Raw genomic sequence first — 118,082 nt, 5'->3', positions numbered from 1 at the left:
GGTTGTTCATAATTCTGAAATGTGCATAACTCTGAACAAAACGTTATGGGCAGTGATGAGCTGCCAAAATCTTAACAACCGATTCCCTATAAAAAGTTCTGATTTAAGGGATGTGCCCCAGTATGTATTTTTTGTACCAACAGGGTTACCATATGTCCGTATTTTCCTGGGAAGAATTTTTAAATTTTAAAAATTTAAAAATTCCTCCTGGAAGGCGATTTAAGAACCAAAAAGCCTGACCTGTCTGGGAAAATACGGGTGTGTGTTAACCCTGTCTAAAGTTCTTTGTTAAAAAGATGGGCCTGAACTAGAAATGAGCTCCGTGTCACATGTGTGGGGCCCCGCCACGCCCTGGGAGTCTGCTAGGGTGACCAGATGTCCCGATTTTATAGGGACAGTCCTGATTTTGGAGTCTTTTTCTTATATAGGCTCCTATTACCCCCCACCCTCTGTCCTGATTTTTCACATTTGCTGTCTGGTCACCCTAGGGTGTGCACATGTGTGGGTCCCAGCTGCTCCCTGCCCCCCTCATTGAAGCAGGTGTGCAGGGTTACTGCCCTGGGAACTGCAGGGCACCCATGGACGTGGGGGCAGCTGCAGAAAGGGGCGTGGGGCAGGGCTAGCTGGAGGCAGGGGTGCAGGGCTGGCTGTGGGCAGGGTAGGGGGTGCGGAGCTGGCTGGAGACAGGAGGATGCGGGGTTGGCTGAAGGCAAGGGGGTGTGGGGCTGGCTGGAGACAGGGCAGGGGCTGACTGGAGGTAGGGGCTGGCTGCAGGCAGGGCAGGGGGTGCGGCAGGGGCTGGTGCGGGCAGGGCAGGAGGTTCGTGCAGCAGGGGTTGGCTGGATACAGGGCAGGGGGTGCGGCAGGGGCTGGTGCGGGCAGGGCAGGGGGTGCGTGCAGCAGGGGTTGGCTGCATACAGGGCAGGGGGTGCGGCAGGGGCCGGCTGCAGGCAGGCAGTGCAGGGGTGGCTGGAGACAGGGGCTGGTGCGGGCAGGGTGGTGGGTGCTCACAGGGAGAGCGGCTCAGAGCAGCCCGAGCAGCAGGACGCAGCCCAGGCGCAGCAGAGCAGCTGGGGACCCACCCGGCAGCAGCAGGAGCCCCAGGGCCAGGCGGCAGCCCACGTGGCTCCCACAGCACAGCGCCCCCGGCGGCCGGAGGAGGAATTACATCACTTCCAGGCCGGAGCCCATCAAAGCCTCAGCGCCCCCTGCAGGGAAGCGGGTTAACAACCGGTTCTAAAACTGCTTCAAAATTTAACAACCGGTTCGCGTGAACCGGTGCGAACCGGCTCCAGCTCACCACTGGTTATGGGTGTTCTTTCAAAAGTTTACAATGGAACATTGATTTAATGCAGTTTTGAAACTTTACTATGGAGAAGAAAAATGCTGCTTTCCCTTTTTTTAGTTGTTTACGTATAACACAGTACTGTACTATATTTGCTTTTTTTTTTTTTTTGCCTCTACTGCTGCATGATTGCATACTCCTGGTTCCAAATGAGGTGTGTGGCTGACTGATTGTCATCCCATCCTCCTGCACTCCTGAGCTGCTGCTTGCTGGAGAGACACTGCCAAAGCAAAGGAAATAGCCCAAGAACTTAAATATGTATGGAAATGTTTCTCAGCCAAATATTTCAACCTGCTCTCTTGCAGACTCCAGGTGAAACGGCCGTATCAGTGCAGAATCATCATCATTGTTGTCAGGGTCATCTCCCACATTTCTCTGTAGATTTGTGTCATCTGCAAAATGTTGTCCCTGTATTCAATGTTCACCCGCTTGTCTGGATTGTTAATAAACATAAAATAATGACACCAGCTCCTATAGGGAACCTTGTGGTGCTTAAATTATTTCACTTTTCCTAGTGCTTACGAAGGACAGTCACTGCTCAGAAGGAGCTCATAGTCTCAGGTCAAATGAATAGAAAGAAATCAGGGAAAGGGCAATAACAACAGGAAATTGTATTGAGTGTAAATCCAGACGAGACCAATAGATAATCTAGTCTGATCACCTTTATAGTACAAGCCATTTCATTTCACCCTGCTGCCTCGGTACATAGCCCAATAATTTGTTGGGCTAAGGCATAGCTTGCAGAAAGGCAACCAGTCTTCATTTAAAGACATCAAGAGATGGAGAATCCACCTCTTGTTAGTGATTTCCTTGTTAGTGTTTTCTTATGGTTCAGCACCCTTGCTGTTAAAAAAAACATTGTGCCTAACTGTCCATTTTGAATTTGTTTGGCTTTAACTTCCAGACATTGGTTCTTGATCTACCTTTCTCCACTAAATTAAGGAGCCCTTTAGTATCCAGTATTTTCTCCCTATGAAAAAAGAAAAGGAGTACTTGTGGCACCTTAGAGACTAACACATTTATTTGAGCATAAGCTTTTGTGAGCTACAGATCACTTCATTCGATGCATTCAGTGGAAAATACAGTGGGGAGATCTATATACATAGAGAACATGAAACAATGGGTGTTACCATACACACTGTAACCAGAGTGATCACTTAAGATGAGCTATTACCAGCAGGAGAGCGGGGGCGGGGGGGTAAACCTTTTGTAGTGATAATCAAGGTGGACCATTTCCAGCAGTTGACAAGAACCTCTGAGGAACAGTGGGGGGTGGGGGGGAGAAATAGTTTTACTTTGTGTAATGACCCATCCACTCCGAGTCTCTATTCAAGCCTAACTTAATTGTATCCTGTTTGCAAATTAATTCCAATTCAGCAGTCTCTCATTGGAGTCTGTTTTTGAAGTTTTTTTGTTGAAGAATTGCAACTTTCAGGTCTGTAATCAAGTGACCAGAGAGATTGAAGTGTTCTCCGACTGGTTTTTGAATGTTATAATTCTTGACATCTGATTTGTGTCCATTTATTCTTTTACGTAGAGACGGTCCAGTTTGACCAATGTACATGGCAGAGGGGCATTGCTGGCACATGATGGCATTTATCACATTGGTAGATGTGCAGGTGAACGAGCCTCTGATAGTGTGGCTGATGTGATTAGGCCCTATGGTGGTGTCCCCTGAATATATATGTGGACACAGTTGGCAACGGGTTTTGTTGCAATGATAGGTACCTGGGTTAGTGGTTCTGTTGTGTGGTGTGTGGTTGCTGGTGAGTATTTGTTTCAGGCTGGGGGGCTGTCTGTAAGTGAGAACTGGCCTGTCTCCCAAGATCTGTGAGAGTGATGGGTCATCCTACAGGATAGGTTGTAGATCCTTGATGATGCGTTGGAGAGGCTTTAGTTGCGGGATGAAGGTGATGGCTAGTGGCGTTCTGTTATTTTCTTTGTTGCCCTCTGTTCCTCAGATCATAGAATCATAGAATATCAGGGTTGGAAGGGACCTCAGAAGGTCATCTAGTCCAACCCCCTGCTCGAAGCTCGAAGCAGGACCAAGTCCCAGTTAAATCAGATGTTCTTGTCAACTGCTGGAAATGGCCCTCCTTGATTATCACTACAAAAGGTTTACCGCCCCCACCCCCCGCTCTCCTGCTGGTAATAGCTCATCTTAAGTGATCACCCTGGTTACAGTGTGTATGGTAACACCCATTGTTTCATGTTCTCTATGTATATAAATCTCCCCACTGTATTTTCCACTGAATGCATCCGATGAAGTGAGCTGTAGCTCACGAAAGCTTATGCTCAAATAAATTTGTTAGTCTCTAAGGTGCCACAAGTCCTCCTTTTCTTTTTGCAAATACAGACTAACACGGCTGCTACTCTGAAACCTCTCCCTATGAAAGTACTTAGTCACCTCTCAGCCTCCCTTTTGATAAACTAAATGGATTGAGCTCTTCAAGTCACTCAGGATTTGTCTATACTTCCAGCTAAATCAGCACAGCTGTGATAAATGCAGCAATATCGATTTAGCGGGTCTGGTGAAGACAAGCTAAGTCGATAGCAGAACACTCTTCCATCAATGTCTGTACTCCACCTCCCCAAGAGGCATAAGGTAAGTCATTGGCAGAGTGTCTCCTGTCAACATAGCGTGGTGTAGACATCACTGTAAGTTGACCTAAGTTATGTTGACTTCAGTTATGTAACTTATACGTAAGAACATAAGAATCCATTCTTGAAAATCCAAGACATAGACAATTACTCTCAGCCTGTTACACTTCCAAGATCAATGAACAAATGTGGGAGAACTTTTGCATTTTAATATGGCTACATGTAAACATAAATCTCAGAACAAAGAATGTAGGCCATGTCTATACGATGGGGGGCAGAATCCTGGGAAGCAGTGACTCTGAAACAGATTTGGTGGGGGGTGGATAATCAGGTGAACATGAGGTCCCATCAAGATGCTGTGGGCAAAACGGTTAATGTGATCCAGGAATACATAAACAAGGGAATCTCGAGTAGGAGTAGAGAGGTTACTTGACGTTTGCATATGGCACTGGTGCAACTGCTGCTGGAATTCTGTGAGCAATTCTGGCATCCAAAATTCAAGAAGGATGTTGATAAATTGGGGAGGGGTCAGAGACGAGCCATGAGAATGATAAAAGGATTAGAAAACTTGCCATGTAGTGATAGACTCAAAGAGCGTAATCAAGTTAGCTTAACAAAGAGAAGGTTAAGGGGTGACTTGATTACAGTCTACAAGTACCTATATGGGGAACAAATATTTAATGCTGGGCTTTTCAATTTAGCAGAGAAAGGTAAAACACAATACAATGGCTGGAAACTGAAGCTAGACAAATTCAGAGTGGAGAAAATGTCTAAATTTTTAACAGTGAGAGTAATTAACCATTGGAACAATTTACCAAGGACCGTGGTGGATTCTTCATCACTGGTAATTTTTAAATCAAGATTGGATGTTTTTCTAAAAGATCTGCTCTAGGAATTATTGTGGGGAAATTCTATGGCCTGTGTTCTACAGGAGGTCAGACTAGATGATCAAAATGGTCCCTTCTGGCCTTGGAATATGTATATCTATGTACTCCATTCCTTTTAAGTTTACCACTGCCCGTGTTGTGAGATTATTGTTTGATGTTATTCTATCAGGGCCAAGGCCCGACCTTGTCCATATTCAGAGTTGCATTGGTTTCTATTTAAATTGGTTTGAAACTTATTTAGCAGACCCAGTGTAAAACCATGTGCGGATGTTTTTTATTTGGATTTAAGAGAGGCTAATCTCAATTAGACTTCTGCTCCTAACACCTTTAGGTGCTTTGGAAAATCTCACGTGACATTTGTTTTACAAACACACCTTCAGTTAAAACAGTGCATGCTTGTGTGCAGTCAGCGCCTCATTGAAGCCGGTTTTGACTGGAGCTGGTCAAAAATTTTCCAGTGCAATGTTTTTCCATCGGAAACTGCTGTTTCCGTGACACTGAAACTTTCTGTGATAATGTGCCAAATTTTTGTTTTGAAAAAATTAGAAAAAAACATTAATCGATTCATAGATTCTGCAGCCAGTAGGGACAATTGTGATAATGTAACCTGACCGCCTGTATAGTACAGGGCATAGAAATTGAACCTGACAAGGTTCAAACGTTCCATTGTCAGAATTGAAAATTTCAATATTTTGTTTCGAAATGAAATATTTAATGAGTAACTAATCCCTGGGTGAATGGTTAGAAAATGTAACACCTGATGTGTCACTTTCAGTGGCTTTCTTTAGCAGACTTCCCCAGAATGCAATGATCCCTATGGATTGAGCAATTGATCATTCGATAATAACCTGTCTGTCTTAAGGTGCCACAAGTACTCCTTTTCTGTCTGTCTATGTGTTTTAGTTTTGTATATAGCACCTATCGGTGTGTTTTTGAAATGCTTCTCACATCAATTTTATAATGGTAATCATAGGCACTGACTTACGCAGATCCTGGGGGGTGCTCAATCTCCGCTCCGCCCCACCCCCCACTCCACTCCTTCCTCCAAGTTCCCAGCTCACCACACTTCTTCCCATCCCAGGCCACACCCCCACTCCACCCCTTTCTCCAAGCCCCCACCCTGCCCCACCTCTTCCTTCCCTTCTCCTCCTCCTCCCTCCCAAGACCCTCTGCACACTGCTAAACAGCTGATCTGTGGGCAAGAGGTGCTGCGGGGAGGAAGAGGTGCTGATCTGGGGGGATGCCACAATTTTTTCTGTGGGTGCTCCAGCCCCAAAGCACCCTTGGAGTCACTGCCTATGGTGCTAATCTTGAAGTCCTTCCTTGAACAGAAGTTCTAACATGCCTGATTCTCCCCTCACCCATCCTGGTGTAAATCAGGAGTAACTCCATTAGAGTCTATGAGTCTGATTCCCCTCTCACTTACTCTAATTCTCCAATAATGCTATTGGAGTCAAGGGAGCTGATTCCCAACTCATGGCCCCTAGTGTGAAGCAGGAGTAACTCCATTGGAGTTAATGCACTTACACTAGTTGTGAGGGAAGAGTCTGACTCATCTGGGCTACAGAGAATGTTTAGCACAAAATCAAAGAACAGGAGGCAGAGGACACTGTGGGGTATAAATAATACATCTCAGTGGTGTAAAGACACTGGGGAAATTTTGTTGTCAACTCTACTGGTGTAAATCTGGAGTAAGTTCTTTAATGTCAATCTATGTAAGACACCTCTATTGCCTGCTATCCACTGTAGGTGCTGAAAGGCTTTTAACAATCCCACTAGGTGCCTTAATACCTTTGAAAAACCAACCCCAGGTGACTTGTTTATTATCACATAGGGAGTTTATAGCAGAGGAAAGATCTGAACCTTGGTTTTTTGCAGATTTTCTGTTCAGGAACATTTCTGAGATTTCTACTGTTCATCCCAGTTCTGGATGGGAACATTTTTTCCATAACTTGAAAAATTTAGTGCAATGGGAAAACCATTTCCTGCATACCTCTGTAGTGGACTGCTAGTGTGATCCAGGGAACCGAGTATTAGGTTAGTGGACAGTGTGTATGTCTACTCTGCAACGAAAACCACATAGCACCAAGTCTTAGAGCCTGGGACAATTGATGAGAACTCGCAGAGCTTGGGCTGTAGAACAAAACAATTCAGTGTAGACATTCCCAGCTGGTCTAGAGCCCAGTCTCCAAGACCCTTACCCCTCAACAGGATTCAGAGATCGGGCTCCAGCCCACGACCGAATGTCTACACTCCCACAGCCTGAGCCCCATGAATCTGAGTCAACTGAACAAGGCTTTCAGACTCAGCACCACCGACTTTGCAGTGTAGATGTAACCTGAGACTCTAGTCCCATCTCTGTCAATGACTAAGGCAGCAGTTTTCAGACTTTGTTGCAACCCGCTTCTGACAACAAAAATGACTACATTACCCCGGGAGGGGACACGTGGCCAGAGCTGGAGCCAGAGCCGGATCCCTGCTGCCCTGGGCAGATAACGGGGGTTGAAGCCCAAACTCTGCCACCCTGAGCTGTCTCTACACCAGAGTTATACTGCTTTAGCAATACTGATATAAACCAGCACACACACCCACCCCAGTGTGGATGCAGTTATGCTGTACAATGGTGCTCTATATCAGTATCACTTATTCCCCCATGGGAAGGGCAATAAGCTATGTCTCCGTGCCTCTATAGATCACAACTGAGAATGCCAAATTCAGGACAAAGTGATGAGAAATAGGGCAGATTACCCCAAACTTGTGGTTTTACTCTCATTAGATTATACCAAGCCAGCAACAAAAGTGAACTTCTGTCTCACCACACTCGTTAACAAGAAGTCAAAAATGCAGTCTCCTTACATAGTCCAACCCTTGGCTCACCACCCAGTCACTGGACTTTATGATGCGTGGTTGCTGAAAACCAATTTTATCAGATATAGGGTGCTTCCAATCCCAAGAGACAGCTACTTAGCCAGGTCAATATATAACTCCGATTTTACCTAATAATCAGGCGGATGCCAATCCTTTTAGTAACCAAAAGAATAAACATTTAATAATATAAAAAAAGAAAGAAAAGAAGGTTGTTATTGAATGGTGAAATGATCATATACATACAAGTGATTTTCAGTATTCATAATTCAGGATTACAGCAATAATGGAATAAACTGCTAGTTTACAAAAGTCTCTCTGGAATCACCCAAACAGATTGGGGGTCATGAGACCTTCTTTAGATCTTCCTTGGTAGAAATCTGGCCCAGGGAAATGAAGCAGGAAATAAAGAGAAAATGGAGATGTCTCCGGTGTTTGTTTATACCCTCTGCCATGTGAGTGGAAAATTACTGTTCCAAACACAGACATCGGCCCCTGTTTTGGAAAGTTACTGGAGCAAGATGGTGTCCAGGGTCACATGAGCATATCACATGTCCTTACATAGTTGGCTGAATCACAGAGGGTGGTCATTGGTGGTCAGTGTCTGAGGCATCCTCACGGAGAGCTATCTGGGTGGAATGAGTTTCTTCTATGGCCCATTGTTAGAGTGAGGTGTCCTCAACGGGAAATCAACACATAGCTGTCTGGCCTTGCTATGAATCTATTTTTGAGGTGTCACCGAAGAACAGACACATTTGAGATACAAATACATAGTCAATATTCATTACTTTAGCTATAAAGATGACACATAGATTTAACCAGGATAATAATATTTTATGAATTGTAACTTTTCCATTCAGACCTTACATCAGTTTGTATGTATGTGATGAAATCAACTTTTACTAATAAAATTCAAATCATTCTGAGCCTAAATATAAATGATTGTCGTTGCCGGACACCTAAGATTGGTAGAATGGAAAGAGTTTAGAGGAAAATTGTCTTGTCCTCGACTGAGTCACTTTGTCTAATACATGCATTTGATATCACTTTGGGTGAAATTCCCCAAGCTGGGGATTTTCAGTTAAAACACCCAACTCCTAATGCATCACAATGGAGTAAAGTGCCTAACTCCCTTAGGCCCTTTGGAAACTCCATCCCTTGTGTAGAGAGACAGCACAATTCCAATTATTATTATCACTATATGACAATAGGCATATGAACATAGGCCAATTTCTGATCATCATCAATAAGACTATAAAAGTAAACTATTGTTGTAATATGTGCCCAATTTATTAATAATAATGACAATAGGTTTGTGTTTGTATTGTGATTGTTCCCCTTGCTTTCACCTAATGTATTAAGCAGGCATGCTAACAGAGATTTGTCTCTCTGCTGTCTTTTGCTAGTTGGGAACCAAGCTGTGAAAGAATAAAATCAGAAGCCTTTTTTTTTTCTGGGTTTTTCATTAGGTGAAGGATTTTCTTGGCCCTAAGCCCAGTCAGTGCCCTGGGTCTACAGGGACTTTTTAGAGCTTGGTTAAAAATTGCCTCCCTGCTAATTAAGGTAGGAAGTCATGGCAAGGAAACGGTGTAGCTGTGCATGTCCTGTAGGGTCTCATTAGACTAGATGAATGGGGTTCTTACCAGCTGGGCATCCCAGAGGCAAAGCTGGGAGCATCTTTGATGTGTCTGTAACTGCAATGACTGACACTCCCATCGCTTGTCATTTCACATTTAAACAGCCTCTCACTGTGGGTCCCACATCCCTGGCCAGAGCCCGTAATTGAATTATGTGTGAAACCACCCTCTCCTTGTGCATCCCCTGTGATTTCAGTTGAGCTGGGTCATTCACAGCATTTTCCATGTACACAAGTACCAGGAAAGCCCCTTGGGAAGCTCTGCAACTGAACTAGCAGCTGAGAATTGCTGGGCAGGAATGGTCACAGGGAAAATCACTGGGACTGTGGCAGATTGAGCCAAAGAGCAATATTTTATTATGATAATTTATGGTTTGTATCATGGTAGCACCTGCAGCCGCAGCCCACCTCAGGACTTTGTAAGGGCTCGGGAAACTGGAAGCTAACAAGTGCAATTTACAGAAGCACCTATGTGATTTAGGAGCATAAGGGACAGTTTTTAAAGGCATACAAGTGGGAGTTAGGGGCTTGGGCACTATTGAATATCCCTCTGGACACCCAGCTGCTTTTTTAGGCACCTAAATACCGCTATGGGCCTCATAAATTCATAAACTTTAAGTCCAGAAGGAACCATCATGATCATCTAGTCTGATCTCCTACCCATTGCAGGCCACAGAACCTCACCCACCCACTCCTCTCATAGACCCCTAACCTCCGTCTGAGATACTGAAGACCTCAAATAATGATTTAAAGACTTCAAGTTTCAGAGAATTCACCATTTACACTAGTTTAAACCAGCAAGTGACCATTCTGCAGAGGAAGGTGGAAGCCCCCAGGGGCTCTGCCAGTCTGACCTGGGGGAAATTCCTTCCTAGTCCCAGATAAGGTGGTCAGTTAGGTTTTTTTGGCCCCTACTGCTGTCCTTGGAAGGCTGTTCCAAACTTCATTCCTCTGGTGAATAGAAACCTTTATCTAATTTCAAGTTTAAACGTGTTGATGGCCAGTTTATATCCATTTGTTCTTGTGTCCACATTGGGGCTTAACTTAAATAACTCCTCTCCCTCCCTGATATTTTTCCTCTGATGTATTTATAGAGAGCAATCATATCTCCCCTCAGTCTTCTTTTAGTTAGGGTAAACAAGCCACGCTCTTTGAACCTCCTCTCCCAAGGTAGGTTTTCCATTCCTCTGATCACCCTAGTAACCCTTCTCTGCACCTGTTCCAGTTTGAATTCATCTTTCTCAAACATGGGAGACCAGAATTGCTCAGTATTACAGATGAGCTCTCATCAGTGCCTTGTATAATATATTAACACTTTTCTGTCTCTACTGGAAATTTCTTTCCTGATGCATCCTAGGACTGCATTAGCCCTTTTTCACAGCTGCATCACATCGGTGGCTCATAGTCATCCTGTGATCAACCAATATACCCATGTCCTTCTCCTCCTCTGCCACTTCCAACTGATACGTCCCCAGTTTATAGCAAAAGTTATTGTTGTTAGTTCCTAAATTCATGAACTTGCACTTTGCACTATTACATTTCATTCCATTTCTATTAATTCCAGTTTACAGGGATGCCCAGATCATCTTATATGATATTCTGGTCCTCCTCCAAATTGGCAATCCCTACCAATTTTGTGTCATCAGCAAATGTTATTAGCACACTCCCACTTTTTGTGCCAAGGTCAGTAATAAAAATGTCAAATAAAATTGGTCCCAAGACCGATCCCTGAGGAACTCCACTAGTAACCTCCTTCAACCCTGATAGTTCACCTTTTGGTATGACCCATTGTAGTCTCCCCTTTAACCAGTTCTTTATCCACCTTTCAATTTTCATATTAATCCCCATCTTCTCCAATTTAACTAATAATTTCCCCGGTGGAACTGTATCAAATGCCTTACTGAAAGCCAGGTAGATTAGATCTACTACGTTTCCTTTGTCTAAAAAATCCGTTATCTTCTCAAAGAAGGAGATCAGGTTGGTCCAGCATGATCAACCTTTTGTAAAACTGTGTTGCATTTTACCCCAATTACTGTTCACCTCTATGTTCTTAACTGCTTTGTCTTCCAAAATTTGTTCCAAGACCTTGCATACAATTGAGGTCAAACTAAAAGGTCTGCAGTTTGCTGGATCACTTTTTTCCCTTTCTTAAAAATAGGACCTATATTAGCAATTCTCCAGTCATAGGGTACGACCCCTGAAGTTTACAGATTCATTGATCTTTTGGGTTTCTTTGAGAATCCCAGCCAGAGAGATTGAAAACACCACAACTGTACAGGGCTCAATCCTGCAAGGTGCTGGGAATTGCCCTTAAATGCTCCCAATTCCCACTGAGAACTCTGATGTCCCTGAGATTTGAGGACATTTCCTATAGAAATTAGGTGCCCATCTCCCATTGAATCTTTAGAGTATTAATTTTTCAAGGCAATTTTCTATGGAAAAAAGACACTTTTCATGAAATATTTCCTTGAAAATCTAATTTTCTGTTCAAAAGAAGTTTCAGCAGAATTTTTTTGACCAGCCCATATATAATGTAATGAATCATTAGAGAAGGCCAAACTTTCTCAAGAGAAAGAAATAGTGAAACAATAAAATAGAAAATAAGGTTAAAAGCAGAGTAAGTGAAAGTTCACTTCTTCTCAGTGCATCCTTAACTGAGGATGTTATACAGGCCAGTGGCTTAAAAAGATGGTAAAAAATATATTTGGTGGTGAGAATGAATGGGAATAGCACCTGAAGTGAACCAAGCTGGCGTATTTAGCGCTATCAACCAATGTGATTATCAAATGATGGTCAGGATTTTTTTCTTTCTTTCTGGTATATAGCAGAGATAGACCTGATACAAAATAATAAAACACATTATTTCAATTTTGACTTTTTAAAATTTTATTGTATATAATTTTACTTTTATTTTTGTATTTGAATTTGTGATATTTTATTTTTATGTTATTTTAATTGCATTGTATAGTATTTTACATTATATTCCACTACAAGTTATGATATAACATAAAATACATTTCTAAAAAAAAGAAGATATTTCAAATAAAAAAATCAAAATGTTCCATCCTAATAAAGTGAAAATGGAATATTTCAACCATAGTGAATTGCATTTTTATTTGTTTGTTTATTTGGTTTTCTTTATGTTTTTGAACAAAGTTGTGTCAAAAACAGAGAATCATAGGCCTGGAAGGGACCTCGAGAGGTCATCTAGTCCAGTCCCCTGCACTCAAGGCAGGACTATCTAGTCCATCCCCGACAGGTGTTTGTCTAACCTGCTCTTAAAAATCTCCAGTGATGGAGACTCCACAACTTCCCTAGGCAATTTATTCCAGTGCTTAACTACCCTGTCAGTTAGGAAGTTTTTCCTAGTGTCCAACCTAAACCTCCCTTGCTGCAGTTTAAGCCCATTGCTTCTTGTCCTATCCTCAGAAGTTCAGAAGAACAATTTTTCTCCCTCCTCCTTGTAACAACCTCTTATGTACTTGAAAACTGTCATCATCTCCCCTCTAAGTCTTCTTGGAGAGCTGGAACTCCAGCAACTAAAGGAAGTTACTAGATCACAGGCCCTGGTTCTCATGGGAGACTTCAATCACCCTGAAATCTGCTGGGAGAGCAATACAGCGGTGCACAGACAATCCAGGAAGTTTTTGGAAAGAGTAGGGGACAACTTCCTGGTGCAAGTGCTGGAGGAACCAACTAGGGGCAGAGCTCTTCTTGACCTGCTGCTCACAAAGCGGGAAGAATTAGTAGGAGAAGCAAAATTGGATGGGTACCTGGGCGGCAGTGACCATGAGATTGTCGAGTTCAGGATCCTGACACAAGGAAGAAAGGAGAGCAGCAGAATACGGACCCTGGACTTCAGAAAAGCAGACTTTGACTCCCTCAGGGAACTGATGGGCAGGATCCCCTGGGAGAATAACATGAGGGGGAAAGGAGTCCAGGAGAGCTGGCTGTATTTTAAAGAATCCTTATTGAGGTTACAGGGACAAACCCTCCTGAAGTGCAGAAAGAATAGTAAATATGGCAGGCGACCAGTTTGGCTTAACAGTGAAGTCCTTGCTGATCTTAAACACAAAAAAGACGCTTACAAGTGGAAGATTGGACAAATGAGCAGGGAAGAGTATAAAAATATTGCTTGGGGATGTAGGAGTAAAATCAGGAAGGCCAAATTGCACCTGGAGATCAGGAAGGCCAAATCGCATCTGGAGTTGCAGCTAGCAAGAGATGTTAAGAGTAACAGGAAGGGTTTCTTCAGGTATGTTAGCAACAAGAAGAAAGTCAAGGAAAGTGTGGGCTCCTTACGGAATGAGGGAGGCAACCTAGAGACAGAGGATGTGGAAAAAGCTCATGTACTCAATGCTTTTTTTGCCTCTGTCTTCACGAACAAGGTCAGCTCCCAGACTACTGCAATGGGCAGCACAGCATGGGGAGGAGGTGACCAGCCCTCTGTGGAGAAAGAAGTGGTTCGGGACTATTTAGAAAAGCTGGACGTGCACAAGTCCATGGGGCCAGATGCGCTGCATCCGAGAGTGCTAAAGGAGTTGGTGGATGTGATTGCAGAGCCATTGGCCATTATCTTTGAAAACTCATGTTGATCGGGGGAGGTCCCGGACGACTGGAAAAAGACTAATGTAGTGCCCATCTCTAAAAAAGGGCAGAAGGAGGATCCTGGGAACTACAGGCCAGTCAGCCTCACCTCAGTCCCCGGAAAAATCATGGAGCAGGTCCTCAAGGAATCCATTCTGAAGCACTTAGAGGAGAGGAAAGTGATCCGAAACAGTCAGCATGGATTCACCAAGGGCAAGTCATGCCTGACTAATCTAATTGCCTTCTATGATGAGATAACTGGCTCTATGGATGAGGGGAAAGCAGTGGATGTGTTGTTCCTTGACTTTAGCAAAGCTTTTCACACAGTCTCCCACAGTATTCTTGCCAGCAAGTTAAAGAAGTATGGGCTGGATGAATGGACTATAAGGTGGATAGAAAGTTGGCTAGATCGTTGGGCTCAACGGGTAGTGATGAATGTCTCCATGTCTAGTTGGCAGCCGGTATCAAGTGGAGTGACCCAAGGGTCGGTCCTGGGGCCGGTTTTGTTCATTATCTTCATAAATGATCTGGAGGATGGTGTGGATTGCACCCTCAGCAAGTTTGCAGATGACACTAAACTGGGAGGAGAGGTAGATATGCTGGAGGGTAGGGATAGGATACAGAAGGACCTAGACAAATTGGAGGATTGGGCCAGAAGAAATCTGATGCGGTTCAACAAGGACAAGTGCAGAGTCCTGCACTTAGGATGGAAGAATCCCATGCACAGCTACAGACTAGGGACCAAATGGCTCGGCAGGAGTTCTGCAGAAAAGGACCTGGGGTGACAGTGGACGAAAAGCTGGATATGAGTCAACAGTGTGCCCTTGTTGCCAAGAAGGCCAATGGCATTTTGGGTTGTATAAGTAGGGGCATAGCCAGCAGATCGAGGGATGTAATCATTCCCCTCTATTCGATATTGGTGAGGCCTCATCTAGAGTACTGTGTCCAGTTTTGGGCCACACACTACAAGAAGGATGTGAAAAAGTTGGAAAGCATCCAGCGGAGGGGAACAAAAATGATTAGGGGTCTGGAACACAGGACTTATGAGGAGAGGCTGAGGGCACTGGGCTTGTTTAGTCTGCGGAAGAGAAGAATGAGGGGGGATTTGATAGCTGCTTTCAACTACTTGAAAGGGGGTTCCAAAGAGGATGGATCAAGACTGTTCTCAGTGGTAGCAGATGACCGAACAAGGAGTAATGGTCTCAAGTTGCAGTGAGGGAGGTTTAGGTTGGATATTAGGAAAAACTTTTTCACGAGGAGGGTGGTGAAGCACTGGAATGCGTTACCTAGCGAGGTGGTGGAATCTCCTTCCTTTGAAGTTTTTAAGGTCAGGTTTGACAAAGCCCCGGCTGGGATGATTTAATTGGGGATTGTTCCTGCTTTGAGCAGGGGGTTGGACTAGATGACCTCCTGAGGTCCCTTCCAACCCTGATATTCTGTGATTCTATGATTGGAGTACCGTGGTAGACCGGAGAGTGCTCTGCTGTCAATTTAGTGGGTCTTCATTAGACCCCCTAAATCGCACAGGGCATGATATTTTTCACAGTCCTCATCGATGTAGCTAGGTCAACCTAATGTTTAGGTGTAGCCCAGGCTTGAGTGTGTAATCTTGGGAAAGTCCTTTCCCCTCCCAGTGCCTCTGCTCCTCCTCCGACCCTGTGTCTGCCTTGTCTATTTGGACTGTAAGTTCTTTGGGGCAGGGGCTGTCTCTCACTGTTTGTATGTACGGTACTTAGTACAATGGAGCCCCAATCCCAGGTAGGGCTTCTAGGCATGACTATAATATACAATTTGTAATATAAAATAATCCAGTCCCCCTCCCCCACTGAAGCCCGTAACGTCTTGTTCAGAGTTACAGAACACTTAAGAGTTACGAACAACCTCCATTCCCGAGGTGTCTGTAACTCTGAAATTCTACTGTATATAATAATGATTGTGTTGGCCATGCAGAATTTTCCCCGTATGACTTTCTTGAGAAGAAACAGAACCTCAATAAATGACAAGACAAGCTATATGTTCATTGTCTTCCCGTGCTATTTTTAAAATGACCATTTTATCTCAGCATTGAAAAGCCTCTAAAATACACATGGAACATGGTGGCTTCTTTTGAAAGGCATGCACTGATTCACTGCTTTAGATGAGGGGGTTGATCACGGTAGTCAGGACTATGTGAAAGGGAGGGAAGACTTTATTCAGCTCTCTCCAAGTGTCAGCTGTCAGTGACAGATACACAATGATCAAGGTCCCTTAGAAGATGGTCACCACAATCAGGTGAGAGGAGCAGGTGGAGAAATCCTTTTTCCTCCCGGTGGTGGTCTTGATTCTTAGGATGCTGATGATGGTATAAACGTAGAGGCCACAGGTAGCAGAAATGGGGTAATGTCCCTACAGACACCAACACAAAGGTAACCAGCCTGACCTGGTGTGTATCACTACAGGAGAGTTTTAACATGGCCGATAGATCATTGCAGCATTGCAACATTTTCATCAAAGATCTGGAAGAAAATACAAAATCATTGCTGATAAAATTTATAGAAGACACAAAGATTAGCAGAGTGGTAAATCAAGATGAGGAAAAAGGCAGTCACACAGAGTGATCTGAAGCTTTTAGTAAGTTGGGCCTAGTCAAACAGAATATATTTTAAAAGAGAAAAAGGCAAAGTTTTCCAATATGGAATCCCAGACATATGTACAGAATGGGAGACTCTATCCAGGAAAAAAGGAGTGAGAAGGATTTAGAGGTCATAGTGGACAAAGAACTGAACAAAATTTCCCAGTGCAATGATATGAAAAAACAGGGCTAATGTGATCCTTGCATGTATAAACACGGGAGTAATGAGGAGGTGAGGATTTTATTTGCATATACGGCATTGGCTGAGACTGGTACTGGAATACTGCAACCAGTTTTGCATCCTTAGAAAGCATGATGAAAAAATGGGAGGGTGCAAGAAAGAAAGAAAGAAAGAAAGAAAGAAAGAAAGAAAGAAAGAAAGAAAGAAAGAAAGAAAGAAAGAAAGAAAGAAAGAAAGAAAAACTCACACACACACAAATGATCCAAGGGTTGGAGAATATGCCCAACAGTGAGAGAGCTAGATAATTCAATCAAGATTGAGAGGGGACTCGATCACAGGGAGAAATTACATTACATTCACTGGGAGAAAACACTGAGTATGAAAGTGTTCTTTAATCTAGTGGAGAAAGGCATAACAAGAACCAATGGCTGGAAACTGAAGCTGGAAAAATCCAGATTAGAAATTAGGCACACTTTCTGATGTTGATTAATCAGTGGAACAAACTACCAAGGAAGAGTGAGATTCTTCATCTCTTAATGTCTTCAGATCAAGACTGAATTCTTGTCCGGAAGGTGCTTTAGTCAACATATTAGGCTTGGAGAATGGGGTACTTGGGTGAAATTTAATGGCAGGCCCTTTCGAAGTTTTCTAAGAAGGCCTTGGTATCATCGCCTGCCTTGTAGGTGGGGAACTTTCTGGGAGGGGAAGTGGTACCTGGAGAAGGATTGCTAGGGTTTGTTGGTATATTCTGAAGAGCCCTTGCCTTCTCCATCTCCAGTTCATGCTTCCTCTCTTTTTCCTTCTCCTCCAGTTCTTTTTCCTTTGCTTCCATAGCTCTCCTGTGAGCAGCCGCTTGGTGTTGTTCTGCCTCTTTCGCTGCCTCCCTTTCTTTGTCCTTTGCCTCCATTTCTTTGTCCTTTGCCTCCATTTCCATCCGCATGAGTTCTATCTGTCTTTCATGTTCCTTTTGTTTTTGTCTCAGCCTCAAATCTGGCTAATTCCATCTTTTGTTGAGCCATGGAGTCTGTCATCCTAACCTAGAGTTAGACAGAAAACCAAAACAAAAAAAAAGACTTGGCTTGTAAAATTTTGCTGTGCTGAATATGATACCTATATTCTCTGATAGTGATTGTCAGCCTACAGAGAAATCCTAAAAAAAAAAAAAAAACCCTAACACCTTTGTCTCCAGGCAAATAGGCAGAAAACCCCTCTAGTTACTTTTAGGTAAAAAAAAAACTTCAGGTCTGTGAAGACTTGTGAATTTCCTTGCAGGAGGTTAACTACTCTGCCTTTAGGTAGAAAAAACTGCAATTCAGAAAAGATAATTCCCTTTTGTCTCTGCTCTGGCCCTAAAGTAAAGCAAAAAAAACCCCTTCCAACTATTTCCAGTTGGAGAGCTGCTTTCTAGCAGCCCAAAGGATTTTAAAAATTTCCTTTTAAAATCTGTTTTTCTGGTTCAAAAAATCTTAAATTGATCTCAAAATGATTTCAAGTTAATCCCACCACTCTGCCACCATGTCAAGGTTCCTTCCCCACTCTGAACTCTAGGGTACAGATGTGGGGACCTGCATGAAAACCTCCTAAGCTTTCTTTTACCAGCTTAGGTTAAAACTTCCCCAAGGTACAAACTATTTCATAGAATCATAGAATCATAGAATATCAGGGTTGGAAGGGACCCCAGAAGGTCATCTAGTCCAACCCCCTGCTCAAAGCAGGACCAAGTCCCAGTTAAATCATCCCAGCCAGGGCTTTGTCAAGCCTGACCTTAAAAACCTCTAAGGAAGGAGATTCTACCACCTCCCTAGGTAACGCATTCCAGTGTTTCACCACCCTCTTAGTGAAAAAGTTTTTCCTAATATCCAATCTAAACCTCCCCCATTGCAACTTGAGACCATTACTCCTCGTTCTGTCATCTGCTACCATTGAGAACAGTCTAGAGCCATCCTCTTTGGAACCCCCTTTCAGGTAGTTGAAAGCAGCTATCAAATCCCCCCTCATTCTTCTCTTCTGCAGACTAAACAATCCCAGCTCCCTCAGCCTCTCCTCATAAGTCATGTGCTCTAGACCCCTAATCATTTTTGTTGCCCTTCGCTGGACTCTTTCCAATTTATCCACATCCTTCTTGTAGTGTGGGGCCCAAAACTGGACACAGTACTCCAGATGAGGCCTCACCAGTGTCGAATAGAGGGGAACGATCACGTCCCTCGATCTGCTCGCTATGCCCCTACTTATACAGCCCAAAATGCCATTGGCCTTCTTGGCAACAAGGGCACACTGCTGACTCATATCCAGCTTCTCGTCCACTGTCACCCCTAGGTCCTTTTCCGCAGAACTGCTGCCTAGCCATTCGGTCCCTAGTCTGTAGCGGTGCATTGGGTTCTTCCGTCCTAAGTGCAGGACCCTGCACTTATCCTTATTGAACCTCATCAGATTTCTTTTGGCCCAATCCTCCAATTTGTCTAGGTCCTTCTGTATCCTATCCCTCCCCTCCAGCGTATCTACCACTCCTCCCAGTTTAGTATCATCCGCAAATTTGCTGAGAGTGCAATCCACACCATCCTCCAGATCATTTATGAAGATATTGAACAAAACCGGCCCCAGGACCGACCCCTGGGGCACTCCAGTTGACACCGGCTGCCAACTAGACATGGAGCCATTGATCACTACCCGTTGAGCCCGACAATCTAGCCAGCTTTCTACCCACCTTATAGTGCATTCATCCAGCCCATACTTCCTTAACTTGCTGACAAGAATGCTGTGGGAGACCGTGTCAAAAGCTTTGCTAAAGTCAAGAAACAATACATCCACTGCTTTCCCTTCATCCACAGAACCAGTAATCTCATCATAAAAGGCGATTAGATTAGTCAGGCATGACCTTCCCTTGGTGAATCCATGCTGACTGTTCCTGATCACTTTCCTCTCCTCTAAGTGCTTCAGGATTGATTCTTTGAGGACCTGCTCCATGATTTTTCCAGGGACTGAGGTGAGGCTGACTGGCCTGTAGTTCCCAGGATCCTCCTTCTTCCCTTTTTTAAAGATGGGCACTACATTAGCCTTTTTCCAGTCATCCGGGACTTCCCCCGTTCGCCACGAGTTTTCAAAGATAATGGCCAAGGGCTCTGCAATCACAGCCGCCAATTCCTTCAGCACTCTCGGATGCAATTCGTCCGGCCCCATGGACTTGTGCACGTCCAGCTTTTCTAAATAGTCCCTAACCACCTCTATCTCTACAGAGGGCTGGCCATCTCTTCCCCATTTTGTGATGCCCAGCGCAGCAGTCTGGGAGCTGACCTTGTTAGTGAAAACAGAGGCAAAAAAATCATTGAGTACCCTTTTTACCCTTTGCCCTTGGACTTCCACTGCCACCACCAAACTTTATCTGGGTTCCTGAAAAAATGACCTTTTTTTCCAGCCTCCGTCCCTAACCCCAAAGCCCCGTGCTGATCCATAGAGTATATGACTTTTACAGCCCATACTCCAATTTGTCCACATCCTTTCTGTAGTGGGGGGCCGAAAACTGGATGCAGTACTCCAGATGTGGCCTCACTAGTGCTGAATAGAGGTTATACATCTAGGACAAAGAAAAACTGGTCATACTTGCAGGATGGGGGACTTATACTGGAAAGAAGTGACTCTGCTTATCAAAAAGAAACCCTGACAATCCTTTTTTCTTTTAGCTCCCCCAACCAAAAAAAAAAAATTTTGTCAAAATAAAATATATTTAGGGTTTTCCAGATGAAAATATTAGGGGTTTGGTTGGAAACCAAGACATTTCAGCTGAAAACAAAAGTTGTGTTTGGACTGAAAATGTTTGGTTTTCAGATTTTTCAGTTAAGAGGGTTTTTTGTTTCTTTGTTTGTTTCTTATTTGGTAGTTATGGGGTTTTTTGCAAACAAAAAAGGGACAAGATTTCTGTGTTTTTTGTCAGTCCAAATTTTGCATCTTAATATGGCTTGATAGAAGTATAAATGCTGAGTTTCATGTCATTTTAAACTTAGAGATTTTAGCTGAGATTTTCAAAGCTGCCTTGGTGATATGGATACTCAAATCCCATTAAATCTAATGGGAATTGGGGGCCCATTCTCCTAGGCAGCTTGGAAACCCACTGTACTTTTAGGATTGCTGCTTTAATATAGGTTCATAGAGACCTAGTCCTAAATATTCCAACCACCCTTGTGGCTGGCACATCCAGAACTGAACAGGGAGTGTTAAGGGCTAAATATATGAACCAGTACAGAATGAGCTAAAAAGCCAAACCTTTGTAAGTATGGGCTGTAAAAGTCATATACTCTATGGATCAGCACGGGGCTTTGGGGTTAGGGACGGAGGCTGGTAACATACATTCATGAGTGGGTCATACCAACACATACATATGAGTAACTTTTCTCAGGTACATAGTCTATTGAAAGTGCTTGTAAGCCTGAGTCCATAGGCTATAAAGAATCTCTGCAGAGATCGACATAGAGATGATGTTGATAACTTAACAGCACCTTGACATTTAAATTGAGATCCACAAAATTCACTACATGAGCTCTAAAAGTGTTTGTGATTTTGGTCACTCTGAGTTTGCATGTTCCTGTGACTAAATAAAGTCACAAATATTGAGTTTCCTGCGGGGTTAAATGTACAGATTTTAGCTGGGATTTTTAGAGATGCCCACATGATGTGGTTGGAACTGTATGTTCGTATCTCCTGGGCAACTTTGAAAATATGAGCCTTTAAATGACTTGATAATGCCAAAAGTTTGTAGAAGTAATGCTGTGCACACTTTATAGAGCCTGGGACAAGGAGTCAGAAAACCTGGGCTCCTTTTCTAGCGCTACCACTGACTTCTAGCACTGTCACTTCCCTGCTATGTGACTCAGTTTCCACTCCCACCTTTAATCCATTTAGACTGTACTCTCAGCACGGCAGGATCTGTTTTTTACTATGTGCACGCACAGGACTTAGCACAATGGGGCCCTGGTCTCAGCTGAGATCTCTTGGCATTAAACCAATAACAAGAGAAATATAGAAACCATACTGAGATAACATACTTTGCCTTTGATCAGTGGACATGGACAGTATGAGAGATTCAGAGCCCTTTAAGGGATGGGATGTCCATTCCTCTTCCTTCTAATGGAAATTAGGCATCTAACTCCCTTGGGCAGCTCTGAAAATCTCAACCTGAATGTTACTGTGAAAAGATAATCCCCCGCACCCCCCCAAAACTGGGATGGGGTCGGCTGACATGCATTGCTCCCATAATTTCAAACTGTTTCATTTCAATTTTGACCTTTTTATTTTTTACAATAAGTTAAAATAAATTTCAATGTGAAATGCAAAAATGCAAATGTGGCTGCAACAATAATTGGAAGCTTTTCATTTAGGAAATGTTGAGACGAGGTGTTTGGACAAGCTCAGTCATTTTGGATTCCCAACACAAGGAAATGTGTCAAAACTTTCTCTTCTGAAAGAACAGTGTCAGTGTTGATAAACTGGCATTTTCCAGTGGAAAACAAAAGTTTTTAAAAAAGAGTCTGGACCATCTCTGTATCTAACAATAAATAAAATGGCTGATTTTTTCAAAAGAACAAAAGGGAGGACTGTGTTCAAATCCCACATGGAAACCCCTGCCATTGTTATTGCCGCCATCAGCTAAAATGTCAAGGGAGGTTTCCCCTTCTCCCACAACGAATAAATAAGGAATTAGGAGAGACACTGACATTCAATAGATGGATAGAAGGCAAAATGAATGCAGCTGGGTAGCAGAACTGACACATATAGTCAAGCATAGGCAGGGCTCCTTATTGAAAGGTCTCACCTGAACATAGGCGCTGACTCCACGGGGGCTCCTCCAGAGGAAGCCAGCACCCGTGCATCATAATGATGAAGAGGAGGATGGAAGATAGACAGCAGAACCCATATCCTGGTGTCAATACTATGAGTGAAGCGTTCACATCAGAGTTTTTGGCTGGTAATACCTCCTTCTTAAAGGTAAACCAATTTACAGATTTATGGAATTTAAGGACAGAAAGAACCATTATGGTCATCTAGTCTGACCTCCTGCATAATACAGGCAAGATAATTTCAGCCAGTGATTCTTGCATAGAATGACAACTTCTGGTTGAAATTAGGGCATACCTTTAAGAAACATATTCAGTCATGACTTTTATAACTTTAAGTGACAGAGACTATATCACATCCCTTTGTAAGTAGTTCCACAGTTTTCTATCCTCTTTAGGGAAGATAGAAGATTTGATAGATCATCTTGCCGAATCCTTTGTTTCCACTGCAACATTTGCCCCTCTAATGGAAACCACTATAGACTCTGATTCAGGAAGGTACTTAAACATATGCATAACTTTAAGCTTATGAGCAATCCCATGTAAGTTAATCGGACTGCTCCTGTGCTAAAAGCTAAGTGCAAGTTGAGTATCTTCTTGAATTGGGGTCATAATGCTTTAGACAGAAAGGAGACATCACCTTTTTTTTGACATTTCCTTCACCAGGGAGTAGCAAATGTATGTAGAACACTCTGGGTCGATTTAGAGTCAGTATTAGCCGGAGGGAAAGTAGAAGGGGTTTCAGAGGAATGTCTTCCTCCATTCATTGATTATTAAACATTGGTTTGGAACTGAATTCCATTGAGTGTTTGAAGTCAGGATGAAGAAAGAGTCAGAGGTTAGAAATATGGGTAGAAAAGGAGAAAACAAAATTCAGCCTGGGAAGATGCAGGCAATTCAGAGAGGGAAAGCCAAAATGAATATGTATTGAATTGGAGGGTCTCATAAATATAAAGGGAGTGTAAACACCTTTAAAATCCCTCCTGGCCAGAGGAAAAACCCTTTCACCAGTAAAGGGTTAAGAAGCTAGCTCGCTGGCACCTGACCAAAATGACCTATGAGGAGACAAGATACTTTCAAAGCTGGAGGGGGTGGGGAGGAGAAACAAAGGTTCTCTCTGTCTGTGTGATGCTTTTGCCGGGGACAGAACAGGAATGGAGTCTTAGAACTTAGTAAGTAATCTAGCTAGAGATGCGTTAGATTCTGTTTTGTTTAAATGGCTGATAAAACAGCTGTGCTGAATGGAATGTAGATTCCTGTCTGTGTGTCTTTTTGGAACTTAAGGTTTTGCCTAGAGGGATTCTCTATGTTTTGAATCTGATTATCCTGTAAGGTATTTACCATCCTGATTTTACAGAGGTGATTCTTTTACTTTTTCTTCAATTAAAATTATTCTTTGAAGAACCTGATTGCTTTTTCATTGTTCCTAAGATCCAAGGGTTTGGGTCTGTGGTCACCTATGCAAATTGGTGAGGATTTTTATCAAGCTTTCCCCAGGAAAAGGGGTGTAGGGTTTGGGGAGGATTTTGGGGGGAAAGACGTTTCCAAGCGGGCTCTTTCCTTGTTATATATTTGTTAGATGCTTGGTGGTGACAGCAATAAAGTCCAGGGACAAAAGGTAAAATAGTTTGTACCTTGGGGAAGTTTTATCCTAAGCTGGTAAAAATAAGCTTAAGGGTTTTTTCATGCAGGTCCCCACATCTTTACCCTAGAGTTCAGAGTGGGGAAGGAACCTTGACAGAGGGCAAAACCTCGAAAGCGGTAATAATGAAAGATATCTATCTATGTTCATCTGCCTCACTATACTTCACTTCCAACAATTACTCTCTCTCTCTGCTCATTCATTCTTGAGTGTGTGTCACTTTGTCTCTCTCTTTGTCAGCCTGCCTATCCATTCTTCTGTCCATCGATCTCAATCTATCTCTGTTTGTCTGACTTCCCATTCTTTGATTCAAACAACCTCTCTCTCTCTCACATGATCATTGCTGCGGTGTCTGAGTGCCTTATCAAAGGACAAAAAAGTGGACATGCATTTTCAGTATAATCGAGTTACCAATAAAGCCAGTAATGGTTTTTGTAGAGACACTGAGCCTCCATATGATTGCCATTAGGAGAGATCCGAGTGAAAACTCCACAAGAAAAAATAAAAATAAAATTTGGAACACATGTAAACCAATTTTGTATAAAACTGATCTCCTTGCAATACTAGTTGATACTTACTTAATACTAAGCATACTATAAAGTTTCTTTTCTTCCCCCAGCTTCACTTCCAGACCCATGAAGAAGCTGGAAATCAAACGCCCATCACAAAATTAATCTTGCTGGGATTCGGCGATCTCCCTGAACTACGGATTCTTCTCTTCCCGCTGTTCCTAGTGATCTACTTTGTGACCATGTCTGGGAACATCCTCATCGTTGTTCTAATTGTGGCTAACCAACACCTGCACACCCCCATGTACTTCTTCCTGGGGAACCTGTCCTGCTTGGAGATCGGCTATACCTCCACCATCCTGCCCCGGATGCTGGCCAGTCTCCTGACAGGGGACAGAACCATTTCTGTTAGCGGGTGCATCATGCAATTTAATTGGTTCAGCTCCCTGGTAGCTGTAGAATGTGCTCTCCTAGCAGTGATGTCTTATGATCGGTACTTAGCAATATGTAAACCCCTGCACTATGCAATGCAGATGAATGTCAGCTTGTGCCTCCAGATGGCATCTTTGTCTTGGATTAGTGGCTTTCTGGCTAGCACTGTCACAACATCTTTGTTAGCACAGTTCACTTTCTGCGGCCCAAATGAAATTGATCATTTCTTCTGTGATTTCACCCCTTTGATCAAACTCTGCTGCAGTGACACCAGCCAGATGGAACTTGTGACCTTCATACTCGCCTCCATCTTCACCCTTCCCACATTCCTATTAACTGTGACATCCTACATTTCTATCATCGCCTCTATCCTGAGAATCCCTTCCACCACCAAGAGGCAAAAGGCCTTTTCCACCTGCTCTTCTCACCTCATTTTGGTGACAATTTTCTATGGAACGCTAATGATTGTCTACATGCTACCAGATCGTGCTACAGTGGGAAACCTGAACAAAGTATTCTCTGTCTTCTACACAGTCCTGACTCCCATGGTCAACCCCCTCATCTACAGCCTGAGAAACAAGGAGGTGAACAGGGCCCTGAGGAAAGCTCTTGTGAAATGTGTGCCTTTCCCACAAAAATCAGTAAAGGCAAACTCGATTTGCTAACGTTTGCATGAAATGGAGGTACATAAGAATGGCCATACTGGGTCAGACCCAAGGTCCATCTAACCCAGTATCCTGTCTTATCACAGTGGCCAATGCCAGGTGCCCCAGAGGGAATGAACAGAACAGGTAACCATTAAGTGATACCCGTTGTGTCTCCCATTGTGTCACCCATTCCCAGCTTTTGGCAAACAGAGGCTAGGGACACCATCCCTGCCCAATCAGAGCTCAGCATGCTGTGCCCCATCCCTTAACACCCACCCCTCTGGTAAACTCTTGTTCATGTGTGTGGTCCTTAGTTATATGTGTTTTTTCCTATGAAAATAATCAAAAAATGTAATTTTCTGCAAAAAATATCATGACATTTTAAATATTTTTTCAAAGAAAATCACATTTAAAGGATTCTTAAAATGTTTCATTTATCCACTGTTTGGTAAATGAAAAGAATTAATAGCCATTTCAATAATATGTTCAACAACATGAAAAAAATGGATTGAAAAAATTGTACAAAAACTATTGAAATAAACTTTTTTTTAACTCCTTGAAATGAAAATATTCCCAATTTTTTTATTTTGTCTTAACACAATATTTTCTCGAAATGTGCAAATTCATCAGGGAAGAAAACCTGGTTCTCACTCTGTCTTTGGGTCAGGAAATCACTCTTTTCCTTTAACAATTTACCTTGCAAGTCAGTTCCAATACAGTGAAGAATTATCTATCTTTCTATAGATTTTAAGGGCAAATGGGGCCATTACAATCGTCTAGTCAGCATACTATATGGAATATAATTTCTCTCAGTACTTCCTACATTAGTCTTGCTTTAGATTCATAGATACTAAGGTCAGAAGGGACCATTATGATCATCTAGTCTGACCTCCTGCACAACACAGGCCACAGAATCTCACCCACCCACTCCTGCAAAAAACCTCACCTATGTCTGAGCTATTGAAGTCCTCAAATCGTGGTTTAAAGACTTCAAGGAGCAGAGAATCCTCCAGCAAGTGACCCGTGCCCCATGCTACAGAGGAAGGCAAAAAACCTCCAGGGCCTCTTCCAATCTGCCCTGGAGGAAAATTCCTTCCCGACCCCAAATATGGCGATCAGCTAAACCCTGAGTATATGGGCAAGATTCACCAGCCAGATACTTTAAACACTTCAGGTGATAGAAATCCATCACATCCCTGGATAAGTAGTTCCAATTGTCACTTAATCTCACTGTTGAAGAGATATTACTTATTTACAGTTTGAATTTCTCTAGAATAAGCTTCCATCCGTTGGATATTTTGACACATTGTGTGCAAGATTAGCCATTTAATCAATGTATCTAACTGTCTGACAAAGCTGGTTGATTTTTTTCCCAATAGGGAAAATTAGCACCAGTAAATTTTGACTTTAAATTTTTAAAAAAGGGCAAAAAACTACCAAGAAGTTAAAATATTTCAGCTCTAAAACAAAAGTATATATATATTTTTTGGATTTTCTGATGAAAATTTAATTTTCTGTGAAAAATTTAGTTTTAGCCAAAACTCCAATTTTCCATTTTTTTGAGAAGCTCTATCTATCTATCTATCTATCTATCTATCTATCTATCTATCTATCTATCAAATAAAATTGTACAATGCTGATTCCACAGTAATATATAGATTAAAGGTTTCAGAGTGGTAGCAGTGTTAGTCTGCATCAGCAAAAACAATGAGGAATCTTTGTGGCACCTTAGAGACTAACAAATTTATTTGGGCATAAGCTTTCGTGGGCGAGAGCCCACTTCATCAGATGTATCTGATGAAGTGGGCTCTAGCCCAAGAAAGCTTATGCCCAAATAAATGTGTTAGTCTCTAAGGTGTCACAAAGACTCCTTGTTGTTTTTCCTGTATAGATTAAAATGTCACTGAAACTTTTGTGGAAAATGCAAACATTTCAAAGTTGGGGACAGCTTTTCATGAAAAGCTGAATTTTCAAGATAAGCTGTTTTTCACTGGAAAAACATTCTTCTCCAAAAATTTTGATCATATCTATTTTAGTTCAAGATTTCATGACATAACGCTCCCCAGGCCACTGTAATTTTGAATGGGGTGATAGGAAATTAAAATATATTTTTCTGTGAGAGGTCGATTTTAAATGAAAATATGATTGTTGTTTCAAGTTTCTGAGGTATTTGAAATTATACAGGAAGTCCTGGGGTGGAGAAGGTGCATGGAAGAAGTGGGGACAGAGTGTAAGTGAAGAGATAAAAAGTGTCTGATTGATCTTCTGACACTGAAATTTTGCACATCAGTGAAATAAATAAAAAGAGGAACATAAATAATGCCAGTTCTAAAATGTGTGCACTGGCACATGTAGTTGTATAAAGATATCTATCTCTCTACACATACATGTTTATGTGCATGTATAGATAGAAAACAGGTCCTTAAAAATATAATGAAATTAAATGTTATGTAGCTATGTTATGTGAATATTTGTATTCATGGATATGTACTATTTTAGCACTAATGTTAATAATAATAATAAATATTTAATATTTCCCTTCAAAAATGTCCATCTTTGAAATGAAAATAACCCCTAAAATACAGCCAAGATTTTCAAAAATATTCATTCTCTACAAATATATCATGACATTTTTATCAAGTTTAAGAGAAAATACCATTTAAAGGGTTATCAAAATGTTTCATTTACATGGTATTTTGTAAATGATAAAAGTTCAACAGTCATTTCAATATTGTTTAAAAAACATTGAGAAGAAAATTGTGTTAAAAACTCTAGAAAAACTATTGAAATAAACTCTTTTAAACCTTTGGAAATGCGCAGATTCTTGCAATTTTGAATTTTTTCCTAATTTTTTTTTCTCTTATTGGTCATAAGTAGGGCCCTACCAAATTCACGGTCCATTTTGGTCAATTTCATGTTCACAGGATTTTAAAAATCATACATTTCATAATTTCAGCTATTCAAATCTGAAATTTCTCAGTGTTGTAGTTGGAGGAGTCCTGATCCAAAAAGGAGTTGGGGGGGGGTCACAGAGTTATTGGGGGGGGCAGGTTGGGGTACTGCTACCCTGACTTCTGGGCTGCTGATGACAGTGGAGCTACCGTCGGAGCTGGGCAGCTGGAGAGCGGGGGCTGCTGGCTGGGAGCCCAGCTCTGAAGGCAGGGCCACCACCAGGACAGAAGTAAGGGTGGCATGGAATGGTATTGCCACCCTTAATTCTGTGCTGCTGATGGTGGGGTGCTACCTTCATATCTGGGTGCCCAGCCAAAAGCTGCTGCTCTCTGGCCATTCAGCTCTGAAGGCAGTGCACACAAAAAGCACACAAAAGACCAGATTTCACAGGGGGATACCAGATTTCACAATCCATGATGCCTTTTTCATGGCCGTGAATTTGTTAGGGCCCTAGTCATAAGAACATAAGAATGGCCATGCTAGATCAGACCATTGTTCAGTCTAGCCCAGTATCCTGTCTTCTGACAGTGGCCAATTGCCAGTTGCCCCAGAGGGAATGGACAGAGTAGGTAATCAAAATTATGGTCAAAATTAATTGGGGGAAAAAACGCATCTCAGTATATCTTCACATCAGGAAAGCTCTCTTTTCTTCTACTCTAAATTACCTTGCATAATAGTAATAACACAGTAAAGAATGACCTATCAATCTATCTATCGATCTATCCCTCCACACATTCATCTATCGATCTACCAACCTCTCTAACAATCTGTCTGTCATCATCATAATCTACTCCAGATTCTCTCTCTCTCTTTAAAATAAAATAAAATATTCTCTCTCCCCTATTCCTTGTTGTTTCATAGATACAAACCTCTTGTATCTTAGACACATCAATAAAACAATATTTTTCTTTCACTATAGTCTTCTAAAATGGACCTGGTATTGAGAGAACAGGGATCCAAATACACCACCATGTATCACAGACCCCAGTGTAAATCCAAGTCCCCATCAGAACTGGAAAAAGACAGCTTGCTAACCATCAGTGGTCTGAAAGGATAGTGTACGTTACATCACCACACAACAAACCAGTTGCATTACAAAAGAGGAAGCTTGAGATTCCTTCATGTTTCCTTCCTGCCAGGGGGTTTAATATGCGTATAGCTTGAGTTATGGATGGCCAAAGTTTGTAAGAGGAGTGTGATGGGGTTACCTGGTTAATATTCATATTGGATTTTGAACACAGGGTAGGATGTTCTGCATATGTAAATGAAGTAGAAGCAGTCAAACATAGACATTATCTTAGTACCCATTACTACTCTTGTTGCTACTACTACATTTACTTGGATACTTCACAGCAGGAGTTATTCAGTGGTACTAAAGGGGGCAAAAGTTTCTATAGTTTCATAAAGGTTTAGGCCATAAGGGACCATTAGCTCATCCATTCTGGCCTTCTGTTATCACAGGTCATTACGTTTCACCCACATACTAAGCACAATGATTTCAGTTAAACTAAAGGTATTTCAGCCCTCAGAAGACTAAACTGTTGTATGCCACAGGCACAGAACAGGAACATAAGAATGGCCATGCTAGATCAGACCATTGTTCAGTCTAGTCCAGTATCCTGTCTTCTGACAGTGGCCAATGCCAGGTGCTTCAGAGGGAATGAACAGAACAGGGCAATTAGTCAATGATCCATCCCCTGTCGTCCAATCCCAGTTCCTGGCAGTTGGAGGTTTAGGGAAACCTAAATCATGGGGTTAAGTCCCTGACTGTTTAGGCTAATAGCCATTGATGGACCTATCCTCCATAAACTTATCTCAATCTTTTTTTAACCCAGTTATATTTTGGCCTGGCAACATCCTCTGACAATGAGTTCCATAGGTTGATTGTATGTGATGTGAAAAAGTACTTCCTTTTGTTTGTTTTAAACCTGCTGCCTCTTAATTTCATTGGGTGATCCTTAGTTCTTGTATTATGTGAAGGGGTAAATAGACTTAGGTGCTATGAATGGTTGAGGTCCCTGTGGCAGGGAATTGATCAGCTGAGATGTGACCATTTGATCCTAGCAGGTGATCCACACACTCCATGCTGAAGAGAAAGGTGAAATCCCATGAGGTCCCTGCAAATCTGACCTGGAGGAAAGGCCTTCCAAATCCCAAATGTAGTGACCATTTAGCCCCAGCCAGGCACCTACAGCAAGCCTTCAGACCATTGCTCCAACCCTGAGAATGGAAAGGGTGCAGGGCACCCCCGTATACTCCTGCACTGGATACCGGAGGATGGTATGGGCCCAGGAGGAGATCAGTCATACCCCCTTACCAGAGAAGCACTATATCGGTCAGAATCAGCCTCTTGGTCTAATCCAGGAGCTGAGCTCATGGTGAGGACACGATTAAGCCATTTACTAATTATACTACTACTGCATCTGTGACTTATTCCACCATCATCACCACAACCTGTACCCATGTTACTACTGCTTTTCTTCTTCTAGCTTGCATCCCACCTAAACAGAGTCAGCTCTTCAAGTCCTTCTTCTCCATTCCAGTCTGTCTTGAAGCAGTTCCTCTGAAACTTTTCAGCTAACCAGATCCTTTTGTAGGACATCCATCCATCTAGTTTTGGATCATCATTCTGTTACCCTCCTCTTCTAAGTTCAACAGGCTGTTTCCCATCTGTTCTTCCAATTTTCCTTTCACACACCCAAATCATCTAAACCTGGATTCTCTTAGCTTTTCTATAATCAGCACCACCTTCACACTTCCTCTAATTTGTTCGTTCCAAGCATGGCCCATTCTTATACCTCCAAGCATCCACCTTAACAATTTCATTTCCACTTTATTCAAGATCTGCTCTAGTCTCTAGTAACTTGTGTCACTACTATTGTTAATTCAACAGAAGTTTTGCTTTTGACTTTAATGGGGCCCAAATTTCTTGCCAACACTCTCCATGTAAGTTGGACAATTGCTCTGCCCTGACTCCTCTTCCGTGTCCCCAGCCCACACCTTCTTCTTTTCTCTTTGGCAGAGCTTTATGAGGCCTCTAGAGCCTGTGGTGTGTAAGCTGAGACACATGGAAGCCTATTATTTGTACATACCCTAGCAAGGCAGCTTTGATCATACATCCTAATGCAGAAAAGCTACAGCAACATGTGGCCATAAAAAGAAATACCGCCTCGTTCTGAGGCTGTGATGGACTTTCTGTGACCTCTAACCTCTGGGCCTCTGGGTGTTTCTCTAGTGGGAAAAAAAAGAATCAACTACACATGTTCAATTTCCATGAGGACCCACTGATTACTTCTTGGGGGTCACTAAACAGTGGCAGTGGCTTCGACAGTGCCTGCGTCCTGGTGACATCAGTGTTTCATGATGCTACCCTAGTCACAATCACTGCAAAGCAATGGTCGGGAACCCAGCATGACATCACTCACAGCTTGGTTCAAACACAAACCAACTCACCAGCTCTCTGAGCCTGAACCAGACTGATCTAAGCTGCCCATTTTTTGATAGCTCGCTACATCAGGTGTAGCCAGCTGTGTAAGCCTGGAAGCCTCCGTTCTTCATCTATGATAACTAAGGGCAGTTCTGGTTGCTTGGAAACATCACAGCAGAACCTCTTTCAGGGTACCTCCCTGGTGAACACCAAAATGTATACAAATGGGTGCCTTTTGTCACTTGGAGAATTGTGCTGAAGCAGAAGCAATTTGCTCCCAAGCAGGTAAGTTAGAGGGGAATGAATGAAATTAATATATATATACATATATTTATAATTAGAAAACCTGAAAACAGATTAATTTTCAGGTTTTGGGTGGAAATTTTGGAGGTTTGGTTGCAAAAGTACCCCCAAAAAAGTGCTTTGTGAGATTTTTTTGTTTTTCAATGAACAGTTGAAATTTTCCACAAGGGAAAAATACAACAAAAAAACCCCACCAAACCCAAAACATTTTTTCACCCGTCCAACTTGAAAGGTTTACATTTCGACTGGAATGTCTGAAAAAATAATCTATGCTTTTAATTGCCAATGGGAAACAAGTATCTAAATCCCCTAGATGGTTTAATAAATTATAGCCAACATGTTTTATCTGTTTCTATATTTTTGGGTCATGTCCTTGTATATATATATACATCCGCATGTTTGCATTTGTAGATTTCTGCATCCTTGTGTATATATGTGAATAGAATTGTGCTCGTGCATTTGATTGCATTTTTGGTGATTACGATCACATGTTCATATGCTTGTGTGCATCATTGTTTTTATGTTCACATGTATATAAACTGGTCTATTGGACAGGGGAGGAGCAATAGATAAGATATATTTTGATTTTAGTAAGCCGTTTGATGCAGTCCTCCATGACTTTTTCATAAGCAAACCAGGGAAATGTGATCTAGATTAAATTACTATAATATGAGTAAAAAACTGATTGAAAGGCTGTACTGAAAGGGTACGTCCACACAGCAAAAAACCTAACCCTGTGTCTGCAAGTCTCAGAGCCCGTATCGATAGACTTGGGCTTGCGGGGATTATGCTATGGCATTAAAAATAGCCATGTAGACTACCAGTTTGAAGCTCAGGGAGAGGAATGGGTTTCAGAGCCTGACCTCCAGCCCAAGCCAGAATGTCTACATAGCTATTTTTATTGTTGCAGAATGAACCCTACAAGACCAAGTCTGCAGACCCAGGTTCTGAGACTCACTGCTGCTGGGTAGTTTTTGGTGTGTTTTTGTTTTGTTTTGTTTTTGCCATTTAGATGTACCCAAAGAGTAGTTATCAGTGGTTCTCTGTTGAACTGGGAGAATGTATCTAGTGGGGTCCCAAAGGGTTCTGTCCTGGGTCTGGTACTATCCAATATTTTCATTAATGATTTGGATAATGGAGTGGAGTGTATGCCTCCTGGAAGGCGATTTAAGAACCAAAAAGCCTGACCTGTCTGGGAAAATACGGGTGTGTGTTAACCCTGTCTAAAGTTCTTTGTTAAAAAGATGGGCCTGAACTAGAAATGAGCTCCGTGTCACATGTGTGGGGCCCCGCCACGCCCTGGGAGTCTGCTAGGGTGACCAGATGTCCCGATTTTATAGGGACAGTCCTGATTTTGGGGTCTTTTTCTTATATAGGCTCCTATTACCCCCCACCCTCTGTCCTGATTTTTCACATTTGCTGTCTGGTCACCCTAGGGTGTGCACATGTGTGGGTCCCAGCTGCTCCCTGCCCCCCTCATTGAAGCAGGTGTTCAGGGTTACTGCCCTGGGAACTGCAGGGCACCCGTGGACGTGGGGCCAGCTGCAGAAAGGGGCGTGGGGCAGGGCTAGCTGGAGGCAGGGGTGCAGGGTTGGCTGCGGGCAGGGTAGGGGGTGCGGAGCTGGCTGGAGACAGGAGGATGCGGGGTTGGCTGAAGGCAAGGGGGTGTGGGGCTGGCTGGAGACAGGGCAGGGGCTGACTGGAGGTAGGGGCTGGCTGCAGGCAGGGCAGGGGGGGTGCAGGGCTGGCTGGAGACAAAGGCTGGCTGGGGCAGGGCAGGGGGTGCGGCAGGGGCTGGTGCGGGCAGGGCAGGAGGTTCGTGCAGCAGGGGTTGGCTGGATACAGGGCAGGGGATGCGGCAGGGGCTGGTGCGGGCAGGGCAGGGGGTGCGTGCAGCAGGGGTTGGCTGCATACAGGGCAGGGGGTGCGGCAGGGGCCGGCTGCAGGCAGGCGGTGCAGGGGTGGCTGGAGACAGGGGCTGGTGCAGGCAGGGTGGTGGGTGCTCACAGGGAGAGCGGCTCAGAGCAGCCCGAGCAGCAGGACGCAGCCCAGGCGCAGCAGAGCAGCTGGGGACCCACCCGGCAGCAGCAGGAGCCCCAGGGCCAGGCGGCAGCCCACGTGGCTCCCACAGCACAGCGCCCCCGGCGGCCGGAGGAGGAATTACATCACTTCCAGGCCGGAGCCCATCAAAGCCTCAGCGCCCCCTGCAGGGAAGCGGGTTAACAACCGGTTCTAAAACTGCTTCAAAATTTAACAATCGGTTCGCGTGAACCGGTGCGAACCGGCTCCAGCTCACCACTGGTTATGGGTGTTCTTTCAAAAGTTTACAATGGAACATTGATTTAATGCAGTTTTGAAACTTTACTATGGAGAAGAAAAATGCTGCTTTCCCTTTTTTTAGTTGTTTACGTATAACACAGTACTGTACTATATTTGCTTTTTTTTTTTTTTTTGCCTCTACTGCTGCATGATTGCATACTCCTGGTTCCAAATGAGGTGTGTGGCTGACTGATTGTCATCCCATCCTCCTGCACTCCTGAGCTGCTGCTTGCTGGAGAGACACTGCCAAAGCAAAGGAAATAGCCCAAGAACTTAAATATGTATGGAAATGTTTCTCAGCCAAATATTTCAGCCTGCTCTCTTGCAGACTCCAGGTGAAACGGCCGTATCAGTGCAGAATCATCATCATTGTTGTCAGGGTCATCTCCCACATTTCTCTGTAGATTTGTGTCATCTGCAAAATGTTGTCCCTGTATTCAATGTTCACCCGCTTGTCTGGATTGTTAATAAACATAAAATAACGACACCAGCTCCTATAGGGAACCTTGTGGTGCTTAAATTATTTCACTTTTCCTAGTGCTTACGAAGGACAGTCACTGCTCAGAAGGAGCTCATAGTCTCAGGTCAAATGAATAGAAAGAAATCAGGGAAAGGGCAATAACAACAGGAAATTGTATTGAGTGTAAATCCAGACGAGACCAATAGATAATCTAGTCTGATCACCTTTATAGTACAAGCCATTTCATTTCACCCTGCTGCCTCGGTACATAGCCCAATAATTTGTTGGGCTAAGGCATAGCTTGCAGAAAGGCAACCAGTCTTCATTTAAAGACATCAAGAGATGGAGAATCCATCTCTTGCTAGTGATTTCCTTGTTAGTGTTTTCTTATGGTTCAGCACCCTTGCTGTTAAAAAAACATTGTGCCTAACTGTCCATTTTGAATTTGTTTGGCTTTAACTTCCAGACATTGGTTCTTGATCTACCTTTCTCCACTAAATTAAGGAGCCCTTTAGTATCCAGTATTTTCTCCCTATGAAAAAAGAAAAGGAGAACTTGTGGCACCTTAGAGACTAACACATTTATTTGAGCATAAGCTTTTGTGAGCTACAGATCACTTCATTGGATGCATTCAGTGGAAAATACAGTGGGGAAATTTATATACATAGAGAACATGAAACAATGGGTGTTACCGTACACACTGTAACCAGAGTGATCACTTAAGATGAGCTATTACCAGCAGGAGAGCGGGGGCGGGGGGGTAAACCTTTTGTAGTGGTAATCAAGGTGGGCCATTTCCAGCAGTTGACAAGAACCTCTGAGGAACAGTGGGGGGTGGGGGGGAGAAATAGTTTTACTTTGTGTAATGACCTATCCACTCCGAGTCTCTATTCAAGCCTAACTTAATTGTATCCTGTTTGCAAATTAATTCCAATTCAGCAGTCTCTCCTTGGAGTCTGTTTTTGAAGTTTTTTTGTTGAAGAATTGCAACTTTTAGGTCTGTAATCAAGTGACCAGAGAGATTGAAGTGTTCTCCGACTGGTTTTTGAATGTTATAATTCTTGACATCTGATTTGTGTCCATTTATTCTTTTACGTAGAGACGGTCCAGTTTGACCAATGTACATGGCAGAGGGGCATTGCTGGCACATGATGGCATCTATCACATTGGTAGATGTGCAGGTGAACGAGCCTCTGATAGTGTGGCTGATGTGATTAGGCCCTATGGTGGTGTCCCCTGAATATATATGTGGACACAGTTGGCAACGGGTTGTTGCAATGATAGGTACCTGGGTTAGTGGTTCTGTTGTGTGGTGTGTGGTTGCTGGTGAGTATTTGTTTCAGGTTGGGGGGCTCTCTGTAAGCGAGGACTGGCCTGTCTCCCAAGATCTGTGAGAGTGATGGGTCGTCCTTCAGGATAGGTCGTAGATCCTTGATGATGCGTTGGAGTGGCTTTAGTTGGGGGATGAAGGTGATGGCTAGTGGCGTTCTGTTATTTTCTTTGTTGCCCTCTGTTCCTCAGACGTTCTTGTCAACTGCTGGAAATGGCCCTCCTTGATTATCACTACAAAAGGTTTACCGCCCCCTCACCCCCCCGCTCTCCTGCTGGTAATAGCTCATCTTAAGTGATCACCCTGGTTACAGGGTGTATGGTAACACCCATTGTTTCATGTTCTCTATGTATATAAATCTCCCCACTGTATTTTCCACTGAATGCATCCGATGAAGTGAGCTGTAGCTCACGAAAGATTATGCTCAAATAAATTTATTAGTCTCTAAGGTGCCACAAGTCCTCCTTTTCTTTTTGCAAATACAGACTAACATGGCTGCTACTCTGAAACCTCTCCCTATGAAAGTACTTAGTCACCTCTCAGCCTCCCTTTTGATAAACTAAATGGATTGAGCTCTTCAAGTCACTCAGGATTTGTCTATACTTCCAGCTAAATCGGCACAGCTGTGATAAATGCAGCAGTATCGATTTAGCGGGTCTGGTGAAGACAAGCTAAGTCGATAGCAGAACACTCTTCCATCAATGTCTGTACTCCACCTCCCCAAGAGGCATAAGGTAAGTCATTGGGAGAGTGTCTCCCGTCAACATAGCGTGGTGTAGACATCACTGTAAGTTGACCTAAGTTATGTTGACTTCAGTTATGTAACTTATACGTAAGAACATAAGAATGGCCATACTGGGTCAGGCCAAAAGTCCACCTAGCCCGGTATCCTGTCTTTCGACAGTGGTCAATGCCAGGTGCCCCAGAGGGAATGAACTGAACAGGTAATCATCAAGTGACCCATTCCCTGTCACTCATTCCCAGTTTCTGGCAAACAGAGGCTGGAGACACCATCCCCACCCACCCTGGCTAACAGCCATTGATGGACCTATCCTCCATGAATTTATTTAGTTCTTTTTTGAACCCTGTTATAGTCTTGGCCTGCATAACTTAGGTCAACATACAGCTTTCGTGTAGACAAGCCTCCTTTGAAAGGCATTTTCTATAATAATTTTTGTGGTTCTTTTCTGAACCCTCTCCAACTTTTTAGTGTATGAACAAGTCAGCTTTGATCACGGCGGGCAACACAGCAGAAATGGGGCTGTGAGAGGGACATAAATGCGGGTAGAATAGGGGATTTATGGATGAGTTTGCAGAGGTTTACAATACATGGCACGGTGTGAGAATGGGACAAACAGAAGGACTGTGAACTGGAGAGCGTTGATGGAGTGGAAGGAATTGGAGGCATCAGAAAGCATGACAAGGGAGGATATACAGGGAAAGGCAGAGTTACTTAGAGCTTTCCAACTGGTGCCTAGAACCTGAGCTTTGACACAATATCCAGTGGGAAGCCAATGGACGGATCCAAAGAGTGAAGAGCTGCTAAGCTTGTTACTTCCTGAAAATTGGCCCTTTAATGCTGCCCTTTGTTATCTCTCATACTTTGCTGCTCACCCCATGACCGCATAGATCCTTTCATAGCCTATTGTGAGGCACATAAAGGAATTTTGAAAGTCTAAATAAATGTCAACCCATTCTGCTTTATCTACTGTTTCGGTCACACAGTCACGTAATTCTAACAGATAAGTGAAACCCAATTTTCCTTTGCAAAATCTGTGCTGGTTAGACACTATCATATCATGATCCTCTGGGTCTTTTATTAATCTATCTGTAATTATTCTTTCAACCCCTTTACCGGGCTCATATGTTAGGCTTACTGGTCTGTAATTCCCTGGATCACCTCTAAGGACTTTTAAAAATGTAAGGAAAACATTTATTAGCCTCCAATATAATAACTGATTCTGAGATTCTATCAAACTAAGAGAATGCTGAAGTAAATTTCAAAAGAATTATTTTTTTCTTGAAATTATTCATTTAAATTTTTTATTCAAAAAAAGAAAACTTTCAGCTCTACTCCTCATGTGGAGCGATACGAGACACCCTGCAGCTATTCTGTCTCCTTTTCTTGTATATTCCAGTGATGGAGAACCAGACGGAGATAAGCAAGTTCATCCTCCTGGGCCTGACCAATCTCCAGGAGCTGCGGTGCTTCCTCTTCATTCTCTTCCTGATGCTTTACTTGGCCAGCATTCTGGGGAATGGGGCAATCATGGCCATTGTAATGGCTGAACCCCGGCTTCACATCCCCATGTACTTCTTCTTGGGCAACCTCTCCTGTCTGGACATCTTCTACTCAACAGTCACTGTGCCCAAGATGCTGGCTGGTTTCCTCTCAGGGCACCAGACCATCTCCTTTACTGACTGCCTGGCTCAGCTCCATTTCTTCCACTTCCTGGGAAGTAGTGAGGTCATTCTTCTGGCTGTCATGGCCTACGACCGCTATGTGGCCATCTGCAACCCGCTTCGCTACATGCTGGTCATGAACCCACAGGTCTGCCTGCTCCTGGCAGCAGCCACCTGGACCACCAGCTTCCTACATGCCCTGCTGCACATGGTCATGACCTCCCGACTGCACTTCTGTGGCTGCAACCGTGTCCACCACTTTTTCTGTGACATCAAGCCCCTGCTGAGCCTGGCCTGCAGCAGCACCAGCCTCAACCTGAGCCTCCTCAACATCGTCACTGGGACCATCGCTCTGAGTCCCTTCATCATCACGCTCCTCTCCTACCTCTACATCATCTTCTTCCTCTTCCTGAAGGTCCAATCACAGGACGGCAGGAGAAAGGCTTTCTCCACCTGCACCTCCCACCTCACCGTGGTGGCACTGCTTTATGTGCCGGTCCTCTTCAATTATATGCCACATTCTGTGGGAGGCTCCTCAGAAAGGGAGATGATCATCACCCTCATATACACCATCGTCACCCCAGTTCTGAACCCCCTGATCTACACCCTGAGGAATCAGGAGGTGAAATCTGCTTTGAGGAAAGCACTGGAAAGAAAGCTTCTCCGTGGGAAAAAATGAATAAAGTAGAGACAATACTCAAAAAGTATCTCTGATATTGTCAATGGAAGTGGAGAAATGGACAGTAAATTTTAAGGGACAATCTTGCAAGATGCACTTGAAAATACACTATATTGGACCATATTAATTATTGAATATTTTACTATTTGCATTACAATATTGCCTGGAAATTACACTCTAGGGAACCTTTCTAATTGACCATTGTCATTATTAATTGTTTTAGAGCTATGCCTAGAATTCTACAATATCGTTGATGTTATTGTTTTTATTATGGTTGTGCTTAGTAAATCTACTGTGGCAAATAGCAGTGGGCAGATATTTCTTTTGCCCCAGAATGGAAAAGTTTAGTGAAAATGATGGTCGGGGGAGTCATTTTTGGCTAAGTTTTCAGTGGAAAAGTTTGACTGCTCATTAAGAACCTGAAAACCAAAAATGTTTTTGTTTCTCACAACCAAATATTGAAAAGAATACACCTGAAAACTGTGAAAAAAATTTGGGGGGATTTAAAATGTTTTGTTTTGTTTTGGGGTCATAATTTTTTGATGAAAAATTAAACAGTTCAAAGGAAAGCAGACACGTTCAATGAACAATTTTGTTGAGTCAAAACCCAGCTTTTCCTAAGAAGAATGAACAAACAAACAAACAAATGATAAGTTTAGACCAACTCTACTTAGGAACCATTATTATGAATTGTTATGTTTATTAATGGGGATGCTAGTGATGATATAGAGAAGATGACATGACAGATTTTCATTTTGACTGGACTTATAAACCTTTAGATTTAAGAAATGTAAAAATTACACACACTCATCATCAAAACATAACATGGGCATTAAAAATGAAACAGTATTTGCATTTTTCATCTTGGCTTGGTGAAGATCAGGCTGAAGATGTCAAAACTGACCACTTTTTAAAACAAATGTTGAATGGAATGTTTGACCTTTATATGGATCCCTGTTGGCAAAACCACATATGCTTTTCGAATCTGAATGATTAAAGGATTCGAAAACATGCCCTACAGCGATAGAGACAAGGAGCTAAATCTGTTTATTTTAAGCAAGAGAAGGTTAAGGGGTGATTCGATCATAGTCTATAATTACCTACGTGTGATCTATCAGCAGATATATAATATAGAATATGCAGACGTCTCACTCCTGAAGGGCTACGGAACGGAGATGATTAAAAATGGAGATCATAGGCAACTGAATTTCAATGTGATTTGGGAACACAACTCCCTTGGGCTCCATTGAAAATCCAAGACATAGACAATTACTCTCAGCCTGTTACACTTCCAAGATCAATGAACAGATGTGGGAGAACTTTTGCATTTTAATATGGCTACATGTAAACATAAATCTCAGAACAAAGAATGTAGGCCATGTCTATACGATGGGGGGCAGAATCCTGGGAAGCAGTGACTCTGAAACAGATTTGGTGGGGGGTGGATAATCAGGTGAACATGAGGTCCCATCAAGATGCTGTGGGCAAAACGGTTAATGTGATCCAGGAATACATAAACAAGGGAATCTCGAGTAGGAGTAGAGAGGTTACTTGACCTCTGCATATGGCCCTGGTGCAACTGCTGCTGGAATTCTGTGAGCAATTCTGGCATCCAAAATTCAAGAAGGATGTTGATAAATTGGGGAGGGGTCAGAGACAAGCCATGAGAATGATAAAAGGATTAGAAAACTTGCCATGTAGTGATAGACTCAAAGAGCGTAATCAAGTTAGCTTAACAAAGAGAAGGTTAAGGGGTGACTTGATTACAGTCTACAAGTACCTATATGGGGAACAAATATTTAATGCTGGGCTTTTCAATTTAGCAGAGAAAGGTAAAACACAATACAATGGCTGGAAACTGAAGCTAGACAAATTCAGAGTGGAGAAAATGTCTAAATTTTTAACAGTGAGAGTAATTAACCATTGGAACAATTTACCAAGGACCGTGGTGGATTCTTCATCACTGGTAATTTTTAAATCAAGATTGGATGTTTTTCTAAAAGATCTGCTCTAGGAATTATTGTGGGGAAATTCTATGGCCTGTGTTCTACAGGAGGTCAGACTAGATGATCAAAATGGTCCCTTCTGGCCTTGGAATATGTATATCTATGTACTCCACTCCTTTCAAGTTTACCACTGCCCGTGTTGTGAGATTATTGTTTGATGTTATTCTATCAGGGCCAAGGCCCGACCTTGTCCATATTCAGAGTTGCATTGGTTTCTATTTAAATTGGTTTGAAACTTATTTAGCAGACCCAGTGTAAAACCATGTGCGGATGTTTTTTATTTGGATTTAAGAGAGGCTAATCTCAATTAGACTTCTGCTCCTAACACCTTTAGGTGCTTTGGAAAATCTCACGTGACATTTGTTTTACAAACACACCTTCAGTTAAAACAGTGCATGCTTGTGTGCAGTCAGCGCCTCATTGAAGCCGGTTTTGACTGGAGCTGGTCAAAAATTTTCCAGTGCAATGTTTTTCCATTGGAAACTGCTGTTTCCGTGACACTGAAACTTTCTGTGATAATGTGCCAAATTTTTGTTTTGAAAAAATTGGAAAAAAACATTAATCGATTCATAGATTCTGCAGCCAGTAGGGACAATTGTGATAATGTAACCTGACCGCCTGTATAATACAGGGCATAGAAATTGAACCTGACAAGGTTCAAACGTTCCATTGTCAGAATTGAAAATTTCAATATTTTGTTTCGAAATGAAATATTTAATGAGTAACTAATCCCTGGGTGAATGGTTAGAAAATGTAACACCTGATGTGTCACTTTCAGTGGCTTTCTTTAGCAGACTTCCCCAGAATGCGATGATCCCTATGGATTGAGCAATTGATCATTCGATAATAACCTGTCTGTCTTAAGGTGCCACAAGTACTCCTTTTCTGTCTGTCTATGTGTTTTAGTTTTGTATATAGCACCTATCAGTGTGTTTTTGAAATGCTTCTCACATCAATTTTATAGTGGTAATCATAGGCACTGACTTACGCAGATCCTGGGGGGTGCTCAACCACCGCTCCGCCCCACCTCCCACTCCACTCCTTCCTCCAAGTTCCCAGCTCACCACACTTCTTCCCATCCCAGGCCACACCCCCACTCCACCCCTTTCTCCAAGCCCCCACCCTGCCCCACCTCTTCCTTCCCTTCTCCTCCTCCTCCCTCCCAAGACCCTCTGCACACTGCTAAACAGCTGATCTGTGGGCAAGAGGTGCTGCGGGGAGGAAGAGGTGCTGATCTGGGGGGATGCCACAATTTTTTCTGTGGGTGCTCCAGCCCCAAAGCACCCTTGGAGTCACTGCCTATGGTGCTAATCTTGAAGTCCTTCCTTGAACAGAAGTTCTAACATGCCTGATTCTCCCCTCACTCATCCTGGTGTAAATCAGGAGTGACTCCATTAGAGTCTATGAGTCTGATTCCCCTCTCACTTACTCTAATTCTCCAATAATGCTATTGGAGTCAAGGGAGCTGATTCCCAACTCATGGCCCCTAGTGTGAAGCAGGAGTAACTCCATTGGAGTTAATGCACTTACACTAGTTGTGAGGGAAGAGTCTGACTCATCTGGGCTACAGAGAATGTTTAGCACAAAATCAAAGAACAGGAGGCAGAGGACACTGTGGGGTATAAATAATACATCTCAGTGGTGTAAAGACACTGGGGAAATTTTGTTGTCAACTCTACTGGTGTAAATCTGGAGTAAGTTCTTTAATGTCAATCTATGTAAGACACCTCTATTGCCTGTTATCCACTGTAGGTGCCAAAAGGCTTTTAACAATCCCACTAGGTGCCTTAATACCTTTGAAAAACCAACCCCAGGTGACTTGTTTATTATCACATAGGGAGTTTATAGCAGAGGAAAGATCTGAACCTTGGTTTTTTGCAGATTTTCTGTTCAGGAACATTTCTGAGATTTCTACTGTTCATCCCAGTTCTGGATGGGAACATTTTTTCCATAACTTGAAAAATTTAGTGCAATGGGAAAACCATTTCCTGCATACCTCTGTAGTGGACTGCTAGTGTGATCCAGGGAACCGAGTATTAGGTTAGGTGACAGTGTGTATGTCTACTCTGCAACGAAAACCACACAGCACCAAGTCTTAGAGCCTGGGACAATTGATGAGAACTTGCAGAGCTTGGGCTGTAGAACAAAACAATTCAGTGTAGACATACCCAGCTGGTCTAGAGCCCAGTCTCCAAGACCCTTACCCCTCAACAGGATTCAGAGATCGGGCTCCAGCCCAAGACTGAATGTCTACACTCCCACAGCCTGAGCCCCATGAATCTGAGTCAACTGAACAAGGCTTTCAGACTCAGCACCACCGACTTTGCAGTGTAGATGTAACCTGAGGCTCTAGTCCCATCTCTGTCAATGACTAAGGCAGCAGTTTTCAGACTTCGTTGCAACCCGCTTCTGACAACAAAAATGACTACATTACCCCGGGAGGGGACACGTGGCCAGAGCTGGAGCCAGAGCCGGATCCCTGCTGCCCTGGGCAGATAACGGGGGTTGAAGCCCAAACTCTGCCACCCTGAGCTGTCTCTACACCAGAGTTATACTGCTTTAGCAATACTGATATAAACCAGCACACACACCCACCCCAGTGTGGATGCAGTTATGCTGTACAATGGTGCTCTATATCAGTATCACTTATTCCCCCATGGGAAGGGCAATAAGCTATGTCTCCGTGCCTCTATAGATCACAACTGAGAATGCCAAATTCAGGACAAAGTGATGAGAAATAGGGCAGATTACCCCAAACTTGTGGTTTTACTCTCATTAGATTATACCAAGCCAGCAACAAAAGTGAACTTCTGTCTCACCACACTCGTTAACAAGAAGTCAAAAATGCAGTCTCCTTACATAGTCCAACCCTTGGCTCACCACCCAGTCACTGGACTTTATGATGCGTGGTTGCTGAAAACCAATTTTATCAGATATAGGGTGCTTCCAATCCCAAGAGACAGCTACTTAGCCAGGTCAATATATAACTCCGATTTTACCTAATAATCAGGCGGATGCCAATCCTTTTAGTAACCAAAAGAATAAACATTTAATAATATAAAAAAGAAAGAAAAGAAGGTTGTTATTGAATGGTGAAACGATCATATACATACAAGTGATTTTCAGTATTCATAATTCAGGATTACAGCAATAATGGAATAAACTGCTAGTTTACAAAAGTCTCTCTGGAATCACCCAAACAGATTGGGGGTCATGAGACCTTCTTTAGATCTTCCTTGGTAGAAATCTGGCCCAGGGAAATGAAGCAGGAAATAAAGAGAAAATGGAGATGTCTCCGGTGTTTGTTTATACCCTCTGCCATGTGAGTGGAAAATTACTGTTCCAAACACAGACATCGGCCCCTGTTTTGGAAAGTTACTGGAGCAAGATGGTGTCCAGGGTCACATGAGAATATCACATGTCCTTACATAGTTGGCTGAATCACAGGGGGTGGTCATTGGTGGTCAGTGTCTGAGGCATCCTCACGGAGAGCTATCTGGGTGGAATGAGTTTCTTCTATGGCCCATTGTTAGAGTGAGGTGTCCTCAACGGGAAATCAACACATAGCTGTCTGGCCTTGCTATGAATCTATTTTTGAAGTGTCACCGAAGAACAGACACATTTGAGATACAAATACATAGTCAATATTCATTACTTTAGCTATAAAGATGACACATAGATTTAACCAGGATAATAATATTTTATGAATTGTAACTTTTCCATTCAGACCTTACATCAGTTTGTATGTATGTGATGAAATCAACTTTTACTAATAAAATTCAAATCATTCTGAGCCTAAATATAAATGATTGTCGTTGCCGGACACCTAAGATTGGTAGAATGGAAAGAGTTTAGAGGAAAATTGTCTTGTCCTCGACTGAGTCACTTTGTCTAATACATGCATTTGATATCACTTTGGGTGAAATTCCCCAAGCTGGGGATTTTCAGTTAAAACACCCAACTCCTAATGCATCACAATGGAGTAAAGTGCCTAACTCCCTTAGGCCCTTTGGAAACTCCATCCCTTGTGCAGAGAGACAGCACAATTCCAATTATTATTATCACTATATGACAATAGGCATATGAACATAGGCCAATTTCTGATCATCATCAATAAGACTATAAAAGTAAACTATTGTTGTAATATGTGCCCAATTTATTAATAATAATGACAATAGGTTTGTGTTTGTATTGTGATTGTTCCCCTTGCTTTCACCTAATGTATTAAGCAGGCATGCTAACAGAAATTTGTCTCTCTGCTGTCTTTTGCTAGTTGGGAACCAAGCTGTGAAAGAATAAAATCAGAAGCCTTTTTCTTTTTCTGGGTGTTTCATTAGGTGAAGGATTTTCTTGGCCCTAAGCCCAGTCAGTGCCCTGGGTCTACAGGGACTTTTTAGAGCTTGGTTAAAAATTGCCTCCCTGCTAATTAAGGTAGGAAGTCATGGCAAGGAAACGGTGTAGCTGTGCATGTCCTGTAGGGTCTCATTAGACTAGATGAATGGGGTTCTTACCAGCTGGGCATCCCAGAGGCAAAGCTGGGAGCATCTTTGATGTGTCTGTAACTGCAATGACTGACACTCCCATCGCTTGTCATTTCACATCTAATCAACCTCTCACTGTGGGTCCCACATCCCTGGCCAGAGCCCGTAATTGAATTATGTGTGAAACCACCCTCCCCTTGCGCATCCCCTGTGATTTGAGTCGAGCTGGGTCATTCACAGCGTTTTCAATGTACACAAGTACCAGGAAAGCCCCTTGGGAAGCTTTGCAACTGAACTAGCAGCTGAGAATTGCTGAGCAGGAATGGTCACAGGGAAAATCACTGGGACTGTGGCAGATTGAGCCAAAGAGCAATATTTTATTATGATAATTTATGGTTTGTATCATGGTAGCACCTGCAGCCGCAGCCCACCTCAGGACTTTGTAAGGGCTCGGGAAACTGGAAGCTAACAAGTGCAATTTACAGAAGCACCTATGTGATTTAGGAGCATAAGGGACAGTTTTTAAAGGCATACAAGAGGGAGTTAGGGGCTTGGGCACTATTGAATATCCCTCTGGACACCCACTGCTTTTTTAGGCACCTAAATACCGCTATGGGCCTCATAAATTCATAAACTTTAAGTCCAGAAGGAACCATCATGATCATCTAGTCTGATCTCCTACCCATTGCAGGCCACAGAACCTCACCCACCCACTCCTCTCATAGACCCCTAACCTCCGTCTGAGATACTGAAGACCTCAAATAATGATTTAAAGACTTCAAGTTTCAGAGAATTCACCATTTACACTAGTTTAAACCAGCAAGTGACCTATGCACCATTCTGCAGAGGAAGGTGGAAGCCCCCAGGGGCTCTGCCAGTCTGACCTGGGGGAAATTCCTTCCTAGTCCCAAATAAGGTGGTCAGTTAGGTTTTTTTGGCCCCTACCGCTCTCCTTGGAAGGCTGTTCCAAACTTCATTCCTCTGGTGAATAGAAACCTTTATCTAATTTCAAGTCTAAACGTGTTGATGGCCAGTTTATATCCATTTGTTCTTGTGTCCACATTGGTGCTTAACTTAAATAACTCCTCTCCCTCCCTGATATTTTTCCTCTGATGTATTTATAGAGAGCAATCATATCTCCCCTCAGTCTTCTTTTAGTTAGGGTAAACAAGCCACGCTCTTTGAACCTCCTCTCCCAAGGTAGGTTTTCCATTCCTCTGATCACCCTAGTAACCCTTCTCTGCACCTGTTCCAGTTTGAATTCATCTTTCTCAAACATGGGAGACCAGAATTGCTCAGTATTACAGATGAGCTCTCATCAGTGCCTTGTATAATATATTAACACTTTTCTGTCTCTACTGGAAATGTCTTTCCTGATGCATCCTAGGACTGCATTAGCCCTTTTTCACAGCTGCATCACACTGGTGGCTCATAGTCATCCTGTGATCAACCAATATACCCAGGTCCTTCTCCTCCTCTGCTACTTCCAACTGATACGTCCCCAGTTTATAGCAAAAATTATTGTTGTTAGTTCCTAAATGTATGAACTTGCACTTTGCACTATTACATTTCATTCCATTTCTATTAATTCCAGTTTACAGGGATGCCCAGATCATCTTATATGATATTCTGGTCCTCCTCCAAATTGGCAATCCCTACCAATTTTGTGTCATCAGCAAATGTTATTAGCACACTCCCACTTTTTGTGCCAAGGTCAGTAATAAAAATGTCAAATAAAATTGGTCCCAAGACCGATCCCTGAGGAACTCCACTAGTAACCTCCTTCAACCCTGATAGTTCACCTTTTGGTATGACCCATTGTAGTCTCCCCTTTAACCAGTTCTTTGTCCACCTTTCAATTTTCATATTAATCCCCATCTTCTCCAACTTAACTAATAATTTCCCAGGTGGAACTGTATCAAATGCCTTACTGAAAGCCAGGTAGATTAGATCTACTACATTTCCTTTGTCTAAAAAATCCGTTATCTTCTCAAAGAAGGAGATCAGGTTGGTCCAGCATGATCAACCTTTTGTAAAACTGTGTTGCATTTTATCCCAATTACTGTTCACCTCTATGTTCTTAACTGCTTTGTCTTCCAAAATTTGTTCCAAGACCTTGCACACAATTGAGGTCAAACTAAAAGGTCTGCAGTTTGCTGGACCACTTTTTTCCCTTTCTTAAAAATAGGACCTATATTAGCAATTCTCCGGTCATAGGGTACGGCCCCTGAAGTTTACAGATTCATTGATCTTTTGGGTTTCTTTGAGAATCCCAGCCAGAGAGATTGAAAACACCACAACTGTACAGGGCTCAATCCTGCAAGGTGCTGGGAATTGCCCTTAAATGCTCCCAATTCCCACTGAGAACTCTGATGTCCCTGAGATTTGAGGACATTTCCTATAGAAATTAGGTGCCCATCTCCCATTGAATCTTTAGAGTATTAATTTTTCAAGGCAATTTTCTATGGAAAAAAGACTCTTTTCATGAAATATTTCCTTGAAAATCTAATTTTCTGTTCAAAAGAAGTTTCAGCAGAATTTTTTTGACCAGCCCATATATAATGTAATGAATTATTAGAGAAGGCCAAACTTTCTCAAGAGAAAGAAATAGTGAAACAATAAAATAGAAAATAAGGTTAAAAGCAGAGTAGGTGAAAGTCCACTTCTTCTCAGTGCATCCTTAACTGAGGATGTTATACAGGCCAGTGGCTTAAAAAGATGGTAAAAAATATATTTGGTGGTGAGAATGAATGGGAATAGCACCTGAAGTGAACCAAGCTGGCGTATTTAGCGCTACCAACCAATGTGATTATCAAATGATGGTCAGGATTTTTTTCTTTCTTTCTGGTATATAGCAGAGATAGACCTGATACAAAATAATAAAACACATTGTTTCAATTTTGACTTTTTAAAGTTTTATTATATATAATTTTACTTTTATTTTTGTATTCGAATTTGTGATATTTTATTTTTATGTTATTTTAATTGCATTGTATAGTATTTTACATTATATTCCACTACAAGTTATGATATAACATAAAATACATTTCTAAACAAAAGAAGATATTTCAAATAAAAAAAATCAAAATGTTCAATCCAAATAAAGTGAAAACGGAATATTTCAACCATAGTGAATTGCATTTTTATTTGTTTGTTTATTTGGTTTTCTTTATGTTTTTGAACAAATTTGTGTCAAAAACAGAGAATCATAGGACTGGAAGGAACCTTGAGAGGTCATCTAGTCCAGTCCCCTGCACTCAAGGCAGGACTAAGTATTATCTAGTCCATCCCCGACAGGTGTTTGTCTAACCTGCTCTTAAAAATCTCCAGTGATGGAGACTTCACAACTTCCCTAGGCAATTTATTCCAGTGCTTAACCACCCTGTCAGTTAGGAAGTTTTTCCTAGTGTCCAACCTAAACCTCCCTTGCTGCAGTTTAAGCCCATTGCTTCTTGTCCTATCCTCAGAAGTTCAGAAGAACAATTTTTCTCCCTCCTCCTTGTAACAACCTCTTATGTACTTGAAAACTGTCATCATCTCCCCTCTAAGTCTTCTTGGAGAGCTGGAACTCCAGCAACTAAAGGAAGTTACTAGATCACAGGCCCTGGTTCTCATGGGAGACTTCAATCACCCTGAAATCTGCTGGGAGAGCAATACAGCGGTGCACAGACAATCCAGGAAGTTTTTGGAAAGAGTAGGGGACAACTTCCTGGTGCAAGTGCTGGATGAACCAACTAGGGGCAGAGCTCTTCTTCACCTGCTGCACACAAACCGGGAAGAATTAGTAGGGGAAGCAAAATTGGATGGGTACCTGGGCAGCAGTGACCATGAGATGGTCCAGTTCAGGATCCTGACACAAGGAAGAAAGGAGAGCAGCAGAATACGGACCCTGGACTTCAGAAAAGTAGACTTTGACTCCCTCAGGGAACTGATGGGCAGGATCCCCTGGGAGAATAACATGAGGGGGAAAGGAGTCCAAGAGAGCTGGCTGTATTTTAAAGAATCCTTATTGAGGTTACAGGGACAAACCCTCCCGAAGTGTAGAAAGAATAGTAAATATGGCAGGCGACCAGTTTGGCTTAACAGTGAAATCCTTGCTGATCTTAAACACAAAAAAGAAGCTTACAAGAAGTGGAAGTTTGGACAAATGAGCAGGGAAGAGTATAAAAATATTGCTCGGGCATGCAGGAGTAAAATCAGGAAGGCCAAATCGCATCTGTAGTTGCAGCTAGCAAGAGATGTTAAGAGTAACAAGAAGGGTTTCTTCAGGGATGTTAGCAACAAGAAGAAAGTCAAGGAAAGTGTGGGCTCCTTACGGAATGAGGGAGGCAACCTAGAGACAGAGGATGTGGAAAAAGCTAATGTACTCAACGCTTTTTTTGCCTCTGTCTTCACGAACAAGGTCAGCTCCCAGACTACTGCAGTGGGCAGCACAGCATGGGGAGGAGGTGACCAGCCCTCTGTGGAGAAAGAAGTGGTTCGGGACTATTTAGAAAAGCTGGACATGCACAAGTCCATGGGGCCGGATGCGCTGCATCCGAGAGTGCTAAAGGAGTTGGTGGATGTGATTGCAGAGCCATTGGCCATTATCTTTGAAAACTCATGTTGATCGGGGGAGGTCCCGGACGACTGGAAAAAGGCTACTGTAGTGCCCATCTCTAAAAAAGGGAAGAAGAAGGATCCTGGGAACTACAGGCCAGTCAGCCTCACCTCAGTCCCTGGAAAAATCATGCAGCAGGTCCTCAAGGAATCAATTCTGAAGCACTTAGAGGAGAGGAAAGTGATCAGGAACAGCCAGCATGGATTCACCAAGGGCAAGTTATGCCTGACTAATCTAACTGCCTTCTATGATGAGATAACTGGCTCTGTGGATGAGGGGAAAGCAGTGGACGTGTTGTTCCTTGACTTTAGCAAAGCTTTTCACACAGTCTCCCACAGTATTCTTGCCAGCAAGTTAAAGAAGTATGGGCTGGATGAATGGACTATAAGGTGGATAGAAAGTTGGCTAGATTGTCAGGCTCAACGGGTAGTGATCAATGGCTCCATGTCTAGTTGGCAGCCGGTATCAAGTGGAGTGCCCCAAGGGTCGGTCCTGGGGCCGGTTTTGTTCAATATCTTCATAAATGATCTGGAGAATGGTGTGGATTGCACCCTCAGCAAGTCTGCAGATGACACTAAACTGGGAGGAGAGGTAGATACACTGGAGGGTAGAGATAGGATACAGAGGGACATAGACAAATTGGAGGATTGGGCCAAAAGAAATCTGATGAGGTTCAACAAGGACAAGTGCAGAGTCCTGCACTTAGGATGGAAGAATCCCATGCACAGCTACAGACTAGGGACCGAATGGCTCGGCAGGAGTTCTGCAGAAAAGGATCTAGGGGTTACAGTGGACGAGAAGCTAGATATGAGTCAACAGTGTGCCCTTGTTGCCAAGGAGGCCAATGGCATTTTGGGTGTATAAGAAGGGTCATTGCCAGCAGATCGAGGGACGTGATCGTTCCCCTCAATTGGACATTGGTGAGGCCTCATCTGGAGTACTGTGTCCAGTTTTGGGCCCCACACTACAAGAAGGATGTGAAAAAGTTGGAAAGCATCCAGCGGAGGGGAACAAAAATGATTAGGGGACTGGAACACAGGACTTATGAGGAGAGGCTGAGGGAACTGGGATTGTTTAGTCTACGGAAGAGAAGATTGAGGGGGGATTTGATAGCTGCTTTCAACTACTTGAAAGGGGGTTCCAAAGAGGATGGATCGAGACTGTTCTCAGTGGTAGCAGATGACAGAACAAGGAGTAATGGTCTCAAGTTGCAGTGAGGGAGGTTTAGGTTGGATATTAGGAAAAAACTTTTTTACTAGGAGGGTGGTGAAGCACTGGAATGTGTTACCTAGCGAGGTGGTGGACTCTCCTTCCTTTGAAGTTTTTAAGGTCAGGCTTGACAAAGCCCCGGCTGGGATGGTTTAGTTGGGGATTGTTCCTGCTTTGAGCAGGGGGTTGGACTAGATGACCTCCTGAGGTCCCTTCCAACCCTGATATTCTATGATTCTATGATTCTTTGATTGGAGTACTGTGGTCGACCGGAGATTGCTCCTCTGTCAATTTAGTGGGTCTTCATTAGACCCCCTAAATCGCACAGGACATGACATTTTTCACAGTCCTCATCGATGTAGCTAGGTCAACCTAATGTTTAGGTGTAGCCCAGGCTTGAGTGTGTAATCTTGGGAAAGTCCTTTCCCCTCCCAGTGCCTCTGTTCCTCCTCCGACCCTGTGTCTGCCTTGTCTATTTGGACTGTGAGTTCTTTGGGGCAGGGGCTGTCTCTCACTGTTTGTATGTACGGTACTTAGTACAATGGAGCCCCAATCCCAGGTAGGGCTTCTAGGCACAACTATAATATACAATTTGTAATATAAAATAATCCAATCCCCCTCCCCCCCCCCGAAGCCCGTAACGTCAATAAATGACAAGACAAGCTATATTTTCATTGTCTTCCCGTGCTATTTTTAAAATGGCCATTTTATCTCAGCATTGAAAAGCCTCTAAAATACACATGGAACATGGTGGCTTCTTTTGAAAGGCATGCACTGATTCACTGCTTTAGATGAGGGGGTTGATCGCGGTAGTCAGGACCATGTGAAAGGGAGGGAAGACTTTATTCAGCTCTCTCCAAGTGTCAACTGTCGGTGACAGATACATAACGATCAAGGTCCCTTAGAAGATGGTCACCACAATCAGGTGAGAGGAGCAGGTGGAGAAATCCTTTTTCCTCCCGGTGGTGGTCTTGATTCTCAGGATGCTGATGATGGTATAAACGTAGGAGGCCACAGGTAGCAGAAATGGGGTAATGTCCCTACAGACACCAACACAAAGGTAACCAGCCTGACCTGGTGTGTATCACTACAGGAGAGTTTTAACATGGCCGATAGGTCATTGCAGCATTGCAACATTTTCATCAAAGATCTGGAAGAAAATACAAAATCACTGCTGATAAAATTTATAGAAGACACAAAGATTAGCAGAGTGGTAAATCAAGATGAGGAAAAAGGCAGTCACACAGAGTGATCTGAAGCTTTTAGTAAGTTGGGCCTAGTCAAACAGAATATATTTTAAAAGAGAAAAAGGCAAAGTTTTCCAATATGGAATCCCAGACATATGTACAGAATGGGAGACTCTATCCAGGAAAAAAGGAGTGAGAAGGATTTAGAGATCATAGTGGACAAAGAACTGAACAAAATTTCCCAGTGCAATGATATGAAAAACAGGGCTAATGTGATCCTTGCATGTATAAACAGGGGAGTAATGAGGAGGTGAGGATTTTATTTGCATATACGGCATTGGCTGAGACTGGTACTGGAATTCTGCATCCAGTTTTGCATCCTTAGAAAGCATGATGAAAAAATGGGAGGGTGCAAAAAAGAAAGAAAGAAAGAAAGAAAGAAAGAAAGAAAGAAAGAAAGAAAGAAAGAAAGAAAGAAAGAAAGAAAGAAAAACTCTCTCACACACAAATGATCCAAGGGTTGGAGAATATGCCCAACAGTGAGAGAGCTAGATAATTCAATCAAGATTGAGAGGGGACTCGATCACAGGGAGAAATTACATTACATTCACTGGGAGAAAATACTGAGTATGAAAGTGTTCTTTAATCTAGTGAAGAAAGGCATAACAAGAACCAATGGCTGGAAACTGAAGCTGGAAAAATCCAGATTAGAAATTAGGCACACTTTCTGATGTTGATTAATCAGTGGAACAAACTACCAAGGAAGAGTGAGATTCTTCATCTCTTAATGTCTTCAGATCAAGACTGAATTCTTGTCCGGAAGGTGCTTTAGTCAACATATTAGGCTTTTTCCTTCTCCTCCAGTTCTTTTTCCTTTGCCTCCATAACTCTCCCGTGAGCAGCCGCTTGGTGCTGTTCTGCCTATTTTTGTCTCAGCCTCAAATCTGGCTAATTCCATCTTTTGTTGAGCCGTGGAGTCTGTCATCCTAACCTCTCTGTTTTTAACTAACTTTACACCCGAGAGTTAGACAGAAAACAAAAACAAAAAAAAAAGACTTGGCTTGTAAAATTTTGCTGTGCTGAATATGATACCTATATTCTCTGATAGTGATTGTCAGCCTTCAGAGAAATCCTAAAAAAAAAAAAAACCTAACACCTTTGTCTCCAGGCAAATAGGCAGAAAACTCCTCTAGTTACTTTTAGGTAAAAAAAAAACAACTTCAGGTCTGTGAAGACTTGTGAATTTCCTTGCAGGAGGTTAACTACTCTGCCTTTAGGTAGAAAAAACTGCAATTCAGAAAAGATAATTCCCTTTTGTCTCTGCTCTGGCCCTAAAGTAAAGCAAAAAAAACCCCTTCCAACTATTTCCAGTTGGAGAGCTGCTTTCTAGCAGCCCAAAGGATTTTAAAAATTTCCTTTTAAAATCTGTTTTTCTGGTTCAAAAAATCTTAAATTGATCTCAAAATGATTTCAAGTTAATCCCACCACTCTGCCACCATGTCAAGGTTCCTTCCCCACTCTGAACTCTAGGGTACAGATGTGGGGACCTGCATGAAAACCTCCTAAGCTTTCTTTTACCAGCTTAGGTTAAAACTTCCCCAAGGTACAAACTATTTTACCCTTTGCCCTTGGACTTCCACTGCCACCACCAAACTTTATCTGGGTTCCTGAAAAAATGACCTTTTTTTCCAGCCTCCGTCCCTAACCCCAAAGCCCCGTGCTGATCCATAGAGTATATGACTTTTACAGCCCATACTCCAATTTGTCCACATCCTTTCTGTAGTGGGGGGCCGAAAACTGGATGCAGTACTCCAGATGTGGCCTCACCAGTGCTGAATAGAGGTTATACATCTAGGACAAAGAAAAACTGGTCATACTTGCAGGATGGGGGACTTATACTGGAAAGAAGTGACTCTGCTTATCAAAAAGAAACCCTGACAATCCTTTTTTCTTTTAGCTCCCCCAACCAAAAAAAAATTTTTGTCAAAATAAAATATATTTAGGGTTTTCCAGATGAAAATATTAGGGGTTTGGTTGGAAACCAAGACATTTCAGCTGAAAACAAAAGTTGTGTTTGGACTGAAAATGTTTGGTTTTCAGATTTTTCAGTTAAGAGGGTTTTTTGTTTCTTTGTTTGTTTGTTATTTGGTAGTTATGGGGTTTTTTGCAAGCAAAGAAGGGACAAGATTTCTGTGTTTTTTGTCAGTCCAAATTTTGCATCTTAATATGGCTTGATAGAAGTATAAATGCTGAGTTTCATGTCATTTTAAACTTAGAGATTTTAGCTGAGATTTTCAAAGCTGCCTTGGTGATATGGATACTCAAATCCCATTAAATCTAATGGGAATTGGGGGCCCATTCTCCTAGGCAGCTTGGAAACCCTCAAATGTTAAGGATCAAAGGTTTGCACTGTACTTTTAGGATTGCTGCTTTAATATATGTTCATAGAGACCTAGTCCTAAATATTCCAACCACCCTTGTGGCTGGCACATCCAGAACTGAACAGGGAGTGTTAAGGGCTAAATATATGAACCAGTACAGAATGAGCTAAAAAGCCAAACCTTTGTAAGTATGGGCTGTAAAAGTCATATACTCTATGGATCAGCACGGGGCTTTGGGGTTAGGGACGGAGGCTGGTAACATACATTCATGAGTGGGTCATACCAACACATACATATGAGTAACTTTTTCTCAGGTACATAGTCTATTGAAAGTGCTTGTAAGCCTGAGTCCATAGGCTATAAAGAATCTCTGCAGAGATCGACATAGAGATGATGTTGATAACTTAACAGCACCTTGACATTTAAATTGAGATCCACAAAATTCACTACATGAGCTCTAAAAGTGTTTGTGATTTTGGTCACTCTGAGTTTGCATGTTCCTGTGACTAAATAAAGTCACAAATATTGAGTTTCCTGCGGGGTTAAATGTACAGATTTTAGCTGGGATTTTTAGAGATGCCCACATGATGTGGTTGGAACTGTATGTTCGTATCTCCTGGGCAACTTTGAAAATATGAGCCTTTAAATGACTTGATAATGCCAAAAGTTTGTAGAAGTAATGCTGTGCACACTTTATAGAGCCTGGGACAAGGAGTCAGAAAACCTAGGCTCCTTTTCTAGCGCTACCACTGACTTCTAGCACTGTCACTTCCCTGCCATGTGACTCAGTTTCCACTCCCACCTTTAATCCATTTAGATTGTACTCTCAGCACGGCAGGATCTGTTTTTTACTATGTGCACGCGCAGGACTTAGCACAATGGGGCCCTGGTCTCAGCTGAGATCTCTTGGCATTAAACCAATAACAAGAGAAATATAGAAACCATACTGAGATAACATACTTTGCCTTTGATCAGTGGACACGGGTAGTATGAGAGATTCAGAGCCCTTTAAGGGATGGGATGTCCATTCCCCTTCCTTCTAATGGAAATTAGGCATCTAACTCCCTTGGGCAGCTCTGAAAATCTCAACCTGAATGTTACTGTGAAAAAATAATCCCCCGCACCCCCCCAAAACTGGGATGGGGTCGGCTGACATGCATTGCTCCCATAATTTCAAACTGTTTCATTTCAATTTTGACCTTTTTATTTTTTACAATAAGTTAAAATAAATTTCAATGTGAAATGCAAAAATGCAAATGTGGCTGCAACAATAATTGGAAGCTTTTCATTTAGGAAATGTTGAGACGAGGTGTTTGGACAAGCTCAGTCATTTTGGATTCCCAACACAAGGAAATGTGTCAAAACTTTCTCTTCTGAAAGAACAGTGTCAGTGTTGATAAACTGGCATTTTCCAGTGGAAAACAAAAGTTTTTAAAAAAGAGTCTGGACCATCTCTGTATCTAACAATAAATAAAATGGCTGATTTTTTCAAAAGAACAAAAGGGAGGACTGTGTTCAAATCCCACATGGAAACCCCTGCCATTGTTATTGCCGCCATCAGCTAAAATGTCAAGGGAGGTTTCCCCTTCTCCCACAACGAATAAATAAGGGATTAGGAGAGACACTGACATTCAATAGACGGATAGAAGGCAAAATGAATGCAGCTGGGTAGCAGAACTGACACATATAGTCAAGCATAGGCAGGGCTCCTTATTGAAAGGTCTCACCTGAACATAGGCGCTGACTCCACGGGGGCTCCTCCAGAGGAAGCCAGCACCCGTGCATCATAATGATGAAGAGGAGGATGGAAGATAGACAGCAGAACCCATATCCTGGTGTCAATACTATGAGTGAAGCGTTCACATCAGAGTTTTTGGCTGGTAATACCTCCTTCTTAAAGGTAAACCAATTTACAGATTTATGGAATTTAAGGACAGAAAGAACCATTATGGTCATCTAGTCTGACCTCCTGCATAATACAGGCAAGATAATTTCAGCCAGTGATTCTTGCATAGAATGACAACTTCTGGTTGAAATTAGGGCATACCTTTAAGAAACATATTCAGTCATGACTTTTATAACTTTAAGTGACAGAGACTATATCACATCCCTTTGTAAGTAGTTCCACAGTTTTCTATCCTCTTTAGGGAAGATAGAAGATTTGATAGATCATCTTGCCGAATCCTTTGTTTCCACTGCAACATTTGCCCCTCTAATGGAAACCACTATAGACTCTGATTCAGGAAGGTACTTAAACATATGCATAACTTTAAGCTTATGAGCAATCCCATGTAAGTTAATCGGACTGCTCCTGTGCTAAAAGCTAAGTGCAAGTTGAGTATCTTCTTGAATTGGGGTCATAATGCTTTAGACAGAAAGGAGACATCACCTTTTTTTTGACATTTCCTTCACCAGGGAGTAGCAAATGTATGTAGAACACTCTGGGTCGATTTAGAGTCAGTATTAGCCGGAGGGAAAGTAGAAGGGGTTTCAGAGGAATGTCTTCCTCCATTCATTGATTATTAAACATTGGTTTGGAACTGAATTCCATTGAGCGTTTGAAGTCAGGATGAAGAAAGAGTCAGAGGTTAGAAATATGGGTAGAAAAGGAGAAAACAAAATTCAGCCTGGGAAGATGCAGGCAATTCAGAGAGGGAAAGCCAAAATGAATATGTATTGAATTGGAGGGTCTCATAAATATAAAGGGAGTGTAAACACCTTTAAAATCCCTCCTGGCCAGAGGAAAAACCCTTTCACCAGTAAAGGGTTAAGAAGCTAGGATAACCTCGCTGGCACCTGACCAAAATGACCAATGAGGAGACAAGATACTTTCAAAGCTGGAGGGGGTGGGGAGGAGAAACAAAGGTTCTCTCTGTCTGTGTGATGCTTTTGCCGGGGACAGAACAGGAATGGAGTCTTAGAACTTAGTAAGTAATCTAGCTAGAGATGCGTTAGATTCTGTTTTGTTTAAATGGCTGATAAAACAGCTGTGCTGAATGGAATGTAGATTCCTGTCTGTGTGTCTTTTTGGAACTTAAGGTTTTGCCTAGAGGGATTCTCTATGTTTTGAATCTGATTATCCTGTAAGGTATTTACCATCCTGATTTTACAGAGGTGATTCTTTTACTTTTTCTTCAATTAAAATTATTCTTTGAAGAACCTGATTGCTTTTTCATTGTTCTTAAGATCCAAGGGTTTGGGTCTGTGGTCACCTATGCAAATTGGTGAGGATTTTTATCAAGCTTTCCCCAGGAAAAGGGGTGTAGGGTTTGGGGAGGATTTTGGGGGGAAAGACGTTTCCAAGCGGGCTCTTTCCTTGTTATATATTTGTTAGATGCTTGGTGGTGACAGCAATAAAGTGCAGGGACAAAAGGTAAAATAGTTTGTACCTTGGGAAAGTTTTATCCTAAGCTGGTAAAAATAAGCTTAAGGGTTTTTTCATGCAGGTCCCCACATCTTTACCCTAGAGTTCAGAGTGGGGAAGGAACCTTGACAGAGGGCAAAACCTCGAAAGCGGTAATAATGAAAGATATCTATCTATGTTCATCTGCCTCACTATACTTCACTTCCAACAATTACTCTCTCTCTCTGCTCATTCATTCTTGAGTGTGTGTCACTTTGTCTCTCTCTTTGTCAGTCTGCCTATCCATTCTTCTGTCCATCGATCTCAATCTATCTCTGTTTGTCTGACTTCCCATTCTTTGATTCAAACAACCTCTCTCTCTCTCACATGATCATTGCTGCGGTGTCTGAGTGCCTTATCAAAGGACAAAAAAGTGGACATGCATTTTCAGTATAATCGAGTTACCAATAAAGCCAGTAATGGTTTTTGTAGAGACACTGAGCCTCCATATGATTGCCGTTAGGAGAGATCCGAGTGAAAACTCCACAAGAAAAAATAAAAATAAAATTTGGAACACAATGTAAACCAATTTTGTATAAAACTGATCTCCTTGCAATACTAGTTGATACTTACTTAATACTAAGCATACTATAAAGTTTCTTTTCTTCCCCCAGCTTCACTTCCAGACCCATGCAGAAGCTGGAAATCAAACGCCCATCACAAAATTAATCTTGCTGGGATTCGGCGATCTCCCTGAACTACAGATTCTTCTCTTCCCGCTGTTCCTAGTGATCTACTTTGTGACCATGTCTGGGAACATCCTCATCGTTGTTCTAATTGTGGCTAACCAACACCTGCACACCCCCATGTACTTCTTCCTGGGGAACCTGTCCTGCTTGGAGATCGGCTATACCTCCACCATCCTGCCCCGGATGCTGGCCAGTCTCCTGACAGGGGACAGAACCATTTCTGTTAGCGGGTGCATCATGCAATTTAATTGGTTCAGCTCCCTGGTAGCTGTAGAATGTGCTCTCCTAGCAGTGATGTCTTATGATCGGTACTTAGCAATATGTAAACCCCTGCACTATGCAATGCAGATGAATGTCAGCTTGTGCCTCCAGATGGCATCTTTGTCTTGGATTAGTGGCTTTCTGGCTAGCACTGTCACAACATCTTTGTTAGCACAGTTCACTTTCTGCGGCCCAAATGAAATTGATCATTTCTTCTGTGATTTCACCCCTTTGATCAAACTCTGCTGCAGTGACACCAGCCAGATGGAACTTGTGACCTTCATACTCGCCTCCATCTTCACCCTTCCCACATTCCTATTAACTGTGACATCCTACATTTCTATCATCGCCTCTATCCTGAGAATCCCTTCCACCACCAAGAGGCAAAAGGCCTTTTCCACCTGCTCTTCTCACCTCATTTTGGTGACAATTTTCTATGGAACGCTAATGATTGTCTACATGCTACCAGATCGTGCTACAGTGGGAAACCTGAACAAAGTATTCTCTGTCTTCTACACAGTCCTGACTCCCATGGTCAACCCCCTCATCTACAGCCTGAGAAACAAGGAGGTGAACAGGGCCCTGAGGAAAGCTCTTGTGAAATGTGTGCCTTTCCCACAAAAATCAGTAAAGGCAAACTCGATTTGCTAACGTTTGCATGAAATGGAGGTACATAAGAATGGCCATACTGGGTCAGACCCAAGGTCCATCTAACCCAGTATCCTGTCTTATCACAGTGGCCAATGCCAGGTGCCCCAGAGGGAATGAACAGAACAGGTAACCATTAAGTGATACCCGTTGTGTCTCCCATTGTGTCACCCATTCCCAGCTTTTGGCAAACAGAGGCTAGGGACACCATCCCTGCCCAATCAGAGCTCAGCATGCTGTGCCCCATCCCTTAACACCCACCCCTCTGGTAAACTCTTGTTCATGTGTGTGGTCCTTAGTTATATGTGTTTTTTCCTATGAAAATAATCAAAAAATGTAATTTTCTGCAAAAAATATCATGACATTTTAAATATTTTTTCAAAGAAAATCACATTTAAAGGATTCTTAAAATGTTTCATTTATCCACTGTTTGGTAAATGAAAAGAATTAATAGCCATTTCAATAATATGTTCAACAACATGAAAAAAATGGATTGAAAAAATTGTACAAAAACTATTGAAATAAACTTTTTTTTAACTCCTTGAAATGAAAATATTCCTGATTTTTTTATTTTGTCTTAACATAATATTTTCTCGAAATGTGCAAATTCATCAGGGAAGAAAACCTGGTTCTCACTATGTCTTTGGGTCAGGAAATCACTCTTTTCCTTTAACAATTTACCTTGCAAGTCAGTTCCAATACAGTGAAGAATTATCTATCTTTCTATAGATTTTAAGGGCAAATGGGGCCATTACAATCGTCTAGTCAGCATACTATATGGAATATAATTTCTCTCAGTACTTCCTACATTAGTCTTGCTTTAGATTCATAGATACTAAGGTCAGAAGGGACCATTATGATCATCTAGTCTGACCTCCTGCACAACACAGGCCACAGAATCTCACCCACCCACTCCTGCAAAAAACCTCACCTATGTCTGAGCTATTGAAGTCCTCAAATCGTGGTTTAAAGACTTCAAGGAGCAGAGAATCCTCCAGCAAGTGACCCGTGCCCCATGCTACAGAGGAAGGCAAAAAACCTTCAGGGCCTCTTCCAATCTGCCCTGGAGGAAAATTCCTTCCCGACCCCAAATATGGCGATCAGCTAAACCCTGAGCATATGGGCAAGATTCACCAGCCAGATACTTTAAACACTTCAGGTGATAGAAATCCATCACATCCCTGGATAAGTAGTTCCAATTGTTACTTAATCTCACTGTTGAAGAGATATTACTTATTTACAGTTTGAATTTCTCTAGAATAAGCTTCCATCCATTGGATATTTTCACACATTGTGTGCAAGATTAGCCATTTAATCAATGTATCTAACTGTCTGACAAAGCTGGTTGATTTTTTTCCCAATAGGGAAAATTAGCACCAGTAAATTTTGACTTTAATTTTTTTAAAAAAGGCAAAAAACTACCAAGAAGTTAAAATATTTCAGCTCTAAAACAAAAGTGTATATATATATATATATATATATATATATTTGGATTTTCTGATGAAAATTTAATTTTCTGTGAAAAATTTAGTTTTAGCCAAAACTCCAATTTTCCATTTTTTTGAGAAGCTCTATCTATCTATCTATCTATCTATCTATCTATCTATCTATCTATCTATCAAATAAAATTGTACAATGCTGATTCCACAGTAATATATAGATTAAAGGTTTCAGAGTGGTAGCAGTGTTAGTCTGCATCAGCAAAAACAATGAGGAATCTTTGTGGCACCTTAGAGACTAACAAATTTATTTGGGCATAAGCTTTCGTGGGCGAGAGCCCACTTCATCAGATGTATCTGATGAAGTGGGCTCTAGCCCAAGAAAGGTTATGCCCAAATAAATGTGTTAGTCTCTAAGGTGCCACAAGGACTCCTTGTTGTTTTTGCTATATAGATTAAAATGTCACTGAAACTTTTGTGGAAAATGGAAACATTTCAAAGTTGGGGACAGCTTTTCACGGAAAGCTGAATTTTCAAGATAAACTTTTTCACTGGAAAAACATTCTTCTCGAAAAATTTTGATCATATCTATTTTAGTTCAAGATTTCAATATTGTTTAAAAAACGTTGAGAAGAAAATTGTGTTAAAAACTCTAGAAAAACTATTGAAATAAACTCTTTTAAACCTTTGGAAATGCGCAGATTCTTGCAATTTTGATTTTTTTCCTAATTTTTTTTTCTCTTATTGGTCATAAGTAGGGCCCTACCAAATTCACGGTCCATTTTGGTCAATTTCATGTTCACAGGATTTTAAAAATCATAAATTTCATAATTTCAGCTATTCAAATCTGAAATTTCTCAGTGTTGTAGCTGGAGGGGTTCTGACCCAAAAAGTAGTTGTGGGGGGGTCACAGGGTTATTGTGGGGGGCAGGTTGGGGTACTGCTACCCTGACTTCTGGGCTGCTGATGACAGTGGAGCTACCGTCGGAGCTGGGCAGCTGGAGAGCGGGGGCTGCTGGCTGGGAGCCCAGCTCTGAAGGCAGGGCCACCACCAGGACAGAAGTAAGGGTGGCATGGAATGGTATTGCCACCCTTAATTCTGTGCTGCTGATGGTGGGGCGCTACCTTCATATCTGGGTGCCCAGCCAAAAGCTGCTGCTCTCTGGCCATTCAGCTCTGAAAGCAGTGCACACAAAAAGCACACAAAAGACCAGATTTCACAGGGGGATACCAGATTTCACAATCCATGATGCCTTTTTCATGGCCGTGAATTTGTTAGGGCCCTAGTCATAAGAACATAAGAATGGCCATGCTAGATCAGACCATTGTTCAGTCTAGCCCAGTATCCTGTCTTCTGACAGTGGCCAATTGCCAGTTGCCCCAGAGGGAATGGACAGAGTAGGTAATCAAAATTATGGTCAAAATTAATTGGGGGAAAAAACGCGTCTCAGTATATCTTCGCATCAGGAAAGCTCTCTTTTCTTCTACTCTAAATTACCTTGCATAATAGTAACAACACAGTAAAGAATGACCTATCAATCTATCTATCGATCTATCCCTCCACACATTCATCTATCGATCTACCAACCTCTCTAACAATCTGTCTGTCATCATCATAATCTACTCCAGATTCTCTCTCTCTCTTTAAAATAAAATAAAATATTCTCTCTCCCCTATTCCTTGTTGTTTCATAGTTACAAACCTCTTGTATCTTAGACACATCAATAAAACAATATTTTTCTTTCACTATAGTCTTCTAAAATGGACCTGGTATTGAGAGAACAGGGATCCAAATACACCACCATGTATCACAGACCCCAGTGTAAATCCTAGTCCCCATCAGAACTGGAAAAAGACAGCTTGCTAACCATCAGTGGTCTGAAAGGATAGTGTACATTACATCACCACACAACAAACCAGTTGCATTACAAAAGAGGAAGCTTGAGATTCCTTCATGTTTCCTTCCTGCCAGGGGGTTTAATATGCGTATAGCTTGAGTTATGGATGGCCAAAGTTTGTAAGAGGAGTGTGATGGGGTTACCTGGTTAATATTCATATTGGATTTTGAACACAGGGTAGGATGTTCTGCATATGTAAATGAAGTAGAAGCAGTCAAACATAGACATTATCTTAGTACCCATTACTACTCTTGTTGCTACTACTACATTTACTTGGATACTTCACAGCAGGAGTTATTCAGTGGTACTAAAGGGGGCAAAAGTTTCTATAGTTTCATAAAGGTTTAGGCCATAAGGGACCATTAGCTCATCCATTCTGCCCTTCTGTTATCACAGGTCATTACGTTTCACCCACATACTAAGCACAATGATTTCAGTTAAACTAAAGGTATTTCAGCCCTCAGAAGACTAAACTGTTGTATGCCACAGGCACAGAACAGGAACATAAGAATGGCCATGCTAGATCAGACCATTGTTCAGTCTAGTCCAGTATCCTGTCTTCTGACAGTGGCCAATGCCAGGTGCTTCAGAGGGAATGAACAGAACAGGGCAATTAGTCAATGATCCATCCCCTGTCATCCAATCCCAGTTCCTGGCAGTTGGAGGTTTAGGGACACCTAAATCATGGGGTTAAGTCCCTGACTGTTTAGGCTAATAGCCATTGATGGACCTATCCTCCATAAACTTATCTCAATCTTTTTTTAACCCAGTTATATTTTGGCCTGGCAACATCCTCTGACAATGAGTTCCATAGGTTGATTGTATGTGATGTGAAAAAGTACTTCCTTTTGTTTGTTTTAAACCTGCTGCCTCTTAATTTCATTGGGTGATCCTTAGTTCTTGTGTTATGTGAAGGGGTAAATAGACTTAGGTGCTATGAATGGTTGAGGTCCCTGTGGCAGGGAATTGATCAGCTGAGATGTGACCATTTGATCCTAGCAGGTGATCCACACACTCCATGCTGAAGAGAAAGGTGAAATCCCATGAGGTCCCTGCAAATCTGACCTGGAGGAAAGGCCTTCCAAATCCCAAATGTAGTGACCATTTAGCCCCAGCCAGGCACCTACAGCAAGCCTTCAGACCATTGCTCCAACCCTGACAATGGAAAGGGTGCAGCGCACCCCCGTATACTCCTGCACTGGATACCGGAGGATGGTATGGGCCCAGGAGGAGATCAGTCATACCCCCTTACCAGAGAAGCACTATATCGGTCAGAATCAGCCTCTTGGTCTAATCCAGGAGCTGAGCTCATGGTGAGGACATGATTAAGCCATTTACTAATTATACTACTACTGCTTCTGTGACTTATTCCACCATCATCACCACAACCTGTACCCATGTTACTACTGCTTTTCTTCTTCTAGCTTGCATCCCACCTAAACAGAGTCAGCTCTTCAAGTCCTTCTCCATTCCAGTCTGTCTTGAAGCAGTTCCTCTGAAACTTTTCAGCTAACCAGAACCTTTTGTAGGACATCCATCCATCTAGTTTTGGATCATCATTCTGTTACCCTCCTCTTCTAAGTTCAACAGGCTGTTTCCCATCTGTTCTTCCAATTTTCCTTTCACACACCCAAATCATCTAAACCTGGATTCTCTTAGCTTTTCTATAATCAGTACCACCTTCACACTTTCTCTAATTTGTTCGTTCCAAGCATGGCCCATTCTTATACCTCCAAGCATCCACCTTAACAATTTCATTTCCACTTTATTCAAGATCTGCTCTAGTCTCTAGTAACTTGTGTCACTACTATTGTTAATTCAACAGAAGTTTTGCTTTTGACTTTAATGGGGCCCAAATTTCTTGCCAACACTCTCCATGTAAGTTGGACAATTGCTCTGCCCTGACTCCTCTTCCGTGTCCCCAGCCCACACCTTCTTCTTTTCTCTTTGGCAGAGCTTTATGAGGCCTCTAGAGCCTGTGGTGTATAAGCTGAGACACATGGAAGCCTATTATTTGTACATACCCTAGCAAGGCAGCTTTGATCATACATCCTAATGCAGAAAAGCTACAGCAACATGTGGCCATAAAAAGAAATACCGCCTCGTTCTGAGGCTGTGATGGACTTTCTGTGACCTCTAACCTCTGGGCCTCTGGGTGTTTCTCTAGTGGGAAAAAAAAGAATCAACTACACATGTTCAATTTCCATGAGGACCCACTGATTACTTCTTGGGGGTCACTAAACAGTGGCAGTGGCTTCGACAGTGCTTGCATCCTGGTGACATCAGTGTTTCATGATGCTACCCTAGTCACAATCACTGCAAAGCAATGGTCGGGAACCCAGCATGACATCACTCACAGCTTGGTTCAAACACAAACCAACTCACCAGCTCTCTGAGCCTGAACCAGACTGATCTAAGCTGCCCATTTTTTGATAGCTCGCTACATCAGGTGTAGCCAGCTGTGTAAGCCTGGAAGCCTCCGTTCTTCATCTATGATAACTAAGGGCAGTTCTGGTTGCTTGGAAACATCACAGCAGAACCTCTTTCAGGGTACCTCCCTGGTGAACACCAAAATGTATACAAATGGGTGCCTTTTGTCACTTGGAGAATTGTGCTGAAGCAGAAGCAATTTGCTCCCAAGCAGGTAAGTTAGAGGGGAATGAATGAAATTAATATATATATACATATATTTATAATTAGAAAACCTGAAAACAGATTAATTTTCAGGTTTTGGGTGGAAATTTTGGAGGTTTGGTTGCAAAAGTACCCCCAAAAAAGTGCTTTGTGAGATTTTTTTGTTTTTCAATGAACAGTTGAAATTTTCCACAAGGGAAAAATACAACAAAAAACCCCCACCAAACCCAAAACATTTTTTTCACCCGTCCAACTTGAAAGGTTTACATTTCGACTGGAATGTCTGAAAAAATAATCTATGCTTTTAATTGCCAATGGGAAATAAGTATCTAAATCCCCTAGATGGTTTAATAAATTATAGCCAACATGTTTTATCTGTTTCTATATTTTTGGGTCATGTCCTTGTATATATATATACATCCGCGTGTTTGCATTTGTAGGTTTCTGCATCCTTGTGTATATATGTGAATAGAATTGTGCTCGTGTATTTGATTGCATTTTTGGTGATTACGATCACATGTTCATATGCTTGTGTGCATCATTGTTTTTATGTTCACATGTATATAAACTGGTCTATTGGATAGGGGAGGAGCAATAGATAAGATATATTTTGATTTTAGTAAGCCGTTTGACGCAGTCCTCCATGACTTTTTCATAAGCAAACCAGGGAAATGTGATCTAGATTAAATTACTATAATATGAGTAAAAAACTGATTGAAAGGCTGTACTGAAAGGGTACGTCCACACAGCAAAAAAACTAACCCTGTGTCTGCAAGTCTCAGAGCCCGTATCTATAGACTTGGGCTTGCGGGGATTATGCTATGGCATTAAAAATAGCCATGTAGACTACCAGTTTGAAGCTCAGGGAGAGGAATGGGTTTCAGAGCCTGACCTCCAGCCCAAGCCAGAATGTCTACATGGCTATTTTTATTGTTGCAGAATGAACCCTACAAGACCAAGTCTGCAGACCCAGGTTCTGAGACTCACTGCTGCTGGGTAGTTTTTGGTGTGTTTTTGTTTTTTGTTTTTGCCATTTAGATGTACCCAAAGAGTAGTTATCAATGGTTCTCTGTTGAACTGGGAGAATGTATCTAGTGGGGTCCCAAAGGGTAATTGTCCTGGGTCTGGTACTATCCAATATTTTCATTAATGATTTGGATAATGGAGTGGAGTGTATGCTTATAAAATCTGCAGATGACACCAAGCTGGAAGTCTTTGCAAGCACTTTGGAGGACAGGATAAGAATTCAAAATGACCTTGACAAATTGGAGATTTGATCTGAAATCAACAAGATGAAATTCAATAAAGACAAATGCAAAGTTAGGAAGAAAAAATCAAATGCACAATTATGGCTAAAAAGGATCTGGGGGTTAGAGTGGATCACAAATTGAATTTGCGGAAAAAAACAGCTAATATTCTGGGGTGTATTAACAGGAGTGTCGTATGTAAGATACAAGAAGTAATTATCTCAGCACTAGTGAGGCCTCAGCTGGAGTACTGTGTGTAGGGCTTAAGAAAGATGTGCACAAAGTGGAGAGAGTCCAATGGAGAGCAATGAAAATGATCAAAGGGTTTAGCAAACCTGAGCTGTGAGGAAAGGTTAAAAAAACTGGGTGTGTTCACGCTTGAGAAAAGACGACCGAGGGGGGACCTGAGAACAGTCTTCCGATATGTGACGGGCTGTGACAAAGAGGATGGAAATCAAAAGATATGCTCCAGAAATACGCATTGAAGCTAGTTACCTTTATAATACGGTTTGACAAGTTACAAAACGCTATACATCATGAAAATCCAACCCACCAGTTTGTAACAGCTCCATAACTTGTTGCTTTGTTCTATACTTTTCTCATCTCTGTTTTGGATACTACATTCCAAACTAGTTGCTCAAAGAATGGCCACCTGAAAGGCGATTGCCCATCAACTTTGATAACACATGGCTAGAGGCATCAGCTTGTCCTTTGTCTTTGAGAAACCGGTCTACCCCCTCTTGCTGTCCAGAGGACCCTGTTTACTATTTATATGTAAACTGAAGTAAACATGCATTTCTTTGTTTAGGGCTATGTGCTTTTGAACACGGGCTTATAACATCATAGAGGGGGATTTCATAACTTGACATATCATGTTGCTACATACATTTCACCATGATAGTATTGACCAGCAAGTTATTAGTTTTCAAATGATACCTCACAAGGCATAAGTTGTACCAAGATTACTGCAATAGAGGGGTGCATTCGGTCACACAACCCTTTTGCATTTGCGTTCCATGAATATTTGAGCACACAAGGCCAAACCCACACCTCATATAAACTGATGGAGCTGCATTAATGCCGGTGGAGCTATTGTGATTTATATCAGCTGAGGACATGACCCTTAAGATTAACAAGCTGAAATACAGCCCAGGAGACAAAGTTAAATGATACCTTTAAGCCTCAACATACAGTACATGCCAGGCTAGGCAGTCATCCAATGAAGGGTGGAGGAAACACCAACAGAGAAACGTAACAGAACAGCACTGTGTAAATTTTGAATAACACATTTTCTGAGAATGATCTGGAGACAAAATATTCTTTACTGATGAACTCTATGAGCACTTTTATATCATGAATATATTGGAGAATTTTTGTTTCTGTTCTCAGACAATTCAAAAAAGAAAGTAATAGAAATGATGAAAAGCTGCAATTCATGAAATAACTTCTTTGTTCTGTGTTATTCAATCCTCTCGAGAAATGCTAGTGGTGGAGAATTGGCCAACAGACCATACAAGTGGGCGTTGATTTAAAAAAAATGGAAGTTAGAGGGCCAGTGTTACCTCACATTTCATTTAACGTCTGAGTTAATTATCTGAAAGGGGCATGTTAATGAAATACCCAAAGTATTTTCAAATACATCTCTGAATGACATACACGACAGAAGGAAACAGACAGAGCTAGAGGTTAGCAACATGGACAGAAAAATCTATCTATCTATCTATCTATCTATCTATCTACATCACTATGGTATCACAATTAAGGCCCTGATCTTACAAAGATTGCCCACGTACTTAATTTTGCACACTATAATCAGTCCCATTGACTTCCATTCATTGCACTATTGGGCTCCAAGGGTGATATGGGGAAAAACTAAAAATAAAATGAGTGGTTGTAAAGTGATATGGTTGCCAAAAGGTCCAGTGTAGAGAAATCAATGCACCCTTCCATCTGTCCTCCATTAAGAATGATCAGAGTGAAATGGCTATAAAAAAAATCTACACTGATGGGCATAAATATAAACAGCAGACATGATGGCAAGAGGAAGTTGTTTCTATATTTCTGAATGCAGAACATTGTGCATGGTCTCTGAGCTGAGAGGTGAAATGACTGACCAAAGGTTGGAAACAAAACCCAGGTCTTCTGAGTTCCATGCTACAATGCAGCCCACCCACAGTGCATTGGAGAGGTGTCACTCCAACAACGGATCATGTGGCAAGAGAAATATACAAGCAATATTGCTGAGGAAAATGTTTAGATTTCTCCAGCAGCAGTGATAGCTGGTGGTAAACACCCCAGTCCAGTTTCTTCAAGTAAGACTAGGGATGGTAATCATCAAAGGGGTCCTTTTTTGCAATAATTGAATTGTAAATGTTGGCACTGTACTACAAAAGCAAATGTCTCTTTATTATAATTGCAGCGTTCTCTTCCCCCCTCCCATGGATACTCCCCCTGGCACACATGAAAGCAGAAATCAAACGTCCATCATGGAATTTATCCTCCTGGGATTTGGGAATGTCCCAGAACTGCAGCTTCTTCTCTTCCTGTTGTTTCTAGTGATCTACATCATGACCATGGCCGGGAACATCCTCATTGTTGTGCTAGTTGTGGCTGATCTGCACCTTCAGACCCCCATGTACTTCTTCTTGGGGAACCTGTCCTGCTTGGAGACTTGCTACACCTCCAACATCCTGCCCAGGATGCTGGCCAGTCTCCGGACTGGGGACAGAACCATTTCTGTGAGTGGCTGCTTCATGCAGCTTTATTGTTTTGGAGTCTTGGCATGTTCAGAATGCTATCTCCTGGCAGCGATGTCTTATGATAGGTATTTAGCGATATGTAAACCACTGCACTATGTGTCCCTTATGAATGATAGGTTCTGCTTCCAGCTAGTGGTTGGGTCTTGGATTAGTGGATTTGTGGCTGCTTCCATAATAGTATCTGGGATATCGATGTTAATGTTCTGCGGTCCCAATAAAATTGACCATTTCCTGTGTGAATTCAACGTAGTGATAAAACTCTCCTGCAGTGACACCCACAGCATGGTACTTGTGGCTTTCCTGCTGTCCTCCTTATTCACACTACCACCATTTCTATTAACCCTGACTTCCTACATTTCTATCATCACCACCATCCTGAGAATCCCTTCCAGCACTGGCAGGCAAAAGGTATTTTCCACTTGCTCCTCTCACCTCATGGTGGTGACCATTTACTATGGGACCCTAATCATTGTTTACTTGCTCCCAGACATCAACACACTGCGAGGCATGACCAAAGTCTTCTCTGTCTTCTACACCATCCTCACACCACTGGTCAACCCCGTCATCTACAGCCTGAGAAACAAAGAGGTAAAGGAGGCCCTGAGGAAAGTTGTCAGGAAATTTGGGACTTTCACAGCAGTTCAGAGAATTCAAGCTAATGTCTTTAGATCAAAATGAAAATGGAGACCATGTGATGCAGCTCATGTTATCTAAACTCGGAGTCTGATCCTGCTATCTCTGGCTCAAGTCAGTCCTTCATGAACGTCATCCCATTCAAACAAACCATATGGAATGTCAGTCCTACTGAAATCAATGTGATTTACAGGTGTTCACTGAATGTGCCATGTATTGAATTGTATTGTGTATTGAAAACTGTGTTAAAATCACAAGTTATCATTCCAAGTTTGGAAGGGGTTTACTGGTCCTGCATGCAGGCAAAGGGCTTTGTAGGGAAGCCTGCAATCTAGGAGTAGGAGTCAGTCTGCACAGAACCAACCTAGAGCAAGGTTCAGTGAATTATGCCTGAGGGAGAAGCCTGCTTTGTCTCTCACTGGTTTGGGGGTTTTGTGAACTATCGTTCTGTATTCTAAGAAATAAAGTCATATTATGTTGCAACCTTCCAGCAAGAGTGTTTTATGTTTGCATCTAAATTTCTCTGTGTTTGTGCTGTGAGCATAAAATTCAGTGCCTATCATGCTGTGGTTTCTTCTGAGTAGAACTAATCAGGAATTCCATCCACACACACCCCATGAAAAAATTTGGAAAAAAAATCCATTTTCAGCTACATTTTTTGATGATTTTTTTTGAGATTTTCAACAACAAAAATCAACCACTATTTTTTAAAAATTGAAAATAGACATTTCCCCAAGGAAAAGTCCATTTTGATGAAATAGCCATTTTCTGCCCAAACTCCTCCCCTCTGCCCCCCTCCCCCATGTTTCTAATGGAAAATCTCAACCATTTCTACTACTGATATAGATTTCTCATTAACTTTCTGGACTGATATTTTTCATACATCATGATCATTCATGGAGGGGTGGATGAGTGGATGGATGAAGTGCTGGTCATTTTGGTGAAACTTTCAGGTTAAATTCCCATGGCCATGGTGATGCTTCCCAGAGGAACCTGGGTTTGGGAGGCACTTTGCCAACACCTGTCCTTGGTGCAAGGGAGGCTTGTTTGTGCCTCTGGTCACACAAGCTTGTCCTTCTAAGACTCTGTAGGCCTACACATGCCAATCATAACATATGGTGTAAAACTCATCCAAAGTACCAACTACCCCAACAGCAACAATATAGGTGAAATGAGACAATCAGTACGCTCATGAAAGAACTCACACAGAAAAATGATAAAAGACAAAAGCACACTATCACTGATGGGCAAACACTTTTCACAAAATGATCACTCCATATCTGACCTCTCAGTCCTCATCCTCAAAGGAAACCTTTCAAAAGATGAGCTTGGGAGCTTAAATTCATCAATACATCAAAACTCATCAATGCCTCCTGAGCCAGTAAGGCACAGCTGTCAAATTCAGGATCGCCCACCTCCCAAATCTCAGCCACTTACTCATTGATCCTTCGGGTAGGCTGAGCAGAAAGAAGAATTATTTTAGAAGAGATGATGACCATGTCAGGTCCTTCCATTGAACAAAAAATTTCACAAAACGGCTTAAAGAGAGCTTCCAGAGTTCAAATCATGGCTTAATGGTAAGAAATGTTCCACATTAGCTATGGTACATGTCAAAAGATCCATAATTTTGTGGAGTTTTGCTGGTATTATTATTTTTTATTTGTTTTCAGGTTAGTCAATAACATTGTAGACTTTATGAACTATGGCTGGGATTTTCAAAGGAGACTAAGGAAGTTAGATGCTCAAATCCCATTTACATTCAAAGACAATACATTAATCAGGTGCTTTTATTGCTTTAAACAGTAAAAAGAGTGTGAAAAAGGAATTTCCTCCAGATTTTCTTATGCATTACCAACTTTACTCCAGTTGGAAACCAGTAACAATGGTCATATTTGCCCTTATGTTTCGTTTGGTAAATTAGGCTGGAGAACATTCCTTTTTCAACCAACTAATTTATAAGGCATCGTTGTGGAACTCAGAAGGCCTGGTTACATTCCTGGCTCAACCACAGACTCCCTGGATGACCTTTGCTGAGTCACTTAGAATCATAGAATATCAGGGGTGGAAAGGACCTCAGGAGGTCATCTAGTCCAACCCCCTGCTCAAAGCAGGACCAATCCCCAAATTTTGCCCCGATCCCTAAATGGCCCCCTCAAGGATTGAACTCACAACCCTGGGTTTAGCTGGCCAAATCTCAAACCACTGAGCTATCCCTCCACCCAAATCTTCTTTATTGTTCAGTGGTCATCCATAAGAAAAGAGAGCACAAAACCGAAGCATAATATCGTATTCTACCACCGCCTGTTGGGAAGCTGTGTATCAAACACCCATGCTGTGGTTTCCCCGTCTGCATGGGAATAACATAGACCACCCTCAAAGAGGTGCTGCTAGAGTAAACTCAATTCATCTCTAAAAAATGTTAATCTATCCAACTATACTCTTAGCCCAGCAGAAGAATCTGTCCTATCTCGGAGCCTCTCCTTCTGCCCCTCCACCCCCACGACCATGATACAGTTCTGTGGTGACTTAGAATCCTATTTTCGACATCTCCGACTCAAGGAATATTTCCAACACACCTCTGAACAACATACAGATACCTTACTACCAACACTACAAAAAGAAGCATTGTGGGTGGACTCCTCCTGAAGTCGAAACAAAAGACTAGACTTCTACATAGATAGTTTCCGCCGACATGCATGTGCTGAAATGGTGGAAAAGCAGCATCACTTGCCCCATAATCTCAGCTGTGCAGAACACAATGCCATCCACAGCCTCAGAAACAACTCTGACATCATAATCAAAAAGGCTGACAAAGGAGGTGCTGTCGTCATCATGAATAGGTCGGAATATGAACAAGAGGCTGCTAAGCAGCTGTCAAGGTTCCTTTCCCACTCTGAACTCTAGGGTACAGATGTGGGACCTGCATGAAAAAACCCCTAAGCTTATTTTACCAGCTTAGGTTAAAACTTCCCCAAGGGACAAACTATTTTACCTTTTGTTCTTGGACTTTATTGCTGCCACCACTAAGCATCGAACAAAATATAACCGGGAAAGAGCCAACTTGGAAACGTCTTTCCCCACAAAATCCCCCCAAGCCCTATACCCCCTTTCCTGGGAAAGGCTTGATAAAAATCCTCACCAATTTGCATAGGTGAACACAGACCCAAACCCTTGGATCTTAAGAACAAGGAAAAAGCAATCAGGTTCTTCAAAAACGAATTTTAATTGAAGAAAAAGTAAAAGAATCACCTCTGTAAAATCAGGATGGTAAATACCTTACAGGATAATCAGATTCAAAACATAGAGAATCCCTCTAGGCAAAACCTTAAGTTACAAAAAGACACAAAAACAGGAATCTGCATTCCATTCAGCACAGCTATTTTACCAGCCATTTAACAAAAGAAAATCTAACACATTTCTAGCTAGATTGCTTACTAACTTTTTAGAGGAGTTCTGAAGAGCATTCCTGATCTGTTCCCGGCAAAAACATCACACAGACAGCCCGACCCTTTGTTCCCCACCACCACCCCCTCCAGCTTTGAAAGTATCTTGTCTCCTCATAGGTCATTTTGGTCAGGTGCCAGAGAGGTTATCTTAGCTTCTTAACCCTTTACAGGTGAAAGGGTTTTGCCTCTGGCCAGGAGGGATTTTATAGTTCTGTATTCAGAAAGGTGGTTACCCTTCCCTTTATATTTATGACAGTTATATAGATATCTGCTTATGGGGACATAATACGTTTTCCTCACAGTTGATTCCTTCCAACCTATAAAAACTCTGTTCCTCCCCACTTCTGTCTTCATTTATCACTATCTTTCTTTTTGATGCCTAGCACTGAAAGTACTGTTCAAGGTGCCCTGTGGAATCAGATAGAATGAGACTCCCAGCCACCACCACCTGTTTCTTTTGGTTATCCCACCAAAAACAGCATCATTGTTTTTTTGTTTTTCTAACACCATAAGTACGTCCATACTAGGGGATAAAAGTGCCCCACAGTAGCAAGCTTCAAAGATTCAGTCAACTGACATGAGCTCATGGGGCTCAGGCTACAGGGCTGAAAATAGCAGAGTAGACATTCCCATTGAGGCTGGAGCTGGGCTCTGAGATCTTTTCACTTCACCGGGTTTTAAAGCCGGTCATCCAGCCCAACTGGGAATGTCTACACTGTACTAGCTGTAAATGAGGCTGAATCATTTTGAAGAGCAAATAAATTTGGGAAAATTTCAATCGACTATAGGACATAGCATGAACATTAAATTCGCAAAATGTATCTAAATAAATGTTTCATTGAGAATAATTTGTCACTAATACTTTCTCCTTGGATCTGAATGACCTTAGAAAAGGACTATTCTTTGCACTAGTTCCTTCTCCTGAGATTCTCTGATGTTCGGGAGCTGCAGATTTTGCACTTTGTGGTGTTCCTGGTGATTTACCTGGCAGCCCTGATGGGCAATCTTCTCATCATCGTAGCTGTAGCCCTCGACCACCATCTTCACAGCCCTATGTATTTCTTCCTAGACATCTGCTACATCTCCGTCACCATCCCCAAGTTCGTGGTGAACTCCCTAACCAACACGAGACAGATCTCTTTCTCTGGCTGTGTTGCCCAAGTCTATTTTGGTATCTTCTTTGCCTTTTCAGATTGGTCCTTCTCACAGTGATGGCATATGACCGCTACGTTTCAATCTGCCATCCTTTGCGTTACAGGGTCATCATGACCAGAGGGGCATGTACACAGATGGCAGCTGGTTCCTTGATCAGCAGCTGTATTTATTCATTGCTCCTCACTGCTAATGCCTTCCTATTACCTTTCTGTGGGTCCAGTGTTGTTGATCAGTTCTTCTGTGACATCCCACAGCTACTGAAACTCTCGTGCTGATACAAGTGCTAATGAAATAGTGGATATTGTATGTAGTGCTTTTGTGGGGTTATTTTTCTTAATCTCCATATTGGTATCTACATTCACATCTTTTCTGTTATGCTGAGAATCCCCTCTGCACAGGGCAGGTATAAAGCCTTCTCCACTTGTCTGCCACACCGAGTTGTGTTTTCATTGTTTATCAACACTGGAATATACATGTACCTAAGGCCAGGATCAGAATCTTCCCCCTATCAGCGCATGCTGGCTACTATGTTGTATTCTGTGGTTACCCCAGTAATAAATCCACTCATTTTCAGCCTGAGAAACAAAGAGATAAAAGAAGCTCTGGGCAAAATTTCAAGCAAGATATTTTTCACCAAGAGCCTTTTTACTTCTTAATATGTATATAGGTTAATATTCCCTCCCCCGTCCAGGGTCTCGTATTCATAAATGAATGGCGGAATTCCTTTCAAATGCAGAGATGCTTTTAAATTCACTACAGCAGCGGTTCTCAAACTGTGGGTCGGAACCCCAAAGTGGGTCCTGACCCCAATTTAATGGGGTCACCAGGGCTCACTTAGACTTCCTGGGGCCCAGGGCTGAAGCCTGAGCTCCACCGTCCAATGCTGAAGTCGAAGCTGGAGGGCTTCAGGCCTGGGCAGAGGGGCTCAGGTTGTAGATCCCTGACTGGGCCTGAAACCCTTGGGATTTGACCCCCTGCCCTGGGTGGAGGGGCTCGGGTGGGCTCAGGCTTCAGGTTGTGTAGTAATTGTTGTTGTCAGAAGGTTGTCATGGTGCAATGAAGTTTGAGAACCCCTGCACTACAGGACAGTGCTAAAGTACTGTGATGATGTGTATATTATGAAAACTCATGTACAGCAGAACACAATTCTGAGAGTCTTCATTACATGCTAAAATCAGTAATGTGTCTCTAAGCGGTGTTTAAACATGGTGCGTGGGACAGATATGGCAAGTTCCTGCAACAGCATTGAAAAAACCTGACTGCATTAAGTTTCAAAGTCTTTGGAGTCCATTGTAATGAATGCAAAGTTTGTGTAATATTTGTATATATTTGTATATATGAGGGGAAAGCAGTGGACATGTTGTTCCTTGACTTTAGCAAAGCTTTTGACATGGTTTCCCACAGTATTCTTGCCAGCAAGTTAAAGAAGTATGGGCTGGATGAATGGACTATAAGGTGGATAGAAAGCTGGCTAGATTGTCCGGCTCAACAGGTAGTGATCAATGGCTCCATGTCTAGTTGGCAGCCGGTATCAAGTGGAGTGCCCCAAGGGTCGGTCCTGGGGCCGGTTTTCTTCAATATCTTCATAAATGATCTGGAGGATGGTGTGGATTGCACCCTCAGCAAGTTTGCAGATGACACTAAACTGGGAGGAGAGGTAGATACGCTGGAGGGTAGGGATAGGATACAAAGGGACCTAGACAAATCAGAGGATTGGGCCAAAAGAAATCTGATGAGGTTCAACAAGGACAAGTGCAGAGTCCTGCACTTAGGATGGAAGAATCCTATGCACCGCTACAGACTAGGGACCGAATGGCTAGGCAGCAGTTCTGCAGAAAAGGACCTAGGGTTTACAGTGGATGAAAAACTGGATATGAGTCAACAGTGTGCCCTTGTTGCCAAGAAGGCCAATGACATTTTGGGCTGTATAAGTAGGGGCATTGCCAGCAGATTGAGGACGTGATCGTTCCCCTCTATTCGACATTGGTGAGGCCACATCTGGAGTACTGTGTCCAGTTTTGGGCCCCACACTACAAGAAGGATGTGGAAAAATTGGAAAGAGTCCAACAGAGGGGAACAAAAATGATTAGGGGACTGGAGCACATGACTTATGAGGAGAGGCTGAGGGAGCTGGGATTGTTTAGTCTGCAGAAGAGAAGAATGAGGGGGGATTTGATAGCTGCTTTCAACTACCTGAAAGGGGGTTCCAAAGAGGATGGATCTAGACTGTTCTCAGTGGTAATGGATGACAGAAGGAGTAATGGTCTCAAGTTGCAGTGGGGGAGGTGTAGGTTGGATATTAGGAAAAACTTTTTCACTCGGAGGGTGGTGAAGCACTGGAATGCGTTATCTAGGGAGGTGGTGGAATCTCCTTCCTTAGAAGTTTTTGAGATCAGGGTTGATCACAGCAGAGCAGGGTCAGGCTGGCTCCCAGAGTCAAAGATTGGAGTGATCTAGCAGATCATTGGTCCTGATAACAACAGAGGGAAGCATCAAACCCTTCTTGCCTTCTTGCTGCTCTCCTGGGCTGTTCACGCACAGCCTCTGGCATGTAAGCTACTTGGATTGTGCAACCAAATGACACTAGCCAATATCTCCAGTCCCAGACACAATCCTACGAACCTCCTCCTTACAGTGTCCAGGTATGTCCACTGGATGCTGCATCAAACCCTTCTTGCCTTCTTGCCCCCAAATAGTTGGGTGTAAACATGCAACCTGGTCCTACCACTCCCATCTCCCATCTGGTTTGTAAGGCTTGTGTGTGGTGTCCCATTGTCCCTCAAGGGGATGGCTTCCCCACAATGGATTGAACGTCTCCCCACCATGGAAATATTATACACGGCAATTTTTTCAACCAAAAGTAGAAATAAGGCAGGGATGCCTCCCTGTCAAGTGGCTCTCCACCATGCACTGCTTGTAACATCAGAGAGGTCTAGCAAGGGAGATTATTCAGACCTCCCCATTGGCTAAATTCCTCTCTCTGCCCCATCTCACCGGCAATCAGGGCCCAGGAATTCTGGTGGCCTAAATTCAGCTTTTCTGGGGGAAGCTGGAGGGATATTAATTCCCCAGTCCACTGGGATGGCCTGTTGTTCCCCAAACACTCAGGCAAGGTGAGCAGATTTCCTCTCCTGCCCAGCTCAGGGTCCATTACCTTTCCACAAGACAACAGGGAGTCAGAAACTGTGGGAAAACATCTCACCTCCTTCCTGGTTGTAGTTACTTTTGTCATCTGCCAAGCAGCTGTAGTGCACTTTACTTGGACATTTCCCACCCTGGGATAGGTGCTGTAGATTTGGCAGTGCATGGAGGTTGCCTCAGCATCCCTACATTTGGATGGAGACACTGCCCTCACCATGCTCTGTACTGCAACCCAGTCTCTGATAAGGATAGGCCACTTAGAAATGTATTCCTGATCACTGCACTTTGTGGAGTCTCATGCACCCTTTATCTTGTACTGTGTCATGAACTTATCTCTTCTTCACCTTCTTGTTCAGGGTTGGATCACAGAAACCCCCTTTGGGACTGCCACCAAATGTGCTTTGACTACCTCTGAGTCTGTTTTCCCTGCCAGCTTAGGACTTCAGGGCCCTGCCTGGTTTGAGCCAGACATGCTTGCCTGCTGAAAACACAGACCCAGGTCTGAAACATGTCCCCTAAAAGCTGCAGGCTTAACTGAAAACAGCTTAAGAAGTGCTCCTGTCTCCAACACTCAGATGCCCAGATCCAAATGGGGTCCAAACCCTAAATAAATCCTTTTTACCCTGTAAAAATCTTATACAGGGCAAACTCATTAATTGTTTGCCCTCTATAACACTGATAGAGAGATTTGCACAGCTGTTTGCCCCCCCCCATTCCCGCCCCCCAGTACTAATATATACTCTGGGTTAATTAATAAGTAAAAAGTGATTTTATTAAATACAAAAGGTAGGATTTAAGTGGTTCCAAGTAATAACAGACAGAACAAAATAAAATAAAGTAAAATAAAATAAAACATGCAAGTCTATGTTTAATACAGTAAGAAAGTGTTTACAGATGAAATCTCACCCTCAGAGATGTTCCAGTGAGCTTCTTTTACAGACTAGGCTCCTTCTAGTCTGGGTCCAGCAATCACTCACACCCCTGCGGTTACTGTCCTTTGTTCCAGTTTCTTTCAAGTATCCTTTGGGGATGGAGAGGCTATCTCTTGAGCCACCTAAATACCAAATGGAGGGGTCTCCCGGGGGCTTAAACAGACTCTCTCTTGTGGGTGGAGACCCCTCCTCTCTCTTATGCAAAATCTAGCTCCAATATGGAGTTTGGGAGTCACATGGGCAGGTCACATGTCCGTGCATGACTCAGTTTTTACAGGCAGCAGTCATTGTTTACATGCTATCTTGAACATCCTCAAGTAGACTTCTTATGTGGATTGTAGTCTTCCAAGATCCATCATCCGTTAAGTGTTCCTTGATTGGGCACTTAACTTGCAAATTCCTTTCTAAAGAAGCTGACCAAATACCTTACTAAGGCTACTTAAAATCAAACAAGTACACAGCCAATATTCATAACTTTGAATACAAAAATGATACATGCATACAAATAGGATGAATATATTCAGTAGAGCATAATCTTTGCAGAGATATGTTACAAGGCATAGGTAGCATAAAACATATTCCAGTTATGTCATATTTACATTCATAAGCATATTTCCATAGAGCATTATGAGGTGCAACATCACACTTTTAATGAAGAAAGTTCTGTAATATTCCTAGCAGTGCCTTAGCCTATGTTCATTTGGGATTTGTGTCCTCAGAATGGGCCATGTTCTCAAATTCCTTAAATCTCCATTGTCATAAATATAAAGGGAAGGGTAAACACCTTTAAATCTCTCCTGGCCAGAGGCAAAACCCTTTCACCTGTAAAGGGTTAAGAAGCTAGGATAACCTCTCTGGCACCTGATCAAAATGACCAATGAGGAGACAAGATACTTTCAAAGCTGGAGGGGGGAGAAACAAAGGTTCCCTCTGTCTGTGTGTTGTTTTTTCCAGGACCGGAGCAGGAATGCAGGTCAGAACTCCTGTAAAAAAAATCAGTGAGCAATCTAGTTAGATATGCGTTAGATTCTGTTTTGTTTAAATGGCTGAGAAAATAAGTTGTGCTGAATGGAATGTAGATTCCTGTTTTTGTGTCTTTTTGTAACTTAAGGTTTTGCCTAGAGGGATTCTCTATGTTTTGAATCTGATTACCTTGTAAGGTATTTACCATCCTGATTTTACAGAGGTGATTCTTTTACTTTTTCTTTTATTAAAATTCTTCTTTGAAGAACCTGATTGCTTTTTCCTTGTTCTTAAGATCCAAGGGTTTGGATCTGTGTTCACCTATGTAAATTGGTGAGGATTTTTATCAAGCCTTCCCCAGGAAAGGGGGTGTAGGGTTTGGGGAGGATTTTCGGGGGGAAGATGTTTCCAAGCGGGCTCTTTCCCTGTTATATATTTGTTAGGCGCTTAGTGGTGGCAGCAATAAAGTCCAGGGACAAAAGGTAAAATAGTTTGTCCCTTGGGGAAGTTTTAACCTAAGCTGGTAAAAATAAGCTTGGGGCGGGTTTCATGCAGGTCCCCACATCTGTACCCTAGAGTTCAGAGTGGGGAAGGAACCTTGACATCCATAAATCCATTGTATACCCCTGGCCTCACTGACTTCATTGGAGCTATACTGGGGATCAGGGGAACTCACCTGTTTTCTGTGAATCTACATTGATTTACCCAAGTTGGGGATCTGGTCCATTGATTTGAGATTATCTGCACTTAGAGCTATGCACAGATACAAAATTTATATCCGTGGGTGTGTATATCCACACATATAAAGTGGACCTTTGTGGAGCTGCAGGGCTCTAGTGACAGTGTGTGAGACCAGCAGGGTCAAGGCCAGCAATTGGACCAGAAACTGCAGCGGCCAAAGCAGCAGAATGTCGGGCCTCCGCTCGCAAGAGCCAGCACCCAGCCCAGGCAGTTCTTCCATTATGGCTGTACTGCCCCCAGCACGGCCCACGGGTGCAAGCACCAGGCTCACCAGCCGCTGTCCCTGGTCACGCTAGTGTGTGTATGGAGCTTGCATGCTCCCAGACAGCAATTGCACGCCACAATTAAATGACGTCCAGAAGTGGACCTCCATGGTGCTGAATTTCTTCCATTGGCCCCTGTATTAGCAAAAGAGCGTGAGACATAAGGCCTGGTATGAGACAGTACATCCTCACAGAATCTGGCAAGAACGGGACTAATATTGCAGAAATATACATTTCTAAGAAGTACTAGTCACAGAGTACTTACGCAAACACATTTTAATATTAAGTGGTACCAGAACATTCTGATATTAAGGATGGTACAAAAACATTCCCCAAGGACAACAGAAACATACTGATGGCTCCTAAAAGATAAGGTCAGGATAACAGTACTTTATAAAAATGTTTTAATTAAACTAACATGTAAAAGATAATGAATAATAACTAGCCATGTTAGAAGGGAGTAACTACAGTAACTATGACAGAGGGGCAATACTAACTTGTTTGTATTGGGGTATAAAGTTGTTGGTGACACTGGGCATCATACTAGGTAACTCAGGAGGGTGGAAGGCCATGAGTGCCGAGGAAGCCCCCCCACGCTAGGCCCAGACAAACCAAAGTCTCTCCATTCCGTGAACTTTCTGTAATCCTGCCACACTATGAGGAAGCTAGTATAAAAACAGAGACAGAAAGCTGCAAAAACAGTTTAGAGCAGACAGCCTGCTCTCAGAGACAGCCTTCAGACAGCTCCAGCCAGGGTAAGCGTATAGATAAGAAAGGAATGTTTTGCACTAGGTTTCTGCAACACAGGAACGGAAACAACCAAATAAGGCAGGGCTTAATAATGAGGAAACATCTAATTGGCTGCTTTGGCTGTATTATTGTTCAGGGCAATAGGTAATTGGTTGTATATGCTTCTGTAGCTAAGTTGGGAAAAAAGGTATAAATTGTATGATGTAATCTGCAGTCGGTGCTGCAGGATTTGAGACAGCTGTGTCTCCCTGGGCCTGTTTGCAGCTGCAAATAAACTCTCTGCTTCTCCACCCCGTTGTGATTATTGGGTGACGCACACTGGGCAACGAACCCCTACTATTGCTTGCCTTGGGCACTCTGTGCCGGCAACAAAGTTGTATTTCAGAGAGAGTATCTTTGTTTGGCCTTAGGGAAGAATGGAAAGTCCCACCGTTCACTGAGCTGGTCCCTTGTTAAAATTATAATTGTATTAGTGGTCTGGTAGAGTCTGCAGAATACTAGTACCATGCTTTGTTGACAATAAACCTGGCTGAGTGCCTTTGTCCCTTAATGGATCTTGTGGTCATTCAGTCATTCGCATGAGGTCTGATGTGCCAGCTGTTTGTGCAGGGTTGGGGGGCCACACAAAGGAAACACATACACACAGTCAAACATTTATTAACATCTAATCAGACTGGTGACCCTCACACGCAGCCAAAAACAAACACACACAGCCAAAAATCCATTAACATATAACCACAGTCGGAACCTACAGCATTAGGCAATGTTGCTGCTGTTATTTATCTCACTCTGGATACTCTCAGCAACCATGATGCTGTATTGTGAGGAAGCCTCTGCACTGGCTGTTCATAGATTTGTATATTTTTAAGGCCACAAGGAACCATTACATTAAGTAGACAGGCCTCCCATATAACACAGGTCTACCTATATTGAGTATAGGTAACTCAGGGCCTAATCTAATTCACATTCAAATCAAAGAAAGGTTTACCAGTGACTCCACCTGCCACAAAGCTGGCCCAGAAAAAGGGAATAGACCCCTTACATTCTGTGACCTGTGATCACAGTGATCCCTTCTGGCCTTGGCATAGATAGATAGATAGATGCTTATGGGGATGGTTGGATGACTTATATAATGGCATCATAGAGAGTACACTTATAACACTTGCGGATGATACAAAGCTGGGAGGGGTTGCAAGTGCTTTGGAAGATAGGTTTATAATTCAAAATTATCTGGAAAAATTGGAGAAATGGTCTGAAGTAAATAGGATAAAATTCTATAAGGGCAAATGCAAAGTACTCCACTTAGGAAGGAACAATCAATTGCACACATGCACAATGGGAAATGACTGCCTAGGAAGGAGTACTGTGGAAAGGGATCTGGGGGTCATGGTGGACCACAAGCGAAATAACCCTATCACTGTTTCAGAAAAAGTGAACATCATTCTGTGTTGTATAAGCAGGAGTGTTATAAGCAAGAGAAGTATTTCTTCTGCTCTACTCTGAGCTGATTAGGCCTCAACTGGAGTATTGTGTCCAGTTCTGGGTGCCACATTTCAGGAAAGATGTGGAGAAATTGGAGAAAGTCCAGAGAAGAACAAAAAAAATGATTAAAGGTCAAGAAAACATGACCTATGAGGGAAGATTAAAAATGGGTTTGTTTAGTCAGGAGAAGAGAAGATTGAGAGAGGACATGATAACAGTTTTCAAGTACATAAAAGGTTGTTACAAGGAGGAGAGTGAAAGATTGTTCCTTCCCAACTCTGAACTCTAGGGTACAGATGTGGGGACCTGCATGAAAAACACCTAAGCTTATTTTTACCAGCTTAGGTTAAAACTTCCCCAAGGTACAAACTATTTTACCTTTTGCCCTTGGACTTTTTTGCTGCCACCACCAAGCGTCTAACAAATATATAACAGGGAAAGAGCCCTCTTGGAAACATCTTCCCCTCCAAAATCCTCCCAAACCCTACACCCCCTTTCCTGGGAAAGGCTTGATAAAAATCCTCACCATTTTGCATAGGTGTACACAGACCCAAACCCTTGGATCTCAAAAACAATGAAAAAGGCAATCAGGTTCTTAAAAGAAGAATTTTAATTGAAGAAAAAGTAAAGAATCACCTCTATAAAATCAGGATGGTAAATACCTTACAGGGTAATCAGATTCAAAACATAGAGAATCCCTCTATGCAAAACCTTATGTTACAAAAAGACACAAAAACAGGAATATACATTCCATTCAGCACAGCCATTTAAACAAAACAGAATCTAACGCATATCTAGCTAGATTACTTACTAAGTTCTAAGACTCCATTCCTGTTCTGTCCCCGGCAAAAGCATCACACAGACAGAGCGAGCCTTTGTTTCTCCCCCCCTCCAGCTTTGAAAATATCTTGTCTCCTCATTGGTCAGGTGCCAGCGAGGTTATCCTAGCTTCTTAACCTTTACAGATGAAAGGGTTTTTCCTCTGGCCAGGAGGGATTTTAAAGGTGTTTACTCTTCCCTTTATATTTATGACAGAGCCTCTGATAGTGTGGCTGATGTGATTAGGCCCTATGATGGTGTCCCCTGAATAGATATGTGGACACAGTTGGCAACGGGCTTTGTTGCAAGGATAGGTTCCTGGGTTAGTGGTTCTGCTATGTGGTGTGTGGTTGCTGGTGAGTATATGCTTCAGGCTGGGGGGCTGTCTGTAAGCAAGGACTGGCCTGTCTCCCAAGATCTGTGAGAGTGATGGGTCGTCCTTCAGGATAGGTTGTAGATCCTTGATGAGGCGTTGGAGAAGTTTTAGTTGGGGGCTGAAGGTGATGGCTAGTGGCGTTCTGTTCTTTTCTTTGTTGGGCCTGTCCTGTAGCAGGTGACTTCTGGGTGACTTCTGGGTACTCTTCTGGCTCTGTCAATCTGTTTCTTCACTTCAGCAGGTGGGTACTGTAATTGTAAGAATGCTTGATAGAGATCTTGTAGGGATTGTCTCTGTCTGAGGGGTTGGAGCAAATGCGGTTTTATCGTAGAGCTTGGCTGTAGACAATGGATCATGTGGTGTGGTCAGGGTGAAAGCTGGAGGCATGTAGGTAGGAATAGCGGTCAGTAGATTTTCTGGTATAGGGTGGTGTTTATGTGGCCATCGCTTATTAGGACCATAGTGTCCAGGAAGTGGATCTCTTATGTGGACTGGTCCAGGCTGAGGTTGATGGTGGGATGGAAATTGTTGAAATCATGGTGGAATTCCTCAAGGGCTTCTTTTGCATGGGTCCAGATGATGAAGATGTCATCAATGTAGTGCAAGTAGAGTACGAGAGCTGAGGAAGTGTTGTTCTAAGTCAGCCATAAAATGTTGGCATAATGTGGGGCCATGCGGGTACCCATAGCAGTGCCTCTGATTTGAAGGTACACATTGTCCCCAAATGTGAAATAGTTATGGGTGAGGACAAAGTCACAAAGTTTAGCCGCCAGGTTTGCCGTGACATTATCAGGGATACTGTTCCTGATGGCTTGTAGTCCATCTTTGTGTGGAACGTTGGTGTAGAGGGCTTCTACATCCATAGTGGCTAGGATGGTGTTTTCATGAAGATCACCGATGGATTGTAGTTTCCTCAGGAAGTCAGTGGTGTCTCGAAGATAGCTGGGAGTGCTGGTAGCGTAGGGCCTCAGGAGGGAGTCTACATAGCCAGACAATCCTGCTGTCAGGGTGCCAATGCCTGAGATGATGGGGCGTCCAGGATTTCCAGGTTTATGGTTCTACCCAAGACACAAATCAGACGTCAAGAATTATAACATTCAAAAACCAGTTGGAGAACACTTCAATCTCTTTGGTCACTCGATTACAGCCCTAAAAGTTGCAATTCTTCAACAAAAAAACTTCAAAAACAGACTCCAAAGAGAGACTGCTGAATTGGAATTAATTTGCAAACTGGATACAATTAATTTAGGCTTGAATAGAGACTGGGAGTGGATGGGTCATTATACAAAGTAAAACTATTTCCCCATGTTTATTCCGTCCCACCCCCTGCTGTTCCTCAGACGTTCTTGTCAACTGCTGGAAATGGCCCACCTTGATTATCACTACAAAAAGTCCCCCCCCACCCCCCGCTCTCCTGCTGGTAATAGCTCACCTTCAGTGATCACTCTCCTTACAGTGTGTATGGTAACACGCATTGTTTCATGTTCTCTGTGTATATAAATCTCCCCACTGTACTCCTTTTCTTTTTACTGCTCTAAAAGCTTCTCAGCTCAGCTTCTAGTTTTGTGCAATTTGCGACATGACCTTGCAAATGTAGAGTGTGCACCTGTCCCCTTCTCTTCCTTATCTTCTGCTGCCTCCTAGTGCCCATTGCACAGTATAGTCACCCCTTTCTCACCCTCACCCTCTGTTGCCCCAGTGCCCATTATACAGTATAGCTGCCCCTTCCCTATCCTTCAAACTCTGCTGCTCCTATTGTGCATTTTACAGTATAGCCACCCCTTTTTAGTCCCTCACCCTCTGCTGTACCCTAAGGTCTACTGTCCAGTATACATTGTACAACAGTCTATTCTTCTTAACAAAGAGAAGGATGAGGAATGACTTGATTACTGTCTATAAGTATCTACTTGGGAGAAAATACTGAATTGCCATCTATTCAAAATAGCAGAGAATAATAGAGTCATAGAAATGTAGGACTGGAAGGGACCTCAACAGATCTTCTAGTCCAATCCCCTGCACTCATGGCAGGACTATGTATTATCTAGAGCATCCCTGATAGGTGATTGTCTAACCTGTTTTTTAAAACCTCCAATGCTGCAATTTAAGACCAAAGTCATATAGGGAAGGCTTTTAAGTAGAGGTGCTTGGGAATTTTTTGTAGGATGGATTTTCTGGCAAAAAATGCAGTTTCCACAAAAATGAATTCCATTGAAAACTTAAAATAGGAATGTTATGATTTGGGTCTGTTCGACTCAGATGATAATATTTTGTTGTTTGGAACTGACCCAAAATGATTTGTTTCAAAGCAGTTCAACAAAACATTAAACTGCATTTTCCTATCAGTGCATTACCTTCTGGGAGTTGTAATTCCAGCCCCCATTCTTTCTTAAGGGCCAGGCTCCCTGGAGGTCTACATCACCAGTAATACAATGTGGAATTCCACCTGCCCACATTCCATGGTGCATGATGGAGTCATATGTCTCTGGGTGGATTATGAGAGAGGTAGTACATTCAATGAGCCTCTTTCAGATGGCAGAATGGAGCCATCTGGTCAGCTTAATGAATCAGAAATAAATATTTTTATTGCTGGAATCTCAAAATGTGTTATGATATGATAGGTCTATAAAATCAAGACTAGTGTGGAGAAAGTAAATAAGGAAGTGTTATTTACTCCTTCTCATAACACAAGAACTAGGGGTCACCACATTAAATTAATAGGCAGCAGGTTTAAAACAAACAAAAGGAAGTATTTTTTCACACAATGCATAGTCAACCTTTGGAACTTTTCCCTGAGGATGTTGTGAAGGCCAAGACTATAACAGAGTTTAAGAAAGAGCTCGATAAATTCATGAAGGATAGGTCCATCGATGGCTAGTAGCCAGGATGGGCAGGGATGGTGTCCCTAGCCTCAGTTTGCCAGACGCTGGGAATGGGCCACTGGGGATGGATCACTTGTTGATTACCTGTTCTGTTCATTCCCTCTGAAGCACCTGGCATTGACTAATGTCGGAAGACAGGATAATGGGCTAGGTGGACCATTGGTCTGACCCAGTATGGCCTTTCTTATATTCTTAAAAAAATGTTTCAATATTTCCAAGTCACAATTTTTTCAGAATTTCAATTCTGTGAAAAATTTCAAAATTTAATTTTGTTTATCCTCATTTGGAATAAAAACAAATGTTGAAATGCCAGCTTTTCCTGGGGGACAGGAATTCCGGTTATTTTCCAGCTCGGCTTTTATAACACTTATGCAATTCTGAGGTCCCCGCTACAGTAGCCCAAGTCAAACTACTTATAGGAAGGGGGACCAGTGATGACATAAAATATAATGGTCATAGCTGGCTCATTATAAAAAAAAATGTAAAATATTTTGAGTTCCTTTTCCCCCTACCAATTTCTAATATCAAGATTTCTCAGAAAATATTTGGGAAATTCAGAAAAGGTTAACCACCCAAGGGCTCTTTTCTATAGAACTGAGATGTGTCCATTCATATTGTTTTTGTATTTTGTTTTTTCCCTAAAATATTAATATATTTTAAGGCCAGAAGAGGATTCAAGTAATAATAAAATAAAATTCTAAAAATGACATTTTTTCCTAATTTCTTTTGTTAAAATAAAAATATTAAAGGAAACATTTCATGGAAAAACAAAACTCGGTAAATTTCACCAGCACTATATTACACAAGGGAAACTTCTCCATTATGTCTGAGACACTACTTGGGAGATATTTCTCAGAGGCTTATGTGACTGAGGGAAAATTATTTGATTCTTTTAAAAAGATTTTCATTGCTATTTTCCTCAAAGCATCTTTCACCTCCTTGCTCCTGAAGCTGTAGATAATGGGGTTCAAGAGGGCAATTCCCACTGAATAGAAAAGAGAGAACAACTTGTCCACACCCATACCGTAGCTGGACTTGGGACGTACATATATGATAAAGGCCGTCCCGTAGCACAATGTCACCACGATGAGGTGTGAGGAGCAGGTGGAGAAGGCTCTACGCCTGCCTTCAGTGGACCTAATTCTCAGGATGGTGGAGATGATACAGATGTAGGACACCAGGCTCAGAAACAATGGCATCATAAGGGCGAAGGCAGCACCCACGATGATCTGGATCTCAATCCAGTAGGTGTTCCAGCACACCAGCTTCAGCACCGGCTGGATATCACAGAAAAAGTGGTTGATCACATTGGACCCACAAAAAGGAAGTGTGAAGACAGAAGTTGTGTGTCCCATGGCCACCAGCGTGCCACAGATCCACGAACCACCTGTCAGCTGGATGCAAACCCTCTTATTCATGATGGCAGTGTAGCGCAATGGGCTGCATATTGCATTATAGCGGTCATAAGCCATAGAAGCCAGGAGAAAGCATTCAGTAATGCCGAAGAATAGAAAGAAAAACATCTGTACAGCACAACTGGAAAAGGAAATATTTTTATTCTCTGAGAGGAGGTTGGCCAGCATCTTGGGTAGAGTGACTGAGGTGTAACAGAGGTCCAAGAAGGACAAGTTCCTAAGGAAAAAGTACATGGGCGTGTGAAGGGTCAAATCGACATATATGACGATGATGATGAGGATGTTGCCCAGCACTGTGACAATGTAAATGCATAGAAACACCACAAACAGAATGAGATTCGTGTCTGGGTTGTTAGAGAAGCCGAGAATGACAAACTCAGTCACAGAGCTGTTTTTTCTCATTTTCTCCCTGAGCATATTTCATCCTGAGAAGTAAAAAAGAAAACTTGTTAGTTTGATGTTTTAAATCAAGTCAAATTGGCTTCTCTCTCTCTCTCTCTCTCTCTCTCTCTCTCTCTCATGACTTGACCCTATCACTCCACACATACATTCCTCAAACTGATATGGATCATGAAAGAGATCAATTCTCCTGTCACAAGACGGTCAATCCAGAGTCACTTCAAAAATGTTGACGGTTCGCTTTCTCCTCTCAGTCACACCAGCTTTATATAGGTGTATGTTCCTAACCTCAGTAGAAATACAGTTTTGTACTAGCATCAGAGGAACAAAACTTTGACCAACGAAATTATAATTGTATAAAACAGCTTCAATGGATTTACACTGGTGGAACTAAATGTCAAAATCTGCCTCCAGTCTCTTGGAGCATGTATATTAAAATAAAATATTACCCTTTACCAGATTCTCGGCTTGTGAGTGGCACAATCAGGGAAGTTAGGCCAATATGCATTAGATGAGTACATAGACTTTCTTATCATAATGTCAATGCATGGCAATTCCAACTAACTACATGGGAACAGACATGGGGGTTACGTTATGCAATGTGCTACAGAGATGGTCTGCTTCTCTTCTCCTTTCCATGTGATTGACAACAGTCCATTGACTTCAGTGCCCTTAATCCTGGTCTCATTCACTTAGCCCCCTCTTTGGTCATGCCTCCACCTCTGTGCCCCTCTTTATCTACCCATTAACCTTCCCCATTCTAAACCTTTTCTGGTCCCTTTCTTTTCCACCAATTCTCCTCTTAGTGACACTAAGATAAATCAGGAATAGCTTCACTGGACCCAAGTGATTTGCACCAATATTATAGCATGGTAAGGAAGATCAGGGTCTGTGTTTCTCTCTATGGGTATGCCTATATTGCACAGATGTTTGGAGGTGTTTGGAGTACATACACTGTATGAGTCCCTTAGCACAGCAGTGTAGATGGTGAGGCATGGCTTACAGGAGTAGAGGAAAGACATTTGAGAGCCTTAGCATATGTACCCTACAGGGCTTTCAACATTCCTAAGCAGTGCTTGACCCACATACACTTTTATTTCTAGCAGTGTAGTGTCCTGCAGCCTCCGCACTGCTGGGAGCCTTTCACCACCACAGGCAACAAATTTGGAAAGGGGGAAAAGCTCCAGCAGCTCCCTACAGCCTCCCATTGCTATAGCCTTTCACTGCCACACCCTGCAGTTAGGACACAGCATCCCTTTCCCTGTGGCATACAGATACATGTGTAGTTCCTGTACCCTACTCACTGCCACCAGTGACAAGATGTAGGACATCTAGATCATGCTTGGAAAGGGTGATTACCCTCTTGAATGCGTGCCCTAAAAAGGAATCAGCATTACTGAGTTCAGTTTTTTATTGTAATTTTATTATATTTAGCTATATATGAGGACTTCTCTTCAGTGACATAGAGTTGGTTTCTTAGGCTCTTTTGAAAGTCTTAGGCTCTTTTGAAAGTCCCAATCTGATTTGAATAAATATTTTGAGAGTCTGCCAAATGTATGTGTCAATCTACAATTATTTAGGGCATGTTTAAATAATTTAATTTACACAATTATCTACAATTATTTAGGGCATGTTTCTCCTCTCTCTTAAAGGGACATAAATCATGAATAACTACTGATACTGATAGAGTAAGTCATTGAAATTGATGCAGTTATGCCAATGAAAAATAGTAGTAAAGCTGTGATAGCTTTACACCTATCCAATCAGATCCTCTTCTGATGTCGCTGTGGTTCCATTAGTGGAAAACCAATGTAAATGAGATCAGTATCAAGCAATCTGCCTGCCTGCTTCAGAGTATTAAGTATATTTGGTAGAAAATTTGAATTTATGATGCATGGTAAATGCTAAGTTTTCAAAATTTCATTTAATCACAAATCAGGATGAAAGGCAAAGTCTCTGATTTTTTTATGACGAATTATATATTTTTTAAAAATTGTTTGTATCTTATAAACACATATTGGAATGTTTCATTTCAATAAGGTCAAATAAGGTCAGTGTTATCATTTTGATTGGACCGGAATAGAATAGAAAAAAGCATTTTGATATTGTTATTTCAAAATGCAGACAAAATCAATACGTTTCCATGTAAAATGTTTTGATTCCATCCAACCAGCATTTTCTGCAGGAAAATTGTTGTGTTGGAATATTTTCAAACAGTTCTACAGTTAACTGCTGTAGAGTTACCCATGGCTTTAAGCTAAGTGGGATTGAAATCAGGGCTTTGAAACAGAGCACATTTCAGTTCAAGAAGTAATAGGGATTTCACAAGACTCATCTAGATTGAGCTCATTTAGAAGAATCCAAGGAAATAAACATAATTCTAGACAAATCAAGAAATTTCTCACCTGGTCTGTATTCCACATTTGTCTCCTCCCTGTGATTACCAAGGAATTCAGTCACAGGTGGAACTGGAATATTTAACAGCTTCTTTATAAGCCTCAGGGACATATACTTTTTTACACCCTAGATGCCTCATTATATGAAGCCATAACATAATTATTAAGAGAGTACTTTTGCTCCCATTATAATCAGTGCCAAACATCTGATGATTTCAACAGAGTAGAATATGGCATTGAATGTTTTGCATCTTAGGAACAGACATCCAGCTGGCACTTAAGCTCCTAAATCCCATGGGCACATTTTCCAGTCCCACCTCTAATACCTAAGCAAGGACCTCAGGGTTTGGTCCAAGGGCGGGATGCTTCCAGCGAGAAGCCATTGAGTACATGCAATTCCCATCCAAGGACTTGCAGAATGGTTGCAACACACCACAGTTACAGGACTGGGCCCATAAAGGTTTCAACAAATGACAACAGCACCAGTCCAAAGGGAAGATTCTTACAAACAATAATTCTTTGATCTACAGAAGCCTCAACATTTTCAATATGAGTAAGATTGGCAGAAACTGGCCCTAATTAATTCAGGGTAAAATTTTCAAAACCTAAGTGACTTGGAAACTTCAGTACCATTAACATAAGAATATAAGAATATAAGAACAGCCTGACTGGGTCAGACCAAAGGTCCATCTAGCCCACTATTCTGTCTTCTGACAGTGGCCAATGTCAGGTCTCCAGAGGGAATGAACAGAACAAGTAAACATCAAGTGATCCATCCCCTGTCACCCACTGCAAGCTTCTGGCAAAATTTTGGAGGTGACTTAAAATACATCTACAGTACTGGCTGTTCATGTGTCTACATATACCTGTGTGGTTGTGCGATAGTTCTCTCTTGCCCACCATGAAACCCAGTATCACCTGTCTCAGGGTGAGTATGGGGTGAGTAAGCTAGCATGCCTGGGTGGTGTGAATAAGTACATGCCTCAGGCTGTGGAATGGCTCTGTGTCCATGCTAGTGTGCAATGTAGAAGGGTGAAGAGGTACTCACCAGGATTTGAGTTCCAATAGTCCTCTACCCCCTTTCCCCCAGTGCATTGTACCCTTTTCTGCCTGACCCTTACCCAGTCTGTAATTGTCCCTGTCCCTCCCCTTCGATTTCACTGGCAGTGGTGAGCTGCAGTGCCTCACCAGAACACTTTTCTGCTACATTCTTTTGATCACTCCAGGTGAACATGGAACCTTCTCCTAGAGTGGCCGCTTGGCCAGCTGAGCACACATGTGTGGCCACTGTACACGGATGTCCATGACTTCCCCTGGAGCAAGAAGGATGTACACCTGTACAGGGAACTTTCATAGAGGCTGGAGCAATCAGAGATTCACTGGACCTTAGTGGAGAGACTCACAGGTGTGGTGGGCCAATGAGTTCGGAATCTGCCTGCTGCCATGGCCGCTGGATCTCTTTGGGAACCGGCACCACCTCCTCCTTCTCCAGCTGGCACAAATGGTGCTGCTTTGGCAGAGAACCCAGGGCCCAGGAGACCAAGAGGAGACCACAGGAATCCCAGGACAACAACCTCCACCAGAATCCAAATCCCCTCACAGAAGGAACCACCTCAGTTTTCAAGAGGCGAACAAAGAGCCTGAAGCAGTCCTGGAAGCCCATCAAGTGCCAAACCCCAAAATCCCACACAGGGCACGTTGCTGGTTGTCCCCCATAGTCGTTCCCCCCTTCTCAGGGTGAGGTGATAGGGAAGGGCAAGGAGACAGGTTCAGAAACACTGACAGTTATCCATCGTTCAGGGAATCTGTCCCACCGTGTTTTGTTTATTTACACATCATTTTACAAAAGTTTCAGTTACACATCCGATATTTCAGTTTTAATAAACATTACAACTTTCCTTTATTTGTGTGTGAACCTTCCTTCCTAAGTATGGTGAACATAAGATGTTGTCAGGTCGGGAACTGGGCCCCATTATTCCCAGCACATTCATAAGAATAGTGTAACTGTCTGATGTCATCACACTGAAAGCATTTTTCTGTCCATTCCACCCTCACTAACCACCACCCCCAGGTCCATATATATCTCAAGTCCCAAGGATACATGAGAGGGATGGGGGAAGTGCATTGTTATGTGCTTAGGAAGCGCCGGTAGTTTTAAAAGCAGCAGAACTCACAACGAAGAAAAGGGGTAGATAAATGTCTTTATGGCTTAAATAATACAGAACAATGAGACACAATGCAAGTTACAATGCAGGCAACCAGTGATGAAACAGCCCCTTCTCCCCCACAAACTACATACCCCCACAAACCTTGACCAGTTTCAGCCTTCTGTTAAGTGCTCCATAACAGTCACTTAGGGCACAGCTGCACAGCAAATAGACCTCTGTGGCTCATCCATCCCTGCCAGCTCTGGCTCACACAGGACTCCGGCTGCGGGGCTTTTTCATTGCTGTTTAGACTTCATTGCTGTCTAGTCTGGATTCGGGCTGGACTCTGGTCTCTAGGAACCCTGCGAGGTGGGAGGGTCCCAGAGCCTGAGCCTGAAAGTCCAGCCCGAGCCTGAAAGGCTACACAGCAATGAAACAGCCTCACAGCCCGAACTCTGCGAGCCCCAGTCAGCTGGCACAGGCCAGCCATGGATTTTTCTTTGCTGTGCAGACATGCCCTAGGTGCACTTAGCACTGCCAAAGAGCGAATGGTGAAAGAAAAGAATCTTGGTGAGTCATTCAGACCAATGGAGTGTTCCCCATTCCAAAAAGGTTCATGAACAAGTGAGAACATAAACACAAAGAGATTTGCAATCTGATTGCAATACAACGTGGCTGCCATGCTACACGCCACAAACCCTACCCTACCACAATAGAGGCACCCTGCAGTGAATAGTCACAGGAACAAATGGCTAATGACCATCAGCTACAAGGGAACAAAATGCTCACAGAGCGATTAGTGCCAGTGATCCCTCATGTGTTTCTCCAACAGCCGCAAAGATTGTGAAAGTTTGCTTTGGAACAGGCAGAAGAGGTCGTGCCAAACACATGCACAAAAGTCATCCCTGATTTCTCTTGCCCACTTGCAATCCAGAGCAGTCTGCATGTGGCTTGTATCTGGCTGCCTGTAGACTGTTTGTGAACCAGACATGCTCTCTGCCTACTCTGCACAGAAGTTCTCCTGCTTACCCTCACACAACTCGTGCAGCATGCAGCAGATGATGGTTATGTGAATCATAAAGTATACAGGGAGTGGAAGATGGGAGGGATCAGAAAGGAAAGCTACCTTATTGAGGTCAGAACATGTAGGGATAAAGTGAGAAAGGCTAAAAGTCAAGTAGAGTTGGACCTTGCAAAGGGAATTAAAACCAATAGTAAAAGGTTCTATAGCCATATAAATAAGAAGAAAACAAAGAAAGAAGAAGTGGGACCGCTAAACACTGACGATGGAGTGGAGGTTAAGGATAATCTAGGCATGGCCCAATATCTAAACAAATACTTTGCCTCAGTCTTTAATAAGGCTAATGAGGATATTAGGGATAATGGTAGCATGACAAATAGGAATGAGGATATGGAGGTAGATATTACTATATATGAGGTAGAAGCGAAACTCGAACAGCTTAATGGGACTAAATCGGGGGGCCCAGATTATCTCCATCCAAGAATATTAAAGGAATTGGCATCCAAAATTGCAAGCCCATTAGCAAGAATTGTTAATGAATCTGTAAACTCAGATTTTGTACTGTATGATTGGAGAATTGCTAACATAGTTCCTATTTTTAAGAAAGGAAAAAGAAGTGATCCAGGTAACTACAGGCCTGTTAGTTTGACATCTGTAGTATGCAAGGTCTTGGAAAAAATTTTGAAGGAGAAAGTAGTTAAGGACATTGAGGTCAATGGTAAATGAGACAAAATACAACATGGTTTTACAAAAGGTAGATCGTGCCAAACCAACCTGATCTCCTTCTTTGAGAAAGTAACAGATTTTTTAGACAAAGGAAACACAGTGGATCTAATTTACCTAGATTTCAGTAAGGCGTCTGATACCGTGCCACATGGGGAATTATTAGTTAAATTGGAAAAGATGGGGATCAATATGAAAATTGAAAGGTGGATAAGGAATTGGTTAAAGGGGAGACTACAGAGGGTCATACTAAAAGGTGAACTGTCAGGCTGGAAGGATGTCACCAGTTGAGTTCCTCAGGGATTGGTTTTGGGACCAACCTTATTTAATCTTTTTATTACTGACCTTGGCACAAAAAGTGGGAGTGTGCTAGTAAAGTTTGTGGATGCTACAAAGGTGGGAGGTATTGCCAATTTAGAGAAGGACCAGGAGGATCTGGATGACCTTGTAAACTGGAGTAATAGTAATAGGTTGAAATTTAATAGTGAGAAGTGTAAGGTCATGCATTTAGGGATTAATAACAAGAATTTTAGTTATAAGCTGGGGACACATCAATTAGAAGTAACAGATGAGGAGAAGGACCTTGGAGTATTGGTTGATCACAGGATGACTATGAGCCGCCAATGTGATATGGCCATGAAAAAAGCTAATGCGATCTTGGGATGCATCAGGAGAGGTATTTCCAGTAGAGATAAGGAGGTTTTAGTGCCTTATACAAGGCACTGGTGAGACCTCATCTGGAATACTGGGTGCAGTTCTGGTCTCCCATGTTCAAGAAAGATGCATTCAAACTGGAACAGGTACAGAGAAGGGCTACTAGGATGATCCAAGGAATGGAAAACCCATCTTATGAAAGGAGACTCAAGGAGCTTGGCTTGTTTAGTCTAACCAAAAGAAGGCTGAAGGGAGATACGATTGCTCTCTATAAATATATCAGAGGGATAAATACCGGAGAGGGAGAGGAATTATTTAAGCTTAGTACTAATGTGGACATAAGAACAAATAGCTATAAACTGGCCATCAGGAAGTTTAGACTTGAAATTAGATGAAGGTTTCTAACCATCAGAGGAATAAAGTTCTGGAATAGCCTTCCAAGGGAAGCAGTGGGGGTAAAAGACGTATCTGGCTTCAAGATTAAACTCGATAAGTTTATGGAGGAGATGGTATGATGGGATAACATGCTTCTGGCAATTAATTGATCTTTAACTATTCATGGTAAATAGGCTCAATGGCCTGTGATGGGATGTTAGATGGGGTGGGATCTGAGTTACTACAGAGCATTCTTTCCGGGGTATCTGGCTGGTGAATCTTGCCCATATGCTCAGGGTTCAGCTGATCACCATATTTGGGGCTGGGAAGGAATTTTCCTCCAGGACAGATTGGAAGAGTCCCTGGGGGCTTTTCGTCTTCCTCTGTATCATGGGACACGGGTCACTTGCTGGAGGATTCCCTGCACCTCAAAGTCTTTAAATCATGATTTGAGGACTTCAATAGCTCAGACATAGGTGAGAGGTTTATCGCAGGAGTTGGTGGGTGAGATTCAGTGGTCTGCATTCTGCAGGTCAGACTAGAAGTGTGAGCAACAAGGGTGATGTCGTGGTTGGAGTCTGCTATAGACCACCGGACCAAGGGGATGAGGTGGACGAGGCTTTCTTCCGGCAACTCACAGAAGTTACTACATCACAGGCCCTGGTTCTCATAGGAGACTTCAATAACCCTGATATCTGCTGGGAGAGCAATACAGCAGTGCACAGACAATCCAGGAAGTTTTTGGAAAGTGTAGGGGACAATTTCCTGGTGCAAGTGCTGGAGGAACCAACTAGGGGCAGAGCTCTTCTTGACCTGCTGCTCACAAACCAGGAAGAATTAGAAGGGGAAGCTAAAGTGGATGGGAACCTGGGAGGCAGTGACCATGAGATGGTCGAGTTCAGGATCCTGACACAAGGAAGAAAAGAGAGCAGCAGAATACGGACCCTGGACTTCAGAAAAGCAGACTTTGACTCCCTCAGGGAACTGATGGGCAGGATCCCCTGGGAGAATAACATGAGGGGGAAAGGAGTCCAAGAGAGCTGGCTGTGTTTTAAAGAATCCTTATTGAGGTTACAGGGACAAACCATCCCAATGTGTAGAAAGAATAGTAAATATGGCAGGCGACCAGCTTGGCTTCACAGTGAAATCCTTGCTGATCTTAAACACAAAAAAGAAGCTTACAAGAAGTGGAAGACTGGACAAGTGACCAGGGAGGAGTATAAAAATATTGCTCGGGCATGCAGGAGTAAAATCAGGAAGGCCAAATCACACCTGGAGTTGCAGCTAGCAAGAGATGTTGAGAGTAACAAGAAGGGTTTCTTCAGGTATGTTAGCAACAAGAAGAAAGTCAAGGAAAGTGTAGGCCCCTTACGGAATGAGGGAGGCTACCTAGTGACAGAGGATGTGGAAAAAGCTAATGTACTCAATGCTTTTTTTGCCTCTGTCTTCACGAACAAGGTCAGCTCCCAGACTACTGCAGTGGGCAGCACAGCATGGGGAGAAGGTGACCAGCCCTCTGTGGAGAAAGAAGTGATTTGGGACTATTTAGAAAAGCTGGACGAGCACAAGTCCATGGGGCCGGATGTGCTGCATCCGAGAGTGCTAAAGGAGTTGGTGGATGTGATTGCAGAGCCATTGGCCATTATCTTTAAAAACTCATGGCGATCGGGGGAAGTCCTGGATGACTGGAAAAAGGCTAATGTAGTGCCCATCTTTAAAAAAGGGCAGAAGGAGGATCCTGGGAACTACAGGCCTGTCAGCCTCACCTCAGTCCCTGGAAAAATCACGGAGCAGGTCCTCAAGGAATCAATTCTGAAGCACTTAGAGGAGAGGAAAGTGATCAGGAACAGTCAGCATGGATTCACCAAGGGCAAGTCATGCCTAACTAATCTAATTGCCTTCTATGATGAGATAACTGGCTCTGTGGATGAGGCAAAAGCGGTAGACGTGTTGTTCCTTGACTTTAGCAAAGCTTTTGACACGGTCTCCCACAGTATTCTTGCCAGCAAGTTAAAGAAGTATGGGCTGGATGAATGGACTATAAGGTGGATAGAAAGTTGGCTAGATTGTCGGGCTCAACGGGTAGTGATCAATGGCTCCATGTCTAGTTGGCAGCCGGTATCAAGTGGAATGCCCCAAGGGTCGGTCCTGGGGCCGGTTTTGTTTAATATCTTCATAAATGATCTGGAGGATGGTGTGGATTTCACCCTCAGCAAGTTTGCAGATGAGACTAAACTGGTAGGAGAGGTAGATATGCTGGAGGGTAGGGATAGGATACAGAGGGACCTAGACAGATTGGAGGATTGGTCCAAAAGAAATCTGATGAGGTTCAACAAGGACAAGCACAGAGTCCTGCACTTAGGGTGGAAGAATCCCATGCACCGCTACAGACTAGGGACTGAATGGCTCGGCAGCAGTTCTGCAGAAAAGGACCTAGGGGTTACAGTGGACGAGAAGCTGGATATGAGTCAACAGTGTGCCCTTGTTGCCAAGAAGGCCAATGGCATTTTGGGATGTATAAGTAGGGGCATTGCCAGCAGATCGAGTGACGTGATCGTTCCCCTCTATTCGACACTGGTGAGGCCTCATCTGGAGTACTGTGTCCAGTTTTGGGCCCCACACTACAAGAAGGAGGTGGAAAAATTGGAAAGAGTGCAGCGGAGGGCAACAAAAATGATTAGGGGACTGGAACACATGACTTATGAGGAAAGGCTGAGGGAACTGGAATTGTTTAGTCTGCGGAAGAGAAGAATGAGGGGGGATTTGATAGCTGCTTTCAACTACTTGAAAGGGGGTTCCAAAGAGGATGGATCTAGACTGTTCTCCGTGGTAGCAGATGACAGAACAAGGAGTAATGGTCTCAAGTTGCAGTGGGGGAGGTTTAGGTTGGATATTAGGAAGGTGGTGAAACACTGGAATGCATTACCTAGGGAGGTGGTGGAATCTCCTTCCTTAGATATTTTTAAGGTCAGGCTTGACAAAGCTCTGGCTGGGATGATTTAGTTGGGGATCGGTCCTGCTTTGAGCAGGGGGTTGGACTAGATGACCTCCTGAGGTCCCTTCCAACCCTGATATTCTATGATTCTATGATCATAATGGTCCCTTTTGGCCTTAATATCTATGAATCTATGAATTGCATTGGCTGCATTGGCCTCCAGAGGGAGTGCAGGCAGCGCCAATGAGCTTTCAGCCTGCCAAACATGTACTATGCAACCATTCTGCGGCTACTGAGTTTGTAATTGAATTCACTCCCTTATTACAGGGTCATTGATGGCAGGGTTTGGTTTCATGAACTAAGTTAGAAGTAGGTATGCAGTGTCCACAAAATAACCATTGTCACAGACACACCCTAGAGAACTGTATTGTTTCCAAGGAATAAAGTCCCTTCTTCCCCCATCAACTACAATCCTGATCGCCTCTGCAACGGAGCATTATGAACCTTTCCAGTGTTTCCCATGTTGCCATTCATAAATCTGCCTCTGTGGTCCACTAAGTCTTTAGTAACCTCTTCACATATTCACTCACCTCTTTTGGTGGGCAAAATATGGTAATGTGGGTGCCATCAGTGGACCCTGCATAGTTCAGAAATCTCATTCTGTCAAGTCCAGCTATTATTTACAGAACTTTGATTTTGGCAAACACCCTTGGGAAGATCACAGTGTTCATTGCCTTGCAAACCTGCCCAACCACAGCCCCGACAGTGAGCTTCCCAACCCCAAAGTGGTTTGCAACTTACCGATCACTGTCTGGTGTTGCTAGCTTCCAGAAAGCAAAAGCCACCCACTTCTGCACCAGTATGGCTTTCCTAAATCTTGAGATGTGGTTTAAGCACCTTACACAGCTCCGCGCAGATCTGCTTCCTCATACAGAAGCTCTGAAGCGACTGCTCATCATCCCAGGTTTCAAAAACAATGGGATCCCAGCATACCGAGCTGGTTCTCCTGTACTAGAAGCACCAGGTCCACCCATGAGCATGCCATGGCAATGCCAGCATTCACCATTTCTGATCCATGGTTCCCAAATGAATTGTCATTCACTCTCATGCTCAGCCATTTTTGGAATATCAGAAAGTTCTGCAAAGATTCCATCCAACGTCTTGCTGATCGCCTACACCGCCGCATAAACACATGTCCTGCAATAAGAAGCCGGAGCAGAACCAGATCATCATCTGATTGCTCCATGTCTACCACAAAGCTAGGAAGGAGGGAGAGCTGGTCAGGAGCACCCATCGGAAAATGTGTGAAGGCAGACCACAGAGCCAACAAAGCACAGCAAGTCATGTCCTAGAGAGTCACCTCTGATGCTCAGAACCTTGGGATACCACCCCCTGAAATGGTAGTGTTATAGTTGCCTAAAAACAGCAGCTGTGGGCACAGAGCTATACTTGTGTACACGGCATTATACCCATGTCCAGCCCAGCATATGTGGACTGTTGACACGGGTATGGGGAACATGCACTAGCATGTACATGGTCTAGTAACTGAGTATATGCACCAGTGTAAAGACACCTGTAGGCACCTAGGCCATGATTTTAAAAGTATTAATGTGCTTAAATCTCACTGATTGGAATACAAGTTAGCTGCCTGACCACCTTTGAAAATCTGACCCTTATTGAAACTCAATGGGACCATGAAAACATAAGCCCAAGACTCATATATTCCTTGTGAGCAAGAGTTAGGGTGAGACTCACAAAGGAACTTAGATGCCTAACTGACAATTTAGGTGCCTAATTTCTAGATTTAGGTGCCACTGTTATTCACAAAACCCCCACTCAGCTGCTGCTCCACCCTGTATGCCCCAATACTCACTTGGCACCTAAGTTTTTGGTGTAAAATTTCCCTAGGTGCCTATTTTTCAGCCTGTGAGCATGTACACTTCTGCCTCACTCTAGGCATCTGGGTGCCTAAGCCCCCAGTGTAATCCACCAACCAGAGGAAGATAAATGTTTCTCTGCCCGTCTCGCTTCTGGGGCCCAATCCAGTAGGCATGCTCAGTGGGCACCTAACTCCACAAAAAAAAATCCAAGAACTAGGACATCCTTCATAATTTTTAGCCTAGTGGTTTGGGTTCCCACTTGAGATGGGGAACACCCTGTTCCAGTCCCCGCCTCTGTCTCACTAACAGATGGGAATTGAACAGGGGTTCCCCTTCTCTCACGTGAATGCCTATGGGATATTCCAGTATGGGGTCACTTCAGCCTCTCCTGTTGAAGCTGTTTCACTTTGATTAAATTAATGAATATTTTTGGGGCAGAGAGTGTGTGAGACTGACTCTCCTGTGTGGTTGTTAGGGTAATCCCCTGGAAGCTGAGAGCCCTGGGTTCCTGTCCTCCTGCTCCAATGACTTTTTAGTTGTTTATTCAAGTGGAACAGCTCCAACAGGAGAGACTGAGGGAGCCCCACATCAGGATATCCTGTAACCAGGGGTTATGGCTGTCACTTGTGACGTGAGAAACCCTGATACAAATCCCTTCTCCTCATCAGACAGATGGGGAACTGAACTGCAGGGGGTCTCCCATATTCCATATGAGTGCCCTAGCCCCTGAGCTAAAGGTTCTGAGACAGCTCCTCCTGCACAACCTCCTCCTCCATTGTTGTTTTTTTGTTTTTGTTTTGTTTTTTTGAGAGAAACCCCATAGGCACCTAACTCTAGGAGAGGGCTTCCTGGTTGTGGAACCCAAGCAGTGGTAGGCACCTCTCTTCACCCTGGACTTTGTCGCCAAACTCCTGTTCAGGGGCAGGGCCTAGCACACACCCCTCAACTCAGCATCTCTCATTAGCTAGTGTCACTGTCATAAATATAAAGGGAAGGGTAACCACCTTTATGTATACAGAACTATAAAATCCCTCCTGGCCAGAGGCAAAACCCTTTCACCTGTAAAGGGTTAAGAAGCTAAGATAACCTCTCTGGCACCTGACCAAAATGACCAATGAGGAGACAAGATACTTTCAAAGCTGGAGGGGGGGAACAAAGGGTTTGTCTGTCTGTGTGATGCTTTTGCAGGGACTAGGTCAGGAATGCTCTTCAGAACTTCTATTAAATTAGTAAGTAATCTAGCTAGAAATGCATTAGATTTCCTTTTGTTAAATATCTGGTAAAATAGGTTGTGCTAAATGGAATGTATATTCCTGTTTTTGTGTCTTTTTATAACTTAAGGTTTTGCCTAGAGGGATTCTCTATGTTTTGAATCTGATTACCCTGTAAGGAATTCACCAATCTGATTTTACAGAGGTGATTCTTTTACTTTTTCTTCTATTAAAATTCTTCATTTAAGAACCTGATTGCTTTTTCCTTGTTCTTAAGATCCAAGGGTTTGGGTCTGTGTTCACCTATGCAAATTGGTGAGGATTTTTATCAAGCCTTCCCCAGGAAAGGGGGTGTAGGGCTTGGGGGATATTTTGGGGGAAAATGTCTCCAAGTGGGCTCTTTCCCTGTTCTGTGTTTAAGACGCTTGGTGGTGGCAGCATAGGGTTCAAGGACAAGGCAAAGTTTGTACCTTGGGGAAGTTTTTAACCTAAGCTGGTAAGAATAAGCTTGGGGGGGGGGTTTCATGCAGGTCCCCTCATCTGTACTGTAGAGTTCAGAGTGGGGAAGGAACCTTGACAGTCACGGTTCCTTCCCCACTCTGAACTCTAAGGTACAGATTTGGGAACCTGCATGAAAGACCCCCTACACTTATTCTTACCAGCTGTCATAAAAATAAAGGGAAGGGTAAAACCCCTTTAAAATCCCTCCTGGCCAGAGGAAAAATCCTCTCACCTGTAAAGGGTTAAGAAGCTAAAGGTAACCTCGCTGGCACCTGACCAAAATGACCAATGAGGAGACAAGATATTTTCAAAAGCTGGGAGGAGGGAGAAAAACAAATGGTCTGTGTCTGTGTAATGCTTTTGCCGGAGACAGGACAGGAATGGAGTCTTAGAACTTAGTAAGTAATCTAGCTAGGTATGTGTTAGATTATGATTTCTTTAAATGGCTGAGAAAATAGCTGTGCTGAATAGAATGACTATTCCTGTCTGTGTGTCTTTTTTGTAACTTAAGGTTTTGCCTAGAGGGATTCTCTATGTTTTGAATCTAATTACCCTGTAAGGTATTCACCATCCTGATTTTACAGAGGTGATTCTTTTTTTTTTTACTTCTATTAAAAGTCTTCTTGTAAGGAAACTGAATGCTTTTTCATTGTTTTAAGATCCAAGGGTTTGGGCCAGTGGTCACCTATGCAAATTGGTGAGGATTTTTACCAAACCTTCCCCAGGAAGTGGGGTGCAAGGGTTGGGAGGATTTTGGGGGGAAAGACCTGTCCAAACTACGTTTTTTCAGGAATCCAGATAAAGTTTGGTGGTGGCAGTGGAAATCCAAGGGCAAAGGGTAAAATAATTTGTACCTTGGGGAAGTTTTAACCTAAGCTGGTAAAAGTAAGCTTAGGAGGCTTTCATGCAGGTCCCCACATCTGTACCCTAGAGTTCAGAGTGGGGAAGGAACCTTGACACCAGCTTAGGTTAAAACTTCCCCAAGGCACAGATTTCTTTCTTGCCTTGGGAACCAGCTTAGGTTAAAAACCTGGTACGCTGCCAACACCAAGTGATTTAATTAAGAATCCGGGAAAAGACCACTTGGAGATGTCTTCCCCCAAAACATCCCCCCCAAGCCCTTACACCCCCTTTCTTGGGGAGCCTTGAGAATAAATAAGATGAGCACAAACCCCTTGGATTTTTAAGACCCAAAAAACCCAATCAGATTCTTAAAAATCATAACTTTATTAGAAGACAAAAAAAGATAAGAGAACAACTCTGTAAGATCAGAATGGAAGATAATCTCACAGGCAGTCAGATTCAAAACACAGAGAATCCCTCTAGGCAAAACCTTAAGTTACAAAAAGACAAAAACACAGGAATACACATTTCCTCCATCAGAGTGAATTTACAAGCCAAAAAACAAAGAAAACCTAATGCATTTTCTAGCTAGATTACTTACTAACTTTAGAGGAGTTGGAAGGCTTGCATCCTTGGTCTGTTCCTGGCAAAGGTATCACACAGACCGGCAAAAACCTTCCCCCTCCTCCATATTTGAAAGTATGTTGTCCCCTCATTGGTCATTTTGGGTCAGGTGCCAGCGAGGTTACCTTAGCTTCTTAACACTTTACAGGTGAAAGGGTTTTGCATCTGGCCAGGAGGGATTTTTCAGCACTGTATACAGAAAGGTGGTTACCCTTTCCTTTATATTTATGACACACCCCCTAGAGGCAAAACCCTTTCACCTGTAAAGGGTTAAGAAGATAAGGTAACCTCGCTGGCACCTGACCCAAAATGACCAATGAGGGGACAACATACTTTCAAATATGGAGGGGGGGAACAAAGGGTTATATCTCTCTGTGTGGTGCTTTTGCCGGGAACAGACCAGAAATGCAAGCCTTCCAACTCTTGTTAAGTTAGTAAGTAATCTAGCGAGAAAATGCATTATACTTTCTTTTGTTTAATGGCTGGTAAAATAAGCTGTGGGGAAGGAACCTTGACCCAGTGGCAGAGCGGTGGGATCATTTTGAACCAGGAGCACAGCAGGATTTTAAAAGGTTTTGTAAAACATGATTGCAGCTGTTGATTCTGTCTCTCTGCCTGGGGGACAGAGCAGCAGGCATAACAAAAAGACTCTTTTGTAGGCTAAGAACAGCTATTAGAGACAAAAGGTATCAGGTTACAATACAGCAAAATTTTACAAACCAGGGTGGTTTTTTTTGTTTTCTTTCTAACTCTTGGGTGTAAAGTTAGTTAAAAACAGAGAGGTTAGGATGACAGACTGCCCTGTTCAGCAGAAGCTGGAATTAGCCAGATTTGAGGCTGAGGAAAGACAAAAGGAACATGAAAGATGGGTAGAACTCAGACAGATGGAAATGGAGGCAAAAGAAAAAGAAAATCTAATGCATTTTCTAGCTAGATTACTTACTAACTTAACAGGAGTTGGAAGGCTTCCATTTCTGATCTGTTCCCGGCAAAAGCGTCACACAGACAGACAGTACCCTTTGTCCCGTCCCCACCTTCCAGATTTGAAAGTATCTTGTCCCCGCATTGGTCATTTTGGGTCAGGTGCCAGCGAGGTTACCTTACCTTCTTAACCCTTTACAGTTTACTGCTTTCCTCTGGGTGTCTTTTTTTGAAAAGGACCCAGAATATCCACAGCTACACACTGAAATGGAACCTCAATGATGGGGAGTGGCTGGAGAGGGGCTTTGACCTGGTCTTGGGGTTTTCCCACTCTTTGGCACACCTCACAAGACCGGACATAGGTAGAAACATCCTTGCCCATTCTCTCCCAGTGGAACAACTTTCATAAATGGTCTTTGGTTCTGTTCACCCCAGCATGGCCAGTAGGATGATCGTGGGCTGAGCTTAAGAGTTTTACCTGGTACTTAGTTGGAACTACCAACTGTCTCTGAGGACGCCAGTCTTCCTGGTGTCCACCAGAAAGAGTTTCCTTGTATAAAAGTCCTCTTTCTACAACAAACCTGGATCGATGAGAAGAGCTGAGAGGCAGTGGGTTGCTCTGTGCTGCCGTCCAAGCTCTCTGGAGGCTTTCATCTGCTTCCTGTTCGGTCTGGAACTGTTCCCTTGATGCTGGAGACATCAGTTCCTCATTGGATTGTGGACCTATGCTTGGTCCCTCTGGAAGCGATGCAGGTGATGGGGCTGTTTCCGTTGCCTGTGAACCACTCTCCGCTGGTGCACTATGTTGGGGTTCAGGCTCCAGCTGAGCATCTTGTGTCGGATTATCTGCTGCTGCCAGTGCAGGTTCGGTGGGGCCCCCTGGTGTTGGGGTTGCAAGTACTGGATTCAGTGCTGGCAAGGGTCTGGTGCAGGTGACTATTCCCACCCTCTTGGCTAGCTTCACATGATTGGCCAAGTCTTCCCCCAACAGCATGGGGATGGGATAATCATCATAGACTGCAAAAGTCCACATTCCTGACCAGCCCTTGTACTGGACCAGCAACTTCGCTGTAGGCAAGTCAGAAGAGTTTGTCTTGAAGGGTTGAATCATCACTTGGACCTCTGGGTCGACTAAACTGGGGTCCACTAAGGCAGCATTGATAGCCGACACTTGTGCTCCCATGTCCCTCCACGCTGTAACCTTCTTCCCGCCCACACTCACAATTTCCTTCTGCTCTGAGGGTATCTGCGAGACATCTGGGCCTGAGGACCTTTGGTGGGACCCCAATGCAATGAACTATAATCTGTTGGAGTTCTTAGGGCAGTTGGCCTTTAAGTGCCCAGGCTCAATACATTTAAAACATCGGCCAGCTGACTGGTCACTGGGGTGAGGTGGGTTGCTGGAGAATGGTGTGGTGAGACAATAAGGTGTCTGGGGTTTTTCTAAGGGTGGAGTCGGGGCTTTGGGTTGCCCCAGGTAGTAGGATGTGGTCTCCAGGTGTCCCTTCTGGTATCCACTCAAACTGTGACCAGGGTTGTTTCTCTCTCCTCCCTCCACCCGTTTTGTTCCGGTTTGCCCCTCCTCTCTGGCAGTCTGGGACTGCTTGTATCGATCAGCATAAGAAGCAAGACTTCCTGCTGAGTCCATTTTCTTATCCCATAAACACTGTTTTATATCATCCTTGGACATATTCAGGAATTGCTCCTGTATCATCAAATCCTGCATTCCTCCACAGCTAGTGATATCCCATCCTTTGAGCCATTTATGAAAACAGATCTATCATCTGGTTTACCTAAGCCACATTACTTAGTCCAGGCCCTCTCTCTTAAGGGCTCTAAATTTTACTCTGTAAGTTTCAGGTGTAACTTGAAATTGTCTTAAACCCAAATCCTTACATTTACCATAATCAGAAGCCTCACTTATAGGCATCTTATTGAATATGTCTAGAGCTCTTCCAGTCAATTTTGCTACCAATGTAGTCATCTTGTGAGCGTTAGGAATTTTATGGAGTGTGCACAGTCTCTCAAAGGTGAGAAAATATTCAGTAATATCACTGAATTCATCATACTGTGGACATAGTCGCTCCCATTTGTGGATTGTTGGGGAAGGATTCTTAGAGTTATCCGGTATATTCTGCTGAGCCCTTGCCTTCTCTATCTCCAGTGCATGTTTCCTCTCTTTTTCCCTCTCCTCCATTTCTTTTCCTTTTGCCTCCATTTCTTTTGCTTTTGCCTCCATAGTTCTCCTGTGGGCAGCTTCTTCTGCCTCCACCCTGCCTTTTTTTTGGCCATTTCTGCCTCCCTAGCAGCTTTTTGTGCTTCCACCCTGGCTTTTTCTTTGGCCGCTTGTGCATCAATCTCCATCTGTCTGAGTTCTACCCATCTTTCATGTTCCTTCTGTCTTTCCTCAGCTTCCAATCTGGCTAATTCCAGCTTCTGTTAGACATTGCTTTTTGTCATCTTAGCCACTCTGTTTTTAACCTAGCTATTCCCAAGAGTTAGAAAAAAAAACTGGCTTGTAAAATTTGCTGTGCTGAACCTGATACCTTTGTCTCTGATAGCTGTTCTCAGCCTACTAAAACCCCTTTTGTTATGGAGCTGCTCTGTCCCCAGGCAAAGAGACAGAAACTGCAGCTGTAATCACCTTTTAAAAAACCTTTAAAGATCCTGCTGTGCTTCTGGTTCAAAATGATCCCTCCACCCTGCCACCATGTCAAGGTTCCTTCCCCACTCTGAACTCTAGGGTACAGATTTGAGGACCTGTGTGAAAGACCCCCTAAACTTATTCTTACCAGCTTAGGTTAAAACTTCCCCAAGGCATGGATTTCTTTCTGTCTTTCTTACCTTGGGAACCAGCTTAGGTTAAAAACCTGGTATGCTTTACAAGCCAAAACAAAGAAAACCTAACACATTCCACCCTGGCTTTTTCTTTGGCCGCTTGTGCATCAATCTCCATCTGTCTGAGTTCTACCCGTCTTTCATGTTCCTTCTGTCTTTCCTCAGCTTCCAATCTGGCTAATTCCAGTTTCTGTTAGATATTGCTTTTTGTCATCTTAGCCACTCTGTTTTTAACCTAGCTATTCCCAAGAGTTAAAAAAAAAAAACTGGCTTGTAAAATTCAAATGATGGTTTAAAAACTTAAAGTTACAGAGAATTCACCATTTACACTAGTTTAAGCTTGCAAGTGACCCATGCCGCATGATGAGGAAGGCAAAAAAAGTGGCTAGGTCACTCCAAAAAGTAATTTTTCCTCTGTTGAGGTCCTCCCTTCCCTCAGGGAGGGTCCCTTTGGGCAGTTGTGTGAGAGCCTTTAGACTTCCCTCTGCTCTGCACTGCTGGAGCTATGGGCTGCAGGTCTGCACACCTCCAGCTCTGTGATCCAAATGAATTAATTCCCTGTTTTTTAATGCCTCCATCAGATGGAGCATTTGCTGCATTGGGGGGCTGAGGGGGTGTGTGGAGGAGACGACTGGCTCAGCCCAAAATAATCCCTTAACCCCTTCTTGCCCAGTGTGGGGTTTCTACACCACAGTTATGATTTTATTTTATATGTAAACATTGGTTTCCAATGCTTCTGCCTACTATCATTTGAATATCTGTGCTTTATTTAATAAACTTACATTTGATTTCACTATAAGCAACCCTAGATTGCCCTGGTAAGCATCACAGCAACAATGCAAATTTACTCTTAGACCTTGGATGTCCCATAAAGGTTTCTCTACCCGACACACATTTCTATCATCAGCTTTTGGGTTTAAAAGGTCATATGGGAAATTTAAACTAGTTCTGATTAAAATAAGGGAGACTTTTTTCATAAAATCCAGATATCCTTGAATTACAGAATTAGAGCTGCTCAAACAATGGGAAGGGGAGAGATGACATATCAAAGTTTTCCTTTCTTTTTCTTTATTTTAATAGAATTATTTGTTTTTAAGACCAGAAGGGGATTTAAAAGGAATAAATTAATTAATATTTCCTCATTTGTTTTGTCAACATTCAAAATATTAATGAAAAATTTACTGGAAATACAATACTTCAGAACAGGTTGACCAGTTCGATAAAGGGAAATTCTTTGTAGAGCTCAAATGCCATTTGGTCTCTTCAGAGCTGTAAAGTCCCATTAGAGTTTAGACAGTCCACAGATGACAAACCTGATGAAGGAAAATAATCTCTGTCTTAACTGAATATCTTCATGCCTGTTTTCCATAAGGCGTCTTTCACCTCCTTGTTCCTGAGGCTGTAGATAATGGGGTTCAATATCAGAGTCACCACTGAGTAGAACAGAGAGAGTAACTTTTTCACATCTGGAGAGAAACTGGACTTAGGGCGCTCGTACATAATAAAGGCCATTCCGTAGAACAACATCACAATGATGAGGTGTGAGGAGCAAGTGGAGAAGGCTCTGAGCCTGCCTTTGGCAGACCTAATTTTAAGGATGGTTGAGATGATACAGGTGTAGGACACCAGGAGCAGCAACAATGGCAGAGTGAGGATGACAGCAGCACCCACAATGATCTGGATCTCAATCCAGTAGGTGGCCAGCACACCAGCTTCAACAGCGGCTGAATCTCACACAAGAAGTGGTCGATAACATTGGATCCACAAAAAGGAAGTGTGAATATAAAGATTGTGTGCTCCAGGGTCACCAGAGTGCCACGGATCCGTGAGCCACCAGACAGCTGGATGCAAACCCTCTTATTCATGATGGCCATGTAGTGCAGTGGGTTGCATATGGCACAGTAGCGGTCATAGGCCTTAGCAGCTATGAGGAAGCACTCTGTTCCACCAAAGAATAGAAAGAAATACAACAACCAGCAAAGGAGATGGTTTTGTCTTCTGAGAGGAGATTGGCCAGCATCTTGGGCAGAGTGACTGAGGTGTAGCAGATCTCCAGGAAGGACAAGTTCCTGAGAAAGAAATACATGGGGATGTGAAGGGCCGGATCCATACTTATGTCAACAATTACGAGGATGTTGCCCAGAACTGTAATGATGTATATGCATAGAAACACCACAAACAGAATGATATACCCATCTGCGTGGTTAGAGAAGCAAAGTATGACAAACTCAGTCACAGAGGTCTTATTTCTCATTTTCTTGGTCAACATAGCTCATCTTGAGAAATAAAAAGAAAAACTACATATTAGTTTGGTACTATTTATCTATTTATCTATTAATCTATGTTCTTTCACCTAACTCTCCATGGAACCATCCCTCTGCCAGTCTGATATGAATCAGGACTGACATCATTTTGGACCAATATCTTATCACAACACAGTAAATCCAGAATAACTTTGCTGAAGTCAATGGTTTCCATTCTTCTCTCAGTATCCCTGGCTTTATATTGGTGTATGTTAATAAACTCAGTGGAAATGCACCTGTTCTATACTAGCATCAGAGGAAAAATACTTGAATCAGTGATGTTATAATTATATGAAACAGAGGTACAACTAGAATCAGGTTCAATGGAGTTACACTGGAGTAAGTAATTTCAAAATATGCACTCAAGTCTCTTGGAGCATGTATGTTAAAATAATATGTCACCATTTTTTTTATTCTCAACAGGAATGTGGCACAACCTGGGAAGCTACGCCAATATACTTCAACTGAGCATATGGACTGCTTTATCATAATTTCACTGCATGGCAATTCCAACTCTTGATATGAAAAGCATGTGTGGGGGCTATGCTATTCACTGTGCTACTCTATGGCATATAGATAGATAGATAGATAGATAGATAGATAGATAGATACTCTAATGACCTGTTTCTCCTCTCTTCTGCACTAAACTGATAACAGTCCATTGACTTCAGTGCCAGTAATCCTGCTCTCATTTACTGTCCCCTCTTTCTTCATCCCTCTACCTCTGTTTGTGCCCCATTTCATCTACCCATTAACCTTCCTAAACATATCCTAAAACTTTACTAATCCTCTTCATTTCACCAATTCTACTCTTACTTCAGAAAGTAAGGGTGCTCACGCTGAGTCAGACCAATGGTCCATCTAGCCCAGTATCTTGTATTCGGACAGTGGACGGTGCAAGATGATTCAGAAGGGGTGAACAAGTAGAGAGCCATTAATGAGTGATCCATCCCCTCTCATCCAGTCCTGGCTTCTAATAGTTAGAAACTTAGGGACACCCAGAGCATGGGGTTGTGTCCTTGGCTTTCTTCAAAAATAGCTATTGATGAACGTATCCTCCATGAATTTATCTAATTCTTTTTTTAACCCAGTTATACTTTTGGTCTTCACAACATCCCTGGCAATGAGTTCTGCACGATCGCTGTGTACATATGAAAAAATAATTCCTTATGCTTGTCTTAAACCTGCTACCTATTAATTCCATTGAGTTACCCCAGGTTTGTGTGTTATGCAAAGGAATAAATAAGATTTCCCTTTTCATTTTCTTCACACCATTCATGATTTTATAGAAGTCTAACATTTCCGCCCTTAGTTGTCCCTTTTCTATGCTTAATTACAGTACGAAAAATTAAGAGTAGCTTCACTGGAGCTAAATGAGTTGCAGTAACATTACATTATGGTAAGGAAGATGAGAACACATGTCTCTCCCTGTGTAAACCATCTAGATCATGACTGTAAAAAGTATTGTCCTCTTGAATGTGTATATATAAGGGAATCCATTTTTACTGAGTGCAATTTTAAATTTTGTTTTATTTTAGTTATATTTGAGACCTGCTTCTCACCAAAATTGCACCCTGAGTCTTCACCAAAAGTCCAATAATGAATTATTACTGAATAAATATTTTGACAGTCTTCTAAATCTCTTTATCAAATGACAGTTATTTAGAGCATGGTTCTCCGCTCTCTTATCCCTGAGAAACTCACAGCAATTAATGCAATTACACCAGTAAAAAACAGGAGGAAAGCTGTGGTAGCTAAACGTCTACCCTATGAGATCATCTTCTGATGTACACAGTCATTTCATTGAAGTCCACATGGTTCCATCAGTGTAAACTCAATGAAGTGAGATCAGAGTTGAGGAATTAATTTCCTTTTTCATATTATTAACTACATTTGCTCAAAAAGCAGAATTTATGTCCCACGGTAAATACTAAGATTTCAAAATTTCATTTAATCACAAACCAGGATGAAAAGGCAAAAATCTCTGATTTTATTTTACAAAATTATATGTTCCAAAAATATTGTGTTGGAATCTTATGAATACATGATGAAATGTTTCATTTCTATCATCTAACAATATTTCATTTTGGTACGTTTTAATAATATCTTCCCATGCAATCATTTTGAATTGAATAGAATAGCCAAAATTTTCTGATTATGTCCTATCCAAATTTAGACAGAATCAATATGTCGCAATGTAAAAGGTTTTGATTTAATCAAATCAGAATTTTCTGGTGGAAAACTGTTCTGTTGGAATCTTGTCCACCAGCTCTACTATTACCTGTGTCATAAATATAAAGGGAAGGGTAAACACCTTTAAATCCCTCCTGGCCAGAGGAAAAACCCTTTCACCTGTAAAGGGTTAAGAAGCTAAGATAACCTCGCTGGCACCTGACCAAAATGACCAATGAGGAGATGTCAAGGTTCCTTCCCCACTCTGAACTCTAGGGTATAGATGTGGGGATCTGCATGAAAAACTTCCTAAGCTTACTTTTACCAGCTTAGGTTAAAACTTCCCCAAGGTACAAACTATTTTACCCTTTGCCCTTGGACTTCCACTGCCACCACCAAACTTTATCTGGGTTCCTGAAAAAACGTAGTTTGGAAACGTCTTTCCCCCCAAAATCCTCCCAACCCTTGCACCCCACTTCCTGGGGAAGGTTTGGTAAAAATCCTCACCAATTTGCATAGGTGACCACTGGCCCAAACCCTTGGATCTTAAAACAATGAAAAAGCATTCAGTTTCCTTACAAGAAGACTTTTAATAGAAGTAAAAAAGAATCATCTCTGTAAAATCAGGGTGGTAAATACCTTATAGGGTAATTAGATTCAAAACATAGAGAATCCCTCTAGGCAAAACCTTAAGTTACAAAAAAGACACACAGACAGGAATAGTCATTCTATTTAGCACAGCTATTTTCTCAGCCATTTAAAGAAATCATAATCTAACACATACCTAGCTAGATTACTTACTAAGTTCTAAGACTCCATTCCTGTCCTGTCTCCGGCAAAAGCATTACACAGACACAGACCATTTGTTTTTCTCCCTCCTCCCAGCTTTTGAAAATATCTTGTCTCCTCATTGGTCATTTTGGTCAGGTGCCAGCGAGGTTACCTTTAGCTTCTTAACCCTTTACAGGTGAGAGGATTTTTCCTCTGGCCAGGAGGGATTTTAAAGGGGTTTACCTTTCCCTTTATATTTATGACAGGAGACAAGATACTTTCAAAGCTGGAGAGGGGGGAAACAAAGGGTTCTCTCTGTCTGTGTGATGCTTGTGCCAGGACCAGAGCAGGAATGCAGGTCAGAACTCCTGTAAAAAGTCAGTAAGCAATCTAGTTAGATATGCGTTAGATTCTGTTTTGTTTAAATGGCTGAGAAAATAAGTTGTGCTGAATGGAATGTAGATTCCTGTTTTTGTGTCTTTTTGTAATTTAAGGTTTAGCCTACAGGGATTCTCTATGTTTTGAATTAGATTACCCTGTAAGATATTTACCATCCTGATTTTACAGAGGTGATTCTTTTACTTTTTCTTCAGTTAAAATTCTTCTTTTAAGAACCTGATTGCTTTTTCCTTGTTCTGAAGATCCAAGGGTTTGGGTCTGTGTTCACCTATGCAAATTGGTGAGGATTTTTATCGAGCCTTCCCCAGGAAAGGGGGTGTAGGACTTGGGGGGATTTTGGGGGGGAAAGACGTTTCCAAGTGGGCTTTTTCCCTGTTATATTTGTTGGACGCTTGGTGGTGGCAGCAATAAAGTCCAGGGACAAAAGGTAAAATAGTTTGTACTTTGGGGAAGTTTTAACCTAAGCTGGTAAAAATAAGCTTAGGGGGGGTTTTCATGCAGGTCCCCACATCTGTACCCTAGAGTTCAGAGTGGGGAAGGAACCTTGACAACCTGCAATACAGTCACTTGTGATTTTGCACTAGTTTAATATTTGTGCTTGAAACTTTAAAACAGAGCGCATTTCAGCTCAAGAAATAATAGGAATTTAAGGAGACTTATCTAGATTCAGCACATTTAGAAGAATCCAAAGGAAATATAGTCAGAACAAGAAATTTCTTACCTCCTCCATAGCCCACATTCATCTCCTTTCTGTGATCAACAACAAATTCAGTATCAGAAGGAAAGGGAAAATTCAACAGCTTCTTTAGAAACCCTGTGGACCTGGTCTTTGATTCACCTCAAATGCCCCATTATATGAAGCCATATCATAGCTATTCATGCAGGTAGGGAATAATAGTTCACATTCTTTTTGAGATATCTGAAATTCCTTTGAAAGTATATTTTGACATTAATTGCAAAGTGCTAAAAATTTGAAATACTTCTACTGAAGGTGAAAAAATAATAGCAAAATGTTTTCAAGCTCCTCCACCCAATATATGCTTTTCTCTTTGACTTTAGGGAAGATAAATCTTTGAGGATTTAGAAAATTTCAATCAACTCTAATTTAAATATGGGAGATTTTCCTACAAAATATAGATATACTGGAATTAGAACAGGTCAAAAAATGTGAAGAGGAAGCGGTGTAATTTTCTTTTCTTTTCTAAATAGTCACAGATTTTTAGACCAGAAGGGGATTGAAAAAAAAACCTCGTTTCTTTTGCTGAAATTAATAATTTTAATTACAAAAATTAATTGAAATACAAACTTCAAAAAAAGTTCTCCAGCACTACATTTGATTAGATAAATTTCTTTATAATGCTGAAATGTTTCTTGGTTTCTTCCATGCTGTAAAGTTTCTTGAGAGGTGAGATATTCCCCAGGGGATAATCCAGTTGAAGGGAAATTGTCTATTTTTCTGGATGAAATATCTTCATCCCTGTTTTCCTCAAAGCACCTTTCATCTCCTTGTTCCTGAGGCTGTAGATAATGGGGTTCAAGATCGGAGTCACCACTGAGTAGAACAGAGAGAGTAACTTGTTCACATCTGGAGAGAAGCTGGACTTGGGGCGTACGTACATGATAAGGGCTGTCCCATAGAACATTGTCACCACAATGAGGTGTGAGGAGCAGGTGGAGAAGGCTCTGCGCCTGCCTTCAGTGGACCTAATTTTAAGGATGGTGGAGATGATACAGATGTAGGACACCAGGATCAGCATGAAAGGCATCATGAGGACGAAGGCAGCACCCAAAATTATCAGGATCTCGATCCAAGAGGTGTCCCCGCACACCAGCTTCAACACCGGCTGGATCTCACAAAAGAAGTGATTGATTACATTGGATCCACAAAAAGGAAGTGTGAAGACAAAAGTTGTGTGCCCCATGGCTGCCAAGGTGCCACAGATATATGAGCCACCTGTCAGCTGGATGCAAACCCTCTTATTCATGATGGCAGTGTAATGTAGTGGGTTGCATATAGCACTGTAGCGATCATATGCCATAGAAGCAAGCAGGAAGCATTCAGTAACACCGAAGAATAGAAAGAAATACATCTGTATAGCACAGCTGGCAAAGGGCATGGTTTTACTCTCTGAGACCAGGTTGGCCAGTATCTTGGGTAGAGTGACTGATGTGTAACAGATCTCCAGGAAAGACAAGGTCCTGAGGAAGAAATACATAGGAATGTGAAGAACAGGATCCACACTTATGATGATAATGATGACGATGTTGCCCAGCACTGTGATGATGTAGATACATAGAAATACCAAGAATAAAACAGGATTCATGTCTGGATGATCAGAGAAGCCCAGTATGACAAACTCAGTCATAGAGGTGTTTTTTCTCATTTTCTTCTTCAGTATAATTCAACTTGAGATTTGAAAAGAAAAACTACATATTAGTTTGGTACTTTAAATCAAGTCAAACTGACATCTAATCTAATTGATCTATCTATCATGACTTTTCCCCTATCTCTCCACACATACATCCCTCTGTCTAATATGAATCAGGACCAACACTATTTTGTTCCAATTCTCCTGTCACAACACTGTCAATCCAGAGTAACTTCAATAAGGCTGATGGTTCACATTCTCCTCTCAGTCACAACAGCTTTACATTGGTGTATGTTCCTAACCTCAGTGTAAATGCACCTTTTTACTAGCATCAAAGGAAAAAAACTTTGACTGATAAAATTGTACTTGTGTAAACCACGAGTGTGATCTGAAGTGCCTTCAATGGATTTACTCTGGTGGAACTAACATCAAAATCTGCTTTCAAGTCTTTTGGAGCATGTATGTTAAAATAACATATGACCCCTTAGCAGATTTTCTCCTGGCATGTGGCACAATCAGGGAAGCTAGGCCAACATACATCAGCTGAGAACACAGACTTTGTTTATCATAATTTCACTGCATGATTATGTTATGCACTGTGCTAGAGAGATGGCTTGCTTTTCATCTCCTTTCCATGAGGTTGGCAACAGTCCATTGACTTCAGTGCCCTTAATCCTGATCTCACTCACTTTGTCCCTTCATCGTTCAAGCCTGCACCTCTGTTTTTGCTTCTCTTTATCTACCCATGAACCTTTCCCTGTTTCGCACATTCTAAACCTTTTGCAATCCCTTTCTTTTCCACCAATTGTCCTTTTACTGATACTACGACTAAAATTAGGAGTAGCTTCACCGGACCCAAGTGGGTTGCACAAATATTACAGTATGGTAAGGAAGATTAGGGTCCATGTTTCGCTATATGGATACATCTATACTGCACAGTACTTATGGAGGCATACAGGGTATGACTGAAAGTGAGAACAGGCGTTCGCATGGCACTGTTGTAGCCGGCATTGCAAGCCGGCAAGTGCCAGATGGGCTAAAGATTCGTATGTCCCTTCATGCTTCAACCACCATTCCAGATGACATGTGTTCATGCTGATGAGGGGTTCTGCTCAATAACAA

At 42.5% G+C, this 118,082-nt stretch overlaps 6 protein-coding genes and 1 pseudogene across 6 annotated transcripts; 4 read left to right on the top strand and 3 right to left on the bottom strand.

Moving 5' to 3' along the window:
* The first annotated feature begins 24,832 nt into the window (after positions 1–24,832).
* LOC119563630 (olfactory receptor 11A1-like) lies at positions 24,833–25,786 on the top strand. The gene has a single exon (XM_037877074.2). The coding sequence runs from the start codon at positions 24,932–24,934 to the stop codon at positions 25,784–25,786; it is 855 nt and encodes a 284-aa protein (XP_037733002.2). The 5' UTR covers positions 24,833–24,931.
* A 12,913-nt stretch (positions 25,787–38,699) lies between these two features.
* On the top strand, positions 38,700–39,641 carry LOC102930249 (olfactory receptor 12D1). Its single transcript, XM_007052873.2, has one exon. It carries the CDS (start codon positions 38,700–38,702, stop codon positions 39,639–39,641), a length of 942 nt encoding a protein of 313 aa, XP_007052935.2.
* A 19,887-nt stretch (positions 39,642–59,528) lies between these two features.
* On the top strand, positions 59,529–60,509 carry LOC102935635 (olfactory receptor 11A1). The gene has a single exon (XM_037877075.2). The coding sequence runs from the start codon at positions 59,655–59,657 to the stop codon at positions 60,507–60,509; it is 855 nt and encodes a 284-aa protein (XP_037733003.2). The 5' UTR covers positions 59,529–59,654.
* Positions 60,510–70,192: 9,683 nt separating this feature from the next.
* On the top strand, positions 70,193–71,161 carry LOC102935416 (olfactory receptor 11A1). Its single transcript, XM_007069724.4, has one exon. It carries the CDS (start codon positions 70,211–70,213, stop codon positions 71,159–71,161), a length of 951 nt encoding a protein of 316 aa, XP_007069786.4. The 5' UTR covers positions 70,193–70,210.
* Positions 71,162–88,923: 17,762 nt separating this feature from the next.
* Positions 88,924–96,933, bottom strand: LOC102934959 (olfactory receptor 10C1). Its single transcript, XM_007069722.4, has 2 exons — positions 96,911–96,933; positions 88,924–89,866 (listed from the first exon to the last, which is right to left on the bottom strand). Exons 1-2 carry the CDS (start codon positions 96,931–96,933, stop codon positions 88,924–88,926), a joined length of 966 nt encoding a protein of 321 aa, XP_007069784.4.
* A 13,351-nt stretch (positions 96,934–110,284) lies between these two features.
* Positions 110,285–111,215, bottom strand: LOC102934735 (annotated as a pseudogene).
* Positions 111,216–116,039: 4,824 nt separating this feature from the next.
* LOC102934513 (olfactory receptor 10C1) lies at positions 116,040–116,987 on the bottom strand. Its single transcript, XM_007069721.2, has one exon. It carries the CDS (start codon positions 116,973–116,975, stop codon positions 116,040–116,042), a length of 936 nt encoding a protein of 311 aa, XP_007069783.2. The 5' UTR covers positions 116,976–116,987.
* Between the last annotated feature and the right edge of the window lie 1,095 nt (positions 116,988–118,082).

Source organism: Chelonia mydas, chromosome 13 (assembly GCF_015237465.2).
Source record: "Chelonia mydas isolate rCheMyd1 chromosome 13, rCheMyd1.pri.v2, whole genome shotgun sequence".
Classification (NCBI taxonomy): domain Eukaryota; kingdom Metazoa; phylum Chordata; order Testudines; family Cheloniidae; genus Chelonia; species Chelonia mydas.
Note: the sequence above shows the minus strand (reverse complement) of the source record. Positions and strands in the feature narration are given on the sequence as shown.

Bases quoted from the DNA above. Each gene is read 5' to 3' on its own strand.
- LOC102930249 (XM_007052873.2), top strand. From the start codon at position 38,700: ATGGAGAACCAGACGGAGATAAGCAAGTTCATCCTCCTGGGCCTGACC.
- LOC102934959 (XM_007069722.4), bottom strand. From the start codon at position 96,933: ATGGGAGACCAGAACTGCACCCA. The intron at 89,867-96,910 runs GTATTCCAGATG...GAGAAAAAACAG, and splicing joins GGAGACCAGAACTGCACCCA to CTCTGTGACTGAGTTTGTCA.
- LOC102934513 (XM_007069721.2), bottom strand. From the start codon at position 116,975: ATGAGAAAAAACACCTCTATGACTGAGTTTGTCATACTGGGCTTCTCT.
- LOC102935635 (XM_037877075.2), top strand. From the start codon at position 59,655: ATGTCTGGGAACATCCTCATCGTTGTTCTAATTGTGGCTAACCAACAC.
- LOC119563630 (XM_037877074.2), top strand. From the start codon at position 24,932: ATGTCTGGGAACATCCTCATCGTTGTTCTAATTGTGGCTAACCAACAC.
- LOC102935416 (XM_007069724.4), top strand. From the start codon at position 70,211: ATGGAATTTATCCTCCTGGGATTTGGGAATGTCCCAGAACTGCAGCTT.